Genomic DNA, 142050 nt, shown 5'->3' with positions numbered 1-142050 from the left:
TCCGGTGAGGGGCTGAGTGGGTGGGTCGGGGCTGGGGTGGGCTGTGAGGGGTGGTCGGGGCTGGGTTGGGGTGGGCTGGGGAAAAGAGAGAGGAGGTGGTGCTGCGGGGGGGTCGGTGCAGGGGCTGAGGGGCTAGGTGGGTTGGGTGGAGGGGGGAGGCCGGAAGGGGAGGGAGGGAGGGGTGGGTCGGGTGAGGGGGTTGAGGGGCTAGGTGGGTTGGGTGGAGAGGCTGGCTGGCTGGGGGAGGGTTGGAGAAGAAGAAGAAAAAAAAAAAAAAAAAAACAGGGGAAGGGGGGTGTGAACGTGAGAAAAAAGAGAGGGAAAGAAAGAAGGGTGTGTAATGAAATGAGGGTATTTTAGTAATGGGTTGGGTGTGTGTTGAGAGATTTTGAATTTGAAGTAAGTGTGTGGGGTGTGTAGGAGAAAAAAAGAGAAAAAAGGTGTTCAAAAAGAAAAAAAAGGGTGTGCAAATAGCAGCCCTCAAAGAAAATTGTCTCCTACCAGCCCTTCTAACATAGTGTTCCACCGTTTTATGTCAAATGCCAAGTTGTCCACAAGAAAATTTTAGAATTGACTTTATTATTATTATTTTTTTTAATACATTGGAATTGATTAATTTGGCTATTCACCGGCAGCAGCTTTATCTAAAAAAATGATTTATTTTTTTTTTAAACCAAAGTCCAAAAGCATAGATTACTAGTATACCTCCACCACCTATATTGTTTTCAACTTAACCACCTAATTTCATAATAAAAAAAATTAAAATTTAGTCTTTCTAACATTTCTTATTTGAAAAAAAATCTTATGACTTTTTTTTTTTCCTAAATAAAGCATTTGTTTTTTTTCTAAATAAAGCCTCTTGACCATTGCCTTCTCAAAGAAATATGTTATTATTTTTTTATTTTTTGAGGGTATATGGTATGCGTTCACCTCATATCTTTCTAGGGTATAGAATGAGGTTTGTGGAGGCTGCATGTTCCGCCCAAAATTTCAAAGTTAAAACCTAATAAAAAGCCGACAAATCGGTGCTTGAGAAAGAAGTAAAAATGCACTGCTGAACACTTGAAAATAGTCGCCGAACGCTCGGTGCCTGATATGTGTGAAAAAAAAAAAATAGAAACTAATGGACCAATATTATGTAACATGAAATGGTTAAATATTATTGGACTTTAGTTAGAATTTTAAAAATCATAAGGCTTTAGTCAGTGAATTGTAAAATTAAAGGCCTGCATGGAAGTCTGCCTAAAAAATAATTATGAGCACATATTATTATGTGCCCTAATAACATGAATAATGATGTAAATAACTTATCTTTACACCTCATATTCTATTTTCTACATAAGTTAAATGAAAAAGACATCTTTGCTTATTAGACATTAGACGTTAAAGCCCATACTAAAAAATGAAATTCAATTTTCAATTATTTTCTTTCACGTTAGAAACCAAACATGTCAAGCTTCAAAACCTTGGCACGTGACAACGACATGTACCTCAAGAACCAAGGAGTACAATACACAATTGATTGAACATTGCATTCACAAGTTCCTTGAAGTATATATGTTAAGCATTTTGTTTAAACTGGGCTGGATTAGAGCTTTTATTTGGCAAAGGAAAACGACATAGACTTAATTAAATGTTTATTTTAGGAAATCAACCCCACCCAATGTCTCATGTGCTTAAAGTGACCTTGAACAAATTTACAGAGTTTGCAAATTTAAAACACAACCCTTGAAAATAGAGTTTTTGGTGCATTCGTAAATAATTAACCAAATCAAAAGAAAAAAAATAAAGGAAATTAAAAAATTATTACAAACCCCTTGAGAAAATAAAGAAATAGAAAACTACGTAATGAACCATAAGGAATTATACAATTCAGAATGATTTAATGAAATAAAAACTAAAATAGGGATTAAAATGAAACTTTCCCAGAAAGACATCAACAAAGTTGACAAGCCCAACAAGTGCCCGCTCGACCTCAATCCACGTCCTTGTGATCGTGTGCACAGTACCTAAAAAATTTGTATATGGATGAGCATCACATATGTTCATCGCCCAGCAGGGGGTAACTAGCTAGCTAGGTTTAAACATACAATACTTAAATAGTTAATACGTATAGTGAACTCATTATACAACGTTTTAAAACAATGCACATCACAAATACTTTGAATTTTGTTCATAAATTGAATTCATGGCATGCTTATACATTCACTTAAAACTTTAGGAGCTCCAAATATATACTTGATGATCGGCTAGAATGCCAACTACCCTTACCTAATACAAAACTCTTAGCTAGTGAGAGTGTCCACTTCAATGGATACACCACTTAGACTAGGCCTTCCTTCAAGTCAATCGACTTAGCTCGTTCGTACAGCCCCCTTCGGAGATTTAAGGGATCGAAATCTAAGGTCACGAAATTAATGTGAACCTTCACCCTCAAGTCATCTCAAGAGATATGGTGATAGATCAAGAAGATAGCCCAATAATAAAAAATCACACAATTATGCCAACAAAAAAAATGCAAAGTTATCATGCAACATATTTACTTATCTCATACACACATGTAAACCACTAGCCAGAGCATGAGCATTGTGCCTCCTACTTGGCATCGAAACCTTAGCCTGATCCCATATGCCGATCCGAGAAATCCTTAATTTTTTCTTATTTGATACTTGAAACAACTTCAAACTACGCACCTCAAAAATCAACAAAATACCCAACATAAATTCACCTTTTCGTATGAATAAATAAATAAATGTAATTGATATGGATCAGGTTAAACCTTTATTAAAGAATCATTCAATCTCCTTCATGGATCAGTTTTTCACTTTCACTAATCGATCGATTTCATAGTTGAGATTCTCGAGTATCCTCAACCTTTCAAAAACATAGCCAACAATCAAGCCAATCCAAATTCAATTTGTATATTAATGTAAATGGTATAAAGTGAATGAATTTGGATTAAACCTTTCTTATCTTAAAAAATTATCACGACTCAATTTCGGCTTCAATAACCGATCAAAGTTGAATCGAGATTCTTGATTACACACAACCTGCACAACAATGCCAATTGTACGTCAAATTAATAACCAAACAAGGATCCAATGTCAACTAGGAGTTCAATGGTGGCGGAAATCTGGGATAGCCGCCAGATTCGGTGGTTACCCAAATCTGATTTATATATGCAAACAATATAATTTTAGAGTTTCTAAGTCAATGGTTGGGTTATACAAGTCCAACAGATTGAGAGGATGTTAGAACTGAAGAAAACTAGAATTTGGGAAATTTATTTTTTCTTATTGATTGATTTCTTAATATGAGGTATTTATAGAATACAAACCTAAACCCTATTGGGCTCAGACTACTCATCCCATATGGGCTAGGAAACTTAGTAAACAAGTAAATCCTAACTAAACTAGGACTCATTCTCAACACTTTATCTCAAGTTGGAGTATAGATATTACACATGCCCAACTTGCTAAGTGAGTCATAGAACACATGTCTTGATACTACCTTGGTCAAAATGTTTGCTAACTGGTCTTCAGACTTAACAAATGGAAACCGAATGAGTTTACCATCGAGTTTCTTCTTTATGAAGTGTTGATCCACCTTCACATGTTTGGTTCGATCATACTGAACTAGATTATATGCAATCTGTATTGCAGACTTATTATCACAATAAAGATCCATAGGCCTTGAAGGCCTTAACTCAAATTTTGTCATAAGTATATGAATCCACAACAACTCTTGTACTCATAAGCCATTCCTCTGTATTCAGCTTCTGGACTTGATCTTGTAACAACTTCTTACTTCTTACTTCTCCAAGTGACTAGATTACCTCAAATAAAGGTAAAGTACCCTGATGTAGACCTTTTATTTATCCCTGCTCCAGCCCAATCTGCATATGTATACCCTTCTACATTGAGATGCCGATTGTTCACAAATAGAACACCTTTACCTGGTGCCTTCTTTAGATACCCTAAGATCCTTTCAACTGCACCCCTATGTGTTTTCCCAGGATTATGCATGAACTGGCTTACCATATTTACTGCATATGCAATATTAGGTCTTGTATGCGCTAAGTAGATTAATTTCCCTACTAACCTTTGGTATCTCTCTTTATTTGTTGGAACTTGGCCCGAAGAGTCATTCAACTTGTGATTATGCTCAATCAAAGTGACCATGGACTTAATTACATGCAAGATTCCCTGTTTCTGACAACAAGTCAAGTACATATTTCCTATGAGACAAAAATATTCCGTGTTTCGACCTGGCCACTTCAATAACTAAGAAATACTTTAGGCTTCCCAATTCTTTCATCTCGAATTATGATGCAAGATACTTTCTTAGCTTGGTCACTTCCTCTTGGTCATCTCATGTTACAATCCTATCATCTACATAAATAATTAACACGATCACATTTCCATTCTTTCTTTTAAAGAACATTGTATGATCAGAGTTGCCTTGTTTGTACCCGAAAAGCTTCATAGATTTGAAAAATCTTCCAAATCAAGCTCTCGGTGATTTCTTCAACCCATATAAAGCCTTCTTCAATTTGCATACTAGTCTCTCCTTTGTACTTGTTACTTCTGGCAGAAACTCCATATATACGTCATCTTCAAGCTCTCCATGAAGAAACACATTCTTTACATCAAACTGTAGCTAGGTTAGCAGCTAATGACAACATGACTCTCACCGTATTAAGTTTTTCCACTGGAGCAAATGTCTCCTGATAATAGACTCCATATGATTGAGTGTACCTCTTTGCAACCAGTCGTGCCTTGTATCTCTTGACCGAACCATCCGCCTTATACTTGATTGTATACACCCAACGACACCCAACTGCCTTCTTCCCATCTGGTAATGTCACTAGCTCCCTTGTCTCATTATTTCGGAGTGCCCTCATCTCTTCTTCCATGGCTTCAATCCACCTGGGATCTGCTAAAGCATCCTGCAACTTGTTTAGAATAGACATAGAATATAATTGATTTACAAAACTTCTATGAGACCTAAACAAGTGATGGGAAGATGCATGGTTACCACTAGAGTATTTTACTATGACATTTGAGTTAGGTTCATACTTAGTCGAAGGAACTCCACGATTTTCTCGTGGTGGAAGATAACGAGTAGACTCGGGTTCTAGACTGACTTGATCAGTTGACTCTATATCATAAGAACTAGGAGAAATAGATTTATACTTCAATACCTCATGTTGATCATTTAAAGACGATTGTACAAATGGAGTGGTAGAGTGGATTGTACTTGTGTCAGGTAGCCTCAGAGTTGCGTTTTGGCTTGAAAAATTTGAAAAAAACTCCTAGGGACGGGCGACTGGTTGGTGGGCCTCCGAACGGTCAGCCAAACCGCCTACATCTTCTTCTTGGCTCGGGTCACGGGCGACTGGTCGATAAAGCTTTCTTCTTAGCTCTGGTCACGAGCGACCGGTCGGGGAGCTTCCTTGGGGCCGTTTTCTTACTCGTTTGTGATACCTTCAAATTCTCTCAAAATGCTTAACACCGCATCATGTTTCGGATTCAACACTTCCATATTAGCATTCTTTCCTTGAAGTGGAGAATATCTATAATACATACCATCCTCCTGAAATGTCACATCCATTGTAACATATATACATCTTGTGGAAGGGTAGTAGAGGCGATAACCTTTATGATCAGGTCCGTACCCCACAAATACACATCGAAGAGCCCAGGGTTCTAACTTATCTCTTTGATGTTTGTATAAATGTACGTATCAACACAGCCAAAGACTTTAAGATCAAGCTTTAGTGAAGGAGGAACTGGAGTGAAGGAGTTGAGTACCTTTAAACAAGTTTGAAAACTGATGACCAAAGAAGGAACCCGATTCACAAGGTACACAACGGTTTTGAGAGCCTTACCCTATAGGTGTTTGGGAACATGCCTCTCGAATAAGAGAGAACATGTTACCTCCAACAACTGTCGATTTTTCCTTTCTGTTATGCCATTCTGTTGTGGTGTATGAGAATAAGTTGTCTGATGGACTATACCGCATTGTACCATATAACGACCCAATTCATGATTAATAAATTCCCCTCCATTATCCGAACATAGAATCTAAATTTTCTTGTGAAATTGGGATGAGATATATGCATAGAAATGTTGAAACACTTCACAAACCTCACTTTTAGTCTTGAGCAAATACACCTAAGTCATGCGATCAATACAATCATCAATAAATGATACAAACTATTCTTTGCCATTACAAGTAGAGATAGGACCAGAACCCCAAACATCGGAATGAACTAAAAAGGAATGTGTAGCACTTTTATTATAACTTGAAGGAAATATAGTACGATGACTCTTAGCAAGAGTGCAAGTATCACATTTGAATTCCTCTGGAGAATGATGAGAAAACAAAAAAGGCTTTAACTGTTTTAAAAAACTAAAGGAAGGATGTCTTAATCTATGATGCCATAAGCAAATCTCTTGCTTGCTCTTGAATAACTCCCCTTGTACTATAGTAGCTTGCCCTTCGGAAATCGGTCTTGAAACCTCTTGCTCTAAATAGTACAATCTCCTCTTGACTATACCATTGCGAATCGTTTTCTTGGAAGTGATGTCCTGAAATTCATAGTGAGTAGGAGAGAAAATAGTAACACAATGATGAGAGTTAGAAAGTTGACCAACAGAGATCAAACTACAATTCAAAGAGGGAACAAACAAAACGTTATCTATGTGCAAGGTAGGAGTAAGTTGTACATAACCAACACCACAAACGGGTGATGCAACACTGTTTACATTGGTAATGATGGGCTTTGGGACATGAAAAGACAACTTGGAGAGTTTAACTTATCGCTTGTCATATGGTCAATATTACTTGAATCAATTATCCACATGTTATCACAAACAGAAGCAAAAACACTTAAAGTATATGCAGGTGTACCTGACCGAATGCAAAAAACAGATCCTGACATCTCTTCGAGATGAGATGTGGTATGGCTAGCTTGGCCTCTTTCTTTCACCTTTTCACCAGTTTGGATGGCCAATGATCTTAAAACACCCTTCTTCAACATGACCTGCGCCTCCACAATGAGTACACTTGAGCCTGCTCGATGGTGCTTAGATGACCTTCCTCTCCCTCGTGAGGAGTTAACCGTAAAAGAATAATTGTTGACAATAGGTTGACTCATCATAGTAGCGTACTTATTGGCCTCAGCACACACTATAAAGAATGCTTCTTGCAAGTCCGGAATGGATGGTGAAGACAAGATTCGTCCACGAACCGCATCAAGGTACGAGATTAGCAAGGAAGATGTAGACCCAATCATCATTGGTATTCTGCTGGACCGTTTTTATGCGTTCTGAAGTTTCAAGATCCCAAGTCTTGATACCATCTTCTTCTTGCTAGATGCACTGCAACTTTGCATAATAATCTTAGATGGACTCGCCATCTTGTTTGGTGATCATGGCCTGATACTTAAGCTGAAACAACCGATTGAAGTCTTGTGTAGTAGAATACTACAATTTGAGAACATCCCAAATTTCCTTTGCGGTCTCTAGGCATTGCACCATAACTCGAACGTCCTTGGTCATGGAATCAAACCATGACTTTACTAGAGAGTTTTCTTCTCTCCAAGTTTGGTATTCAGGTGATGCAACATCAGGTTTTTCTTTTCCTCCATCAATGTAGCCCCACTTTCTTCTCCCTTTGAATTTTTCACTAGCGGTGATAGACTAATCAACATAATTGGTGCCATCCAATTTTTCCGGTGCCAAAGGAGAATTATCACTAACATACGATGTAGGGTTGGAGTTAGAAGATTCCCTCATCCTCTTCTTCCCCTTCTCGTCTTCAACGTCAGGTGGAGTAATCCCGTCCACCATTGTAGAAACCTCGATTTAGGTTTATTTAGTGGGTAGAGATAGTGTTTTAGGGGTTTTTGCCAAAATCTATTTTATGATGCCCTAGGAACTAACCTGGCTCTGATACTATGTTGAAAACTAGAATTTGGGAGATATATATATATATATTTTTCTTATTTATTGATTCCTCAATATGAAGTATTTATAGAATACAAACCTAAACCCTATTAGGCTCAGACTACTTATGCCATATGGGCTAGGAAACTTAGTAAACAAGTAAATCCTAACTAAATTAGGACTCATTCTCAACAAGAACTAGTTGAAACAGAGTCACAACCACCACCACACATGGCGGAGCTCGTAGGTTTAATTTTGGATTTTTGTTATAGTACTAAAAAACAGTTCAATCCAATAACACCAACATGTAGAGGGTGAAGAGGAAATCAAGATTGATACCTGGTTCGACGTAACCCACTGTTGAAATCACCAGAAAATCGTCGAAGAAACCGCGGCCTTTGTGGCTTCGTACCACCATCATTGGTGATTGTCGGTGTGAAAGGAGCTAGAACACTAACATACTCAACTAGTCAAGAGGTCGTTGGAGGAGGATTTCGAGGTTGTTTGGCTTCAATTAGCAAAAATGGTGGCTTAGATGGAAAGATAGAGGGCATGGGGAGAAAGAGGAGAAGGAGGAGACAAAGAGATTGCATCTAGTTTTGCCGGCGTTGGCTGTCGCATGGCCAAGCAAGGGTAGGAGAAGGGAATCGAAAAGAGAGAGAGAGAGAGAGAGAGAGAGAGAGAGAGAGAGAGAGAAAAGAAAGAATAAATTAGACCTCAAGCATATATCAAAAAATTCTCAGAACATTTTCATTGTCTCCAAAATTTTCGGAGTCTCACAAAACAAGTCTTGGATGTGAGCGTGGGTTTGTTTTGTAATTGAGAAATGAAGAGAACCCATAAATGACTAAAGGAAGAGAGTGTAGAATGAAGGTGGTGGAAAGTACTGAGCATTGGAAGTGAGAGGATTGAAATAAAGCTGACAGAGGGATCGAGTGAGAGATTGAATTTGCATACCCATAAATTAGTTTTTATAAAATAATTAATTCTCAAACTTCCAAGATAACCAAAATTTTAAATGGCCACAAGAATAAACACGCGCACACACACACAATGAGAGATGAGAGTGCTGTCAAAAGTTAAGTTCTAGGTAAAATAATTCAGTATTTATTTTTGCCTCAGGAAGTATTTATAGGAGTACAACCTTATCTACACAAGAAATCATAAATGCACAATAAACTTAATTAAAGAGATTAGAAAAGCAAACAACAAAAATCCTAATTAGACTAGAATAAATAATAGGGAAAGTAAAAAGTAAGGAAAAAAAATTAAAAATGACACATGAGTATACACAAAATACAACTTAAGCCAACAAGAAAGAGAGAATGGATGCATAATAATTTCTCTGAAGTGAGGGATGGTGGGGGAGAAGTTCGAGTGATTTTTTTAAAAAATTTATATCTTTTAATATTTATAGAAAAAAGTTAAAATGGTCTTTGTAAGAAAATGATGTGGCACATAAATTATGTACTTGTCAAATAATTAAAATTATGGCACCCTAGCATACAATATCTCTCTCTTACCTCTCTCTCTCTCTTTGTTTTCGACTCTCACTAACCTCATAGTAAAGGAGGTCGGGAGACCTTGCCGACCTCGTTATCATTGGGTTAGAGAGAGCTGGAGAGAGAGGGGGAAAGAGAGGAAAAATAAGAGAGAGAGAGAGAGAGAGAGAGAGAGAGAGAATGGTAGAGTTGGAATGGTGTCGGTGTCACACCCCGAACCCCGGGTATGCAACAAAGACACCTATCTTGAATGTCCCGAGAGATTAATGCCACTAATCACGCATTAATCCCTCAAGATACCTAAGGTAGGTTGAGCATTTTAAATTAATTGGACTGAGTTGGATCGGAGATAATAAATAGTGGAAAACATGTGAAGTAAAAATAAAACTTCTTTATAAAACCAGCCCACAAGGTTACGGTAGTACATTGCAACTTTGAAGGATTACATAAATTCGAGATACATAGCAAGCATAGAATAAAGGTTTCAAAACTACTCAAACGTATAATCAAAGTGAACAACTCAAAACCATCTCAAATCAATAGAGGAGAGATCAATAAAACATGCTCGATACGAAATATCGAATAAACAATAACATCAATTAAATCCAAGAAGTTGATAAGTCTCAGGATGCTACTTTGCTCGACCCTCGTCCAAGTTCGTCTCTTTACCATGCGCGTACCTATAAAAACATCCAACAAAAAAAGAACAACAAAAACAATGTAGGGGGTAAGCATCTCATACGATCATAGCTTCCCTCAAGGGACCCTGCCAGGTTTGAAAACCACAAAACCTTTCCTAGTGAAAAACATTCTAAAAATATCTTTGTCGTTGGATTCTTAAATCATCCAAAACAAGTTCTTCAAACATTTCCTTTGTAATAATTTCCAAAATATTTATGACTCAGCTGTACATCAATTATGATTATACACATGCAAATCCATATATAATGATAATCCAGGTGGTCGATACATTTTCGATACGACTATGGCCAGCTATTAAAAGAGATAGCATCCATAGCGAGAGTGCCACGGTAAACAGAAATAGGAACTCGCAATTGAGAAACCGTATCAATTGTCACCTGATCAATCATGGGTCCCCGCTTCGCACAAGCACACATAGTCACGTATTGGCTTGACTAAGCTCCCTATAATATACTGATCAATTCTTTTAGAAGGTTTAGGGGTTTGAACCCAAGGTCACGTACTATGCTACCCATACTCTCAAACCAATAATACAAATATAGCATGTTATAATAATTTAAAAACACAAACATATACAAAGTCCATAGTCAGGAATATAGGATAAATCTCCCTACCTAGAATCCAATGCTCTCGTATTCTCTTACATAGCCTATACATTCACATCCGTCTCGAATCAATCGTCTTCTTGTCACGTTAGAAAGAAATCCTTCGGTAACTAGTGTTTCTAGTGTCCGAGAATACGACAACTTAGTCAAAAGTTAAATTCAACACAATCTCATTATAACTCATCCTTTTAGGTCACATGTTCCTAAAGTCTCTAGTCCTAAGTGGACTAACTCTATTCTTTAGGGTTTATAAGTTTCAAGTTAACTTCAAAGTCAAACCACTTGACTAATTGCCTTGGTTTAAAACAATTCCACAAATTAATTTAGGTTAGAATAAATCAAACCTAAGTATTATCCAAGTATTTAATTAATTAGTATTTCTTCAAAATATTCTACTAATTAATCAAGTTTAAATAATAGCTTAAATCGAATTTAATCTCTACAAGTTAATAACCTTTAATTAATCTCCAAATTAAGGTTACAACTAACCATGCTTAATTAACCAAATAAATTAAGTAATTAAATCTCCAAAGTAAACCTAGGCATGCTTAATTAATAAATAAATCCTACTTAATTAATCTAAGCATGCAACCTAATATTAAAGCCTAAGACAAAATAAATAAGGCTGAAAAAAAAATAAATAAAAGACTTATCCAGTTGTAGACCTCTAAAGCTAGACTCCACTCCTAAGGGACTTCTCCAAACTTGGGTCTTCTCCTCTAAGAAAAGACCTCAAAATATTTTATAGGAAGGAGCTTCTCAAAAATATGAGCTTGCTCCAAAATAGAAAGAATAATAATCTTTTTAGAGAGAGAAAGAGAAACCAAACTTAGAGTGAGAGCTATCAAACTCTATTTGGTGGTGCAAGTGAACATGAGGTCCAAAGGTCTTTATTTATAGGCACAAGGGGGTGGGAAGAAGTTGTGAGTTTCCAATGGGACGACTGAGATGAAGGGGCTTTAATGATGCAGAATGGGTGAGATTAGAAATTGTGAGGGTGATTGAGTGTGGCCAACCTTAACGTGAAGCTCGTGAGCTCGCTGACTTGTGCCTAGTCAGCGCCGCGTCAGCGTGTACAGCAAATGGAAGAGCGCTACGTCACTCGGTTCAGTCCCAGTCAGCCTCTTTTGAAATTAATTCTTTTTTTTTTATTTATCCAAACTTTGTTAATTCACAAAAAATAACTCGAGACTTCAAATAATTCTCCGAAAAATTCTACGGACTCGTAGTGATGAGAACTAATTTTCTATAGCCTTAAAATAGTCAAATCACTTCTAGAAAAATTATGAAAAATCATCCTCTCATAATTTAATTCTGAAAAATGAAAAAAAAATTCATCAAAGTCTTGAATTTCCTTTTTCAAGAATTCACTTTCACACAACTAAACTCCAAAACCACAATCAAATGTTTAAGTTAGTTAAAACAAAGTTAAGAAAAACTTTAATTCCTTTAAACAAACCTTAAGAACAAGGTTAAAGGCTTAAGTAACGAAATTAACATAAGCCGAAAATTCAGGGTGTTACAGTCGGCCAAACGGGTGTTAGAAAGTTTGCCAAAAAAGAGGGGTGTTCATCTGGATTTTTTATCCTTTTTCAATTTTTTTTATTTTTTAATTGTCTTTATAGGCAAAGTGGGATGTTTGGGAAAAATTTGAGATAGGGAGTCCCCTCAGCCATTTAAGTGGGTCAGAAATAATGAGCTGAAGTAAATACAAAGATACTCTTTACATAAAAACTAAAGATCGAGAAATCAACTTCTAGATTTCTCATTGCCACATCTCCTCCACGCTGCCTCCACAACATAACTACTCTGCAAAACAAACCGCTGCACCGTTGAATGGTGCACCGGGTTAAAGAACAAACCCGGTAAGCTATAAAGCTCGTATGGGTGAACGAGCCTATAGTAAAACATAAACAAATATTACTTAGTAGTATGGTATATAAAATACCCTGCAATACCAATCCTGGAATCAACATCCAGGTTATCACACACATAAATAGTGACAATAACCATCATAATTCAATATGAAAATAATATCAAAGCTGATAAACAACCACATTGAAATAGTGGTAAAACATCACCATCATTATCAACAATAAACAAGTAATGGCATTTCAAGTTCATTACTAATCACGCATCCACCATACAGTTTAATGATCATGATACCATATGAATTATATGTCATGTACACCAATGCGTACCTGGTCTGCAGAATAGGCAACACTTGTATATATGTTCAAATGACAGTGGACCCACACTAACCGATAATCAAATTTATCAACTACCTCACTGTCAGTGAAAACTAAATGGGTAGCGAGACATCCTAACCATTTGATCTTCTGATCACAACAACCTAGCTTACTCATAAAAGTAGTAACTACGCAGTTGTGTAAATTACAACAACCGTCTCTAGGGAGTCACAGCTCGCTAGGTAAACCCTACTGGTGGATTTAGGGAATCGAACTCAAGGTCATCACTATGTGACCCTTCGTCTCAAGTTAATAGTCCAAACATTTAAACATCATTAGCTTAATCAATTTATTAAATATTAATTTACATGCTCAATGCTATGCCAATTTCTAATGCAATCTAGGCAGCATATCCAATAATTATCTGCATAATCAATTTATTAATTATTGATTATCATGCTCAATTGCCATGCTAATTCATCATGCAATATAAGCAACAAATCAATCAATCATTCTTAATAAAATCATGTACTAAATTATATCTCTGCCCAACCTAGCACATTCTTTGTGACTTGGCTCAAATGACTCAACAAGGACACATATAAACAATAGGGTCAAATTATGATATCTAATTATGAGATACAATAAAGTTACACACACTCAACAAACAAGAGCTTACGTGAAGTCTCTAAAGTGTACCCTAACTCATTTTAATTCATTAAAAAGTACACGAAACAACCTTTTTATTAATCTGATTATTAAGTGTCTTATCCAATTCATTTTCATCTTACCAAACAGGTATATTAACCTCAGCAATTATCACTTTAACAATAGAGAATTCTAACAATAATAATGAAATTCATAACATAACTTGAATAATAACAAGTTAAATGCCAAGTCAATAACAACACAATAATAAAACAGCTCAAACAAGCATCACCGGTAACTAAACGTGTCATCACAATCAACTTGTGTGCCGTTTGGCTACGGTACCATTTAATTGAACAATAACAGTTCACCAAATCACACAAATTGTACAAAGTTTATCTTCATTTATTTTATTTTCCATTGTCACAGTCTGATTATAAAAGTTAATTCTATAATTAGATTGTGATTCACATCTTAATCCGAGATTAACTTTTAATCCTGGATTGGAGCGTGACAGTCCTTTTTCACTTTCAAGCTGTGTTTAGGGTTTTAGGGACATCTCACTCTTAATTAGTCTTTTCTACAATGCATGTTGATTTCAAACACAAGCACATAACTTTGGCAGAGCCAAACCTGCTCCACAAATGCCAACAGCAAATGCTGAAGCAACACAGGTTGCGCCCTTGGCAAATGCGTGTAGCCAGGCACAATCACACCTTCATTCTTCATCCCCAAGGGATACTTGTAAGTGACTCCACCCCCTAAAAATGCTTGTTCGGTAATGTAGGTTCAGGATTAGAACCGTTTATTTTTTAAATCACCTATTAAAGATCATCTCTTCAAAAAATTAACTCAATTAGAAATCGTTTGGTTATATAATTTTTATTAAATAAATATAATAAATAGATGGTTTGATCAATAAACTATTTTTTAAATATAAACTGTCTATTTATTTGATAACAATTATATAACTAAATAATTTTTTATTAAATTAATTTTTTACAAAAATAATTTTTAATAAATAATTTAAAACTTAAACAATTTTGATCATAAACTTACACCGTCCAACAAGTATTTTTTGGGCCTTAAAGGGTGGGGTGTATATGGAGATCACCCTAAGTATTGTCCACAAATAATTACTCTTCGGCTCCGTAAAAGTGGTAAAAGTCATTGTTACTGTCTCAAGTTGAAAAGATCCGCTAAGTTGGATGAATCCAGTTGAGATCCTGCTGTACAAACTACAAAAAGCTGGGGATATCTGATAAAACTGTGGCTGACACGTTCTGAGGAAGTCAAGCTCATTCAGTAGTCATTGACTCATAACATGGAGATATTATCTCATCAAACTTGTTTAAAATTTTGCTCATTAAATTATGTTAATTGTAAACGAAAATTATACTTATATAGTAAATACGTATATTTTGAGAAACACATTTAGTGAAAAATTTGATAAACAGACTTACAACACTTTAAAGTTTAAGCTAATAAAAGTAGTTAAAAGGACACGGTTTGTTCTCAAAACTTTTTCTCTTTCTAAATCTGTGAGACGTGCCAGCATGTCAGGATTCCTTTCAAGTTTCAACATATGACATAAATTTCAAATGTCCCCCACATATTATTTTATTAACCATTATTGCAAGAGTTGTATCTACTGCATTAATTTCTGATTAAAAAATATCTACTGCATAAATGATGAACCAAAAAATTGTGTAGAGGCCAGTTGTAAGGGATTTCTATAAACAGAGCATGGGGAGATGAGGATGGCACACTGTCCAATAGTCTCTCTCTCTCTCTCTCTCTCTCTCTCTCTCTCTCTCTCTCTCTCTCTCATGGAGTCATGAGACACACACAGACTTAGCGTATGAGCGTCTGCCATTTGCGCCAGCTCACCAATCACCAATGTCTCGGCTCTCCTTGCTGTTGCTTGTTCTCTTGGTTTGCTCATCATCTTTCTTCTTCCAAATCTGCGGTGCAGCCACCACCGCAGAATTAGGTGATGATGAAGACTCTTTGGTGGAAGTAGTAGATCCAAAGCTGAAATTTAAGAATCCAAGGCTGAGGCAAGCCTACGTTGCCCTCCAAGCTTGGAAGTCCGCCATATTTTCGGACCCATTCAATTTCACCTCCAACTGGAATGGGTCGGATGTGTGCTCGTATATGGGCGTATTCTGCGCTCCAAATCCGTCCTCGGGCTCCAAGGTGGTGGCCGGTATCGACCTCAACCATGCTGACATTGCTGGGTACCTCCCTCCAGAGATAGGCCTCCTCACAGACCTGGCTCTGTTCCACCTCAACTCCAACCGCTTCTGCGGCGTGGTCCCGAGCAGTTTGGGGCGCATGAAGCGGCTCCATGAGCTGGACCTGAGCAACAACCGGTTCGTGGGCAAGTTCCCCAAAGTGGTGCTGTCCTTGCCTTCCCTCAAGTACTTGGATCTCCGTTTCAACGAGTTCGAAGGCTCCGTTCCCTCGCAGCTCTTCGACAAGGATCTCGATGCCATTTTCCTCAACGACAACAGGTTCCAATTTGGCATCCCTGAGAATCTTGGCAACTCTCCGGTTTCGGTGCTGGTGTTGGCCAACAACAATCTCGGGGGTTGCATTCCTGGTAGCATTGGGAAGATGGCAAAGACGCTGAACGAGATCATCCTCTTGAATGATAATCTCACAGGATGCTTGCCTCCCCAGATCGGCCTCCTCAAGAATCTGACGGTGTTTGATGTGAGCTTCAACCAACTTCAAGGGCCTCTGCCGGCCTCTGCCCTCTCCAAAATGAAGAGCTTGGAGGAGCTGGACGTGGCCCATAACAGATTCACGGGTGTAATAGCGGCGAGTGTTTGCCAGCTGCCTGTGTTGCACAATTTCACCTATTCCTTCAACTACTTCACCGGAGAGGCTCCTGTTTGTGCTGCTGCTACATCTAATGGAAATGGTCGTAAGAACTGCATTCCTGGCAAGTTGGATCAGAGATCTGCAAGAGAATGTGCTTCCCCAGCTGCGCGTCCCGTAGACTGCAGCAAGCTTCAATGCACTAGTACTAGTAGTAGTGGTACTGGAGGAGGAAGTGGAGGCGGCGGCGGCTTCCGGTCTGGGAGAAGACGCAGGGTTCCAACACCCCCTTCGGCGCCTCTTAGGAAAAATCCCCCTCACCAAAGAAGACCATTGTTTTCTCCACCACCACCACCCCAGACTTCAGAGTCATCTCCTTCCATTAGATCACATCCTCCTCCTCCACCATCTTCATCATCATGGCACCCTTCACTGCCTCCGCCACCTACTGAAAGAGTATCACCCAGGACTCATCTTCCACCTAAATCGCCTCCGCCTCCATCCGGTAATCATTATCATTTGAAACCACCACCCCCTCCTACCCAAAAGGTTTCACCAAGTACCCATCTACCACCACCTCCTCCGCCCACCCACTATAACTACTATGCTTCCCCACCACCTGATCATGATCATGATCACTCTCATCAACATCATCATCTAATGCCGCCATCACCACCAAGTTATCATTCTTATGCTTCACCACCGCCACCGCCACCACCACAACCACCACACTACTCTGCTGAGGTCCCAGCACCAAGTTATCATCCTTACTCCCCGCCGCCACCACAGCGCTCCACTGACGTCCCTGCAGCAGCTCCAAGCTACCGTCATAGTTACACTCCATCTCCACCACCACCACCTCCACCGCCACCATCACCACCATCATCACCACCACCACCACCACCACCTCCTCCACCACATGATCATGAGCATTATTCATCAAAAGCTCCACCACCACCCAGAGCAGCTGCACGTCCACCTCCTTCACACGATCAATCTCCTCCGTCACATGATCAGCCATCAGCTCCTTCACCCATTGGGTGTATCATTCCGACATCACCGCCACCCCCACCAAGCCATCACGATCATGACCATACAGTGCCATCACCGCCATCAAGCCATCACCACCACTCACCAGCTCCTCCTCAACAACAACAACATTGGCATCATCCACCACCGTCATCATCATCACATCAACAATCTCCTCCGCCACCCCCATTTGATAACACGCCGCTTCCACCAGTTATAGGAGTCTCATATGCATCTCCTCCTCCTCCTGCAATTCCCTATTACTAATTCAATTAATATTATTGGTTTCTAATTAATGGATACATAAGAAATTAAAGAAATATCACAATTAATTCTTTTGCTGCAAATCATGCATGAGTACTAGACAACAGCGCCCTGCAGATAGTGATAGCAGCAAGGATCGATCGTGTGTGCTTGACTTCTTCTTTTCCTTTATCAATTTTAAGCAGCGTTTTCTCTAATTAAGGGTCCGCTTGCTACTGTTGCTTCCATTTATAGCACTAATATATAATTCCATTGCTGCTTCATATCCAATTTTCTTTTTTTTTGGCTGAACTGCTACTGTTGCTTTACGTTCATTTGTATCCCTTTGTATTCTTGTAGCAATAATGGTTCATCACAAGTCTTTTTTTTTTTTTTTTTTTTTTTTAAGTTACTGAGGAAATTACTAATTTTGTTCACTTATTGTTTACTTTGTCCCACCTTTTTTTTTTCGTCATTCTGATTCATGAACTTTCCGAAGTTTGCCATTTAATTTGGTATTCCGTCAAAATTTCATAAAAAGACATTAAATTGTCTATTTCATCTTCTATTTTCTAGTTTTTCTTCTCAATTTTGACTAAAAATTTAACCTACCAAATCTCTACTGGATTCAACAATCTTATACTAGTTTTGAAGTTATGAATCTTCTATTTACAACCATATAAAAAGCATTCAAAGCAGAGATATAAAACTCGAGTTAAATGATTACAAAGTAGGTTATCCGAAACTGTCTCATTTTTTAAGAAAATTTTTCAGATTTTTGAAATTTCTTCCAACTTCAATTTTCTTCAAATTCAACACCTTAAATCATTTTTTAGGCTACTAGAAACATAACCTCACATATCAAGTCTCCCAATCCATCACATAACCTCAAACCGACTTAGAAATCAAAATATCAATTAAGAACATAAAACCCCAAAACTGAAAAATTGATAAATACACCCCAACTCGAATTCTTATTCATTTCCTAGATTGATTGGGTCAAAGAAGAAGAAAATTGAATGAGAATTCAGGTTGGGGTGTATTTATCAATTTTTTTAAGATGAGATTTTGATTTGTAGGTCGATTTGAGGTTGTGTGATAGATTGAGAGATTTTAAACATGTTTCTAGTAGCCTAAGAAATTGATTTGAGGTATTGAATTCTAAAAAAATTGAAGTTAGAAGAAATATCAAAATCTGAAAATTTTCTTAAAAAATAGGGAAGTTTTGGGTAGCATACTTTGTGATCATTTATCTCGAATTTTATAGCTTCGTTTTGAATTATTTTTATATGGTTGTAAAGAAGGAATTCATAGCATCAAAACTAATATAAGATTGTTGAATTCAGTGAATATTTGATTTGTTAAAAGTTGGGTCAAAATTGAGAAGAAAAACTGTAAAACAGGGGACGAAATGCACCATTCACTACTACAAAAAAGCTCATACATATCACTATATTAATATCAGTTTTAAAGGTATTCGATATAATATGGTTTTTAATATCGCTTAAAAGTTTTTTTTTCAAAAACTGATATATAAACTATTTTACATATCATCAAGATTTTGAATGTGATATATTACATTAGATAAATTTATTAATCCTGCTTTAAAAGTGATATCTATACAAATAAATGATGCAAAAATTTAAGAATGGCAAAAATGCGGTACTGTTCACCACTTAAAAAAATTTTGACAACCCGCGTTTACACAGACTTACACTCACACACCCACACTCACATCCAAACTGAACCAGACCCAGACCAACACCCACACCCTAACTCATCATCTTCTTCATCGATCTCCGACGAAGATATATGGATTGAGCTTGAAGGTTAAGCTATATAGCTAGCTGGTTTTCCAATCCACCCAGCCTTAAAGACGTTGAGAGTGAAGGCTTGCAGATCGAGATCGATGGGTTGAGCGCGCGTGAAGGCTTGTAGAGAGCGAATGCGACAGAGAGACAGAGAGAAGTCTGAGCAGTTGCGAAGAGAGAAAGAGAGAAGAGAGCTCGATCTGGACGACGTCGCGAGATCGAGATCGACCCAGGGAAGCCTTCCCTATACCACCACCCAGCCTTCGCGATTTCAAGTATTTGATGAGATTGTTTTGTTATTTTTTCTTTTTAATTTGAAGTTTAGATTTCGGATTTAGGGTTCTAATATCTGCAGGTTGTTTGAACATGGGTGTTTTGTTATTTGGGTGTTTCTGGAATTTGGGTGTTTTGTAGTTTGTTTGAACTTAGTCTGTTTGAATTTGGGTGCCAGAATTCTTTGTATTTACCTGAACTATGGAACATTATGCAGTAAACATTCATTTTGGGTCTGTGTTATGAATTTGGCTCTGCCAGGGTTTTGTTCCTCTCACCGAGAATTTGGCTCTACCTGATTTTGACATTTTGGGCTGCTTATGGATCTCTGTTTGGTTTATTTGAAGTTTCTGGTATTCTGAAGTCTGAATCATGTTCCTCAGTGATGATATTAATATGGGTTACTTGTAATTTCAGATAGTCTGTTTTATATGCATTCATTTGATGCTTCTCTTTTATTCCTCTCTTTCTATTGGCAAAAAAAAAAAAAAAAAATTCTTAATAGGTTAATCATCATCTTGTATGTTCTTCTTAATTGGCTCAAAAGTAGGAATTTGCCTATTCAAATTGCTATATAGTGATGCATTATAGAAAACTAGTATGCACCGTTGTTTTCTAGTTTATTGTTATACAGGAGCCAGTGATGCTGCTAATGTTGTTTCTTATTTTATCCATGTGATTGAATTGGTTATAAGTTAAGGCTGCAATTTTGTATTGTTGTTAATCTCACAGGTTTTTCCTTATGGGTCAGTTCCATTGAAAACATATCTTCCTGATGGAGATATTGATTTGACGGCATTTGGCAGTGCAAACATTGAGGATGCCTATGTAACTGATGTTCATGCTGTTCTGAAGAGAGAGGAGAATAATGAAGCTGCTCCGTATCATGTGAAGGATGTCCATTTAATTGATGCTGAGGTTCTTCCCACCTTGATACCTTATTTTTTTTGGGAACCTTCAGTTGAAAACATTTGCAATTCCAGGATTAGATTTGGAGTCTTGCTTGCATGTAGGTATCACTATACAATTTAATCTCTGGCATTTTTCTTTTCTTTTACATCACTATACAATATTTTTCTTACATTTTGTTTCTTTTCTTTTGTGCTTTCTTGATTCCTAGAATACATCAATTTTTTCTATTTTTGTGGCAATGTGTATTTGGGAGGATTTTGAGATTGATTTTTTTTACTCGTTGCAATTTTTTGCAGACTTACTGTGACCTTTTCCATAGTGTAGAATAAAGTAGTTATATTAGGAAGCCGGTCCGCAAATGAAGTTATTTTGCTAAATGTTTTCAATTTTCTTTGGAGCTTTTTTTCTTTCAAACTTTGTCTTGACTGGTTATTTTAGTTTATCTTGATGTCTCTCTTAAAAACAAAGTTTAAGATGAAAATAGATTGCACACTGTCTTTGTACAAAGTCTTTTGCACATAAGGTTATAATTTGTATGAGCTCCACAGTCAATTCTCACTCAGTATACTATGACTTATCTGTTTCACTGAAGTTGTAAAGTTTTTATAAAAGGTTGTTTGATATGTAGTTAGTATAATCATGTACTTTGCGCGTGGGGTTGGAATTATCAGATATTGTCATGACCTCTCTTTATGTTTCATGGATTTTAATACTTTTGTTATGTTACTCCTTGATTATATTTGGATATAATTCTTTCTTTAAAGGGCTGCAATAGCTATCTCTAGCTGATCAAATTTAATATAATGCTCTTACTTGGACATTTTTGTTGCAGCACCATTCATTAAACACAAAGATGATGTTCATTTTGGGAAATATGAGTGTGCTCCATTGGTGTAAATGTAATTTTGATAAACTCATAGAGCACCCTAGCTTCTGTTTGCAGAAGAGAGGTGCAAGGAAACAGAGGCAAGAGGTCGGAAGCTCGAGCAAAAGGTAATGTTTTAAATATATATAAAGACATCAATTAATTGGATGTCTATGATTGTATCAAATGTTGTGCATTCCACTCTCTTTGTTCGTTAGATAATTACTATTTTATAGTGGGTTTAGCTCAGGGGGAAGCACCACAGGGGTTATGTGGATAACATAAACAAGAAAATAGTAGAAACTGAACTTGAAGGATTGCCATTGGAAGATGTCATAATTGCTACATACAACGAGGGGGATCTACGTACTTCCACCTTTCGACAATAATGCAGCACATGTATGCTATCAGTGAGATGAGTTCTCATTCATCACTTTGAATTGTTTGAGTTGATAATATTTTGAGGTGTGTGGGAAAATGCATCTTAGTTTGAAATTAAGGTTGAATTCAATATTAGTGAAGCTATAACTAGTTGAATGTTAATGCAGCTATTGATAAAATCTACTTGATTCTATATTGGGCATATACTGTTTAGTTAATCTATGTTTTGCCTCTATATGGCACTGAAATGCTTTAATCATTCATGTTTTATAGTCATGTCCCATTTGCGTTTTTAATCATTCATATTTTCTGCATGTACGATAATATATATACTAAGGCTACTATATAAAATGATTGGTTGCAATTTGAAATTCTGGTACTAGCTTGATGGTGTTAGTGGTTATAACTGCTTGATGAGATTGGCTTTTCTTGTAGTTAATTGGTTGTATTGGTAATTCTCATAACAACTCCTCCCTTTCATCTGATGGGAATGTATATGTGCAGTAATTAAGTATGAAATTTTATCACAAAAACATACATTTTGTTAGTTGTTTGAGTTGGGGATCAAGGTTATAAACGGACAAGTGTAATCTTGGTAAGCATTTAGGGCAAATTAGTTTCATCCTAATGTTAAATCTTCCTCATTTTCAAATTTTTAGAGCAAATTTTATGATTCTCTCAATCTGAATTATCGTACTTGCTGGTTTAATTACCATAAGAAAATTATAAGCTAGGAAGATCAACTTTGTTTCTTTGGATATGAAAGAGCACACTAGATGGTTAACATCAACTTTTTGAGGTTTAAATATCAAATGTAATACAGGAGTGCCATTCCAATCTTGGCTTTGTCTGTCATCCAGAAACCTACCTACTGCATTCTTATAAGATGCTTAAAAAGTGCCATAAGGATGGAGCAAGTATACTAAGGGTTTTATACTTGGTGACAGCATGTATATGTGCATTTAGTGTCAGGATCTATCAGTGAGCCTAAAACCAAGGGGTTTATACTTGCTGCTATCAGGAGCATTTGTTTTCAATGGTCTATTTGAGTTTACTCTTTTAACATGAATTGCTAGTTTGTATCGTTGTCTCTAGAATGCTATGTGTAAGTTCTACTGTGTGCCTTTTGTTTAATTGAGTTGTAGTCTTACAGTGTTTTGGCTGAAAAAAAAAAAAAAAAAAAAAAAAATCTTATTCATTGGAAAATGTTATCAATAAAGCAGTCAAGCATCGAATTGAAGGATACACTTAAGGACTCTGCAAAATATGCATACAGAGCTTGAGACCTGTACTTTAGTTGATTTTTAATGGGATGATAATTGGCAGGAAATTGAGATGAAAATTGATATGCATGGCTATTGTTTCATTTTTTTTTTGGGATGATAATTTGGAAGTTGATAATTGAGATGGCTGCTAGTTGTTTGATTTATTATTGGACTGATAATTGGGATGAAATTGTCATTGATAATTGAGATTGCTGCTATTTGATTTTTATTAGGATGAAAATTGCCAGGAAATTGGGGTGATAATTGAGATGGCTGAATAGTGTAATTCAAGGTTTGCTCTCAATAATCAATTAAATATGATGTTTTCCAGGAGTATTTTATTTTGAATTGTTTGTATTGCCCATTGGCTAAAATGAATTTTGGGTACTCATAGGAAGTCGAAGATGAGATTATTCCTTTAAAGGGAAAGGAGAAAAAAGGTATTCCTTAATTAGTCCAGTTTTACCATTGAATTAGATCTCTCTCTCTCTCTGTATTATGTACATATTATTATTTTCTTTTTATTTTTCTTTATAGGTTGGATGGTGCTGTTTTAGATCTAGTTGCAGATGATAATGTGGGCATGAAGAGACAGAAATCTGTTTATCATTGGGATAAGATACTTTTAACTGTATTATTATTTTCTTATTATTTTGTTTAAACTATTTTTCTCTTAACCTCACTAAACTGATGGATGGCAGAGGAGGAAAAAGTACATAAAGTTGAATAATGGAGATCGTGTGACTGCCAATGGCAAGGTAATTTTTTTATTGCCTATTTTGACATCCATAATTAATTGTACTTGTGCCTTTTCTTTTTTTTTTTTTGTTGACAATTTGACGCAGTAAGTTGTATGAGAAAATTTTGGATTTTGATGGGTATGGGGCTATTGAGTTAAAATTGTTAGGTTGCTGAAAATGTTCTGGCAGAACTTAGAAGGTCAATAAGTCTAGATCCATGTCGAGTTTTCTTAGTGCATTTAAAGGTGTGTGGGTTTTCTTAAAAATTAGGGAGTGCAGCCTACTCATATTTGGTTGTTAATATGAAAGCAGCAGAGCAGACGTTGAACATAGTCTTATGTTTGTTCTTAAATTTGTCATGACTGTAGAATTTGCTTAATGTATGCATTCAACTTGTACTAAGTTATCTTTTGTTTGCTACTAATCAAACTTAAGCATTCTACTGTCTAATTAATTCCTCTAACCTTTGAAAAATTGCCTAGAAATTTATACCATAATGCATATACACCAAAAAATAATGCAATTTTCCTTTATGTTTTCAGTGGAGCAAATTGAGGATCAAGCAATGTAGTTACACCCAAGACCAAATTGATGATGTTCCAGTTGAATGGGGTGACTTTGTTAACTCGACTTATCTGTAGGCTTTGGTATAATGTGGTGATGGCTGCTGGGTATGCCATTTTGTGGATATTCTACAACTTAGCTAATTCAATTAATTAATGTCATGCCCATATTTTGTAAAGGGAATGGGGAATTTACAAAATGCATATATGCCTAAGTGCCTAACAGTTTTGTTATATATACTTGAAGGAAGGGGTAGTTTTAAGTGATGCCTAGCATAGCTTAGATATACTTGAAGGAAGGGGTTAGAGATGATGAGGTCTCCCCCTAATTTTTGTTATATGTAGACAATTTTTGGGTCCTTTGAAATATATGACAATTGATAAAATGGAATGAATTGTTGAAATACATGAAATGGATTGTTGTTTAGCTGTTAACCAAATAAATATGCACTGGATGGTTCAATGGTGTTAACCAATTATATCAGTTTTCTGAAAATAAATCCGATATTAAAACAGGTGTCATATAACTCTAATTTCGAAATATATTAGATCAATTCTAATATAAAAACTGAAATGGTATTGAGAATAGATATCTATTTTGGGAAAATAAACTGATACCAATCATGGTTTCATAATCAGTTCTACAATAAAAACACATATAATAGATGTCTACAATATCCGTTTTTATTACCAATACCGATATATATGAAAATATTTATACCAGTTCCATACTCTTAAATCATATAATTTACATATACGATATCAGTTCTTATAAAAAATAACGATATCTATGAGAATATGAATACCAGTTTCATATTTCAAACACATATAATTCACATATCAGATATCATTTATGAGAACTAATACCGATGTCTATGATACAGTGTATACCAGTTCCGTATTTCAGGAACATATAAGTCTGATCTAAGATATCTGTTCTTATACACAATACAGATGTCTATGGAAATAATTATACCAGTTATACGATTAAAACGCATATTATTAATATGTATGATATCAGTTATAAATATAATACTGATATAATATATTATAAATATATCATTTATTGCATTTTTAACCATTCAGGAAGGGAAAATATATCGTATTTAAAAAAGGAACTGATTTAAAAACCTCTATAGAGATCAGTTCAAAACTGATATGTAAACCAATGAGAATAGATATCACGCTTTCCTATATCGAATTTTAGGGGCCTTAGATATCGGTAAATTACTGATATGTATGAGCTTTTTTGTAGTAGTGATTTTGCCCCTCTATTTAAAGTATGTTTATGAAATTTTGACGGAATGGACCAAAATGACGAACGTTAGAAAGTTCGTGGATCAGAATAGCAAAAAAAAAAGTTTGTGAACTAAATAAAGACAAGTGAATAATAGATGGACCAAATTGGTAATTTAATTCCTCTTTACTAAGTGATCCTGTGGGATCCAACACTGATAAGGTGTACGTCGGGATATCAATCTAAAAGGAAAATTCTATTAAAAATTCGGCATAAGACATGAAATTTATGCCCACCTATAAGACATGAAGAAACACTTATACTTATCAACAGTCAACCCCAACCACAAACCAAAAGGGTCTTATACCCACACCAAGTAATACTAACTCCAATAAAAGCATATCTAATCATATTTATAATCATAACTCATTATAACAATGACAAGGGAAACCTTGATCCCAAAATACCAAAAAGCTAGGGATGGGAAACTCAAATGGCTCGACGTGAGTGATCCAACCTCAGTGATCTCTAATACCTGGGGGAAACGTTAAAAATCAAAACGTGAGAATAATCTCAGCGAGTGGACAAAAATTTTTTCCTTTGAATAAACTTAAAAAAAAAACTCATTTTCCTTGAGCTTATTTTCTTTGAAAGCCCTTAGTTTTGAAACTCATTTCGCAATCTCTTTTCGAATATTATCAAAAGATATGTGAATCTTCCAGATGCAAAAGAAAACTCATATGCATGAAAAATGGAGAACTCTCTAAGGAATGGAATGGAACATGAATAAATAAATCCTCATATGCAATATGTAAATAAATTATTCAACTAGAAAACCACTCTGAAAAATATCATGCTTAAACATATATAAACCACAATTGATAATCATTTTCTGAAAATAAGATGTCACGCTCCAATTAGAGATTAAGTAAAAATCTCGGATTAAGGTGTGAATCACACTCTAATTATAGAATTAACTTCTGTAACTAGAATGTGATAATGGAAAATAAAATAAATGGAAATAAGCTTTATACTATTATTATACTACAAACTGGATTCAAGCTTAATTTACAACGTAAATCATACTTCTGTACAATACAACACTTACAGTCTCAAAATCTAAATTAGCTCCGATTTGGTTCACGCTTAATCACCTTAATTACTCTCGGTCAGTTTCACACTAACTCCCGCTACAGTACCTACAAAGTTTATGAGGGGGTGAGTTCTGACCAACGGCTCAGTAGAGACATTCCACATTAACGTACAAAATTAATTATACTGAAACTCAGTGAAAACATACAACATGAAGCATATAATATATAATATAATAATTTTATGAATGCATGAATGTTATGCTGCACTTTCTCAATTTAAGCCTCATATTATGGATAAAGAGTTAATCCATATAATAAAACAAACAGGCATGCAAGTCCTATACCATGCATTTTACCACTATGGCCTCAAATGTCCTATTATACGAATTAACATTCGATACATATTGAAATATAAATTGCAATGTACATCTTCACTTTAACTACAGCTAAAGTGTAAGATATCTTAACTTCGATCGCAACTGAAGGTCCCAATGCGCCTTGGGATTTAGATAATTTTATCAGTTACAACTGAAGGGGCTTCTCTCCCCGCGTACACTACAAAATTTAAATAACATAATTTAAATCCTCAATCTCTTCTCACCACCGTAACTACAATTCTCAATGTATCATGATTCACATTCAAATAAATGCACGAACAATAATTTATAATAATAACTCATTCCTATCATGCTCAAGTAATTAAAATAATTCATATAAGTCACGTATTAGCACACATATTGCATTTTTCAACAAAGATTCAATAAAATCAAATTTTACAGTCAAAGGTTCCCCAGATCCCCTACCTCAAACGTGTGTTTAACTCGCCGCTAGAGGTTGTCCCATACCTTCTGGTCGTTCTCCGAGCCTAAACCCGTACAAGAAAATAACAAAAACCCACAATTAAATAAAGAACAAAAGTCACTCACTCTCTAATCCTAGTGTGTGTAGTGCAAACACTAAGTTCGGGGTCTCGAATTGCAAAATGGAGGCCACCATCGGACTCGGAATCGAAAATACAGTGGGGAGAGACCTTTCTTCGGTGTGACCAAAGCTGCCAGAAACCGCCCTAAGCGCCACCACGCACTGGTGGTGCGAGTGGTGGTTCGGTGACATTGTTTATCATCTCCAATTTTTTGAAATTTCTAGTTTTTCCCATATTTTTTCTCAACTTCGGCTCACTGTTTACCCTACTGAGCCATTGGTTAGAGCTCACCCTTTTATAAACTTTGCAAGTACTGTAACGGGAGTTAGTGTGAAACTGACCGGGAGTAATTAAGGTGATGAAGCGTGAACCAAATCGGAGCTAATTTAGATTTTGAGATTGTGAGTGTTATATTGTACAAAAGTATGATTTACGTTGTAAAATAAGCTTGAATCCAGTTTGTAGTATTTGTTTGGGCAAACAAAAACGTAGAAAGCAAATTAAGAGATTTTTATGAGAGAAAATGCATCAGATGACTTTTCATTCATAAAGAAGAGCAATACAAAAGGATGAAGTTTTTTTTTTTTTTTTTTCTTGCTGCAGAGCTACTGCTCCTGCAACATTCTGATGATTTTTCTTAATATTCAAATGCTACAAATCCTGTCAAAAAATTTACTACAGATAACCTCCTATTTATACTAGGAAAGGAGATTTCTAGATAAATTAATCTGGATATATTCCCAGACTTTAAAATTCTAAAAGCATTTCTGACATAAAGCTGTTCTAATAGGGGAAACCCTTAATGCTACTTCTTAAAATATTACATAAAGCTGTTCTAATACGGGAAACACTTGATGCTACTTCTTAAAATATTACAAATCAACTTCTAAGTTCTAACAAAGAGGAGGTTGTGGCGGCTGGAGGATTCGCCAGTGAAAATGGTGGTTACCACTTACCAGTGGGGTTGGGTGGCTATGGTGGCTGCTTCATCTTCTTCTTTTCCCGATTTTTGGAGTTGGCTAACTTACTCTTCAGTCTTCACAAACTGTTTGGGTTCTTTAAAAAAGGGACAGGTAAATTGAAAAAGGGTAAAATGAGTTATAAAATAACTGATGTGGCAAGTATTTTAATTTACATAGTAATCCATGTTATTGAGGCACTATTAAGGCAACAATTTTTTAGGCGCCCTAGCACTTTTCTATCAAAATTCATGAAATAATTGGTGGCATACAGCATCTCTCTCTTGTTTTTTTTCTTCTTTGCTGAGGACTGTGGAGATAGTTTCTATCATTAGTCTGTATATCAATACAGGGGGAAAACTTCCAAGAGTCCAAAGTTCATCAATTATAACAATAATAACATGAAAATAAAATACGCGACTTTACATGAAGGTACACTGATCTTATTTATGTCAAACAATATGCGCACAATAATTCTCCCCCACTGTCCAACGACAGTACTGCATGCACTCATTACCTGTACTTCACCCCCTGTGAACTTTTGTATATGTGCACCTATATAAGGGGGTGGCTCAAGGATTAACTAATGAGAAAATCTCCTTCCTGGGCAACAAAAAAAAAAAAAAACAAAAACAAAAAAGAAATGCACTATACGACCATCTCAACTAGCCAAATACCATTATCCTCACATTGAAAGCCCACTACACAAACTAGCCAATCAAACAGTGCTCCGATTTCTGCCTTCTAGACAACAAGAAATCAGGATTTATACACGACAACCACAAACGAACTGCCTTGGTTTGGTTGAAATTAAGCTCTGTTTCTCAGTAGTATCATCCAAAACGGATCACAATGCATGATATATCATCTCTACTCTTTCTTGCCAGAGCTTCGGTTGTTAGTCGCTTTGCTGCTGCCTGTGGATCTTTTATGGGTTTCACCAAATCAATTGCCTCTTGATTCTTCATAACCTGCCAACCAAAGCATACCAAATATTCTTATATTAAAAAAAAATATATATATATATATATATATATATATATTGAACTGCATTGAGATGATAACAAAAGAAAGCATCTTCATCCCATTACAAACCATATCTAATCGGGATTGAGAACACATCTTGGGTCCCCCTGGTTCTCCAAACACGGTGCACACAGGCATTTAATCCTTTACATACAACACATACAATAATACGCTTGTGCTAAATCATTCTGTATATGCAAAAGAATCCAATTTCTAGGATAATATTATCGAACATTGTGAGATAAACCTCAGTACTAGAAGTCTAGAATGGTCACCAAATAAAATACCACTGCGCTTTTACCAATTATTTATGAATTAGGATGCAAATTATGGTGAAACTAGGTGTTGGTCAGACGGTACCTCAGCCAAGCTTGGTAATCTCTCCTTAGATTATTACGTGGCAGTGTATTTAGCTAAGAGGAGTTGAATCTGACAGACAATGAAAGATTTTGCCAAGGTGCCAAGTGGCTGTTGTGTGCTAGCTAATTTTTGGGTCATTTGGGGGAAAAGAAACAAAAAAATCTTTGAAGATCTAAGGGGGTGTAGGAGAGGAGCTTTGGGAGAGGGTAAGATTGTGGGCTTCACTATAGGCATCAGTATCGGCAGCTTCTAAGGAAGTTTCTTTCTCGGGGATTTTTTCAAATTAGAAAGCTTGAACTGTAGCTGTTGTTTTCCTACCAGGTTTATTAGGTTGAGTAGGTGTTGTAATCTTTAGTTTGTTTGTGGGGATATTGTCCACAATGTTTGTACTTTTGCTGATTAAGAAAATTATGTTTCTTATTTATTAAAAAAAAAGTTCAATTGTCATTTCTTCCCCCCTGTTTCTTATTTGTTGAAGTACATAAATCTTGGTGCGGTGCTGTAATTGTCATACAACTTTATTATTTTTATTATTTTCATCATCTAGTCGTGTTAGCAAGTTTATTATTTTTGTATTGCAATAACATTATCAATAATTATGGGCAAAATTAAAAAGCTCCATGTTGCTAAGAAATTGACCACAAAGTTAAATATGAAGTGTGATATGTATAAGCTAAATACAAAATAAGGTGGAAATCTAATGGAACACATAAATGTATTTATTGGTCTTTAGGATCAACTAGCAAAAGTTGATGTCAAAATTGAAGGCGGCAAAGCCCTTTTACTGCTTACCTCGCTTCTTGATTTGTAAGAGTACAATGTTACCTCGATATTGTATGGTAGAGATATGAAGGAGGTTGAGTCAACTCTCTTGTCAAATGAAAAGAGGAAGAAACTCTAAGGAAGTCAAGACTCAGTCTTGGTTGCTCATGAACATAATCCAAAGGAAAGGCGAATTGTCACATGATCTAGCAAGAACAAGAGGTCTAAATTCAGGGTAGTGGAAAGGGTAAGAATGTTATAAGTGTGAGGAATAATGGCTTGTGTAGCTCCTTTACGGCGACAGAAAATTATAAAGATTTTGGAGATGTTCTCATAGCCTCCGAAGGTAACATTTCATTTCAAAGTGAATGAACATTAGAATCAGGTTCTACAAATCAAATTTGCTCCAACAAAAAAATATGCATCATTTTCCTTGCATAATGCGTCTAAGTGTCATTTCATGGCTATAAGAATGGTGGAAAACAAATGTTTGATGGAGTGGTACGCACTTCGGGTGGTGTGTCATATGTCCCAAAGTTGCAAAAGAATCGAAAATCTTTGAGCTAGTTAGGCTCCAATGGTTACAAGTGTTCATTTGCAAAGGAGGAGTTATGAAAATCACTTGTAGCTGCATGGTCCTCATGAAAGAAAAAGAGTGTACTGATTTCTGAAGTTCTCAAAAGTTTTCAAATTAATTTTTGTTGTTGTTGGAATGTTTAAAATTTTGGGATCTTGAAACCACTCCAACATTTCAGAACTTATCAACAACCCATCAAAAAATAAACGAAGACATCAACTCACCAAGAAATTAATAGAGACATCGACCCATCAACAAATCAATCAACAATGATATGAACACATTAACTAATACACCAAAAGATTATAACCAAAATAAGAGAAGCAACTCATTCATAAGAAAATCAGAATAGTTTACTAGAAAAAGTAACCCCCCCAACCACAACAATAGATCATCAAAACATCCAAAAAGTGAACCGCGAGAAAAAAAAAATCATCCACACATTCATACAAAGACAGCCAAATCCATCCAATTTTCATTCCTCTTGAAGAGATGTAGAGAGTTAAAACTTGAATGAGAAAAGAGATGATTAGGATTAGGGTTGATTTGGTGTGAGAGATGACAAGGTGTGGGAGAGTGTATTAAGCATGTTAAATAGATGAATATAATCAAGATACATATAAACTAAAAATATGTTAAATCCTTGAAATTTTCGAATCAGCAGGCGTTCATTATATTTTGGAAATGCCGATTTTGATTCAATTTTATATATAATTTTCGAAATTTCAGACTTTTGGAATTCTACAGTCAGTTTCTTTGTTTTTTTGAGAAAAACATCTTGCGTTGGGGAGGAGGGGTAGGAAGGCAAAGCTGCTGTGGTCTTGTGGTGTATTGGCAGTATTGTGGGTGATTTGATTGAAGAGAAATAGAAGGATCTTTGAACACTTTAAGGGGGACAACGTGGAGTCCTCTTGGGTTAAAGTTAGGTTATGGGCATTCTTATGTCTTCAGTTTCACCATTATTTAGAGAGATGCCAGTATTGGTCATTTTGCTGGATTGGAGAGCTGCAGTTGGATAGGGTTGTTTGGGGTTTGCGGGAGTTGTAGTTTCTGCTAGAGTTGCTATATGTGTTATGTTTTATTCTTTTTGGGGTGGATTGTTGTTTTGTAAATGTAGGTGGATATCTTTTCCACTATCTCTACATTTTGCTCTCTGTTGTTGTTTTAATGAATTTCGTTTCTCACAAAATAAAAAAGGTGATTCCAAAATTGAAAACTTTTAGACCGGTTTTGGTTGGAATTTCCAATCCAACTTGTATCCTAGTTTTTTTTATCCTGTGTTTTGAAAGTTATCTCCCCCCACCTTTCTTTCTAGTTTTTCTTTCTATTGCTGTTTGGGAGGTACGCATATCCTCTTTATCTAATCATGAAGGTCATAGACTTCTGCTTTAGTATACTTTTGTGTTTTGATTGTTTGCTGTAGTAAGCAGTTAACTCAGTTATAACATGCTACAGAAGTCAAAGAGCTGTAGCAATCAAATAAAAAGTTGAGAGTCAACTGCTATTCAGGAAGCCATTGCTTTTGCATTGCAGGAAAAGACAACCATATAGAGTAATGTAATCATCTTACCCTCTAACATATTGTAAATACACAAATTACTAGTCAAGTAGTCATTGAGAGTTAACTGGTATTACAAAAATTGTTTTTCATTGCAGAAAAGTATAACTGTATGGAGCAATATAACCATGTTACCCTCTAACATATTAAACAATCACAAATTACTGATCATTGTCAAAGCATTTTAGGGTTATTCCTTTAGTATAATTCATCTTGATTAGGCAGAGTCTTGAGATCAATGTAAAATTTTATATGTTCTGACTGTAGACTTCATTTGGATGGAGACCTTGTCCATCCTTGTAGATTTGCTTTCTTCCATTTTAATAAAAGTCATGTTTCCTTTTGAAAAAATACACAAATTACTAGTAACATATAAAATAAAGAGATCTGCAGATTCTGGACCCTAGTCTATAAAATTTACCATGAAATGCTCATTTGCTTTTTCTTTTTTTAATATCATCTAAAAGATCTCTATAGACATTCCAACGAAAAGTAAAACAAGAGTCCAACTGAACACCCATACGGTTGCAAAGAATTAATAAAAACGTCATCCTCTTACCAAAGTGACAGACACTGCTGTCCTAAGTTCACTCAATTTTTCTCAAACTTCGAAATATCATAACTTTCATTATACATCTCCACTTTAATAAATTTTGTAATTTTGGAAAGCATTTGTCAAGATCTATTAAACAAGAGTCATTATGAATGTATGTAAATAAAAAAGTGAATAATGTATCTGTGAGAATGCGTCTCACTCACACATTATCCTATTGCAACATTATCCAATATAATTCATTTTTTCACATGATACTGCATATGTTTCAGACACATTATTAACATGCAATATTATTCATTTTTCACATCAGGAAAATATATCCATGGCTAGGTATATTATCCTCATTTTTCTCATATATAATTTTTCATCAGGGGTCCTGTTCCACAAATGCTTTCCAAAAATGCAAATTTTATTAAGAAGTAAACAGGTAAAATTAAAGATACGGTATTTTAAAGTTTAAGAAAATAAAAAAGAAAAGAGAAAAATGGCATTGGTATTTTCCAAAAAGGTACTGTCAGCCCATAAAAATAGGCATTCAAATCATTAAATGAACTAAACTTACCAAACTCTATTATACAAGGGACCACCCCCCAAAAAAAAAAAAAGTCATTATACTATTAAACCAAAAAAGAAATGTTTGACTACGGACCTTAAACTAATTTACTATACAATAAAAGTCAGGCATGTAACTCCTCTAAAAAATTTAAACATACATAAGACACTGACAAAGCATAATCTCCTCTCTATCAATTTAGAATATAATTCAGTCAACAATGAAAAGGGAGCAGACCAAAAAACACTTGAAAAAGGAGAAAGGTGTTATTCATTAATACTCACACCCTTGTGTAAGTAAATGGCATACAAAACAAACTTCATCCGTGCTGGGGATCTAATAACTATACATGCAACAGGTTAAAGAAACTTTCCTATGTTTACCTATGTTTTGAACAAAGGAATTGGATGTGTTATCAACTAATTGGTTAAAGAAAGATTCGTGCTAGAAGGTGCCCAAGGAATCTAGTTTCCAACTTTCCATGACCTTCTACTTATCTGGAAGAGTGTAAATTGGCATCATCAATGTAATATAGAAAGAAATAGAATTCATAAGCTTCAAGATCATTAAAGTTTTTTTGTGAAAATTAAATCCAAACCAAATGTAAAGAAGAAACCATGCTTTCTATGGTTTGTTATGTGACCCGAAAATTGGGATTTTGAAACAACATGGTCATTGTTGGTATAACACATTACTCATTTAGTTTTATTTATTTATTAAATATTATTTGAGATGTTATAACAGTTGAGTTTAAACAACCCAACAGTTGCTACCTTTTACTAATGGGTTTAACCCAAGAGTCATGACTCTTAATAAAGAGGCATGTAGAGTTCTATAAATAGAGAACTCATCTGACAGAACAACTAACGTTGAATTCTACTGTTACTCTGTCATTCTTCATCTTCTTCACTCCTATTCCCTATCTCACAATTCCTATAGTCTCTATTCAATTGGGCAACCGATAAACAAACTGTCGTGCCTCTCTTGGATTCACAGGCCAGAATCTATAATTCTTCTTTCATATAATTGATATATTGCTTACTGTGTTTATATATTGAGTTCTTTATTTGAATCTGATACATTTGATACATAATCACTAAAATCCTAACAGCCATGTCATTATGTCTTACCAAACATTAATCACTACATCTATAGTAGTTCTAAGCAAGGTTTTCAAAGGCATGTCTAGGTGGTAGCAAAACACCAGAGGGGAAGACCTGTTCTGCAAAAAGCATGAAAGGCTTACACCTCCACGAATCAAGGCTTACGCCTCACCTTGTGAGACCGAAAACGCCTTACCTTATATCTTTGAGTTTGAAAACATTGGTTCTAAGCACGGCTTTAACTACATTGGTCGCAAGATATTATAACTAGTGTTCTTTTATTTTATTTTATTTTATTAATTAAGAAATTTTATTTACATATGTTAGTAAAGTTGGGAATCTGCTTATCCATTTGCCTTGTGCTAAGAGAAAGTTTTAATCGGTTTTCCTTGTATAAGTTAATTACACATTTACCATGTTTACTACAATTCATTTTTTCAGTGAAGTTTTTTTCCTCCATCTGAATGAGAAATTATTAAGATAGAATTGAGTCAATATAATCACAACCACCAAAAATTTCATTATATACACTGTTTGGCACAATGCAAGGCAAAATTATGAGGAGTAAGAGTTGCAAAACGTGTATAATTGACAGGGTCTCAATTATAATTTCACAAGCTATTGAAAACAGTGGAAAAATGCTAATGTTAAAAATGTTGTAGCTCTAATTTTATTTTATTTTTTTACTTTTCTTTAATTTTGTAAAGAACCCTCCTAAAATTTGGAGCCTAAGCATTCCACTATGTTAGGGAAAAAATGTGAAATATATGATTTAGACCACAAAGACATTAGAGAGGGAATGAAGGTCATTTATGAACTATGAACTGACCTTCCATAATCCATCGCTTGCCAATATAACAAACTCAATAGTGGAGGCTATGGGAACGTGTCTTACAGCTGGCTCTGAACTCAAATGTGCTTTAAGGCTTTGATCCCCAAAAGCACGTGCAACTGCAAGTTGACCGTTAACCCTCGGTACATCTCCTGAAACAGGTATCTTTTAGTATTAGAATGTAAAGAGTTAATTTCACAAACACCCCCTGAGGTTTTTTGGGTTTTCACATACACCTGAGGTTTCAAAAATTACAGCGAGACCCCTTGAGGTTTTAAATCCTTTTCATATAACCCATTCCATTAAAATTCCATCCAAAAATATCTCTAAATGACAAATTTAACCTTTTTTCACTAACACCCCCTAAGGTTTATAATATTTTCACATAACCCCCCGAGGTTTTAGCCTTTTTTCATGTTACCCCTTAATCACAAACAAAAATGGCATAATCTTGTAGGTACTAAAATAACATTTACGCAGTTAATATAATGTTTCTCAATAGTAATATTTCTTTTTTACATATTAAATAACATTTTTTGGAAATTCAATTATTGCAATTTATTTGTCTTAAAATATATATATTTATGAACCAAGATATGAATTAATTTTCTCGACTATCACAATCAAATGAATGAGTTTTTTTTTTTTTGGACAAGAATTGTTTATACAATGAAATAAATGGATTATTTAGCAAATAATTGAATTACATAAAAAGAAACACTTATTTGGTTAATTTAGCAATATTTTCATACAAGAAAAATAAGATTTAACAATATTTTAAAATTTCAAAATTGGTATCTTTTTTCAACATATATGCAAGATATATTATATTAGCCAAATAGTATGTGAGGTTATCTTGGTATTTTACCATTTTTGTCATGCTCGTTTGTGATTAAAGGGTTATGTGAAAATGTGTTGAAACTGACCTTTTTGTAATTGAGTTAAAACCTTAGGGGTGTTTGTGCAAATTCTGGAACTTTAGGGGGTTATGTGAAAACATGATAAACCTCAAGGAGTGTGCATGTAAATAACTATAAGGTTAAACTTGTCATTTAGAAATGCTTTTATGATGACGTCATCAATTTTTTGACTAAATTTTAACGGAAGGGGTTATATGAAAACGATTTAAAACCTCAAGGAGTCTCGCTATAATTTTTGAAACCTCAAGGGTGTACGTGAAAACACGAAAAACCTCAGGGAGTGTTTGTGTAATAAACCCGAATGTAAATGTAATTAAATGCTAGATTAAAATTTAAAGCAAAAACAAAATTATATAAATGGTATGAATCACCAATCAATTTTTTGGTTATTACTGACATACTCACAGAAGTAAAAAGTAATAATCAATAATGAGCATGATAGGTAATAAGGTCAAATGAGTTAAATAAAATATCTTTACCCGGAAGAGTAATCACAAAGCCACCCTGCTTCTCAATCCTTCTTCGTTCACTGTCTGGCTCATGATCCACAGTAAGTTGGTTTGCAGAGCCCCTCTCACACACGACAGCTCTTGAGTCACCAATGTTTGCCACCCATAAGTCTTTTCCATCAATGACTATTGCAGTTACTGCAGTTGACCCACCTGGCCCTAATTGCATGGAATTATCTAAAATGAACTTATCTGTGGAGCGGTAAGCACTCCTTATTGCTGTCTCAGGATCTTTCCAGAAACTTGGCTGTATCGCAAACATAAAAGAAAGAAACAACAAGTTGACCAAATAAAATGATGTGAGAGGCATCAAGAGTTAAAACTTTTCAATAAAACTGTAACGAGAGAACTGCTAAGTCTGCAGTTGGCTATAATACAAGTAGTCACTGAGGCAACAAGGAATGTAAAGTTGATATGAAATATGTGAGTACAAGTATTGCATGGACAATGACAAAGCATGGGCTAAACCCTATCATGGTTAAAATTCAGAAAGCAATTCCAGTTCAGATAAAAAAATCATGATTCTCTGGGGAAGATAACGGCTATAAGTAAACAACCAGTAATCACATTCTTCTGTATCCTACTGCACAAGTTATAGTAAAGAACACAAAAACAAAAAAAAAACAAAAATTATTGATACGCCAGTAGGAAACCAGCAATCTATTGTTCTTTTCCTTGGTCTGTTATTTGAGTATGTATACAAGAATATGGAGTAGGTGGGAAGGGATACCTCTTCAAGTATGTTGTTGAAAAGGTTATCTTTCAAATAAGTAGGGACGCGATCACCTAGATGACCGTCAAAGATAGCAAACAATCCAAGGACGTGATTTTTCCTTTTTCTGTATTCAGCAACATGGAAATCCTCCATATCATGACCAGATTTGCCTTGGACTAAGTGGAATCCATGAGCCACTTTGATAGAAGAGGACTTGCTTCGCCCTTTTCCAGAGTCTGAAGACGACGAATTAAGGCATGTAGCATTCTGCAATGCCAATTAAACAAATTATGATAATAAGTCTAGATTGATCACTGTGACAGCAAATACCAATTGCATGATTGATTAGCTTTCAATCTTTTTGGATGATGGAAATATTTTTGGATATAGTTTTGTAAGTGCAGGTTAAAGAAATTCCATTAATTGAACGCGATGAGTAATAGAGATAGAGTTTGAGCATACTATACAGCAGTTGGTTGATGACGGGAGAGGAGCTTAGGGCTTAAAGCATAGATTGCAACAGTAAATAGTAATTAAGACACGAACTCCACAGATAGCCAAAAGGATTCTAAGTGAAGTTGAAATTGATTATTGAAAGCGAACATTCAGAAGTAGTAGTGCATAAATTTAAATTATAGAAAGAAAGAATTCTCAGCAATCAAACTCAAGTATAGAGTCTAAAGGGAGAGAGAGACCTTGATCTTGTTAAGGAAGCTGGTTCCTCTAGCGGTGCGGGAAGTTGAAGCTTCCGTCTCTGCTGATTGTTTACTCATCTCTCAGACAATCATAGAAAGAGAAAGAGGTTTCTCTTTGTTCTCTTTTGCCGTTACACTTCGGTTTTCTGTCTGGGTATGGTATATTTCAACAGGTATCTCAGAGAGTCGCCAATCAATATTTGATTGTCCTTTCGTCCACTCCCCTTAATAAAAACAAAACTCAGGAATTGATTACGAATTGGTACTTTTGTGGCCTTCTCTTTGAAGAAGAAAAATTCGATGGAGTACTGTGTTAATGCGATGGAGTGCACAATCCACACGAATATGTGACACAAGTACACGCGGATTTGGAATTTTCTAAATATTTCAGACTCTGACTTGAGAAAGCGTTGAATTATAAATTAAGAGTTGCATTTAGTAGAAGATATGGACCAACTCTCCGCGTGGGCTCCACCATCAAGCCAAACCCACCCTTTGGCCTTTGTTTTGCACCTCCCCTGCTGCTCTAGTGCTCTGGCTGTGGCTGTGCCCGCTCCTTCCGTGAACCTTCTCAAGTCTCAACTGGTTGAAACGCTAAATGAATGATTTGTAATTGAGCGTTTTATCATTTGCGCTCCACGTGAACCCGAGAATTTGGATTTTCATTTTATTAAATCTTCCTGTTTAGGTTCAATTAAAGAAAGAAATTTTTGAATTTTGCTCAAATTTATGATGGATTTTAGACACCCATCCATGAATTTCAAATTACTTCTCCACTAATTATTTGAAACAAAAAATTAGGCTAGATCCAATTTTAGACTGTCATTCAAACTCAAACCGTATAAGTTTTTAAGTTTATACTCAAATCCGCTTTTGTAGACTAAGGTCAAAAAACTCATGACACATCAGTAATAATTTATTTAAAGAAAAAAAAAAACATAATATGTAATACCTATATTGATTCTCACTTTTTTTTTTTTTTAAACTATAACTTCTATTATCATCTAAAATTAACTCTCATTATCTCCTAAATTAAATTAATTAATATGATAATTTGAAATAAGTATTGAAGATTAAACCCTAAATAATTTTTTCAATAATTGGTACCAAACTACATATTGGTATAATTGAATTCCAACTCACTTACATGTACGATCGAAATGTACCAATCACGTATTGGAACAATGTAAATGTATTAACCCATACTTTTAAGTGACAAACAAGTTGTATAGTTAGAGTTTGGTTTCGGGTTTAGTATATAGGTTTAGGGTTTAGAGTATATGCACATTTTAAATGTACTTACCATCACACGCATTGATACAATGTTTGAAATGTACCGACCCATATTTTTTTTTCCTACTTTTTGAAGTTTTTTCATTTTGTAGACTAATGTAATTTTATTTGAATTTTACTAGGTGAATATTCTATGAGATATCTACAATTTAAATCTCAAAAATTATGAGATTTAAATATGTTAAATCCCTTAAATTGTGAGATTTAAATATGTTAAATACCTTAAATTTTGGGATTTAAATATGTTAAATACCTTAAATTGTGGGATTTAAATCTCACAATTTGTGAGATTTAAATATTATTATTTTTAGAATAATATTAAGGGTCATTTTGGAATAGAAAATAACAACGTGGTAGCTGGACGATATTTTTGGACCTCAGTTAATTATTAAAAACTAATATGGTATTAGTCTAAAAGGTGCTTATAAAATGCATCGGTCTTTAAATCATCCTATTTGAAATCCCACCACCACTATCTCTCTCTCTCTAGCCACCATCAACCACCAATGCTGCCCACTGCTCCAGAAAATCTCCCCCATGCTCCAGTTTTATTTTCTCAAAAATAAAGACAAAGTGTGGTTGATGGGGTTTGAATCTCCAACATTTACTCACAAATAAAACTCTAAACTAACTAAGTTAGACCTGAATTTTTGTTTAATTGTCTATTTTTAAATATTTGTCCTATATTGCCAAATATAAAGATAAAAATCATATTTTTTGTCTTTTCTTCCATACACATGTAAAAAAAAAAAAAAAAAAAAAAACATATATCCAACACAAAATACAAAATTCAAGCTTTTGGAATAAAAAATCTTAATTTTAACCGTAACAATAATTGTCATTGTATGTTAGTAACTATCGTCCCAGATAGTTACTACTCGACGGTAACAATCATCCAGTACTTTCACATTGCGCCCACAGTAACATTTATAATTGCCACTGTCTGACAGTAACTATCGTCCCTGATAGTTACTTCTTGACAGTAACAATCACCCAGTACTTTTAAATCGTGCCCAACTCTTCCAGATCACGCCCAACACTTCCAGATCGTACCCACAGTAACAATATTTGTCACTGTCTAATAATAACTATCGTTTCAGATAGTTATTACTCGACAGTAACAATCTCCCAAAATTTCCAAATCGCGCCCAACTCTTCCAAATTGCGCTCAGCACTTCCAAATCGCGCCCACAATAACAATATATAATAGCCATTGTCTAATACTAACTATCGGAAACGATAGTTCCTACTCGACAGTAACAATCGCCTAGTACTTCTAAATTAAATCGCCCACCTACAATAATTCAATATGACAAGTTTACATAATAGCCACTGTCTAATTGTAACTAATGTTTCAAATAGTTACTATATATTTTTTACTATCACATAAGATTAGAATCATTACTATAGCAAAAGCAAGATTTCATAATTTTGTATAGATGTCATATTATCTTGGTGAATGATGATGTTTTTGCTGTAAAAGAAAGGGGAAAGAAACTGACCTGCATCATAAGCAGCATCATAATAATCCCTTCCAATTTGTGCTAGCATTTGCTCCAGGAAGTAATGATTACAATATTATAGCACCCCAAATTTTATTGATTGTGGGTTAATGGTGCTACCAAGTGTAATTAATTAGTTTAGCACTAATTGTCATATTTTGAAACACAAATGTGGATTTACTCCACAAGTTAGTTTTAGAAAAGATTTCATTATTTTTATAATACTCTAATTATTATGCATGCACCTATTTTAATTGATTTGCTTACACAATCTGCTTGTACAGTTGAATGATGTTTTCGGTTCATATGCAAGATTATACATGTATAACTATGTGCTTGCTACTTATGCATGAAAAGGAATACCAAAAGACTAGAAGTTTAACACTTAAACCCTAGAGGTACTCAATTAAGTTGACTAGGACTAGAACCCTAGGATTACTTGGAGAATATATAAAGAAAGTGACTTCAGCAGGGATGGTGATCATAACTTAGGTTGAGTGTGCTTTGGTTTTAGGTTTTTGAAAGAAAAATAAAATAAAATAAAGGGTTTTAAATAGGATTAGAACAATGAAAGGCCTTAGATTGGTTAATGGGTTGTTAAGCCTAGTTTAATAGGCTAATTATCCATTTGAAATAGGCCCTAATTGATTGGCTAGCCAATTAAAGCCTTCTTGAGAAACTAAAATCCTAACAAGCCACTTCATAAACCTCTTCCCATGCAAACCAGGAAAACTAAAGAGGTGACTCTTCATTTTCCTTCCAACAACTATAACTTCTCTTTATAAAACCAAACCTCCCCACACATTAATTCTGATATATTTAACGAGAGAGAAAGAGGCAGAGAAAGAGAGAAGAGAGGAAGAAAGAAGGGAACTTGAAGGAAGGAAGTCGACTTGCCAAGGAAGAAAAAGAAGTGCAGCCTAGCTATACTGCCTTCAAAGGAAAATCTGATAAGTAAACTCGAAAACCTATTCCTTGAGTTTCTAAGTATTAGTTTTTAGGATTTTGGTGTTGGTTAAGTGGCTAGGGTTAATGGCATTTTGAGAAATCCAAAGGGTTTACATGTTTTAATCTTTGTTTGGCAACTTATCTATCTTCTGACCTCACATGCTTATTTTTTAATTCTGTATTGTTTTAGAAAAGTTTTTATCTTGATATTTTATGGAATGAAATTAGACACCCTAACCTTTATTTCGAGTCAAGAAACACTTGAATCCAACTTGCTATAGATTTACAGTGGATTTTACAATTGCAGCAAAATGCTGCCAGTTCTGCAGGATTTTCATTGAAAAAGTATTAGGTTTTTGTACACGAATTTCTTTATGCTTGGAATTTAAATCTGAAATTGTTACAGTAGTTTATAGCCATGATCGATTTCAAAGCTTTTCCAATTGGTTTCACTCAATTTGGTTAAGTATACACAAAAATAATATTTTTGACCATATAAACAGTGATTCTGTAGAAATTAGTTTTCTGGTGTGAGATTTTGATCTTCAAATGCTTTGAAAATTTTTATACATGAGTGTTAGCATGTTGATTAACTACCTGTAAAAAATATTGTTCAAATAATTTTTGTACAATTTTGTAAAAAAGGTAGAGCAAACACTTCTCTTTTAGCCTTTTTAAGAAACAAATTAGATTTGAAACTACAATCTTCCATTTTAAGACTTTTTGGCTTGTGCTCATAAGCTGAGCAAGTTACATTTCATCCCTAATAATGTTCTAAAGGCATAGAAGAGCTTATTTACTGATAAATAAGAATTTGGGTTGTTAAAACCTCAAGTTTTGAACTAAAAGGCTTGAATTTCAATCATGCATAATACCTCTTTTGTTATTTTGACTTTTGTTTTAGTTTTAAACTTTGGAAAATATTTTATTACATGATTTAGAATTTGTATGAAGTCAGTTGGTGTATATGGATTTGGGAACTCAAAAGCAACTTAACTTAGCCAATAAGCCATTAAACCCTAGGAAAACCCTAAAGCTTGATTTGCAAAGGCTAATTCTGATTTTATTATGCCTTGGATTAGGAAATCAGCTTATTTGAGAGTGTAGCACAGACAAGGTCTACATTCGAAATAGGGGGAGCTAGTCCCACTTAAAACCTATGTTTTTTCTATATCTATAAATATGTATATAGTTATGCTTGTGTTTGATCCTCTGGTGTTGTGTGCATTAGTATAGAAACCTTATGATACTTTTTGGTTGAATTATTATCTATGATACACTAGCATAACCAGGTTGATTATAAAACAATCTAAGTAGTTGAGCAGGAAATTAAAAGCTTTGTCCTGTTAATTGAAGTGTCAACTAGCTATAGGTTGAAATGATTTGGCTGCCTACGTACTGTGAATAAGAAATTCAACATGGTGTGGCATGTTGATAACTTCAACTTGCTTCTCCAGGTTGAGGAAAATAATCTATTCCATAAAATGAGATAAAATGTTGATTTGTAATGTTGTAAAACTGCTCAAATTGACAGCATGCTTAAAGGATAAAATAAATTAATATGTGAAAACATGTTTATGACTTTAACTTATTTTAAAAGAAAATAATACATGCACTGGTTTTGGTAAGGGCTTAGAGTACAAAAACACTATAGAATATATAACTTGCATAATTGGGACTGCCATGCATGTTAGAACATTAGAATGATTGGAATCCTAGTTTTATTACTCCAATTACATAAATGCATGACTTTAAGTTTGTAAACTAAATGGAATCAAAACCAGGGAGATGTGTTGGATAAGGTAGTAATTAGGTATCCTAATTGGCCTCCAAAATAAAATGAATTAATAGAAGCCTGTTATTTTAGATTTGTGCTTGTACTGTAATATTCATGTTTTCATTAAAGCATGTTTGTAACTTGTGTATGAATTTAAATATGCATGTATAGAACTGACATTACATGATTTAATGTGCACAATACACAAGTGGTTCATTAAGGGCAGAACCTCCTTCATGGAGACTACCTATGCATTACATTGACATTCATAGTTATTGAATCAAGAATGTATACTCTAATGTGTTTTGAGTGTTTGGACTTCCTAATTAAAAATGAAGGGTTAAATATTTCTTTGTCCTTGGGTTCAATTCCCTAATGGTGCGTTTGGATGAAGTAATTTGAAACTACTAAGGAATTCACAAATGACGGAATTAAAAATGACGTGATTTAAAATTCTAGAATTTGTAAATTCTCTTGTTTGGATAAATGTAATCATAATAGAATTTAAATACGAAATAGTTTTATAAAAGAGTGATGGTGATGGTGGCAACAATAAAAATGATGTTTGTGGTAAGTTGATGATGGTAGTAGGGGTGATGGCCCACGGGCGAGGGGAGAAATGGTGGTGGCAAAAATTGGGGTATTGGAGGTGGTGGCAACGGTGATATTGGCGGTGATGGTGATGGTGGTGGCGACAGCAACGGCGATGGTGGTGGTGATGGCACTGGTGATGGAGGCGGCGGCGGCAGTGTCAATGTCGGTGATGGCGGTGTCAGTGGTGGTGACGGTGGCGGCGATGGTAGTTGTAATAGTGGCGGCTGTGGTGGTGTTGGTGGTGGTGGCAGCGGGTAGTGGTAGTGATGGTGGCAGTGTCGGTGGTGGTGGTGGTAACAGTGGCGGCGGTGGTAGTCGTAGTGGTGGTGGCAAAGGTGGCGGCGGTGGTGGTCGTAGTGGTGGCAAAGGTGGTGGTGGCGGTGGAGGTGGTGTCAGTGGTTGCGGTGGTGATGGTGGCGGCAGAGGTGGCGGTGGCGGCGGCAGTGGTGGTGACGATGGTGGTGGTGGTAGCGGCGACATGGTGGTAGTGGTGGTATTGTAATTAATTGGCAAGGTGATGGGTGGACACAATTTTTTTTTTTTTTTTATAAAAATTGGAATTTTGCAAATGATACCAATTTAGGTAGAATTTAAACTTGGAATTTACAGCCTTCAAATCCCAAGTTTTTTTCCACATAGAATTTACGAAATTCTATATTTATGGACCCAAACAAGGAAATTGGAGCATGTAATTTCTTAAATGCTGAGTTTTGTTTAAATTCCAAGTTTTTTTTCTCCATCCAAACACACTATAAACGTATACATACAAATTACTCTAGAAGGTTATGTAGTTTAAGAATATGCTAGAGGGGAAGAAATAGACTTATTTGCTTATATTATAGGACATCTCACTATCTAAGACCTACATGTGAGTAGGATATTGGGATAGGGGTAATATTATTACAAATTAGGGACAAGTTCACGGTTTTTCTTTGAAATCTTGACAGGTGAGCTTTGTTATAGAAAAAATGTACGCACTACATTATTCTTTACTTTGACATGCATTTGCATTTCATGAAATCAATCATGGATACTTGTGAGGATTATTGATATGTGAAATAATGCCAAAGTGATCCGAGACTTATGAGCTATCCTCAATACTTGGTGTATGTCTATTATTTGCTTGGGGATTTCAAATTAGTTTAGAACTTGGACATACTGAGTTATTAAATGACTTACGTTAAGCAAAATGAAGCTACCTTGTTGCCATTAGTATGTTGAAATAGTCTTGGTCAGTTTGGCAAAAATGCTTATGGTTTTATTAAATACCTATCTTGTTACATAAAATACTTTGAAATGTGTGCAAATGATTTGGACTAGTTGAGCATTGGATCAACTGTTTTGGTGATGCTCACCCCTACACAGTTTGTAAGTGCAAGATAACAATTAGGACCATGGTTAGCATGATAGACCTCTCGGACTCAGAGGAAAAGCAAAGAGGCTGGAGGAATAGGACTCTCAGCATCGACATCCCAACACCCCCAACCTCAAAGGATTCAATTGAAGAAGAAGACCCCTCAATGGATGAGTGTGTAACATTCTTTTTTTATTTTATTACCTTAGTTGTGAAATCTGCTGACTAAAGTTATGAAGGATTTAGAATGGCTCATTACCAAATACTATTATTTGATTCTATTGTTCCTATCTTTAGTTCCTTAATAGATTTCAAGTAATAACTCCAAATTATGATTCTTACTTTTAAAGGTTTTGACTGGTACATTTTAAAGCAAGGGTATGTTAATCCTTTTGTCAAAATTATATTTTAACTACTAAACCTAAGGAGCTCATCACTTTGGTGAAGCTTCCTTGGCTACAATCACTCTTATTTGTCTTTAAACAAAAGAAAAAAATATAGCACTCTCTTGTAAGCTATTTATTTATTTCATTTTGCCTTACATTGATTATTGGCTTTGGAGTATCCTCACAAAGGTTTAGTGAGTTCATTTCAAGGTTAGTAACCAATATGCCCAAAGTGACAGGCGGCGCCTCATTTTGGGGTGTGACAAATATAAACCTGGCAAGATATTTCAGAAACATTTAATTTACAAATTTAAAGACAAATAGTGATAAGATTTATCAAGATTACAAGAGTTATCTAAACAACTAAAGAAACAAAATCCTTACCTATGACAAAAGTAGATATGCGAGGACAAAATAACCCCCACTTGTAAGATAACCTAACCTTTCATCATATTGTAATTAAATCTCTCTTTCATGTTCAACAGCCCTATCAGTAATGAGGAAAATGAAAGGAATGGACCATTGGTTTTGGCCAACAACGTCATAGCCTAAAGTAAACCAGATTACCGGATACAAAGTCAGATTCTCTTTGCAGAGTATGATGTTGTTGAATATTAGACATTTAAAATCCAACCAGTTAAACACAGATGAAAAATCATTAATCAATATAATTAACAAAGCTCTCTGATTTTCATATCTAAACAATTAAAAAATAAAGTGTTAACCTGATGACACATGAATCATTTGAATACAATTGATTGGTCAGTGGTAACTAGGAAGATGTGTTGAACATATATCATATATGTTTTAGGGGAAGCAAGATATTTGTTTATTAATTAGAAATTCACACCAACATGCTTCAACTTCTTCATCCTAAAATAAAATCACAGTAATAAGTTATTATTGTCAAACACTAATTAACAATAAAATGTTGTTACTGAATACTGACATAGCAAAATCTACAACTTCTAATATGAAAATTCATATAGTCACTGTCAAACAGTGACAAACATAAACAACAACACATTGTCAGTTTAAATGCAATTCATTATGAAACCTAATTTCATGATAGTGTCAACAAAAAAAGAAAAAATTAAATTAGATCTTAACAAAAAACAATTTCCATAATTCATATGACCTACAATACAAAATTAAAGCAAAATCTACAATTACTAATATGCAAATTTCAAAAAACAAATCTAAGATTTTAAACTACATACAATTGAAATTCATAAAATGTTTTGAAATAAAATAAGAAATTCACAAGGAATCTATCAAAATATACTAAATTAAAATAATCAATCAATCAAAATGTGAAACAAACCTGAGATTTCAAAGCAAATCTGCCGCAAAAAAAAAAAAAAAATTCAAATTGAGCTCCACCAAACAGATCGATGAGAAAGCGATAGAGAGAGATCGAAAGAGAGAAATCTGCGAGTGAAATTGGCGAGCATGAGAGAGCAATCTGAGAGAGAGAGAGAGAGAGAGAGAGAGAGAGAGAGAGAGAGAGAAAGAGAGAGAGAGAGAGCATAGTGACCTAGAAATGCAAAGGTGTAATGCTATTTGGAACAAATTAAGTGATTAAATGAAAGAGACTAAGCAAGGTGTCACTTAGGAGATGTGAAGATGAGGAACCACATGGAGATGAGGCCTCATTTGGTCCCTCTTATTTGGTCACTTAATTTGGTCCAGAGAACATAGTGACCCAGAAATGCAAAATAGGCAAAAAATTGGTATTAAAGAAAAAATGAAGCTTCCAGGTTTATAACATGGGCCGGGTTGTGTTTATAACGTGGACCGGGTTGTCAATAAGTGAATTTGTTTATCATACATTAGTATTCCTATACTAATTGATCGTTAGAGTCCATGAAATGGACTTTATAATCATTTACTAATTTTTGAATGTCACATCACACTATTAATTACATGTAAGCATTTTTTATTTTTTATAAAAAATTCATTTTTTTTAATATCCAAATTGTCTTTCCTTAATTTTAAGATAATAAATAATTAAATATAATTTATTAGGTAGATATTATAGAAAATTATGATTAAATACCGAATCCCAATAATTTTTTGGTAAAGCATGAAGACTATATAATATTTCAATTGAACTACCAAATTTAAATGTAGTTTTTTAGATTATGTCACAAATATGTTAGCCCCTTTGATTTGAGCATTTTCCATTTGACATTTTTGTCCTTTGATCCACATATGATGGGTGTTAGTTAAAATTTATAAGGTTTTGAAAAAATTGCCCTTGAGGCTTTTATATTATCTTGAAAATTTGATAATGTAGTCTCAACTTCACATTTAATTGTGACTATACGACACTCACAACTTCAAATTTAGTTATGATTGAACGACAGTCACATCTAAGTTGTGAGACAGTCACAATTAAGTTGTGACTTAATTGAATTTGTTTAAAAGAAATTATACTACAATATAGTATAAATAAAGGTCAAAATAATACTTTTACTCAAAATAATACATAGTATAGTGGTGTGAGTTGTCTCTTTCAATTTACCAAGACAGTCACAGTTAAGTTGTGACTGAATTGATTTTTTTTTTTAATACAATATAGTATAAATTAATGTAATATTTGTGATGTAATATTTTTTTCAGTCCGTAATTTATACCACCCAATTATAGCAAAAAATTAGTTGCCGCACCCTAAACACAGCCTACCAATAGTTTAGGCTTCATAATTACTAGAATTTACATCTATGCCATTAACCAAGCCCACAGCCCACAGAAACCGCAACCAATCCCATAGAAACTGCAACCAAGCCCACAGCCCAAAGAACCGTTGGAAGCCCACAAATTGCCAGAAGCCCACAAACAAACCGCACCCAAGCAAGTCCACAGGACAGCTGGAAGCCCAACCCCCCCCCCCCCCAGCAGCCCAGCCCACCCCAAACCCACAAGCCCACCCCATTACAAACACGTAGCACACAAAATATCCCACGATCTCTCACGAAAACAGTTTCAGACCCTCTCTCCCACGAACAGTTTCAGAACCCAGTTCAATTTTCCCCACTCCCCCCTCCAAGATTTCTCCTTCCATTAGAAAACATTTTGGAATCGACTCCCCCCCCACGAAAACAGTTTCAGAACCCATCCCCCTTCAACTTTCCCACTCCCCCCTCCAAGATTTCTCATTCCATCACTGAAAGAGTTTCAGACCCACTGCCCCCCACGAAAACAGTTTCAGAACTCATCCCCCTTCAACCTTCCCCACTTCTCCCCACCACGATTTCTCATTCTATTGCGAAAATATTTTCAGAATCCACTCCCTCTGAACTTCCCCCAACTCCCCCCCCCCCCACGATTTCTGATTCCACCACGAAACCAGTTTCAGAACCCACTCCCCCCTCCGAAGTTTCAGAACCCACTCACTCTTCAACTTCCGCCACTCACCCCCCACGATTTCTCATTCCGAAATCTACTCCCTCTCCTACAAACCAACACATATATTAGCTGAAGAAACCAAAATCGACAACAAACATAAAGAATTTTTGCAGAAAATGTAAGTGTACATAATTTTCTTCTCGGTATTCTGGGACATAAAAATTTGTGGGTATTCTGAGTAAGTGTACTAATGTAACTATATTTGAATTGAATTTGTGTTTCTTATGCAAATTGAGACTTAAAATTTGCAGGGTTCTAAAACTGTGACTACTTTCAGCAAGGTCACTAGTATATTCTAATAACTGTGACTACTTTCAAAATTGCAGGGTTTAAAAAATGGCAAAGGGGAAGCAAGCAACAAAACAAAACAAAGCACCGAAACATAAGGTAAAACGACAAAAAACAATTGCAACTCAATTTCTAAATAAGAACAGTTTCACTTAGTGTAGGAGGAAACAGTTTCACTAAGTTGCATAATGTAATATGGTTTCGTCATTTGACTGATGTAGTTTCACCTAGTTTATGCAAGTTGCACAAATGTATGTAACTATAACCAAGTCTAGGAGGAAACAGTTTCACTTAGTGTAGGAGGAAACAGTTTCACTAAGTTGCATAATGTAATATGGTTTCGTCATTTGACTGATGTAGTTTCACCTAGTTTATGCATGTTGCACAAATGTATGTAACTATAACCAAGTCTAGGAGGAAACAGTTTCACTTAGTGTAGGAGGAAACAGTTTCACTAAGTTGCATAATGTAATATGGTTTCATCATTTGACTGAGCTAATTTCAAGCACATAATTGTTCTTGATATAAATTCACTTGCTATAAATTCACTATAATTATCCATTTACACATAAACAGTTTCACTATAATTATCCATTTGCACATGTTTACTTTACTTTACTATAAATGCAATGTAACTGAATATGGGACTAGGAAATGTACCTTGACATGTTTCTTATGTTTGAGTATACCTTGACATGTTTCAATTCATAGCATATCCTAATAAGTGTAACTGTTTAAACATTTATAGAGTCAGAAAAAATCACCAGCGAAGGATGCTAAAAGGAATCCAGGTATACAATATCGATCTAACCTGGTGAGCTTTTTGAATATCCTCCAAAGCATCAAGCCTAGTCTACAGCAGAAGCATCTGGACAAGTTAAAACAGACTCCTTTTTGGACTTTTTTCGATGCCTGCAACAGAGGATTAATAACAAAGAAAGAGCACAGGAAATCAGACCAACAGATCCACCAAATCCTCAGCTTGTATGACACAAGAACACACAAATTCAAAATTGGGGGAAGATTTGAAGCAATTGAAGTTGAAGATGTTGCAAAGATGTTTGGGTTGCCAAGTCATGGAAAGGAAGTACAAATCGACAACTATGGCTGCACAAGATCTGATTCAAGTTTTGTAAAGAGATATTTCAGTGAAGACATAAGAGTGACCAAAAAAGAAGCTGAAAATGCACTTACAAAAGCCCTTCAAGAAGACAGAACGGATGATGTGGTGAGGCTGATTGTTATCTTGATGTTAACTATCATCTTCTTTGCAAATTCGGGGTACACACTTGCATGGAATTTAATCTCTCCAATAGAAAACATCAAGAAAATGAAATCGTTTGCATGGGCAAGAGCCATAAGAGATTTCTTGAGAAATAATTTGAGGAATAGTCCACAGGGCAGTTCTGTCAGTGGATGTGTTATAATGATTTTGGTACGTAATTACATTTTTCAGTTTTTTATTAACATTATTTTACAATATGTTGATATGATTGTAACTATATCTTTATTTATTGTATCTTCACAGTATTGGTTTTGTGAGAAAACTAGAGTTATAAAACCAATAGAAGGAAGAGAAAACATGAGTCCAACAATTGTAAAGTGGGACTTGTTGAAATTGATTGCAGCTTTGAGAAAGACAAAACTTGCAGATATAAAGGTAAAAATTTCTATTCTAATTAAGCTGTAATTGTATTATTAATATACTGAAACTGTTTTCTCAATGATACTAACACTAATGTAAATGTGCAGTTTGCAGAAGAAGATGTTGACAGTAGTAATGAGGATGATGAAAGTGGTAATGAGGATGATGATGATGATGATTTTGAAGAAGACATGTCATTAGTACAAATGGTAAGTGAAAAAAACATTATCTATACTGAATCTGAAATTATTGTATTGTAACTATTATTGCAATACCTTATATTGCAACTATGCAGATGGCAAGAAATAACGTAAGGATCAGGCGAAGAAATACAAGCCAAGAGGGTCCAAAAAAGAAACACAAAGTACTGGATGAGACTGCAGAGAAAGATGAGGGAAAAAGCGATGGTGAGGAAGGAAATGACGATGAGGAAGAACAGCAGGGTGGACACACTGAAACTGAATCTGACGAGGAGGATGAGGGAAAAAGCAATGATGAGGAAGGAAGTGAGGATGAGGAAGAAGAGCAAGGTGGAAACACAAAAACTGAATCTGATGAGGAGGTTGAGGGAAAAAGCGATGGTGAGGAAGGAAGTGAGGATGAGGAAGAAGACCAAGGTGGAAATACTGAAACTGAATCTGATGAGGAAGAACAAGTGGATGACACTGCAAAGGGGAAAAATGACAACAAAAAACAAGAGGAAAAGAAAGATGAGGATGAACCTGTAGAAGAAGAAGATGAAAATGAAGAAGAAGGGAATGAGTCTGACAGCAGTGCAACTGAAACTGAATCTGATGCTGCAACTGAAAATGAAGATGTCGAAGGTGGAGACCAGACAAGCGGCAATGATGTTTTTCGAGACATTGTTGGCTCATTGGAAGATCATTATCTGAGAGAAAGGGAAGAAAATTATAGGCAAATTAAAGTTCCACATGGAGTCGAATATCAAAGAATATCGACTCAAGAAATGCTGGCAGAAGAAATGACTGAGAATGAGGAGCTTACACGAGAAATGAATGATCTAAAACATCAATTCAACATGCTGAAAGAGGAAGCTGACAAACTTCGTGAACAGTTACAGGAAAAAAAGAGAGAAAATGAAGAACTGAAGCACATGTTGCAAATTGAAAAACAACAAAATTCTGAAGTTGAATTTCAGATGCACATGTTGCATGCTACAAATGCATCTCTAAATGAACATGTAAATGGATTGAATGAACAAGTGAAGGGAATGAGTAATGACCTTTTGGCAATAGCGACTGAGAACTGCAGCCTAGATCTTCAGATCAAGAACCTAGAAGACATCCAAAGTGAAATAATCCACATCAAGAACGAACTCATCAAAGAGGTAGAGTTCTTGAAGGAAAAGAATACTCCTGAAACTCCCTGCCAGGCATTAAAGATATCAAATAAGCATTTCATCCAAAACCTGTCAGCAATATTACGGATGAAACAAAGAAAGAGGAAGAAGTTGGAGTACCCTGAATTCGATTATGACTGTGGAAAGAAAAAGACAAGGACCACCATCAAAACTGCCGAAGTTGCAATGCCAATTTCACAAGTGGGTCCTGATGATGTTGAGGAACTCGACAACACTCAAACCACTGAAACTGTTGAAACCACTGCAACTGTTGATTCAGCAGTAGTAGATCAAAAGAGGAGAAAAATCCCATGGGGCAGATGTGCAGTGTACAAGATGATGGAACCTGAATTGAAAGCACAAATCATATATTACTGGAAAGAAGCTAAATTTGAGTAAGTCAAATAAACTCCATCTTTTTACATATGAAGTTTCACTGCAATACTAGACTGAAACTGAATCTTCACACTGAAATTGAATTTATACCGTAACTGAAATTGTTTTCTTTATCAAACAGTGAATTCTTTTGGTGTGGTAAACCTGGATGGACAGTATCACGCAAGGATGTGGATCAGTTGATCAAAGAGCATGATGTGGCAAATACTGTAAGATAAAAGCATGAAAGTAACACATGCTCAATTTCATTCTTATATACTTCTTATACCTTAAAATACTAATTTCTAACATTGAAATTCATCACAAAACATAGGTTGTCGACTCATATAATCACATATTGCAAGAAGAGCTACAAGAAAGTGGTACATTCATTTTCAGTACTTATGCCTGGGTAAGAACTGAAACTGTATTATTTATTTTTACTATTAATTCTAAATGTGTATATGTATGTTTTATCAAATTCAAATCTATTTTTCTTGAGAACATCAGAGATTTTTGGAAGAGAAAAACGACAATGGCATCGTTGGATTCCTTTTGAAAGAATTGTTGCAACGCTTGCCAAAATATGACAAATTCCTGTTTCCTATGCTATCTACAAAAAAGAGCCACTTCACACTACTTATGCTTGACTTGAAGAATAGAAAGTGGACGCATTTCAATTCCCTCAGATCAAGTAATGTGAACGGAAGTGATGTATGCTTTGAAAATGCAAAGTATTTGGTAAGAAACAAACAAAATGTATATTAACATTAAATTACACTAACATATGATTCATTCAGTTACACTAACATATGTTGTCTTAAACATGCAGAAAAATTACGTGGATCAATTCCTCACAGAATCCAAAAAGAATGCTGCACAAGATTTAGCTAAAGGGACAAGGAGGCAGAATCTAGTGAAACAAATAGGTCCAATTTCCCTAAACCAGGCAAATCAACAGAAACTAGATGACTTATATCAAGTGCAACTGAATGAGGATGAGAAAGTAACATTGACTTGGCTGTTGGAACACAACATTGAAATGCCAATTGAAGATGACAACAACTGTCCCCAGCAAAAATCGGGAACGTAAGTATTATTACATATTTTAAAAAGTGCAAATATATATTTCAGAATAAAGGAATGACTGTAACTGTAAGTTTGACTGTAACTGTAACTTGTCTATTGCAGAAATGATTGTGGATTCCTAGTCATGTACTACACAGAGCAAATTCAAAGGGGAGCTCCATTTAAGAACCCTTTCACAAAGACGGATGTGCAGAAATTCAAAATACAAGTCCTGAAGAAGTTCATGGATCATCCACTTAGCTGGTTGAACATATTGGGCAAAAAAGTTAAGAGACCAGAAGCCAACAACAAGTTTGATCATATCATGGCGAAATTCAAACATTGATAAAATGTCGAGACTTTTATATTTATAACTTGTATATAAGTAGTTGGTTTATTTCTGTAATTTTTGGCTAAATTCAAACATTGATCTAATTTCTTTAATTTATAACTTGTATATAAGTAGTTCTTTTATTTCTGTAATTTTTGTAATGTCTAAACAATTTCACTTTAAAAAAAAAAACTTCTTGGTCATTAAGTTCTAGTGTAAATGTTAAGCAATAACTAAAATTGGACACTAAAAGTAACTGAAACTGTATTTAAATGTTGTCAACTTTGCTTGTAGGACCAAAAAAACTCGCAATAACACCAACGCACTTGTCAACTTTTACAAAACAGTTTCTCTTGAAAAACAATTTCACTTGCAAAACAGTTTCACTTACAAAACAGTTTCACTTAAAAAACAGTTTCAGTTGCCATGTTCAAAGAAAGAGGCGTACGTCTTTTCAGTTTCAAGAGAATGAATAGTCTCATTGTTAATAAGCTATCAACTGGAATATAATAATTGTATCATAAGTCAGATAATTACATTCAACTGCAATCATAAACCAAAATCCCTAATAATACAAAATATTCAACTGAAACTATATCAAAACAGTTTCACCTTCGAAAATAATACTAAAAACAAGAAAACCAAACAGATTCCATTTGAAAATTCCAAAATCCAAGAATACAGGACTACATAATAAAAATTTCGAGAATCATCAATCTAATTCAATGTAATAATTCCAAGAAATCCTTAAATTCAATTTCATAAACTGAAACTAAACTACAAAAACAAAGAAATCAATTCCTCAAAGGAGCAGTACATGTTTTCTTATTGTGGTCATCAACTTTACCACATCTACCACATTTAATAGATCTTGAACTGGCTCCAATAGACTTATACCTCGTTGATCTTGGTCTTCTAGGAGGCCTCTTTGTAAAAGGAGGAATAACAAAATCAGAAGCATCATAAGCAGATATCTCAATATCAGGAATGGGAAGAATTGCAGCTGCATAGGAATTCCTATTGTAACCAGATTTAAATTCGTCTTCAATGTAATCATAGACATTTTTACCCTCTCTTTGAATTGCTACAAGAGCATGAGCACAAGGGAACCCTTCAATTTTCCATCTACGACAAGTACAAAAGTTGGAGTTCAAATCAACTAAAACAAAATGTGGACCGAACACCTCATAAACAGAATCATATGATCGGGCAATCTTCCAATGCCTACCCACTTCCATATACTTCCTCAACATCTCATCCATTTTAGGACAAATAACATTATGCCAACTACTAGCCTCAGTCCTTCTTTTGTCCATAGTTTCCATTATTTGAACTCTAATACCATCAACCATTTCAAATATGAGCAATGAACGAAACTTGAGGATCCAAAAATTAAAAGACTCAGATAAGCCATTTGCCATAACCCCATACCGATTACCTTTAAAAAAAACACACGCCCAATGTTCAAACGGAATGCTCTCTAAGAATTTCTTAGCATTGTCATGCCCTTCTTTTTCCAAATCAGCCAAATGTTTGTAAAAAATCTCAACCGTTGGCGCATATGCACATTTCATGAATAAATTCAGAACACGTTCTCTCAAATATTTACCAACTACTTTCACAGGAAACTTATTTTTCAAGTTTCCTACCAAATGAAAATAACAATATGCATGAGGTGAGGAAGGAAAAATACGGTTAACACCTTCTAACAAGCCAGGATTACGATCTGAAATTAATGTAACTGTACGACCTTGGGGTGCCAAAAAATTTTCAAAAAACCAAGTCCAATTGTCTTCAGACTCAGAATCCACAATAGCATAAGCAAGAGGAAATATACCTACAGAAGAATAAATAAAACAAACAAAGAAAAAGCCGAAGTGTAACTAATAAAGCAAAAGAATAAAATATGATAATTTACGAACTGTAACTGAATTTAACTAAGATAAATTACTGGACAGAAGATAAATTTTACTAAGTCAAATAAACTCAATCTTTCTATTTTTTAACTTTCACTGCCATATTAGACTGAAACTGAATTTCCACAGAATTGGTACACTGAAACTGAATTACCAAAAAATTCCTACACTGAACTGAATTAATCTCTTTAGAGCCATATATAATTAAGTCAATTAAAAGTTTCAATATTACAAATACCTGGTTTGTCGGCATTTATGTTAGGGTTTAGCTACGGGATTTTGGGCTCCGCCCAAAATCCCGTAGCTAAACCCTAACATAATGCCTCCACCAAGCCCATTCTATACCCTAGGAGGAGATTGGATCAAAAATAGAGATTTACCCTTAAAAATCGAGGAAGGAAGCAACGGCAAAAAAAAAAAAGAGTTGAAAGGTAAATGAACGAAATCAATAAACAACTGCAACTAAAAAAAGAAGACGTACCTTTATCACCATCCCTTCCATTTGCAGCAAGCAAATGACCCAAATACTTCCCTTTCAAAAAAGTTCCATCAACATGAACCATGGGAAGACACCATCTATATCCTTGAATACATGCAGAATATGAAATGAAAAATCTCAAAAACCAACCACTTGACTCATCCAACTGTAAAACACAATGTGTGCCTGGATTTGAAATCTTCACAGCTTCAACGTACCAAGCTAACTTTTGAAAAGAGGCCTCCTCATCACCATGAACAAGAAGCTTTGCCATCTCTTTACCTTTCCATGCATTTTGATAACTGATATCCAAACCATAGTTCAGTTTCAGTTCCTGCACAATGTCAATAGGTCTCAAAGATGGCTTCAAACGAAGCTCATCTTTCACAATTGATGATACAATTCGTGAACTCATCATCTTTCCTTTAGTCTCACGAACAACTCCACGGCATGTATGCTGATTATTCATAGTACGAATATAGCAAAATCCATTTGCTCTACATAACACTGCATACACACGCCATTTACAACCATGTGAATTCTTCTCAAAACATTCAGCTATAATCCGATCTTTGTCATTCTTCGCATATACAAATTTGAATCCCATCTGAACAGCATATTTCACCAATTTCAAACGAAATTCAGCTACACCGCCCTCAAATTTTTGTCCAACATGATCAATATAACCTTCCCACTCTTTCGATAGATAACTTTTAGTTTCAGCAGTTCCAAAATCACCTAAATACTGATTCGGATCAATCAAACTCTCAAAGTCTTCAGAAGATGAACAACTTGCACCTTTCTTTCTTGTATAAGAGACTTCACTAGCACTTGTATCTTTAGATGATGTACTAGGAGCACTACAAGCAACATACTCAACAAGAACACCATCGTGATTCACAAGTATATCAACATATGAAAGTTTAAACAACGGCAAAGAAGCTAACATCAAGTGAACATCCATATCACATTCCAATTTGCAACTTTCAAGATCCAGTAAAGAGTAGGATAACCTAAATTGCCCTGCCTTCAAATGATTGAATCTCTTTATTACTTCACAACAAATCCATTCATAGGTAACACCGGAAAACAATGACAAAAGAACTGACTTACTGTCACAAGTAACTCTTGAAATCACACCAACATCCATTAAGCTACATGATAAGAAAACATAAAACAAAAAAGTAAGTAAACACTGACTAACAAAATAAAATCAATTGAAACTGTTAAAACAGAACAACGTAATCAGTATTGCAATTCAATTTCTTAATAAGTTTAGGCAATATCAGTTTCAATTTGTGACTTAAAATAAAACAAACAAAGAAAAAACACAAGTGTAACTGAAACTGAATTTCCACAGAATTGCTACACTGAAACTGAATTTCAATATAATTGCTGCAGTGAAACTGAATTTCAATATAATTGCTACAGTGAAACTGAATTTCCACAGAATTGCTACAGTGAAACTGAATTTCCACAGAATTGCTACAGTGAAACTGAATTTCCACAGAATTCCTACAGTGAAACTGAATTGCAACAGAATTGGTGCACTGAAACTGAATTTCAACATAATTCCTACAGTGAAACTGAATTGCAACATAATTGGTACACTGAAACTGAATTTCAACATAATTCCTACAGTGAAACTGAATTTCAACAGAATTGGTACACTGAAACTGAATTATTCTCTTTAAGGTTTTGAAACAGAATTGGTACTCCCAGAAATTGTTACTAAATCACTCAAACAAATTGTAACTAAATCACACACAGAAATTGTAAATCAATTGAAATTTATCCTAAATTCAACATAATCAACACACAAATTTAAAATCACTTAGTCAATTGAAACTCAATTTTCAAGAACTCACAGTAATCAAATTTGGTCTACTAAGCTCCGATGAAAACCTCCCGATCACAATCCGAAGAATCCGATAACAAGCTCGCGCAGGTTCAATTACTCTAAAATCCGATGAAGACCTCCCCCGAGAACAGAAAACACCCCGACGAATCCGATCCCAAGCTCACGAATATTCAATTCCTCACGAAGAGAATCGCATTTGAAGATGAAGAACTCACGATGAAGATTCAAGCTCACGATGATGAAGATTCAAGCTCAATGAAGATTCAAGCTTACGATGAACATCGCAAGCGCAAGAACAGGGCTAACTAAAAAAACGGTACGGTAATTAAACCTGTTGATGTAGGAAAACAAAACAGGGGTAAAACTGGAATATTAAAAAAATATGGGTCAAACTATTAGTTGACTACGGGGTTTTGGGAGAGATTAAATGTCCAATAGGGGGTTGGGAAATAGTTTTATTAAGGGTGGAGGTTTATAAATAACCATGTTCAAACTTGGGGGTTTTAAATAGTTAACATTATTTTTTTTTTATTGTAGTGGCATGTGATGTAATATTTATAAATTCTAATACCTTTTACTTTGTTATTTTTTTTTACTTTTCAATTAGTACCTAATCTAAAATGCTATTTAATTTTGGTACCTAAACTAAAAAATTATTGAAATTTAGTAGTTAAAATCAATGGACCTCTTATTTGTACAACTGAAATATACCAACTCTTTATTGGTACAACTGATATGTACCAATCCAACAAACAGATACGTACCCAAGACTTTTAAGGGTTTACGGATTAGGTTGTTGGATGAACATTTTGGAGCTTCTAATTTAGGTTTTAAATTTAAATTCAAGGTATAAGTTTAAGGATTAGGGTTAAAATCTTATAATTTGTGGGATTTTAAAATTCAAATCTCATAAAGTTTGAGATTTATATCCCTTAAATTTGTGGGATTTAAATCCCACAAATTTTGGGATAATTATTAGCTTAAAATTAGGGAAAGGCAATTTGGATATTAAAAAAATTAGAATTGATGGCATGTCATTAATAGTCTGATGTGGCATTCAAAAAATGATTTAAATACGAATGCAAATGATGAACTTTACTATGAACTTGAAATCACTGTTTGCTTTTGTCTAAACACTATTTTTTAAAGGGACCTAAGCCTAATTACCTCTATATTTTATCCTTAATGATATTTAAATTCTTAAACTCTCCAACAAAAAAAAAATTATTAAATTGAAATCTCACATTTAAATTTTTTAACCAAACAACAAAATTTCAAATACATAGATTTCAAATCGCTAATGTTTATATAGTCACATCCAATCCAATAGAAATTACATTATTGATTTTGCAATCTAATCAAATCTAATACAAGATTAGAATCCAATCTCATCCATTCGACATTGAATTGGATGGTCGATTTTGTAATGAAGGAAAAAAAATTGAAATATAAAATAATTATTATCAAATCAAATATAATGGCAAATATGAAATGAAGGTTGAATGGTACATGAAAGTTTTTTGATATTTAGTATAGAAAACATAATTTTATCAAATGATTAAAATTATTCACTATTTTTATAATTTTGAATACATACAAACAAAAAAAGTATGAAACAAAACAACATGAATTGTATTTTATTGGATTTTTACAAGGGAATTCTTCATTAGATCCAGTCTTGTTGGTTTTTTAATTTGGAAATCTAATGGAATCCGCCAAAATCATTAAAATCAATCAAATCAAATTGGATTGATCAGTTTAGGTGAATTGATGTCAAGTTCGATATTAAACAACTAGATTTCAAATTATTGATGTAGAGGGCAATGGGTGGTGGTGTTGGGTGTTGTGGGGGGGGGGGGGGGGTATTGGCATTGGGTGTTGGGTGGTGATGATGGTGTCGAGTGTGTTGTTGGGTATAAAGAGTAGGAATAGGTTGGGTTTCTTTGTTGGGTCTTAGTAAGGATTTTTTTTTTTTAAACGTTGGGTGTATTAATAAATTTTTAAATTAAAAATGAGTGTAAAGAGTGTGTTGGGGTTACTAATAAAAAAGTTAGGTCCGAATAGCCGCACCTTTAAGAAATAACCATAAAAAGTACTAGATACAATCTAAATGCAGTCAATTTCAAATGACCTTATTATGAAATTAAAATGACTCATTTGAAATCCTAACTAAAATCCATTTCTTCTTACATGAATACAAACTATTATGTATTGTTGACATTAGATTCAAGCATTGAACTATCAATATTAACTAAAATCTTTAAAATCGTACATTCCAAGTGGAGCCTAGAAAAATTATAGCTTTTGGACTTGGCAGAGTCTTTTTGTTAAGGCTTATTTATTTTTCACCCCATGAAAGTAACTTCTAGTCTAACTTCACTCTCTAAAGTTTATTTTGTATCACATTACCCTCTGAAACTAATTCTTGTGTTCTACTTTGCCTACTTCTGTCACTTCTAATGGTTGATATTGATGGACTTGACGAAACCGGGTTAAGTGAGACACAAGATATAACATCAGAGGGTAACGTAAGACAAAACAAACATCAGGGAGTGATGTGAGAATTCGAAATACTTTAAGGGGCAAACCAAATAATAAGCCTTAAAACTTTGATATTTTTATAAATTAAAATAAAATTCAAAATTCAATAAAAAATTACAAAAAAAAAAAAACACACACACACCCAACCTCTCTCCACCATCGGAAACCCACCCACCCATCACCTCCCCTCCCTCTCACCACCATATGCAACGGCATAGTAGATGTTGAATTTGCCAATTACAATTCAGTGCAAGTAGTACTAACCGAATCATAACTCTCATCCAGAGTATAATCTAATGTTACATCAGTCACTGCCAAAGCAATTCCCCTCTCAGCGCGCCAACGGTCTTTTCTCCAGATCTCCACCGGCCTCCCTCCCCTCCTTCAGCACCGGCCAACCCCAACACCATCAACAACAACAACCCCCTCTCTCTCTCTCTCTCTCTCTCTCTCTCTCTCTCTCTCTCTTCCCTTCTCTTTTCTAATATGCAAATCAAATTCAAAAACCAAAAATCTAAACAAAATACCCACAATCAACAATAGAAAAAGGAAGATGAAGTTGAAGCAGCAAACCAAATCCCACAATCTATAGATTCAAAGAGAGAAAGGAAGAGAGGGGAGGGGCGATGGAGGAGAAATAGAAGGATAGAAAAAGAGAGAAAAAGGAAAGGGGCTGGGGGGCAGGGGCCACCAGCCGGTGATGGTTGTGGGGATGGCCTGTGCAAATTGTGGTGAGAGGGAAGGGAGAGTAGTGGGCGGGTGGGTTGCAGACGGTGGAGAGAAGTTTGACGGATTTATTTTTGTAATTTTTTATTGAATTGTGAATTTTATTTTTTATAATTTTTCATAACATGTAAAGTTTGTAACTGGAATTATAATTTTGCCCATAACAGCTCAGCATTTCAAACAGTGAATTTGCTAAAATTAACGAAAGTGAGCAAAATAGAACACAAAAACTAATTTCAGGAGATAATGATACAAAATAAACTTAAGTAGATGAAATTAGACTAAAAGTTACTTTCAAGGGACAAAATAGTAAATAAGACAAGTTTTAAAATAATATTTAATTAATTTTTATGCACACATGGATGCCACATCAACACTTCTAATAGTTGATATTGACGGACTTGACAGAACCGGATTAAATGAGACATAATCAGGGTAACTTGAGACAACAATCATCAAGGTAACGTGAGAATTCGAAATACTTTCAGGGGCAAACCAAATAATAAGCCTTTTGTTTTTTTTTGGCCAAAAATAATAAGCCTTTTGTTAATTGTGCTTAACAAGGGATATCGGCAATTGGGAACTCATAAACCAATTTTGCATGTATTTTTTTTTCTCATTTCTATAAAATTTTAATTTCATGTGAATGGTGATAATTCCTGTAAATCAATGCTGCAACCCTCTGTACCTCGCATCCAATGACAAAAGATTGGCAAGCTATATACAATCTCTTGTTGCCTAAGAGCATATGCAATTGAAATTCAAGATACGTACATCAAAATCCAGCCCAAAATTTTGTTAAGAATTAAGATCAATGAATATAGACACCAGTAATCCGGAAGCTTCAGACTTTAATTCACCTGGAGATAAATAATTATCGTGTTAGATACTAGCGTACAGTGTACAAAGAGAGATCAAATGGATTGGCATCAAATTCATTATCAGTACAGCAGAAGCAGTGCTCTATTGTTAATCAGTTCAATACAGATGGGATAATACACCAAGAAAGAAAATAAAGGTCTTTAAACTATGACAGTTCAAGAAAGTGCACTCTTTGACAATGATTGCAATTTAATAAACGGAGTTTAACAAAAAGCAACATACTCTTCAAGTCTTCATGTATAGACTAGATAATTTCATGAACAAAAAAAAAAAAGACGAGATAATTTAATGCATCTAACACTATATTGAACTAAAAACAAATAATTTACTTTCACAATTTATATAGTGACATATGCTATCTCCATCCCACTAATTTTCTTATCTTTTTTGGTGGAAAGGTTCACCATGTAAATCCTATCATTTTCAGAAAAATAGAGTAGAATGCGTAGAGGGAGCTGTCCCCTAGCTGTTTAGACATAGCATGGTTAGGTATGAATTATTAGTGTTGAAGAACTCACCCTATATCGTCTTTACATTGGAGAAACAGAAAACTTTGAAGGGCCTCGAACATGAAACCACCAATCGATTAGAAAATAAAAGGTATGAAAGCCAGCTACGTCATCTTTAATGCCTGCTTCAATTGTGAAAATGCTGAGGGATGCATGCAACCAATGGCCTTATTAAAAGATTCTCCATGAAGGTCAGCACATGTATGAAGATTTTCCCTCACTGAAGTCTCTAAAGACATTTGGTTGATAGGGTCTGAAAACTTGAGCTATGGTGAACATAATAACTTCATCAGGAAAAATATTACCCACATGAATTTGTTTAACCAGCAACTAAAGTAATCTCAGAAGAGAGTTATGGACCATAAAATAGAAGAAAGAAGAGTGGTTCACCTGTCTTCTTCTGAATTCTGTACTCGGAATAGTGGCCTTACTAAGAGGCCCACTGGAGCTTATGTTATCACCACTGTTGTTGATTGGGAAAAATTAGCGAGTAAAATAGTTGTACCATTTGGACAAACACATTGTAGTAGAATCATAAGGGATCTAACCTGGACTCCTCTGTTAAGTCATCATTGCCACCCAAAATTACAGTCGTACACACACTGCATGTATACTTAAGCATCATTTTAAGACGTAGAAAGAAGATCATCCAATAATGAGAAAGCATATGATTGACCGAATTCATAGTGAAACTCATACCTCAGGATCTGATCAAGTTTGTTGAGGACTTGAGGAAGTCTTAATGTCAGAATTATAGAAAGGGCTAAGCCATATGTCTTCCTTTGGATGGAAGAAACATTGTCTATCTGTGACCAAATAAAAATTTCGACAAAGAAACAAAAAGGCAATAAGTTAAAGCAGTGAGGTCTGAATATGGCTAGAAACAGCTCCATTCATACTTGATAATTAGAACATTACAAAAGCAATTAGGAACCAAAAAATTCAAAATCCAACTCATTCCTATTTATTATTTTCCATGAAAACATCTTTAACTGCTCAATGAAACAAGTACAAGCACAAGATTTTTCTCCATTTACTAATTGGTATGGCCCTAGAAGCAAGCATGATGAAAATTGCTCTAGTGCACATTGTACTTTAAAACAGAAATGCTATTGTGCATCATGAAGTGCCAACAGTGCAATATAATTGCCTTTATTCTTCAAATGAATAAAGGCATGAGTTGCCTTTATTCTTCAAATGAACAGTGCAATATAATTGCCAACAGTGCAATATTATACGTGTTAGTTAAACTCTGCAACAGGATATTGACACCAAAAGGGCCAAAACAATGATAACTGGAATGTGGTATGCTCTGTTATGCAGCACGAGTATGGGTCGGTATTTTGGACTGTGGTACACATTATAACTCTTCTTATGGTTGCTTTGGTACTATAAATCTTATTTTCGACCACATACAAACTTCACCAATAATGATAGATTACTAAGAATTTATTAGGGAAATTTTAGCAAAAGGACTCAAACTTTTGTGTCAATTCAGGACACAAATGTTGTTTTGTGTCAACTTGCACCCTAACCTTTCATTTTGAGTCAAATTGAACATAAATGTTAGTTCTGTCACATTCTGTCAAAAATGATCATTTCGGGTCTGCAATATGATCACTTCTTTTCTTTTATTTTTTTCTTTTTTAGTTTTTGCTTTTTTAATTAATTTAATCTTCTTTAAATCTGAATGAAATTACGGGTCTGTTTGGTACTCTATTTAAAAACAGTTTTCTGTATTTAAAAACACAAAATTGTTTTTAAATTTTAAAAATGTGTTTGGTAGACTATTTTTTAAAATGGATTAAAATGGATATCTAAAAAAAATTCAAAAACAACCCCTTTTCTAAAAATGATTAAACATGTTTTTCAAAGTATTTTTTTCTGTCGCACGTCTTCTCTGCCTCACCACCAACTCTGCTTCATCGATCTCCCTCCACAAACCCACACTACCATCGACAGACAAAGAGAGAGAAAGGGGAGGGGGAAGATAGAGAGAGAGAGAGAGAGAGAGAGAGAGAGGAAGTTTCAGATTTCAGAAGAGTCTTTGCAAGGCTGGTTTATGGTCTGATATCATGCTTTTGGAGTCACCCAGATCTCCATCCTCTTTAATTTTGGTGAGCTTGAAGGTTGAGATGCAGAGCTTGAAGGTTAGGATGCAGAGCTTGAAGGTTGAAGATGCAGAGCATGAAGGTTGAAGATGCAGAGCTTGAAGCGATTAGGGCCTGATAAAATTTCTTAATTTTTTTCACTAACATATGGATTAGCAGAAATTTTCATCAAAGATTAAGGGAGATGGTTGGTTTAAATGACTAGACGGTGTTTGATAAAATGCTTGAGTGAAAATAGCAAGATTGTCTTATACAGATGTTTTTAAAATTCAATTTCAAATTTACTACCAAACGGTTATCAAATTTTTGCAAAAACTCAAAATAAAATTCATATTTTTGGATTGTATTTCAATTTTTGAATTTTTTTTTGGGGAAATCATACCAAACAGACCCTACATTTTTAACTCAAAACTTTTTTATGGAAATTCTAACTGAGATGACAGAAAAGTCCAATTTGACACAAAATTAAAGTTTAGGGTGCAAGTTGACACAACAAAATTTGTGTCCTGAATTGAAACACAGCCCAAAATTTGAGTCCTTTCGCTAAATTTTTCTCAATTTATTAGATGTACAATTTATATAGTGCATATTAACAATAATTTACATATACCATAGAATATAGAAAATTGAATAATGCATTTTGGTTAAATATAGTCTTACAGATAAATAAGGATAAAATAATTTCAGTAATAATTCCTTTCAATTAACCATAGAGCAAACTAATTTTATATAAAAGAATTTTTTGACAACATTTTTATTGAATATAAATGTATATGAATTAAAAATCCATAAACTAGCGAGTAATAATAATGTCAATGCATTAGGGGTGGGCAATTTTTTTGACCCACCTGACGAACCCATCCGATCCAACCCGAGCCATCTGGTATGGTTTACTGTATTTTGGCAAGTTGAATCAGGTTTGATACCTTTTCAACCCACCAAAGTCAATTTGGTGCAGTATTAGGTATTTTTAACACCTAAATTAACCAACTCAAGACATCAAATCATTTGGATAACAATGCTCATTGAGCTAGGAATTGAACCCAAGACTTGATATGCCTTAGGATTCCATCTGCCCAACTCATGTACACCAGCATTCCAATGTTATAATTACTATTTTTCCAAAGAACCAAGAAACTCCCCTTCATTTCACCTATAAAAGATGCTCATTTTTGTCTTCTGCAAAACAAAGTTTCTTGCAATTTTTTGTTGGGCTTGTATTGGCCTTGGGACTATTAAGTTATTTTTGGGCTTTTTGACATTTATTTATTTTTTAATTTCAATCTTAAATTATAGCCCGATTTGCAACCCTACTAACCTGTTTTTTATTGGACAGGGTAGGCTCAGTTAATTTTTTGGTTTAGTTAGTGAAGGGTTGTGATAATTTACAACTGACAATTTCAGATCAGTTTCAGATGGGGCTCCAACCGACCAGTGCCCACCCCATTAATATGCATGCAAATATCCATTGTACATTGAGAATTCTTTGAACAACCAATTTTGGTATCTCAGAACATAGACATACAATTGGTCTAACATATTAAAAGACAAAAAAGAATCAGCAATCTGCAGAAGTATCCTTGTAGTGGAGATTCATGCTGTACTAACCTTGTCAAGCCATATGTCAACAAGACAAAGAAGAATATTCTCCTCAGTTGGGACACCCGACTTCTGAAGGAGCAACAAAAGTGAAGGTTCTGACGTCAAGTGGGCAAGATAATTGGTATTCATAACCAAAACTCTTGCCAGGATGGCAGCTGAAGATGCTTTAACAGCTACCTTGGAAGGATCTCGGTCATCGCCTCCACTCAAACATATAACAATTAATTTCTAGCAACATTGAACAGAAAAGAATTCTAGCTTTAAGAAGGTCTCCAAAAGGCATAACATGATATACTTATTTCAGGGGACAAAAACATGATATACTTTAAAATAAGAATATCAAAGATCTAAACCGCAAAGAACCTTACTTGTAATGTACTGCTGATCAACTGGGGCACTTCTATAGGGAAACACTGCAAAGCAACAATGAGTCAGTATTAAAAATGGCTTAATTTATTGAGGTCCATCATAATTTTTCTGCTCCCCCCAAAAAAAAAAAAAAAAAAAAAAGCCATAAGAGTATTTGTATATGTAAAAAAAAACATTTCTATAAAAAAAAAAAAAAAAAAAGGTACAAATTCTGTACAAGTCGAATGACTGCCAAAAGCTGTTCTATCTTTCACAGTGTTTAAGAGCAGACTAAGCATATAGTAAGCTTATCCTCCTAGGACAGTTAAAAAAGCGTACTTGATTCCCCAAGTTGTCTAAATGGCCAGTTATCAACTGTACCTTCCACTTGCAAGTTTGATCAGTACCTGAATTAGAATATCAATGACGGGAATAGTTGATAGTAGTCCTCGATCATTGACATTTCCAACAACCAGATCTAGAATTTTAGCAACACTTGAAGCATGCATACTTAGAAATTCAGATCCACCTAGGATAATGTAATCCTCAATTATATTGACAGCAACCTACAATAAAGTTTCAGTCAAGACAATTTAAATTCAAAACATAACAAAGCAGAAGGGAGGGGGTCAACCGCGAAAAGCACAGGACGTATATGAGAAAAACTGACAACAATTCAAGCAAATTGAAGTGTTAATCATCAATATCACAAATGCATGCAGCCTCAAGAAAATTGAAATGTTAATCATCGATACCACAAATGCATGCAGCCCGCTATCTTTAATGATAATACATGCAAAAAACAAAAACAAAAAAAATCTGCTGGGGGGGGGGGGGGGGGTGAGAGAGAGAGAGAGAACACCTAATATACTTTTTTTTTTTTTCTTTTTTAGGTTGGAGCAAACAAAAACCAAGATAATGAAGGCAATGTAGCTATAAGCACATTGAAATCTCTTCAACTAATGGATGAATAGAATTTCACATAATGTTTGCTCATATTGAGCAACACCACCTGGTTAAATTAGCCATATGCAACAAAATAATAAGACAGCCACTCAAATAGGACTCCGTATAGTTGGTAAGATCACATACTGAATACTTGGTTCTCAAAAGTAAAGGTTATAGAAACAGCATATCCTAATGCCTTATTTGTTTTGCATCCTCAGCAACATCATCATTCAATTGCTTCAAAGCTTTGGACAAATCTGTTCAGGGTAGAAGAGTTGGACTGGGAAGTCCCAGAGGGGAGTTATTCTCTGCTAAGTGAAAGGAATCACTGTTTTGGCGGAGAAAAGGGCCAGGGTTCTGTGGAAATGTAGAATATTGGCTGTAATATGGGTCATTTGGATGAAAAGGAATAAGCGAAGCTTTGAGGACTTTGGAGGGGCTGGGGTGGAGGAACTGTGGGATTAGGGTGGCTTTTTGGTCCTCTTTTTAGGCATCTGTTTCAGTTGCTTTTAGGGGTTAAGTCTTTCGTCCATTTTGTAAATTGCATTGGATAATTGGAGAACAGCAGCCCTTACCAACATTGTAAACATAGAAAAATCATTTTAATTTAAAGTTAATGCACTGTAAATAAGGAGATCAGAGGAGATACATCTTTGCAATTCACCACTGCAACAAAATTAATTATTGCACTTCAGGATAGAAAAAAAATTTCTTGTCTTCAGAATATCCATTACAACCTGCTTTACCTTATTTCTTCAAGAAAACTTTGCATCCAACCTCATTGATAATTTTCCCCAAGGGTGTGATTGGCTTGGAAAATACATATGGTCCTTGGATTCGAATCAAAAGGAAATTTCAAATGTTGAATATGTGCATTTCCAGTTGTGTTTATATAAGCCAGAGATAAAATCATACTCCTCAAGTGATAGCTTACACTTGACAAAAGTGAGGAGGCTGGTGGCAAAGCAACGATGAAAGAAGTAGAGACAGGGGACTAAAAGTAATGATGGTAATAGTGGTAAAGTAAACGTGTCAACAAAGCTAGTTGCTTATGGTGATTGAGTGGTAGCTCTGAAAAACACCATATTGTGAAGCTCATGGCAAGTTCACAATCCTAAACCCTCAACCATTTACCAAAAAAAAAAACAAACAAACAAACAAACAAACAAACAAAAACAAAACAAAACAAAACAAAAAATATATATATTCTCTTTTCTGAAAACAACCAATAGACCTTACCAGTTTTGCATATGATTAAGATCTGACTGGTTACCAGTTTCACAATCCATAAGAAAAAGTAAGAAGAACAAAGAGCCTGACATATATACCAGAAAAATACATGCATGACAATTAATTGTGTAAGTTAAAAAGGGGAGCATTAAATTTTAAAAGATCGCAACAAATAAACAATAAGAAAGCATCATGTTGAACTCACAACTTCAACTGCATATTCCACAGAATTAACCCATGAATTATATTTTTTTTAACTGAGCTATGTGATCACAGAAGCTTCACGAAAATCTGAGGATACTAAACTTCCTTCATCAGATTGTTCTAGATATGTTGGCACATGAACGAACATTCAAAAGCATCTCTAAATTTTTGCAACCATCCCAAATAGCTATTACTATAAAAACTATTTAATCATAGCACATTTAATCTATGCAACATTAAGCACCCATTTTCGGGCAGATTGAAAGTCAAAGTTGAATAATAAAATAACACACAAGATCAGACAAGTTCCACAGTAAAACTGAACAGATAATTTATGGAACAGAGAGGTCCTGCAGGGTAGAGTATAGTCATTGGTCAAATATTTCTAACCTGCAAGTGATCAAAACTTCTTTCCATAATTTCTACTAGACAAGGGAAGTATGCTAGTAGTTGAGGCACCATCGAAGGAGCATGAGAAAGTGTGGCTTCCAATAACTGCACAGTTATGCTAACTGCATTTAGCATGTAAAATAAAAGGATAATGTCAGCTGGTAAAATAATAAAGACAAACTTAATAGCCTAACCAGCATACTGTCCTCTAGAAGATTGAGTTCATCTGGGCTATTTATATCAATTCCCTTTTGCAGAATGGGAAGTAATATGTCGTAGCAAATGGGTGACTGGTAGGCAAGTGCAACCACAAAGTTCCTCAAAGCAATGAGAAGTTGAATCTGCAGAAGGCACTCACCAGAAGATTCCTCCCAAACCTTTAACAAAAAATAAATAAATAATCAAATGAGAAAGATAAAGAAATAAAGAGAGAGAGAGAGAGAGAGAGAGAGAGAGAGAGAGAGAGCGAGAGAGAGAGGCAAAACAAGCTACTAAGCTTTAAAAAGGAAAATCAAAGCAGCTGACTCTCCTGCCCATCTGTTGTGTACTTTTAAACAAACTAGTAACTAAGGTCAACTCCCAAAATAGCTTGTAAAGAAACAAGTATAAGATAAATCTTGAGGAGACCACATTTCTCCACCTCTTGATGTTTCTGTGTAGTAGAAATATATATTATACAAAAAGTTAAATGTAATGTTTTCCATAATGTTCCAGAGATCAAGTGTTCATTCTAATCTATTTCCAATGAGCATTAAACTCCTGAGCAGACCAACAAATACTACTATCCATTATTTCTTTTAACAATAAAAAAAGAAAAGTTAAATGCAAACATGCATTACATATATACATGCTTATACGTACAAACACAAAAATTACAAGAGAAATATTATGATCAAACCATAACTTTGGCCCAATTGAGGTGAATTGAACTGAAGGGCATATTCCTCAAATACTTTGACAATGAAACCTATATAGATGCCAAAATCCTATTCCTTTCTAGAGAAAATCCACTTCCCCCATCTCATCTTCAAGATCCTGCAACTTATCTCCATCAAAACAACCCAAAGAACTATTAACATTGCACATCTCCAAAGAGTAATCACCTTCTTGTTAGCTCTAACACCAAGAAATAGAATAGCAATTTATTGGCCAATACATTCCCCTACCATCACAATTCTTAACACATTGCACAAAGATCTCATGCCATAGAAACACATTTACATTCCACACCCCACACCCCACACCCCCCAATTAATTACCCCAATTTCCTTTTGTCGACATTAATACCCACCATAGCACTTTTTAACATATTTGTGAAAAAAAAAAAACTTGTGTATGCTCCTTATCCATTACTCTCAAGCTCTCACCAAACCAAAAGATCATCAACTAATCTTTTTCTTTGTCAGAACATCAACTAATGAAAAAAATAATAATAATAAAAAATAAAAATAAATAAAGGGAAAATCAGATTGCCTTCTCAAGACCCATAAAAGCTCTAAATTGACCCATAGGTCAACCATCACTGATAACTGAAAAATTCACTTAACACAGGCACTCTTTTTTTTTTTTTTTTTTTTTTTGAGAAGAGAGAAACTATATTAATAATAGCTCACAATCGTACAAACAATGGACAAGGAGTCCAAAATAGCTCTCGCACCACACCCTTTCCTCTTGACTAAACATATCAAGTCCAAAACAAATTAATTGCTGCCTTCCAATCAATTAGAATAGCAAACGAAGACACTCCCCGAAAAAGATGACCAAAAAGAAACCGACTCCCACAATTCTTCCACATCTATCCCTTTATAATCTTCAAAAATTCTTTTATTTCTCTCCATCCAGATAACCCAAAAAATGGCTAACACTCTGCAGCTCCAAAGCACTTTGGCCCTCTTTTCCCCACCAAAACCCCTTGTCCATTCGCTGAGCAAAGAACAGCACCCCTCTGGCATTACCCACCAGAACCCTGCTTCCTTGAACAATTTGGACCATAACGATGATGCCACAGAACAATGAAGGAATATATGGTTTACACTCTCGCCCTCTTTCTTGCATACGACACACCAATTCGGAGAAAGGCAAACATTTGGGCTTCTCCTCTGAAGATTATCACAAGTATTTATCTTTGCTTGAGCCACTAACCAAGCCAAAACTTTAACTTTTGACGGAACCTTTGCTTCCCAAATCACCCCTGCAGGGAGAAAAGGGATACCATCTCCAATTCCACATAAATAACCAAAAAACGACTTTGTAGAGAACACGCCATTAGAATCCAAACTCCAGACCCTTGAATCAGATCTAGTGGTTGAAATATGAACTCTTTCTAGTACTGAAAGTAGTGAAATAAACTCCTCCGCTTCTGCATCATTTAAGTTTCTCCAAAAACCCAAATTCCAATTTAAAGAAGAACTCACTCCCTCTGCCATCCCTGCTATTGTTGTTGATGTAGTTTGAGAATTAAATCCTAATTCCCACCTTCACGGCGTACAAGCAATAATTCGATGAAAGATAAATAACAAACACAGCCAAGAAAACAGAAAATAATAAACCAACAAGCACACACAATCACACCGAGATTTGTTACGAGGTTCGGCAAAATTCCTGCCTACGTCCCCGGGAGAGATCTCCGTTCTTCACTATGAGAATAATAAGTATTAAGATTACAATTGGACTAAATCACATAACCCAATCCCCAAATCTCTTGTACACCCTTTCACAAAGTGTTTCCCAAAACCCTAGATCTCTCACCCAAGATTAATTACCTAATCTTGATCTCACCAATTCTAGATTGTGTGCCTCCCAAGAATCCTAAGGACTTGCTCACTCTAATCTGATTCTCTCACATTTTTCTAAGCCCCTAAGGTCCTATTTATAACTATAGGCCTTATATTACAATCCTAGATAAAGTAGGAAGAAAGTTAACTTTGAGTAGGAAATAAGTTTCCTTTATACACAAGGAAAACCTCAAAACTTGCCCAAAATGAAGTCCAAAACGCACCAGGAATTAATAACCTTCCAACACCTATTTGGACTCCTAACTTCATCCTAGAATACCATGGAAATCCCCCATGAACCAGGAAATCTTCAAATGCGAGCCAAATTAACAACAATCTCCACCTTGGCGAGCATATCATGCAAATTACCTTGCACCAAATACCATTGGCCTTGACCTTGTACCAACTACACATAACTCGAATCAAGAAACTATGGTCCACCCTTGATTCGCACGGCCAATACCTATGTGCAGCTGCATCGTGTAACCAATTACCGGTTAGCACCGAAGAGGGGCCTCGATTCACCCCCTCCTCCAGTAGGATCTCCTTTCTCACCATCGTTTGAACCTTGGAAACATGTCACAACCGTCTCTGCTGTACCCGCAAACGAGACCTTCCTCAAGCGCTTGATTTCTTGTGCATTTCGTTTCCAACCAACCATCGAGGTTTGAGTTCCTATCAAACGATATAAACCACCACACTTCTCTCCCTTCATTAGGACCATGCTTCCATGAGTAATTTTCATGACTCCACCTGCTATCAAAACCAGGTAGCCCTTGGAATCCAACCTACTCAAGGATATCAAATTCCTTTGTAGCTTTGGGACATAAGCGACTCCACCCAAAGTATGTTCCACCCCATTGAACATCTTGATCTTCACCGTTCCAACCCCCATGACGTCAACTTTGGACCCGTCAGGCAAAGAGAAAGATCCTCCCTTTGATTCTTGAAACTTTTCAAAATATTCTTTCCTAGAGCATATATGGTGAGTAGAACCCGAATCCAATATCCAATCACCATGAGAAGAAGTGTTACCTATAGAGACTGTGAGAAGTTCTCCAGATTCATTATAGTCTGCTACCGCTGTAGAGCCATGACCATCCTTCTTATTCCAAGTCGGACAGTCCTTCTTTATGTGTCCCCACTCTTTGCACTTGTAGCACTGCCAGCCCTTACCACTACCCTTTGATCTAGCCTTGCTATTATCACTAGAACCCTTGGTAGTTTGCCTTCCTCTTTGACCATGAGCAACAAACAAGGAATCTTTATCCTCAACTTTCTTTCTCCTTTCACTAGACAAGAGAGTTGACTCGACCTCCTCCATCTTCAGTGTATCCTTACCATACAAGAAGATATCCACTATGTTGTCATATGTATCAGGAAGTGAGGTTAGAAGTAAGAGGGCTCGATCTTCTTCCTCAATCTTTACCCCAACTCTTTCGAGTTGATTTAGCAGTCCTTTGAACACGTTCATATGATCCATGAGATTTGCACCCGCTTCCATCTTCAGCTTATATATGTCCCGCTTCAGATTCAACTTTGTGGCCATAGACTTCTGAGCTAAATAAAGCTTTTCTAGTTTCTTCCACAATTCCGGGGCAGAATCTTCATCTATATTGTTGATAATATTATCAGCAATATAAAGCCGAATTGTGCTCACACACCTGCACTCCAAGTCTTCCCAGTCATCATCTGTCATCTTTGCCGGTTTTCCTACTTCCTTTCCCTTCAAGGCGCGTGCCAAGCCTTGCGAAACTAGGACATCCTTCACTCTCTTTTGCCATAGAGTAAAGTTACCTCTTCCATCAAATTGCTCCACCTTAAAGGATGAAACACCACTACTTCCCGCTGCCATGACAAACTACCCTCGATCGATAAACACGGAACCACGATCGATGAACACGAAACCTGGCTCTGATACCACTTGTTGATGTAGTTTGAGAATTAAATCCTAATTCCCACCTTCACGGCGTACAAGCAATAATTCGATGAAAGATAAATAACAAACACAGCCAAGAAAACAGAAAATAATAAACCAACAAGCACACACAATCACACCGAGATTTGTTACGAGGTTCGGCAAAATTCCTGCCTACGTCCCCGGGAGAGATCTCCGTTCTTCACTATGAGAATAATAAGTATTAAGATTACAATTGGACTAAATCACATAACCCAATCCCCAAATCTCTTGTACACCCTTTCACAAAGTGTTTCCCAAAACCCTAGATCTCTCACCCAAGATTAATTACCTAATCTTGATCTCACCAATTCTAGATTGTGTGCCTCCCAAGAATCCTAAGGACTTGCTCACTCTAATCTGATTCTCTCACATTTTTCTAAGCCCCTAAGGTCCTATTTATAACCATAGGCCTTATATTACAATCCTAGATAAAGTAGGAAGAAAGTTAACTTTGAGTAGGAAATAAGTTTCCTTTATACACAAGGAAAACCTCAAAACTTGCCCAAAATGAAGTCCAAAACGCACCAGGAATTAATAACCTTCCAACACCTATTTGGACTCCTAACTTCATCCTAGAATACCATGGAAATCCCCCATGAACCAGGAAATCTTCAAATGCGAGCCAAATTAACAACAATTGTAACCCCATGATTATTTGACAAGTTATTACAGCCTAGGATAAAGAATTTTGAGGGTCCCCTGCCCCGCCCAGCAATCCTCCCAAAACCTAATGGTCACCCCATTTCCTACCATCAACTTGCAGCAACCTAAAAAACTACTCAAACCTTGACTAATATCTCTCCAAGGGCTTCGACTTGATCCCCTCACAACTTCTTTCACATCCCAACCATATTCATGAATACCGTATTTACTCCTAATCACAATATGCCATAAAGATTCTCTTTCCAAAGGATAACACCATAACCACTTGCCAAGTAAAGCTCTATTTTTTGCCACCAGATTACCTATGCCCAAGCCCCCTTTTTCCTTGGGCTGAGAAACTAACTCCCATCTTACCAAATACCTACATTCTTCATCTATTCCAATAATCTTTCTTTTCCTTTACATGGTACAGAAAACCCCACTCAACATTATCATATGCGTTTTCAAACTCAATTTTAGAAATCATTCCTTCAATCCTTCCTAACGCGGTAGGTATTGCAACATTTAGAACAGTGGAAGAAACAATAGAAGTCTGAAAACAAAAGAAATGTTCTCCTACCTTCTGGAAAAACAGAACCAGCTTGTTTGCAAATGGAATAACTTCACTCATGTGTCCAATAAGAATAGAAATCAAGTTCAAAACCTGAACCTGAAAACAAATGAAAAGGAATAGAAACATTCGTTAAATCACATACTTAAATTTTCTTTTTTACAAAAAATTTCTTTTGTTAAATCCAAACTTGCTATTAATAAGACGTAACCCTGAGGCCTGGGCATAATTGAATGAAACGCACAAATGCACATGATATAATAGAAAATACAGTAAATAAGACCCAATTTCCATTGTGTCATCACTTGAAGAAACATTCACATGTTTAATATGAACATGAATGTCAAATCTCAAATAGCAATGCATTATGTGGCAAATTCAGTATCTTCTCCACAAGGACTGTCCATTGGACTGGATTAAACCGAATCCCAATCTGATTATGATCAAATCGGGAAAAACCTCCTGCCAAAGATTAGCTAAATTGGAAACCATTTAGTCATCTAATCATTTTGTGGACAAATGAAAAGACAAACACAATGTTTTCAATAAACATTGAAATGACGATGATGTTAATCAAATGGTTAATTGAGATTTGGATTGGATGATGCTTGAAAGAGAACCAGGAAATGGATGGTTGGAATTAATAGACCACATTACAAGATAGGCCCCAACAATGCGGGCCTTTCTTCTCTTTAAAAAGAGTAGGGAGTTCCTTACTTATAATGTAAGAGAATGTCAACTAATGTTAGTATCACAATATCTAAACTGTAATGACATCATAACGAGGAGGAAAACAAGGCGAGCATAGTCTCCTTAGCAACTATAAGGAAATCTTAAGTTATAGAGAGAATGCTTTTAGTATTCACTCTGTTACTTTTCCAAGCGCTACAAGGGACAAACAAAGATCCCTGTTCTTTTATCATTTCTCTATTTCCAAAAGAATAGTGTTTGAGAGAGGGGGTTCGTATTCATTTTTCTTTCATTCTTATGAATGCCTAAGTAGAGAACACAAGAGCAACCTCCTCGCTAACTTACCACCTGCAGAAGTATGGAACAAGAGGAAATCTCTCTTCAGAAAACCCATGCAAACCTCCCATGATTTGGTGAATTTCATGCTCAAATCTTTAGGGTTAGAGTAATTCTGAAGAGGGCAAGGTGGAAATGCTAACTAATGCTTTGGGGTGTGCTATCGGTTCTTGGCCTTTAAAGTACTAGGGCCTTCCGCTGGGTGGCAACCCTAGAGCTCCAAATTTTTGGAATCCAGTAGTTGAGAAGGTAGAAAAGAGGCTTCAAAGTTGGAAGATGGCTTTCCTTTCTAGGGGTGGTAGATTGACTCTCAATCAAGCTGTTATAGGAAGTTTGCCTTCTTACTTTTGGTCTTTGTTCAAAATTCCAAAGGGGGTGGCAAGGAAACTGGAGCATATGATGAGGGATTTTCTTTGGGCTGGCATAGGAGGAGGCAAAAAGGATCACTTAATTAGATGGGACTTGGTGACCCAAATCAAAGAGATGGACAGATTGGCAGTTGGTAACCTGCTGGTGAAAAACAAGGCTCTGCTAGGGCAGTGGCTGTTGAGGTTCCCCTTGGAAGTGGAGTCGCTTTGGCATCTGGCAATCAGAAGTAAATATGGATCAAGGAAAATGGGCGGTATACAAATTTGGCGGGGGGTTCTAGCCGAAGCCCCTGGAAGGATATCCCCCAGGGTATGAATCTTTGTTAGGTGATGTCAGCTAGTAGTGGGAAAGAGAAATAAGGTTAGAATTTTGAGAGGATCTTTGGGTGGGAGATGATATTCTAAAGAATTCCCCCAACTATATAATCTGTCACAGCTACCATAATTTAGCAGTTGCTAGATTTGCAAACCCTTCTCTTTATCCTTTGAATTGGGATTTTCGGTTTAGGAGGAACCTAAATGATGCAGAGGCAGAGGAAGCTTCCATGCTGTTACTGCTTTTGGAAAGTGCTCTTTTAAGTCCTACAAGTGATGCAAGGAGATGGAGGTTAGGGCCATCCGCGAGCTAGTCTTTTAGCAAGTTTCTAAGCGATTTTTCTCACTATCCAACTTTTGACCTTGCTTGCCAGATTTGGAAGTCGAAAGCCCCTTCCAAGGTCAAGGTTCTTGCTTGGGTAGTGGTGCATGGAAAGCTAAACACTTGTGATATGATTCAAAGGAGAAGACCGGGCATCTGTCCTTCTCCCAACTGGTGCGTAATGTGTAAAAATGAAGTAGAAACGGTGTTTTTCTTCACTGCCCAATCACTTTAAGTCTGTGGAGGAAGTTATTTAGAGAGGTCAAATCAGCTTGGTTGTGCGAAGAGGTTGCTTTTACTTGTTATGTGAAAATCACAAGGTGTAGGGGGTGGGAAGAAGGCTAGAATCCTGTGGGGTTGGAGCTGCTTGCTGTTTTTTGGGTTATCTGGGTAGAGACAAACAAGAGAATTTTTGAAGACAAGAACGGGGATGGGCAGGAGGATTTATGGGACAGAATCTTATTCTGGTCTGCTTTCTGGGCTTCTGTTTCTTCGGAGTTCAGAAACCTAACTTTTTCTGACAGTTTGATGAACTGGAAGGCTGCAGTGGGTTATTTTTCATAGGTCTTAGCTCTAGGTTCTAGCTGGGGTCTTTTGTTTCTCTTTCGGTTGCTTGTGCTGCCTGGTTCATGTTGTATCTTTGTTCTCTTATGAAGTGGACTTCCTGTCCACTGCTTTGATTTCTTTTGTGCTTTGCAATAAAATTTGGTTTCTTCTTAAAAAAAAAAAAAAAAGACATAACAAAATTCTAAATTAAGAAACCACACTTCTGAGCAGCCATTTTTTCTCTTAGCCAAGACCCGAGAGAGATCAGTGCGAAAGTAAATAGAGAGTGAAAGAGCTGAATGCCTTTTATGCATTTCACCAATAAGGGAAATAAGGGCGGCAGGAGAGAGGGGGGTGGGGGCGATGGAGGCTTAATTTACTTCCTAAAACTAAATGAAAGCAAAGAAATCAGTGGGGGAAGTTGCCCCATGGTTGATGCTCTGCCACTGCTAAAGGTATTTAGGTTAAAAATGACAAATGACACCATAATGCAATCAGATACAGACAAGAATAGTTGCTATAGTAAAAAAGGAATTAAGCAAAACTTGATTTAAGGGTAAAAAAAAAATATTCAAAAAGGTTGAGAACAAAACTATCTCTTTTTGAAAAGAAACAAAATTTATTGATCATTTCAAAAAGTACAATAGATGTCCACATCAGATATACAAAGCAATCCTACTGCCAAAGTTAAAACACCGCCCAGACCAAGGCTGAAACAAAACCCTAAACCCTAAAACTATCAGTCGAAACATAAAAGAATCTCCAATTTAATCATTGCATCCAAGTGGAGCAGCAGCAATATTTACCTTTGAGTCAAACTCCTGAACTTCCTCAATCAACTTAAAACATGAATCCCAGCATATAGGAAGAAGATCAATGAATTCTCCTTCTGAAAAGCTAGCATCTTCAATATGCGAACACAGAGACCTACAGGCTGCCAACTAAAACAAGAAAAGCACACACTAAAGTAATTAAACCAGGAACACCAACAAAATTTAGCAGCCTGAATCATGTCAAAGCAATGCAAGAAATAAAAATGAAGAGAACATCTACATACGAAATATACGCATACCCTAACAGATAGGTCTTTGTCCTGTAGCAATCTGATCAAAGCACAGTAAACTGGCCTTTTTGTGTCCTCTTTAATCTGCAGATATAATAAAATTAACCAATCATTTGGACTCATTTTCCATATGTTACTAGATACACTTTAACAGGAATGGCTAACAGAAATCAAAATAGGCACAATAAATCAATCAAGGACCAGATTGCCATAATAAATATATAAATAAAGAACAGATGCATTGATTTTTGCAAACCTCCAAATCCATTAAATGAGCACTCAGTGAAGGTAGCATTAGTGGACTCCACCACCCTATTCCTCCAGAATTTATGTAACAGTTCACAAGCTACCATTAAGTTCTATATCTAGTTAATTTATTAGTGCTGAAATAAATATATAGAGAAAAAAAAAGAACAAATCCAATTAACAAATTAAAACTGACAGCACTTCATTATTACCTCCATAAATCTTTGTTTACCATGGGTGATATATGCATCCAAGCAACAAGATCATGTAGGCTAGAAAATTTATTTTAGGGTGGAGTATAGATCTATATAGAAGGAAATGGAAAGTTCATCATCAATATTATGTCCTAATTTGTAAGAGCAAAATCTTAGAAATTAACTGGAGTTGATGGCACAAATTTTGAGTGTGACATACATCAAATCTCCATTACATCCATACACCTATTATCTTTGAAACAGAGTGCCACTGGCTGCATATCACATCTCACTCCCACATTGAAAGATTTATGCCTAGAGAGATAATGTTATTAACTAAATTAGTAGTGAAAGGTTCTAAAGGAAAGAATGGAAAATTAGTAATGTTGGCACAAGAACATATGGATAACTTATGAGATGCCGATCAATCATAAGGGCCGCTCAATCATATGAATATATATGAATATATATATATATACACATATATAAAACAAAAGGGCCGCTCCTCTAGCAGACCTCCGCATGCAGACATGGGTTTTTTTTTTTTCACATGCCGATCAATCGGCAATATATGGTTGATAAATCGGCATGTGAAGAAAAACTCAAGTCCTCTCTCTCTCTCTCTCTCTCTCTCTCTCTCTCTCTCTCTCTCTCTCTCTCTCTCTCTCTCTCTCTCTCTCTGTATATATATATAGGGTGTGTGTAGCACATATACAGCATCTTTCAGTGACCATACGCTACCTCTGAAACCCATTGTCCCAATATCAGTGCAACTTTCCGATGGATGATACGCATATTTGGATGATCATTTGAGAGTTCAAGGGATAATGCACCATTAAACCTGCAATGATTGATTCAGAAAGAGACGTCAAAGATCACTAAAATTCTTATCAAAAGAATATAACAAAAGGAACCCAGTGCAACTACAGACCATAAAAAACCAAATACCTGAACTATCAGCTCAACTAATATGAAAATTATCAAACAACCATGGAGTTATGTTCCAACTACTCTAGCTGCTACAAGCATGCAAGGTTTTTGGTTTTTCTTTTTCTTAATGTTTGAGCCCATTTTGCATCCTTAAAAACCTATAGCTAGTATGGCACTCAAACTTGTTAATAATGACATATACAATATAACAAATGAGCACAAATATATACAAAGTAATTTCCATAAATCAAGAAAAAGTAAGAATACCCAAAACCAATTTGCTCAAAATTTGTGGCAATAGAGCAAATGAAAATTTCACATGTGCAAAGTTGAAGCCACAAACCCACCCTCCATAAAACAATACATAAGTACAAAATCAATCACACAAATCATCACCACAATAGATGCTGCAACAACTGATGGCACATAAATTTGGATACGTTATACAAGACATATATTTAAATAAAATGGATATCAGTGCAGTGAATAGACAAACCAATCTTTAAAGCTCAGGTAATTTGAAAGCTCGTAATAAACATATGCAGCAGCACCGTAAGCAGCATCTTTAAGAAGCAATCCTGGATTGATTTCAGTCACTGAAGTTGGGCAACCATTCATTGCCTCTTGAAGGATGGAAACCACAACAGGACCTAGGAGCTAAAATTAATAAAATCAAGATCACATAAGCACATAGTTCTGCAACTCTAGAATACATTCTGAGCACCAATAATGTTTTGTTAAAAACATATCATTCTACACACAGAAATGCACCAACCTGGCTGTGATTTTCAAACAGAACAATGTATAAAGCTTCAGCGCATGGCCTTAATTTTTCTGTCCACTGAACCATATCCTGCTCATGATGAAAAGATTCAGGATTCTGGTACCATTCCTCCAAATCACTTGTTGTTAGAACAAAATACCTGCAACAGATCACCAAAATAATTTTCCAAAGAAAATACATACTAATTTTTACAATCCTTAAATAGAACTATTAACTCTAAACCCAAATCCTTGCATCTTAGTGCCATTCTAGCTCTATTATAACTAGAACTAAGTGTTCACACTATTCTAATTGTATGTGAAAGCTTTGAAGTCACTCAAACAAAAAAAAAATGAAAAACTTGTGCACACTAAAAGCAGGTAAATGATTGCATCCATAAGTCTTTAATGCAGGAGCCAAGTTCAAAGTATTTTAAATCAGTCCATCCAAGTTCCAAGCACCACATGAAGAGTCTTTTTTCATTTAATGAATGCAATTTACACATGAAGAGTCTCTTTATGTCACTGTCCAAGGCATTAAGTGTTATGAGTTATGTCTCTTAGAATTCCTAGGCGTATTAATGTGGGTCTTATTGTTCATGTATCAATGGCTCTAACAAAAGGCTAGTTTGTAACCTTTGAGAGAAGTTAATGGTGAAAGAAATCAGATTTTTCTGCTTGTGTGTGAAGCACGAGTTGACTTGGAGTGATTCCAAGCCACCTTCAGTGAGATGCCAAAGGCCGGTGTGATGCCGGAATTTTTCTATTTTTTATTGGAGTGATTCCAATACACTTTTGGTGTGATGCCAAAGGCCAGAGTGAATCCGGATCTCTATATTCTCTTCCCTACTCTTACTATTGTCCTATATCAGTCTTCCAAGATTCTCTCTCACAACTCTAGTCAGTCCCAATTCAGATGGCAAATAACATAGTGGCCCCTTAAATACCTGGAACTCCCCATGGAAATGTCGGAGCACCACGACTTTTCAGTTATTGTTTACAAACTTATTATTTAAACAATAAAACAGAAGTTAATAACAGAAACTACATGCACATAAGAATGAACCGGTGCCATTGTACACTCAGTCAACTATGTAAAGTACCAAGACATATCTCCAATATATATTTAACTTATAATAAAACTACCAAATTTATCGCGTTAATATATAGCACCCTTTTTTACTGCAAACATTAAGTAATAAAGCCAATCAAGATAAGGCTATAGCAACTTAATAAAGGGAAACAGAGTTTAGAATATAAATACCTTCTTATTAATGTGTTACACAAGACTACTATACGTTCATTTGTCATAAGGGAAGTCAAGACACCACCGACTGCACCAGATATGTTTTTCTTCATTTGCTCCAGTGTAACCACATTTTCATCCATCACGCGACCAGTGAGACTCGGCTTGTACTCTTTACATTCCAACACACACTTAACCATTACCATACATTGAATCAGAAACTGCTCAAATGATAATACATCTGGTTCAGGATCTGTTATCTTCCTTAAACAGAAATCGACTACGGTTGGAAGGACACATTTATCACTAAATGAATAAGGATGTCTGCCCTGAATTGCAATTAAAACCTTCATCAGTTTAGTGCATGCCCTCTTTAGGAAGTCCCAAAATTTAGGATGTCCTTTCTGATACGATGAATCTGGAAAAAAAAAGGCAACAATTGCAGAAAATTTTATTAAGCAAAAACATATTTGCAACCATAACATATATATACATATATATATATATGCATATATACCCAAAATAGTTATTTAAGATGGCTTCGTCAAGAATTATAAGAGAAAAATGATACCTGTAACAACTGAAAAAACAATGCAAACTAATGTATCTTACTTACTGCATCTTAAACACCATTTTACAAGCAGACAAAACAAGAAGACATTTGCCAAGCATATATATAAGTGGTATAACCTCATTAAGGCATGAAAAATTTCAAGATTGTCCATGGAGAGAGAGAGAGAGAGAGAGAGAGAGACCTCATATTATCCAGAAGCACCTATTGCATAGCTGGTATTCAAGAACTAAGATCTAAAATTGACTGTAGACTTTATATCATAATCCCCCCACCATTTTTACCAGGCCTACATCACAATCCTTAACACCAAGATCAGGATTATCAATAATGAAAAGCTTACAAGTTTCTCGTTTCCTATTAAAAAAATAATGAAAAGCCTAATTTATGTTGTCAACCTATTACATAGAGTTTGCTAATGCAACATAATTTTTATTGGTTGTATAGGAAGTCAATAGTATTCATTGGTTTGCTTTAGATTAGAAGCAACTAGAAAGTAGAAATCTCCATTCTCCATTACAACTACTTGGTAATTACTTTAAACAGATTTCTCACATACAAGAAGGAAAAAACATAAAGGAATGTGTGATTCTATCAAATTCCTCTACAAAAAATATAAGTGGTTAAAATTTGGACAGAAGAGCAGTATCTCACAGTATGGAAGAAGAGATTGAATGGCATTTAAAAGCACGGGTGAGACCTCCTTGACAGGCCGGACCTCCTTCAAGATACACATAGAAAGTTATAAACAATAATTGCATACCACCATATTGATGAAGAACGTTGGTGTAGCTGAGGTAACTCTAAGACACCAACAATAATCATTTTCTTTTTTATCTTTTGTTCGGGGGGGGGGGGGGGTTTGTTTTTTTGGAAAGGAGGGGGGGATAACTACCTGTACACATTTTGCATCACTTGGAAACCCTGAAATTATTAATTGGCGTATGATCTTTAAGCACAGCAGCCATCGCTCACAAGTTAGATAGAGGTCATCCTGATGTTTCTCCAATGTATTTGAGTTATAGCTTTGAGAAAGTGTAGAGAAACCATGTAATATGGTTTGCACATCACTCTGCCAAAGGCGCCAGCTATAATCAAAGAAGTGAGATGATATCTGCCAAAGAATGTCCATAAGTACTAAGGTTTCATAAAGATTGTTCATAAATTACACAAGGAAAAAACCAATCTCAAAATAAATAACAAATCCCAGTGTCTATGTGTGTGTGTGTGTGTGAGAGAGAGAGAGAGAGAGGGAGGGTAGATATGCAAAAAATAAAAAAGGAATAATGTTGGAGAATCAGAAAATAAAAAATTCCAGACACAAACCATTATTATTGCAAAACAAAGTAAGCATGCAAAAAAAAACTTTCATAACCATTATTATTGCAAAACACAGTAAGCATGCAAAAAAAACTTTCATATCTTATTACCACACATTAGCAAAAAAGTTCTTATCATAACATCAAGATCCGTAGCACACAGAATCCAGGCACTCATTACCACAAAGGTGCATCTCATATATGATTATCATCATCAATGTTTTCAGAGACAAGGGGTTAGAGTGAGGCGTTTTATGTCTTGCAAGGCAAGGCGTAAGCAATGACACGTTGAAGCGTAAGCCTTTCGGGATATGAATTATTATAATTAAAAAATATAAAAATATAAATACAGTATATATATACCCTCCTGTACTTTATGACTCTACCACTAGATTGTTGATTACAATTACTATAAAATTACAGACAAATTTGAAATTTGTGAGAACTGTATTACAAGTCTTTTTTAAGTATTAGGAGCCTTATGTAATAAAAATAAAGTATCTTTTAGTATCAGTATTATTTTATCTGGTATTAGTAGTATTTGCCTATTAAGTAAGCAGGCATTCTTATTTGTTTTATTTTGTTGGTCAAACTACAGATAAGTTTCATTGAAAATATTTTAAACTGCAAAATAGAGAATATGTTGCCTTATGGTAACCACACAAGTTAAAACGACAAAGCACTTCTAAGATTCCAAAGGTGAATTTAAAGCTTCAGAATCAACCAAAGGTAAAGTTAAAGCTTACTGGGTTTCCGACAAAACTAACACAAGCTGTGTCGACAACACTAACTCAACACCTTGGAGCTGCCAGAAACTCCTTAGAGATGCTGGGTTGCTGCGGAAAATGCCTCCAAGCTACAGGGTTGTCAATTGTCATGGATTGAAGGTGTAGAGAGCTGTTTTTCAGTTTAGAGTTCAATCCTAGGGTTTTAAACTGCTATTGGGAGAAAGGAAGAGATATACAGGGAATTAAAAATTTTTCTTCAAAAAAAAAATATTCTTTTTGATCTGTTCAATGCCCCAGCCAAACCACATTGCTTGGTTGCAAGGCGCACCTGACTAACGCTTTTAAAAACACTTATCATCATTGCTGTCCTTTTTTTCTTTGTAATTCATACACATTCATCAAATGAGGAACAAAGGCCATTGTTTTAGGGAAAAAAATGATTTTGGTCCCTGTGTTTTACCTTGAAAACATATTGGGCCCCTATGGTTTCAAAACTCCGCATCTGGTCCCTGTGTTTTATATTGTTTGCAATCTTAGAACATTTTGTACCCAACACGAAAAATTTTCTCAAATTGAAACCTATAACTTGTTTAAACTCGCAAGTTGTACTCAAAATGACAAAAAATCATGTAAGTAAACTTTAATTTGATTTTCAAACAAAATTTTAAAAAATCCCGAACTTAAAGTTCAAACCCTAAAATTTTGTGAGCCTCAAACTCTTTGACAAATAAATACGAAAATGAAAATTGAAATAATTTTTTTAGAAAACCCATAAGATGGTATGTTAATCCCCCAACAAAATTCCTCTTGAAAACAAATTGATAATTGGAGTTTTTTAAAAATTGTCCTAAGATTGCAAACAACATAAAACACCAGGACCAGATGCGGAGTTTTGAAACTATATGGACCAACTGTTTTCGGCGTAAAACACAAGGACCAAAATCGTTTTTTTCCCTTGGTTTTATTATTGCTATTCATCACTCAGAGAAATCAGCATACAGCACTGTCTACTAAAAAAGACATCTATGAAACTATCAGTATAGAACAGTGAGTGACTTTCTTTACTGACAATATTTTATTATTATCTTCATTTGGTAACACACTTCATGAGATCATACAACCAGGCATAAAAAAAAGTTCATGCCAAAAGGGCTGCCCACATTTACCAGCGATGTGCTCCTTCGCACTCATGGCATCAGATTAACGCTACAGTTTGCCTACTCAGAGACTCAACCCAATTAACCAGCTTAGACGGAACTAAGATCTCAATTAGAAAAGACTGTTCCTTAAAAGATATGATTGGCAGCTCAGTGCATGTTGTATTATTTTGTAGAGGAATTAAAACTATAAAAAAAAATTATTATATTATCTATTTTAGGAATGAAAACTAAAAAAAGATATGTAGCATAATCCTATACAAATATAATCTTTTAAAGCTATACAGAAAATAAATTTTAAGCCCAAGCCTCCAAAACCACACCAATATGGTTTAAACACTACCCAGCCACACTTCAGCACATTATTAACTTCATAATACGATCATAAGAGAAAAGGGAAAGAATCCAGAGTTTGTGGAAAAAGAGATGAAATAGTACAGTAGCCTATACCTCTGCAAAGTTCTTTTGGTCTGAGATAAGACGCTTAGTGGACAATTCCTTCAAGGTTCGAAATAGGGTCAAAAAAATCCTGTGGGAAGAAAGAGCATCTGCTGATTGAAGCTTTTGTGCTAAAACAGAAAAGAGCTCCGGCCTGAACAGGTCATTAGGTTGATGGATCAGTACAAGCTATACACTTGACATTGAAACATTCAAAATATGGCAGGGGGCTAAAATTTGAAGCCCAAGATTCAACAATCTACATATCTTTTACACATGTCAAACTCAGAAAAGAAGAAAAAAGAAGGCATAAATAGTTTGCAAGTCTTCATAAGAACAAACCAAAATAAACAAGTTGATGCTCCCTAAAGTATTTCACAATCCAGTAATCAGTTTATCCTACAATTACTAATTCACTCTCTGCAACGTCATATGCTTCTTAAACTATATGGTAAATTCATAATTCCCAGGTCAAATATACCAATCCTATTTTCCCATTCAGTTCTCTCTGGGGTATTTTATATCTTACAAACTATGGGCAAAAGATGGGACCCATGTCCATTCAGTATCATACACATACACCTGAGACATGTAGATCCTTTATACCTTTCTCTTTTATTTTTAAAATAAATTTCATGTAAGGATACTTCACGTAATTTCTGTCACTCATCTTTAAATTGCATTTCAGAGTTCGTATCATATATCAATTGCTCAGATAAACAAAACTCAGACACATGCCAATAAAAAATTCACAAACTCTATTCCCATTGTAGCTTACTTTCTACAATATGAACTGAAATGTAGTTTCATTGCAAAGTCTAATCTGTTTCCCTCTATCCATTTTCGTTCTTCTTTTTTTCATTTATGAACCATTAATTAGAGAAAGAATACCTATAGCATCCCATTTTCAAGTTCTTATAGCACCATAAAGCTAAAATACATTACAAGTTTTAACTTTGCTGCAAGGTCAAATTTGAAAAACATATCATATTTTCTTTAAAGAGAAGTTGATATAACCCTAAACATAGAAGTTGAAATAACAGTAAATTCATACCATTCTTTGGGGTAATCAATACGAGCAATTTTGGAAACAAGCACAGCCAACATTTGTGCTATCTGTGTTGGGAACAAAATGAGGAAAACAGGACATTAGTAATGCTAACTGCTAAAGTTGAGTAAACTTCAAAGTCATCATATGCTGAAATTTACGTAGGAAGAGGGGGAGGGAGGGAGGGATGGAGGGAGGGGGAGAGAGAAAGATAGAGAAAGACACAGAGAGAGAGAGAAAGAGAGCAATCTTATTAACCTCAAATGTACTACAAAGTAAATGAAATAAAGTTTCCTTTATCAATTTCTGAACATGTAAGTTCCACGTTGCCCTCAAGACTAACATAATGGAAACTAAATTGCCCCATCTCCTATCAAAGAGGTGAAATTTTAACATAATGGATGGGCAATTGTCTAAAATAGTTGTAATCAACAAATTAAACAAACTTAAAAGGTTAAAATGGTAGCATTTCTGTTTTTTAATGCTGGTAATTTTGGGTGTTGCAATAATCTTTCTGAAGGATTCCATTGAAGATAACAAATTCATACCTTGAAATCCTAGGTAAATTCCAATTAGTTGGTTAAATTCCCATTCAAGTAATGAATGTTTATAGTTTTTTCTATATTAAAAAAAACATTTACTAAGAAGAAACATATGAAATACAAGACAAGACGGAAAAAATGTCCACTAATGTATGATCTACAGAGCAGATAATTACATTCAGCTCATAACTCCCACCTAATCAATCTGACCCCTAAGACCTTCGACTATGACGCTCATAAAGATGCTAAAAATCTATTCCTCTCCCATAGGTTTTCTCATAAACCTGCCTTGTTCCTCCTTATTGTAAAGCCTGCCTTCTTTGTTGCCTCAAGATAACGAATGCTATTAGCAGCCAGTAACCTTACACCCACAAATAAATTCTCTAACGAGAAAAATACAATCACCTATTCATTTCTGCACCAAAAGAAAAGCCGGTGCCGACAAAAGGAAAAGGTGGACGATGACATTACCTGATAGTTCTCTTCTCTAAAGTGAGATAAGAGTTTTTGTCTAAGATGTATTTTCTCCTCGTTGCTGATTCCCCTGAAATCAAAGGCAGAACAGAAAAATAAATGGGAAAAGAACAGAGATAGCCTAAACCCTAAATATGAGAAAACTTTACTGAATGAGAGAGACGATTGATAAAAGACTTACGAGGAATCACGCCTGTGCCTCCAATAGCGATTAACGCTATTCTTGAAATACACTGAAGCCATGAGACGAACATCTATATGAGGTGCCAAATCCTTTGCAGTTATGACTTCCTGCATAGTAAGTAAATTATATATTCAAAATGTCCACCAACAAGATCGCAGCATTTTGCATTTCATTTCATGGCCTAAAACCCTAAAGTCAAAAGAAAAGAGCTGCTTACCATGAGACAAAAGCAGAAACCAGGCCTCGCCTCCGACTGAGAAAGCGCCGCCTCTGCCGGTTTGCGCACACTATCGTCCCCGCTCAATGAGTTGCTCAGCAACGAGTACATGGCTGGTAGGTCAGACGCCGAGAGCGCCATTGCTTTACACCTCTCCCCTCTCTTCGCTCGCCCTCTTAAGCTATTTTTTTGCTACACCCTTTAGTTGATGCAAGGGTAAACTACAATTTATTCGTATGTTTTGGGCCTTTGGCCATCATATTTGGTTCTGCTTTTTAAATTTTGCTAATGTTTTATTCCGTTTACAATGTTAGAACTATTTTTTAAAATTTCTGTAGTCCACAAATTAGATTTTTAATTTGAGAAAAAATGATTAGTTTGTTTTTAGAAAAATGTTATTGGGGGATTGAAAAATCATTTGATATGTTGGGTCCATTTGGCATTATTTTTAAAACTATTAAAAATAGATTAAAAGTACTTTCAAATAATCAAAAGCATTTATATTTAACAAAAAAAATGAAAAGCGTTTTTGAGTTTTAAAAACACGTGAAACCGTTTCTGGGTGAATTTTTTTCCTAGAAAGCAAAAGCACTTGAAGCCGTTCCTTAAGAAGCGCTTCCATGTATTAACAATAAGTACTTGAATTTTTTTCAAAAAAATCTATGAATTTTTAACAAAAACGCTACTGAGCAAAAGTGATTCTTACAGAAGCACTCCCAAATAGTCAAAAACGTTTTTTATTGTGTTTGGCAAAAAAAAAGAGCTTTTGAGAAATAAAAGCATTTGTAAGCGCTTCCAAGAACTTGTTTAGCAATATTTTTAAAAGACTTAAAAGCGCTTTCAAATAGTCTTAAGCGTTTTTGCTCATATTTGGCAAAAAAAATAATAAGCGTTTTTAGTAGGTGCTTTCACCCGAAAGCGCTTCCAAGTATAGGTTCATGATCACTTGTTGAATAACACCAATCAGATTAGAAGGAACGACATGTAAGTGTTTATGGTGTTTGGGTATTGTCTATTTTTGGAGATATTTGAATTATGAAGTGCGAAGGTCATATTGGATAGATATTGGTGATCATTTGTGTGGATTCAAGTAAGAGACAATAAGGTGTGAATTCTCAATTTGATTTCGAAGATTGAAACATTACTTAAAAATTTTAGACATGATTACAATATCGTTTGTAAATCGAATAGTAACAATCGTTCCTTGATAATTAATTAAATCTTGAGAACAATATTTCTTTTAAGGATGATGGATTGTGAGATCTCGGAAATTGGTTTATAATTTATTTTAGAGTAATTGTGGTTTATTGATAATTATTTTGTTAATTTGGGAACAATAGAATTTATCTGAGAAACTTCGAGAGTAAATAAATAAATTTGAGGTTTCAGAAAAATAAGATTAATTGAGATGGGCTCATAGGATTTTATAGAATGTTTTTTGGATCTCGAAATTGATTTTGGTGATCTATTTATATTTTAAGAGATTTATGTGGGCTATTGAGAAACAATAAAAATTAGGAAAGGCCTGACTTTGATTTTAGTCTCGTTGGAAAGGTCTCGGGTCAATAAGCGTGTAGACATAAACGGAACGTGATTTAGAGTTACGGTTTGAGAATTACGAATAAATGAAGGTAAATGAGCTTTTTAGTAATTTTGTACCTAGGGTTTAAAAACCCAAAACTCAAACTTTTCTTTCTCTCCTCACTAGTGTAGAGACCCCCCCTTAACTTCCCTCTCTTCTCTCTCTTCACCATCACACTATGTCACACCCTGAATCCTGGGTATGCGACAAAAGCACCTTCCCTGAATACCCCGAGAGATTAAGACCAACAAACCGGCGTTAATCCCCTAAGACGCTCAGGAAAGGTTGAGCCTTTTTAATTTAAAACCGGGTTGGATTAGAGTACTCGTTACACAACATAATCTTTTAAGAAAATAGTAAGATCAAAATAAATACATAAAGATAAAATAATTGCTAATGCACAAATTTCGTCAAGCCATCAACGACAATAATCAAAACATAAAACAACAATCACACAAACGAACACAATGATGTATAGTGGTTCACCTGATCCTAATTAGATTCAAGCTACGTCCACTTGATTGTGATTAGAGTTTTAATGAATAATTAGAAAGTACAGAAAAATATCAGAGCCCTAGAAGAGGCGTTATGAATCTCTTCCCTACTAAAGAGGTGGAGGGCCTTATTTATAATGGATAAGAAGACCCTCGCCTTTACAAATACCCTAATGGGCTATAACACATCTAAAGCCCAAATTGGATACAAAGAATAAGGCCCTATACAGTCTAAGGCTCAATATTTTCTAGTGTTCAACATGGCACAAAATGGGTATCAACAGAAATCCCCCAAGTTTCCGAGCAAAATGGTACTTCTTGGTCGGGAACTTGTAGTTAGCAGTGGCATGTTGATAGAGCTAAACAGTTGTCCTAGTCGGAGCTCATCATGGATCGATATCGGTATCGAGCCATTTCCAGAGCACCTCCATCACAGGGCGTCCCCTAGATATAGGCCTCTAAGACTTCCATACAACGAAGCCCTAAGCCTATATTATCAGGCTGGGGCCTTCTTTTAGTGTCGAGGTTAAGCTATCCTTGGCCTCGCACATTCAATGCACCGAGGCCCACCTAGGTCTCGTGCCTTTATCATATTGAGCACTTGTATCCATGGGTGCTAAGCCATGGTTCATCACAGGCTACTAATCTGTGTCTAAGCCGAGGCTAGCCTAGCCTCGCATCTTTGGGTCACCAAGCCTCACTGGCCTTGGTCCACTAGTTGCCAAGCCTAGCATTTGGCCTTGGTTCTTTGGGTCACTAGCCCATATTTGGGCCTCGCCCCATCCATTAGATCTTTCGGGCCTATGGATACATTTTTAGTCTCTTGGGTCTTTTTCTTAGTCCATGTCTAGGCAAACAACAATCCCAAGACCCGTCGTTTCCATTTCCACGACACGTAATTCTGCTTGATCAATATGGGTATCAAGAAACATAAGCCGTGCACACCTCTAAGGTCGTGCATGCCACGAAACATAAGTCGTGCACGCCACTAAACATAGGTCGTGCACGCCACAAAATATAGGCCTTGCACACCAATAAGATCATGCACGCTACAAAACATAGGCCGTACACACCACTAGAGTCGTGCAAGCCACGAAACATAAGCCGTACACACCTCTAAGGTCGTGCACGCCATTAAACATAGGTCGTGCACACCAATAAAGTCGTGCACTCCATTAAACATAGGATGTGCACACCACTAGGGTCGTGCATGCCACAAAACATAAGCCATGCACACCGCTAAGGTCGTGCACACCAATAAGGTCGTGCACGCACTAAACATAAGCCGTGCACACCGCTAAGGTTGTGCACGCCACTAAACATAGGATGTGCACACCAATAGGGTCGTGCACACCCCTAAACATTTTTAGTGGCGCATAATCATCTTTTCCAATCCCCCAATTTACGGGTCATGCTACTAACTCGTTGCTTGTTACCCCCACAAACATGTAAATAAAATCCACAAAGCTCAAGCACATTAGATGGATGAAACAGAACACCTCTGCTATTTTGGCGATGCAAGAAATAGACCCAACAAAATTGGAAGAGCCCATGCCTTTGTCGTTTCTCGCGCCATCAAAACCATGATATTAATAGTGGTGGAATTTTTTTCTTTTCTTTTTTTATTTATTTATTTACTGAGGACCAAAATATATGACAGTAAAAGAAAACCCATGTAATTGGGTTATCCAATTCACAAACAGAAAAAATGAGAGCAAAAAGCCCACTAAAGTCCCTAACATCAGCCCATGTTGCATTATTTATTTATTTATTTTTTCAGAAACTCACCCAACCTCTCGTTGGGTTGTTTCTTCCTCGCGTAAGGGCGTTTCAAAAACTCATAGCCTGCACTCTTCCTCAATTTTTTGCGCACAAACAAGAGAAGTCTCAATTGAAACTCTCATCTAGCTTCGTCATCATAGGGTAAAAACAGTCAGCCTCGCTGGCTCCGCCAACCCAAGATCGACGCGAGCCCAACCTAGAAGTCGGCATCGATCTCTCCTTCACGCGCCTCAGCGAGGCCTCGACTTCAGCATCAATCTTCCCTCCGCACGCCTCCACAAGTCAATTTCCTACCTCGGCATCGTGTTTTCGGGAGCATAACCAGCCTTGGCGTCGGCTGCGCTAGCAGACCCCAGCCTCGGCCTCGGAGTCGCGCAGCCTAGCCAATTCAGCCTCTGCGACATCGCTGGACTCGGTATTGAAGCCAGCCTAGCCTCACGCTTTGCTTCTCTACGCGCACCGCTGCTTACTGTCGCACCTCGACCTCAGCAAGGCTGAAGCTGGCAGAGATTGAGTCTTTAAAGCTCAGCCTCAGCCTCGCCAAGGCTAAAGCTTCCTCAATTTTTTTTTTCTTTGTCAATTGTGGCAGCAACTTGGGACTTCCAGCCTCAGCCTCGCCAAGGCTGAAGTCTCGCACTTGGTTTTGCTGTCTTCCTTCTCGATTGGTATAGTAGCTGATGGAGGCCTTTAAACCTCAGCCTCGCCAAGGCTGAAGCTTCACCTTTGTTTGTTTTTTTTTTTTTATATTTCGGCAGGACCCTAGCCTCAGCCTCAATCCCCAGCCTCGCCTCAACCTCAACCCACAAACTTGGTCTCAGCCTTCGGGCCCTCCTATAAACACATAGATGGTGTTCGCCCATACAAATAAGTTGACCCACTCATACACTTGGAGATCATGCTTTCTAGTAATCGTGAAAGTCATGCATGCCGACAAAGCTGTGTACCAATAAAAATTAAGACCGAGCACGCCCATAAATATAGAGGTCGTGCTTGCCCATACATGGGCCAAGCCCACCCATATACATGAAGGTCATGTTTGCCACCTCCTAGGAATCTCCTTCGAAGACATGATTCGTGTCAGCGAATCCAAGTCTAGGACTCTTTGTAGATCCATTATAAAGTCAACTAAGTAAAGTTCGAATGAGAATAGAACCTCGTTTCCCACAGACGACGCCAAATGTTGATACACAAAATTTGTCAAGCCATTAACAACAATAATCAAAACATAAAACGATAATCACACAAGCGAACACAAGGATGTATAGTGTTCACCTGATCCTAATTAGATCTAGGCTACGTCCACTTGGTTGTGATTAGAGTTTCACTATGAATAATTGGAGAGTATAAAGAAATATCAGAGCCCTAGAAGAGGCGTTATGAATCTCCTCCCTACTAAAGTGGTGGAGGGCCTTATTTATAATAGATAATAAGACTCTCACCTTTACAAATACCCTAATGGGCTATAACACATCTAAAGCCTAAATTTGATACAAATAATAAGGCCCTATACAGTCTAAGGTTCAATATTTTCTAGTGCTCAACATGGCACAAAATGGGTATCAACAATAACCAACCCGCTAGGGTGGAATAGTTAAATCAACACCCAGGAAGAGAATTACCAAAGTAAGTAAAACCCATATAAGTTTACAAAATGATTAAAACAAAATATCATTATTCAAAAGGGGTTCCTAATATAAACCGCACATAGGAAAGCAAGAACCGCTACAATAGCAAAAGACATGACAACAGAGACCTTGAGACACCCGTCAAGAGAATCCAAGCTGCGCACCCCTCAGTCAAGATCTCCTCCAAGAGGCAAATTCGCACAAGTACACATCACACAAGATAATTTGGCTAAGCACCCCATAACATAATTAAGTGATCAATTCTTCTAGAAGGTAAATGGACTTGAACCCAAGGTCACCGACGAGGCTACCCTTACTCTCAGACCAAACAAAATAAGTATAATAGCATGTTATAACAGTTTAAAAACTACACATACACACACAAAGTCCATAATCAGGAATGTTGGATAAATCCCCCTGCCTGGAATCCAATGCTCTTCAAGTATTCTCTTCCACAAGCTTTCCACGTTCGCGCACAGTTCTATCTTTGCAAATCATCTGTAACTAGACAATACGAAAACTTTAACCTCTTAATAACTCGGCAACTGGGTAATCCGATAGAAACAAAATCAACAAAATCAACAAATTCTAAATTAGAGACGATTAACAATAAGGGAAGACGATATGATCTTTCCTTTAGTCACACGTCGGTAGTTTCTAATCCTAAGTGGACTAAACTATGCTCTTTAGAGCTTTTAAGGGTTCACAAGTTTCAAGTTTTATCTTAAAGTCAAACCATTTGACCATTTGACCATTTGACTATTTGCTTTAGCTCAAAGCAAATCCTCAAAATAAATTAGATTAATCCAACTTAATTTGTAAAGATCTAAGTTTTTGAAAGGATTTTTTTTTTTATGTTACTTTAAATTGTTATTTGTGTTGGGTAATTTTTTTTTCGGTTAGATTTTTTTTTTTAACAAAGGATTATTTTTATTTTCTTTGGGTTAGTTAGTTAAAGTGGAAGCACTTAATGTGCTGTGTGAGGAAGGAAGCAGGAGATGTTAAACCACTATTGAACCACTTCTAAAACCTCTATATGTGTTCATTTTGGACTAGTCAACAGTAAGCTTATGGACAAGTGAGGATGGCTTGTGTTGGTGTGTGTGAGTTTTAAGATTGGCTTGTGCTAGAATGTGGAAGGCGTGGGTGAAAGGGAGCAACTGATCAGCAGGCTAGGAAGCAGCTGTTGGTGGTCTAGGAACCAGATGGTGGAAGTCTAGAAAGCAGGTGGTGGAAGGCTAGGTAAAGAGGATGAAGACAACATGTGTGGATAAGCCCACACCATGTTGCAGCTGTCATGCTGTTAGAAGAGATGAGAGAGTATAAAATTAGCAGTAGGAATAACAGAAAATGAAGGAAGAAACCAAAGAGAAAGAGAGAAAGAGAGAAGGAAGAAGAACAGAGGGAGAGAAGGAGAACGAAAAGAAAAGGTAAATTATATATTTTTGCACCCTCTGTTTTTCTATAAAATTTAAATATATTATTCGTCATTTCTGATTTTGGTTTTGACCATTTGACCATTTGACTATTTGCTTTAGCTCAAAGCAAATCCTCAAAATAAATTAGATTAATCCAACTTAATCTGTAAAGATCTAAGTTTTTGAAAGGATTTATTTATTTTTTTTTATGTTACTTTAAATTGTTATTTGTGTTGGGTAATTTTTTTTCGGTTAGATTTTTTTTTTAATAAAGGATTATTTTTATTTTCTTCGGGTTAGTCAGTTAAAGTGGAATCACTTAATGTTCTGTGTGAGGGAGGAAGTAGGAGGTGTTAAACCACTATTGCACCACTTCTAAAACCTCTATCTGTGTTCATTTTGGACTAGTCAGCAGTAAGCTTAGGGATAAGTGAGGATGGCTTGTGTTGGTGTGTGTGAGTTTTAAGATTGGCTTGTGCTAGAATGTGGAAGGCGTAGGTGAAAGGGAGCAACTGATCATCAGGGTAGGAAGCAGCTGTTGGTGGTCTAGGAACCAGATGGTGGAAGGCTAGGTAAAGAGGATGAAGACAACATGTGTGGATAAGCCCACACCATGTTGCAGCTGTTATGTTGTTAGAATAGATGAGAGAGTATAAAATTAGCAGTAGGAATAATAGAAAATAAAAGAAGAAACCAAAGAGAAAGAGAGACGGAAAAAGGACAGAGGGAGAGAAGGAGAACAAAAAGAAAAAGGTAAATTCTATATTTTTGCACCCTCTGTTTTTCTATAGAATTTAAATTTATTATTTGTCATTTCTGATTTTTTGGTGAGTTTCAATTAGTGATTAGAGAGGTTTTTGTGACCAAAGAAACCTAGAAACTAAGTGGTGAATTGAAGTGATTTTCGGATGGGGTGTAGAGAGTAATTTTCAGATTTTTGGTTTTTTATTTTAAATCTTTTTTGTTGTATTTTTCTTTGATTTTAATTGAAGTACATGTTATATTTCTTCATTTATTAGTCTTATAAACTGTTTTGGAGTGTTAAAATCAAAGAGATTCGAATTTGGTTGAAATTTGAAAAATCTGGGATTTTTTCTGGCAATTTTCGCAGTTTTTGGATGGCCTACTTTGAGGCCACATATCTTGAGTTGTACAGCTCTGTTTTGAGTGTTCTTTGTTTGGTTGTAAAGAGGTGTTGTAGAGTTTTAAATGAGTTCTAAGTTTGCTCAATTTGGTGAAGTTTTGATAGGTCAAAAGTTAGGACAGAGTTGAGAAAAAATAAGGAGAAACTGAAAAAAATTGCAAAAAATTGGAAAGATGATGAATAGTGCTGCGACCATCACCACTTGCGTGGCGGCGCCTGCACCGATTCCGGTCCCCAGGGAAAGTCCCTCCACACATTTTTCGATTTCGAATCCAATGGTGGCCTCCGTTTTGCGATCTGAAACCTTTAACTTAGTGTTTTCACTACACACACTAGATTTAGAGAGTAAGCGATTTTTATTCCGTAACTATTTTATTTTATTTTTAGAAAAAGTGAATTAGCTTAAAATGTTTGATTTATTTTTTTCTAAATTATATTTTGTTTTGTTTGGCCATTTATATTTATGAGTTTAGGTTCGAGTGTGGTGTTAAAAGATCCCGGAATAGTAACTTGAGCAAGCTAAGTTGGAATCGAGCTAGGGAGTCTTGGGAAAACTTTTACGGCAATTGATTATATTAAATTTTGTGATCTTGAATTATATTATTGATTGTGTTATATGATTTTATATGAGTAATATAATTGGATGGTTTGTTTGCATAATAATTAAGAGATAAATGTTGAATTGTTTATGCATTATTTTCTGATTAATGCAAGTTTATGCTTTGAATTTCATGAGTTATTATTTTATATATCATGGAAGGAGGAAGGGTAATGACTTGAGAAGAAGTCAGAAAGATTCATGTTAAGACATGAATGATGGAAAATATGGGAAATACATAGATACTTTTGTGTAGTTGAGTCTAGTCTTCAGGGTTCCAGACTTCAGGTTAGCCCACCTGTGCACATATAGGGAGTGAAGCCTCTTCGATGAAAGATCGATAAAATTATCATATTGGGTTTTGGAGCTGGAAACCGACAAGTAGACGAGATGACTAACAAAAGGGAAATTTTGGGATTATTGGGAATACGAGAAAGATTGAAGTCACATTCATGCATCGACATTATTTTTATATCTTGTTATAATTTAATTTGTTTAAAATTGTGACACTTAATTTAATTTAGTCAATTAACTGTTGTAAGGTTCATGTCCCTACTGAGCTGTTGATGCTTACCCCTAAACAGATTTTGCAGGTGCTGAAGTGAATACCTAAATCTGTTTGGCATGCATGATGTTTTGAAAATTTTTATGCTTACAAGTTTGTGTGTTTTATTATTATTTTGTTTAAATAAAGAACGAGGAGTTTGATACTTGTAATGACTTTTGTAGAACTTAAGAGAGAACCAAGGTTATGTGATGTTTGTTACCGTTTGAATTTATTATTCAGAATCCGACTTTGTTTTTACTATTTCATCATTTCTTAATTACATAAGTTTTTATTTATATAATTAAGACGTGATTCACATCTTAACCCGAGTTTAAAGTTAAATTTCGAGTTGGAGGGTGACATAATCTCTACAATTGAAACTTGTTAATCCTAACATGCTAATAACCTTTAATTAAATAATTAAGTCTCCAAAAATAAAGTTAAGCATGCTTAATTAATAAATAAATTCTACTTAATTAATCTAAGCATACATCATAACTAGCGAGAAATAATAAAATACTTACCCGGTTGTAAACCTCCAAAATTAGACTCCACTCCTAGAGTCTTTTCCTTGCACTCCCAAAACTTTAAATTATGAGAATTTTCTTCCTTTTTAGTATGTTTCTTCTTAGAGAGACTCCCAAAGAACCAAGGAGTGAGTAACTCTAACTTCACTTGGTGGTATAAATGAAAATGAGGTACAATGGTCTCTATTTAAAAGCACTAGAGGATTGGAAGAAGTTGTAAATCTCCAATGTATGACAAATTGCACTAAAAATGCTCAAAAGATCGCAGGCTGAAACTCGAATTGGGTTGGAGAAAAGCCCATGGGTCGCACATAATGTGAGAAGAAACGTGTGGGCCAACCTGATTGCAAACATGCGAGTCAGCTTAACCCGGTGTACAGTGACCGACTCTCTTACCTCCAATCAACGGCTCATATCAAATGTCCTTATTTAATGATCTTGAACGGCCGTGATTAAAACCCGGACAAAGATTCAGTGTGACGCGCCCATTCTTCTCTCTGTGAGCCTGTCCGCATGTGCCTAGTCAGCGCATCTCCTCCAATCAGAGCGCGCCACGTGGCGGCTGTCAGTCCAGTCACCACCTTTTCTCTTTCTTTTATTTTTCCTATTTTTCTATTTTCTCCAAACTTCGTAAATTCACCAAAAATAGCTTGAGACTTCAAATAATTCTCCGAAAATTCTTATCAACTCGTAGTAATTAATCCTAATTTCTTGTAACCTCAAAACAATAAATTGTTCTCTAGAAAAATTATGAAAAATTTAACTCCAATGAATTTAATGCTCAAAAATTAATTTCAACTTGACAATCACCAAAATCACATTCAAGGGTACTAAAGCTCAACTCTAAACCTCTAATGGTATAAGTTAGTTACTCAAAAGACAAAGGAAACTCTATTTCCTTTAAGAAATCTTAAGCTTTTAAGTACAAAAGGAATTCGTAAACACGTGTCGACACATGATATGATTGAAAAAATTCAGGGTATTATACACTTTCTCTCTCCTCGGTGCGTCACCATCCAACCATGGAAGCTGGTGAGACCACTACCCATCTCTTCCTCTCTCTTTCCTCTTCCTTCCCTAGTCCATGGGTTATCTAAAAACTCAGTAGAAACTTGAGATCCAGCCCAAACCTGATTCGGGCCTCTGCCGGCGATCTACCATTTTCGGTGAAGTCGTAAGGCTGGACCACCCAGGTTTTGTTCCTCTCATCATGGCGAGCCTCGTGGTGTGTTCAGATTCCTTAATCGAGCACCGTGTTCGGATTCCTTGTTTTGTGATTTTGTTTGGTTGTGTTTGCTTTGTTTGTTAGTTTGTCAGTTTGTCCATATTTTCGTCTAAAAAATGGTCGTTAATTAATTAAAAAAAATTAAAAAAAAAAGTTTTTGAAAATTCTTTTCTTGAAGCCATCTACTGTATGCTTGGTTACTATTCATTGAATCACGATTTAATACTTTTTGACCTTGAAATTAAGAGAACACTTAGACATTTAAGAAAAAGAATTGAACCGATAATTGAAATGGGTGAAAACATTGAAATTCGTCCGTTAAGAGAGTATTTTGCTCCCGTCATCATTGACACCCCTTCTTGCATAGTTTTGCCCCACACTATCGCAATCCATTTTGAGATTAAACCCCACATCATTCAATTGTTGCCTTCCTACCACGGATTGGATCGAGAGGACCCGTACACACATGTTAACGAATTCATTGAAATTTGCTCAACCTCTAGATACCAAAATTTTCCCGATGAGTCCATGCGTCTCTGTTTATTCCCATTTCGGTTAAGGATAAAGCGAAAACTTGGTTGAACTCCCAACCCCCCAGTTCCATCACTTCATGAGATCAACTTATTAAAAAAAATTTGTCAAAATTCTTTCCAATGTCTAGGACTAACGCACTTAGGAGAGACATTTCGGAGTTTAGACAAAAAGACGATGAGCAGTTTTATGAGAGTTGGGAGTGATTCAAGGATTTAATTTTGAGATGTCATCACCATGGTTTCGAGACATGTCGTTTGGTGCAATACTTTTACAACGGTTTAACTCAAATAAATCGCAATATGGTAGAGTCCATGAATGGAGGTGCGTTTTTAAATCTTGAGGAAGAGCAAGCCTATGATTTCTTTGAAAAATTGTCCGAAAATTCTCAACAATATGATTTATGCAACCCACATGATAGGCAAGCCAAAGAACCAAAGCGTGGGGGAATGTATAAAGTGAGAGGCAATGTAGACTTGTGGTCTAAGATTGAGAGTCTAACAAGAAAGGTGGAGGCCTTGGCCATGAGTTAAACCATGAGTGTCGTTAACCATGTCCAAAATGAGGTTTGTTCTCATTGTGCTAGCCCGATGCATAATGTTCAAGCGTGTCCTTCCTTGTATATTTTTTCCGAGAGTAATGTTGAGCATGCGAATGCCTTTAACAATTTTAAGAAGTCGTTTGTGAACCAAGGTACCTTTTCTGAGACCTACAATCCCAATTGGAAAAATCACCCAAATCTTTCTTGGAGACAAGGCCAACCCCAAACACATTTAGGAGAAAATTCAATGCCAAACAATTTATTCCGTCCTCTTAATCCCTCATATTTCTATGTTCCCCATGTTTCTCATCCCACTCCACAAAGTGTTGCCCCACAACAAAATTCATCATCACCTTTAGAGGACACACTCCAAAAGTTTATGCAATTAACCGGTCAAGCCTTTGTTGAGGTTAAAGCTTCCACCCACTAAAATACACAAGCCATTGCGAAGCTAGAACATCAAATTGGTCAATTAGCTAACATTGTGGGAGAAAGAGAGAAAAGAAAATTTCCAAGTCAACCCATTCCTAATCCAAAGGGTTAATTTCATGTTGATGCATCTAGTTCATCCAATACTCATGAGCATGTTAAGTCAATCACAACCCTTAGATCGGGTAGGCAAATTGATAATAAGGTTCAAATGCCCAATTTGGAAAAACAAATTGATGAAAAGGATGAAAATGAAAAAAATGAAACAAATGGATTAGGTGGTCTAGAGCCTAATGTTGATCACATTGTCAAGTCAAAGGAAAAAGAGCCTTTAATTGTTGATCATTCTCCAACTCTTGTCCCCAAAGCCCCATTTCCCTCATAGGTTGGTTAAGACAAAGAAAAATGCATAATTTAATGACATCCTAGAAGTGTTCAATTAAGTCCATATCAATATCCCCTTCTTAGATGCCATCAAACAAGTGCCTTATTATGCCAAATTCTTGAAAGACCTTTGCACCATAAAAAGAAGAACCAACGTTCCAAAGCAAGCCTTTCTCACCGAACAAGTTAGTTCAATTATCGAGCATCGAATTCCGGTTAAGTACAAGGACCCCGGTTGTCCAACCATTGCATGCACGATAGGAACTCATCATATAGGAAGAGCATTGCTAGATTTAGGAGCAAGCGTGAACCTTTTACCATACTTCGTTTATGTGCAACTTGGCTTAGGAGAGATGAGACCAACCTAATTGGTGACTCTTTCTTTAGCGGATAGGTTGGTTAAAATTCCTAAGGGAATGGTGGAAGATGTTTTGGTCAAAGTGAATGAGTTTTATTTTCCTATATATTTCATTGTGCTTAACACTCAACCCGTGACCAATGCTTGTGATCAAATTCCGATAATTTTAGGACGTCCATTCCTTGCCACCTCAAATGCCCAAATTAATTGTAGGAATGGAGTCATGAATTTGTCGTTTTGGGACAATGAGTTGGTAGGTTGCCCCATGTCATTTGCTATGCAAGCAAGACCCTCACTGATGCCCAACTTAACTATTCCACCACTGAAAAAAAAAACTTTTGGCGATTGTCTTTGTATTAGACAAGTTTAGATCTTACCTTTTAGGCACTAAGGTTATTGTTTATTCTGATCATGCAGCTTTAAAATACCTTTTGTTCAAAAAAAGATGCTAAACCCCGCCTAATCTGTTGGATCCTTTTGCTAAAAGAATTTGACATTGAAATCCGTGACAAAAAGGGGTCCAAAAATGTGGTTGCCGATCATCTTTCTAGATTGATAGTTGAGTCATGTGAGGAGTCTATTCCCATCATTGAGACATTTTCCGATGAGCAACTTATGCTTGTTTCCTAAACACCATGGTATGCGGATATTGTGAATTTCCTTGTCACTAATGAGATGCCTTCCCATTGGACCAAGCAAGATAGATCTAAGTTTCTAGCTAGGGTCAAGCATTATTTTTGGGATGATCTTTACTTGTACAAATATTGCCCCGATCAAATCATTAGGAGATGTATCTCGAATAGTGAGCAATCTAATATCATTTCTTTTTGTCATGACCATGCTTGTGGAGGCCATTTTAGTGCTAAGAAAACCGCCGCCAAGATCCTTCAATGTGGTTTCTATTGGCCTTCCCTTTTTCGTGATGCCCATATGTATTGCCAATCCTGTAAGAGATGCCAAAAGTTAGGGAGTCTCACTAGGAGAAACATGATGCCTTTAAACCCAATTTTTGTTGTAGAAATCTTTGATGTTTTGGGCATTGATTTTATGAGACCTTTTCCTAATTCATTTGGCAATTTGTACATACTTATGGGTGTGGATTATGTGTCCAAGTGGGTAGAGGCAATTGCATGTAAAACCAATGACCATAGGGTAGTGCTTCGTTTCTTGAAGGAAAATATTTTCACTCGATTTGGGACCCCACGCGCTATCATTAGTGATGGTGGGAAGCATTTTTGTAATAAATCATTTGAACATTTAATAAAAAACTATGGTGTCACCCATCGAGTTGTCACCCCTTACCATGCTCAAACAAGTGGTCAAGTTGAGATTTTTAATAGGGAGATTAAGCATATCTTGGAGAAAACAGTTAACTCATCCCGAAAAGATTGGTCTTTGCGACTCATTGATGCGTTGTGGGCTTACCGAACTGCTTTTAAAACCCTTATTGGAATGTCTCATTATCGCTTAGTTTTTGGGAAAGCGTGTCATCTACATGTTGAATTTGAACATAGAGCATTTTGGACCATAAAACAATTTAATTTTGCTCTAGACAAAGCAGGAACTCATAGGAAACTCCAGTTAAATGAGCTTGAGGAACTAAGAAAAGATGCATATGATTGTGCTAAAACTTACAAGGACCGTATGAAGGTGTTCCATGATAAACACATTTTGAGGAAAACTTTTTCACCTAATCAAAAAGTCGTTTTGTATAATTCTCGTTTGCATCTTTTTCCTGGTAAATTGAAGTCTCGTTAGACTGGTTCTTTCCTTGTTCGCACTATTTTTCCTCATGGGGCGGTTGAAGTTGAAAATCCTAAAAATAGTGATGTTTTTAAAATCAATGGTCAAACATTAAAACCATTTCTTGAGTTCCAAAATTATGAGGTTGAGGAGGTCTTACTTTGTGATCCCATTTATCCTGATTGATGTTCCTTGTTTAGTTAATTAATTTAGGATCTTTCTTTTCTTTTGTTTTTTGTTTTTTGTTTTTATGTGTATATTCTCTTCATATCTTTGTGAATTATCATTCAGTATTTGTTGAGCTTCATTGTTGGTAATTTTAAAGAAATGAGAGTATCCTCTTTCAGGTAATTTTTTTTTCACCATCTTATTTCTTATTTCTTGTCATTGTCATGTTTTTCCTTTCCAATCATTGAGGAAAATGTTTGATTTAGGTTTAGGGGTAGAGTTTTGAAATTTTACTTGAATTTTCTAGTTAAAAAAAAAAAAGTTTTAGTTTTGTTTTTTTGTTGATTGCTTCACCATGATGAGATTGATTTTCTTGCATTCAATGCTTAGCTTTCGGAAATACATGATTCTCTACTCTAATATTTTTGCATGCAAAATAAGAATATCTCTCATTAGATTTCCTATTATTTTCATGATAGAATCATTTTTTTTAATTCTTGAACTTGGAATATATTTGTACTTAAGCCAATAATTATATTTTGAAATTGAAGAGTGAAATTTGAATTGAATTACCTAAGGAAAAATAGTGGAGACTTGATCCTAGTGAGCTTAGAGCCATTCTATTTTTGTGAGTATTATACATTTATCTCTAAATTTTTCTTGGGTCCACATTATGTCGTTGATGATCTCATTATCCTTTCTTATTTGGTCAATTACTTGAAAATGATATTAAATTTTGAATCATTGCACTTTAAGATCCTTTAGTCCAATTGAAGCATCATAACCATACTTGATTTAGGAAATAATTTTAGGCCATTTTTGTTATAGTTTAAGTCTTTCTTGTCATCTTTTGTCATTAAATAAAACTTTACCACTAGTGTCTCTTTTAAGCCTTAGTTTTTAGTCTTTTTCATTTGTTAAACACTATCACCCTCTTTTCTGAGAATTGTTAGAAAAAGTAAAAAAAAAAAAATAGGCATTATGTTATTAGTATTTCTCTTTATGTTATTATTTTCTTCAATAAAAAGAAATATAAAAAAAATAAAAAAAGGAAATTAGAGAAAAAGAAATGTCTTAGTATCATTATATTTTAAAATAAACTTTCTCAGAAGTGTATTACATTTTCCACCTTAGCCTTACATTACAAGCCAATAAAAAGTCTTATTTGATCTTAGGAAGAGTTTGGTTAGAATGTGGAGAGAGAATGAGTAGGAATTAGAGTGCTTGATTCAACATTTTCATGTATTTGATTTCGTTTTATGAGATCTTATCTTTTCTCTATAATTTCGTTCTTCATGATACATATATGTGAGTTATTTTTTAAAATTATTCACATTTACTCATATTCACATATAATTTGAGAGAAAAACAATAACACATTACTGTGTGCTTCATTTGAGAGTGATTTACCTTGTGAGATTTGAAGTCAAAGCAAAAATTCCAAAGGTGATTTAAATTCTTATTTTACTTAGAGATTGAAATTTGCATTCTTTGTTGGTTTTGTGCACTTACATTATGAGTTTAGAATCTTTAAAGATGATTTTACCACTTTGAATAATATTTGATCTCTTGTTCATATTCTTGAAAGCATGTTTAAGTGTTAGGGCAGTTAAATTGTGTATTCAAAATTTATGCATTTGAGTAATAGAATTTCTTTGAGAAAAATTTGAAGTAATCAATTTTTTTTTATCTTAGTTTTGCTCGAGGACTAGCAAAATGTAAGTTTGAGAGTATTTGTTGAGCTCATTTTTTATATAATTTTTATCTTCTAGCATTTTTAGTGTTTTCATTCTTATTTTTATTACTTAGTTAATTAGTGGGTTTTATTAGTTTTTGTCATTTTTTTTAGATTTTATTAGGTTGCATTTATTTTTATTTAGGCTAGATTAAAATTTAGAATTTTTATTAATTAGTTTTATTTGTGTTTTGCAGGTTTTTAAAGTTAAAAGCCCAAATAAAAGAAAGAAAAAAGAAGTTGTAGTGGCCCAAATTCATGCACATGGCCCGGCCCATTTCAAATGGAAGCTAAAGAGTCACAACGCCACACTTTCGCCCAAATCAAAGTGGTTAATTTGATTAATATTGTCTCCAGCCAATACAGCGTCGCCATGTGGCCATCCATTTCTTCCGCCCAGCAGCACAACGCCTCACCCATGTGAGCCAGTTCCTACAAGCCAAGCCTTGAGCCGCTTCTCCACAATCTCTATCTCCCTCACGGTTTCCTGTGCAGCTGCAACTCACAAGCCAAGCCAAGCCGCCGGTGCAATATTAATCTTTCTTACAGCGAACTACATGCTGACACATGGCGCTTCTCCTAGCTGTTCCAGCGCCATCTCTTTGTGTTGATCCTTATCTCAATAGCTGTCACCAGCTCTCTCCCTTTCTCCCCTCCCAGCCTATAGCTGTGCGACATAAGGCAGAAATCTCAGATATTTCTAGCCTTGCCCCAGCTCTTTGGGATGATCCTTTTCTCATTACATGACCTAGTCTTTGCCTATTTAAAGGAGCCTTTAGCCCCTCCTTCACATCTTTTACTCTATAATTTAATTTCTGCCTTTTTCTAGTATTCTCCTAAGATTTCTCTCTCAAGCCATTTGGCTATAATGTTTGAGAGAGAATAGGAATGTAATTTTCTTGCACTTTTAATTAATGAAACTTTAATTTATGTCTCTCTTCTCTCTTCTCCTAATCTTTTATTTACTTCATGCCTTTTATTTTATGTAATTCTTTACTTTATGGTTAACTTTAATTTATGTCTCTCTTCTCTCTTATCTCTTCTCCTAATCCTTTATTTACTTTATGCCTTTTATTTTATGTAGTTCGTTACTTTATGGTTAGTAGTGTTATTTATTTTCTTGTTCTTTAAATTACATGCTTATTTATTTATTTATTTATTTTTATTTAAGATCTAAACTCATGGGTGGTCAATAAACTCCCTTAGCTTTGTAAGGGGGAAGCACCACCATGAATATTATTAAGTGAGGTCTTTATGTTAATTTTTCCCTTGTTTAAGATTCTACAAGCTTTAGATTTTGATATTAAAATGAGAAAAAGATCATCTTTCACCCATAATGTCATATATTATAAGTAGTTAGATCCTCTTTCCACATTTTAGCTATAAGGTTAATCTTTTAAAACACAAACTTTTTTAAACTCTAATTGTTCCTTAGTTTTGGTTTACTTGAGCTGCTTAAAGTTTGTATTTTCTAAGCAAAATCAAGAACTACTATATAAAATTTCAATTTTTGTGCTCAATTCATATTTATCTTTGTAAGAGGGCATCAAGTGACTTTTGGGTGCCCTCTTTTTTTGGAAAATTACTAAAAATCTCACTTAATATGTTCATAAGTGGGGTGGAACCCTAATCTTGGTTCTTATACCATTGTTTAGCTTCTAAAACCAAAAAGTTGTTATTTACCTTTCTATATTTAATTTTTAAATTCTTACACTTTTATTTACTTTATTCTCTTTTCATCTACTTTATTTGTTTTTTACTTTAGTTGCATTTTATTTTAAGTTGCCTCACAAACCAACAAAATTTCCAAACTAGGTTAGTTTTAAATTAACTTAAATTTAAGCTTAGTGTATCGTTTTGCATCACTCCTTGACGTTCGACCTCGTTAGTATACTACTAGACTTGTATATTTGCGAGTAAATAAAATTTTAACAACAAACTTAAACATACAAGAACTGTCATTTCATGATTTTATGTGCATGATACATAAATGGTTCATTGAGATAAAAATAATTTCTTGCAAGTAGCCCAAGCCAAGAATTCCACCAACTCTTTCTTGCTCCACATTTCAATGATTCTCACACACAAACTCAAAAAGCATGAGCTCTCTAGGATTTACACACTAGATAGAGAGGTTGGAAGGAAATGGACATAGAGAAAGGTTGCTAAAGCACCTTGAGGTTGGAAGGAAATGGGCATAGAGAGGTTGGAAGGAAATGGCCATAGGAAATGGGCATAAATGGTGACTAGAACTTGAGAGAGAAAATAAGAGAGCTTAGAAGAGGGTGCGGCATTAACTTGTCCTTTTATATCACTTTCCATCTCTAGTCCTTGTCCATTAGATTAAAAGTGTTTTCCATCTCTAGTCCTTGTCCGTTGGATTAAAGTGTACATGCGCGCTTCCACTTTTCTCTCTCTAAACCACAAACTATTTAATATTGCGTTCGTGACCCCTTGTCTTTAATAAACTCACGAGTCTATTTCTCTCGATCACATGTTGAGATAGACACATGAGTGTGCATCATACGAAAGTTCTACTCATCAAATAATCCCCAATTTCAATATTTAATGGATTTCCTCAAGCTAAATAGACGGGGGAATCTGTTAATCAGGTCATGCCATGCCTTCACCTTATCAACATGCTGATTACTGATTAGACATCTATCTATTCATGCCAAGTTTTGATTGATTTTAGATGAAGAATAAATTAGCTTGAACACAAACCAACCTCATATAATCACGTGCATGTATATAAAGTCGTCCTCTTAAAATGATGCCCTTATTTTAAGAAAACCATGCTCGTAGGACCCATTCTACAATGTGGTCCAACCGATTGAGCGTTTTCATCACTGCCAAAGGTCATGGCAAATATTGAGGCAAGCAATGGTGATTGCCCTTAGGATCATCATACAAACAATTGCAGATATGGTGATCTCTCGGAATGAAGGCACTCACTCTGCACTCTGCATCCTGCAGGAAGGATTTCAAATGACTCCCCAAGTCCAGGAACATAAGCATGCATACTATCATATCCCTCGACACACAAGCAAAGCTGAAATACAAATATAATATTTTGCTTGAAGACGAGAAAATCAGCAGACGTAATTGGCACCTACTACATTTGGAGCAACAGGTCACATTACATGCGAGATTTAGTATAACACATCTTCTAAAGGAAAAACAATTTAACATATGATTTATCCTCCCATATTATCTCTCTCACTATGTCATATTGTCCACTACTGGAAAGTCGATCATTTGGCTTGGCATGACCATCAAATGCTCGGTCTCACATTGAGACGAGTTGCTAGTTTCTGACCCAGAGATCGATCAGCCTGCATTGCTAATACAAGCACATAACTCAAAACAACATGGCTGCTTATATATAATACCAAACCTTCATATTCCAGTACAAAACGTCAATTTATTCAACATTACAAATTCACAAATGTAATACTTCATGACTAGAGACTAACCTGAGACCAGTATGAGATCCAAATGCTGCGAATCTCATAGGTGAAACGTGGGTCAGATAGGGCCTGAACCCACCGGTGGATAAATCGCTCTTGCCTGACAAGAGGATGTTAAATGATAAACACGTATGACATCTAAATACATTTATTTGCATGCCCAGACATCATAGGGTCGCGAGGTACCTGTCTAGTGCCCAAGATCTGTATCTCTCTCCAGGTTGCTTGAAGTTGTTCTCCTTCTCAATAATGCACTGCATAACCAACGAAGCAAGAATAATCAATTTGCAATACATAAGCAAACATTTATTCAATAGCATACTAAAATCAGGGGAAGAAATAGAAATTCTTTAGAGATACAATCTTTATTGAATTACAAACAATTAACATACATATCAATTTGCTTTGAAATACCCAGAGATGCCATATATATGTATATGTATGCATAAACATTGTGTGTATGATGCAGGCCTGTCTGAACTCCAGGGGCTCGAAGGAAGTCGGCACATGTAAGGTGAGATATATCATGGGTGACCTCAAAGAATCCCTTTCCACTGGCTCCCCTAGCATGGACAACACGCTCGGGGATTCGTTCTCTATCAAAATTGGCAAGTTTCTCCACCAGATGATAGTCTTCAAGGAGAATTGGACCTGACAAATAGACACAGAATTTAACTCTTTAAATACATCTACTCAACCCAACATATTTAAGCATATAATTCTTACTATGAATTACTCTCTCTGTATTTAAGCAAAATTTACAGGGTCCCAAAAACATTAAATGGATCATAGTTTTCACACAGCCAAATTAAGATAAAATAAAATCAGCTGTTGTACATTCTAGAAAGTATCAAAAATCAGACATCAAATAATGATAATCGAATGCTCAGTTGCATATGTTAATAAATAATAATGTTTATTTTTCATTTAGAAGGTGGGTTTTTGGACAACCAGATGATCATAAAATGCATCTTTGACAACCCAAAAGTGAGCTAAAAGGGGGCTGAAGGAATTACATGGGACCAATAGATAAGGTGAAGGTTTTCAACTATAGTAAGTAGAATAATTTTAAAATAAATTTCCATAAGGAAAAAAGAAAATTCAACTTCAAATGCAAATAAATAAATATATATGGGCCCCTTCCGTTGAGGTATACCTTATCCTAAACATGATGAGGTATGGTTTGTAGGACTCACTCTGCATTGTAATTTGATGATCGAAGCCGTCCAATTTCTAAGTATCTATACAAGGATCATCCTTGCAAAAAATTAGGTAAATCGAAAACCATTAACACATATAATTGTGATACAATAAATAGACGATCATAGTGATTCCGTAAACACTTGAAATGGTGGCCCTTTAATCAAATGGTTAAATGATTTCTAATTTCTCTAATTTTTTGCAAGGATGATCCTTGTATAGAGACTTAGAAAATATACGGCTTTGATTATCGAATTACAATACAAAGTGAGTCTCACAAGCCATACCTCAACGGAAGGGGCCTATATATATATATATATATTAAAAACGCCAAGGGTATCAAAAGATCAAACATCTCAACCTGGTAGTTCGACTAACATTCGAAAATCACTTTGCAACTCATAATCACATCAACAGAATATCACAGTTTTGTTCATAGGAGTTTAAATTAGTCATCAAAGAAATTTCAACACCCAAGTAAGCCAGAACCAATGATAACAAACATTTAAAAAAAAAAAAATTGGTGAATAGCATCATGATAATTATCTATAAAGCGCTTGGAAAAAGAAAACTGAGGGTGTTTGATCATGATGTGCAACTAATAAGAACAAAAGAAAGAAAAACTGTATAGCGATTGTTTAGCTAAAAGAATAAATAAAAAGGTACCCGGAAGTACCTCTAGCTCCAACAGTTAAAGAGGAGTTGTTGTTCCAAACTGGAGCACCGGAATTTGTGGTCCAGAATGGGGAATTGAAAGCACTTGAAGGGCGGTGCTGCATCATATATTTAAACAAAACAAGACCATGAGTTAAAAGAACAAGGAACACAATCTATGAATCTAACTGATAATATAACAATAAGCCTTTGCTTGGTTTCCGAGAAAATAGAATGCCAGAAACAAAAGCATCAGATGTTGTGCAGGACTCAGCATGAGATTTCTGAGCAACCAAACTGAATAACGAAACCACTAAAACTAATTTATTAAAACAAAAAAAATTGATGAAGAAATTAAAGAAACGAATTAAAATAAAGGCATAGGTGAACAAAATCCAAGAAGTGTTGATGCAAATTCTCGTGAGGTAGGTGCAACAACTTAGAATAGCTGATCTGGCTGATCAGATGCTTTGCTGGATGATGAAGTGGATGTTGGTTGAGATCTTCCTGCAAAAGAAACAAGATCAAAGGAGATGGACCGGTGTGGTACCAGCCAAACACACTCCGATGATGAAATCAGTGATGGTGTTTGATGGTGGATGAGGAAGAACAGAGGATGAACTTGGGAGAATAGGAAGAACAAGGCAAATGTTCTGGGTTATTCTCAGCAAGTTGGGTAAGCTCTTTGGTGAGTGGGAATTTTTGTGTAAGTGTTTGTGGGTAGATGCATAGATCATCATTTTGTGCATATATGGTGCCTTATATAGGCAAAGGAAGACTTAATGAATAAGTTACCTGCATGTGAATGAATGGTTGCCAGAGACCCACGTACCTGGTCAGACCTAGTTGCATGCTCAGCTGCTTACTTCCTCAGCATTCAATGCTGCATTGAATGCCCTATTAAATGCAAGGTTGGAAGGTTCAGGCAAACTGCCTCAGTAGTCATGAATGCAGACTGGATATTCTATCTGTCAGCAGATTTGTGTCAGGTGCATTTAAGTGTGGCGGTTCGTCCCAGCATGATCTTCCCGGGAATGGCGGCGGAGAGCCGAGCCGAACCGATACGAACACATGTTCTTATGCGTAGACATGAAGTCCATGTATGGTCGGATCGGAAATGGGATTCCAGACCGAGCCGGTCCAGTAGACTGGGGTCTTTCCGAGCCCTAACTGATCGACGCCAGAACTCGGATGGAGACCATCCCCTGTGCCGAGCCGAGCCGAACCGGGATGACCGTGGAAAGATGGACATTCGATCCCTTGGAAGATCATCGGTTCGGCTCGGACCGAACACGGTGGGCCCGGCGTGGAAACTCGTTCTGAGCCGGCAGAGGAAATGCTGATCAGTGATGATGTGGAGGTCAAAGTTTGAACACAGAGAGTCAACTCCGAGGTGGGTGTTGACCAGCCACGTGTCGAGCCGTGATTGGCTGTTCGGATAGATGTGGATTTTCCCACAAACAGGAGTCCCCCAGCTTCCGATCCGAGCGAGCAGTGGTGGATTGGAAGTTGAAGTGTAAGGACAACCCCAAAGATAGCATGTCACTTGATCCGAGCCGAACCCTACAAACCCATGTTCCCGAAGATCCGAACACATGACGACTTGTGATTGGTCAGAATATCTCAGGGACAGGTCAAAGGACGTTTGATTTCTGCATGGGGGAACGTAAGGGTCACCTCACTTAGGGGTATTTTGAATGCTTGACAGGTGTCAAGATCTGGCATTTGAAGCGCCAGAAATGAAGGGCTGAGATCGGTTTGCATGAGGGTATAAATTGGCAATTTCTCTCTCTTCCCTTTTATTTTCCCCACTCCCAGTTTTCTGAAGCTCTCTCTCTCCCCGCAAATTTCTCTCTCTCCCCGCGACTTGAGTGGTGGTCCGACCGTGATTCTGACTAGGCACGGTTGTTGGCAAGGTGGTTCCGAGTGGATAGGGGGCGGAGAGGTTGGCCGGACAAAAACAGTAAGTGATTTCTGTCCATTCTTGAGTTTTTGTGTTTTTCGGGTTTTTTCTGGGTTTGTTCTTGGTGTTCTTGAAAAAGACGCTTTTCGATCCAAAAAGTGTGAGAGAAAAACAGAAAAAGGTGTTTTAGTTATGTCTGAATCCGATTCGAGTGATCGGCTCGGATCCGGGAATGCCTTCGAAGGGGATGACGAGGCCGAGGTGAGCCGAAGTCCACCAGGGGGTGAGGCAGGCTGGGATAGCCTGTCCGAGGAGTTGAATGAGGTCATCTCGACCTTAGATCGGAACCCAGGTAGAGTGCGTCAACCCCGAGGCGATGAAGAGGAGGCTCAAGCCGAGCCGAGCCCAAGGGTTCCGAGAAGACTCATCTCGGGTTCGGAAGAAAGGGACAGGGGTCATGACGCGTCGACCTCGGATCGGCTCGGATCCGTGATGGGGAGTCCGATCGATCCGGACTTTTATGAAGAGTTGGCGTGGAAGGCCGATCAGATCCCAAACGAGATGACCGAGTTTCATCTCGAGGATCTGAGGGCTCGGTACTCCGTTCCCGAGGCTGTGCTGATGAGGTTGCCGATGGAAGGGGAGAAGCCGAGCCGACCCCCCAAGGGATGGGTGACTATGTATCCCGAGATGTTTGAGAATGAGGTTCGGCTTCCCCTGCATCCATTCCTGCAGGATTGGTTGGCCATGATCGGCGCGGCGCCGCATCAGCTGAATCCCAACGTGTACAGGATCATCCTGTCCATGCATATTTTGTGGCACAAGGTGCACAAATGCGAGCCGGACAAGGATATCCTGTTCTGCTCATACGCACTGAGGTCGAAGAACACCGAGCTCGGCTTCTACAACCTGCAAGCTTACTCGGGACCACTGTTCACAGGGAATCCCTCTTCCCAAAAGACTTGGAAGAGGAGATATTTCTTCGTCTCCGGGGATTGGGAATTCGTCGATCCGAGCAGACCCACCCCGGCGCGGGTTCCGAGAGCTTTTAGGATCCCAGGTGGGCAATGGAAGAATGGGGCCGATCCGAGGGCAATTTGTATATGTTTTATAATGACTGTATGTATATTTTGTGGCTAACTCCTTTTGGTTTCATCCTTGCAGTCAGCTGGGGTAAGTACAAACTGAAGGGCGAGCTGAGGGATCAGATTACAGCGATCAGAGAGTCGCCGACCGAATATTTGTCCACCAAATTCCTGCTCGGGCAGACCCAGATCAGGTCGAGCGGAGTTTCCTGGTTTGTACCCAGGTGGAACCCGCGAGCTGAAAAGGGGATGAGTTCGGCCGAGATGGAAGCTCGGCTGAGGAAGAAAGCCGAGAAAAGCGCCCAAAGGAAGGCCGCAGGTCGGGCGCCCGTCGAGCCGATCCCGGTACCAGCGCCTACTGCCGCCGCAGCCCGACCCGAGCCCTCTGTGACGAGACCGGCTCGGCAGGGGGAGAAAAGGAAGGGCCCGGCGACCGAGCCTCGTCCTGAGAAGAGAACTCGGGCCGAACCCGGTGGTGGGGATGCCGAAGCCTCGGGCTCGGTGCCCCTGAAGACGGTGGAGGTCGACCCCTGCATCGAGCCGTTCGTCTCGGGCCTTAAGCGCGTGATGACGGCGAGGGCGCGGGAGGGGCTCTGGGCCGGTCAGGACGAGCCGAGCCTCAGCTACCAAGCTCTGACCACATCCCGTCAGGCCATGTTGGTAAGTCTTTTTTACTTCGGATTTCGTCTATCCGCTCGGTTCGGATTAGTAATAAATTCTTCTCCTTTGTTCTTGCAGCTCGCCATGAGGCAGTTTGAAGCCGCCCATGCCGCCGTCGAGGCCGAGGCGACAATGGGGAGGCTTCGGGAGCGGATCCAGGAGCTGAAGGAGAAGCTGGCCGAGGCCGAGCGGGTGGTGAAGGCCGAGCGCGATCGGTCCGCGAGTCTGCGGTCCAAGCTGGCCGAGAAAGAGGTGGATGTAGCTCGGCTCGGGAAGGAGCTGCTTGCGTCCGAGCAGAAGGTGGCTGAGCTGGGCCAATTCGCCGACGACCTCCAGCGGGACGTCGAGGCTGCTGAGCGGAGGGCTCTCGAGTCTCGGCGTCAAGCTGGGGTGCCGAGCGTCCAGGCGCTTGCCGATGCCCAGTTTGAAGGGTATAAGGACCTGCTGGAGGAGATCCGGTCGAAGAGGCCGGATTGGGATTTGTCCTTCGTTGGCGAGTCCGACGGCGAGGGGGAAACCCAGGAGAGCCAACAGGAAGACCTCCCTCCTTCTGATCACCGAGCTGCCGCCGAGGCGGTTACCTCGATGACCAAGCCGATGCCGGGGAATCCTCCGCTGCCCGAGTGCGAGCCGACCCCGATCCCCCCAGTCCCCGAGTCCGATCCCAATGCTGAGATGCAGATCGGCGGGGTTGAGGTGGTGCAGCTCGGCGAGGAGACGCCCGAGGGGTCCACCGAGCCGATCCAGGAAGGGCCTGCCGAGCGATCTGCATGATAGCTGATTTTGTTTAATTTTCATGTTTATTTTGTTTTTGTTCCCGAGCCGAAGTGTGGCTCGGGTTTAATTGTTTTTGGAACAATTCTGTACTTGGTTTATTTTGTTTAATTTATCGATATTTTCTTTATGAGCAAAGTTATTATCAGTTCAGCTCGGAAATTAAGCTAAAGACATAACTAATAACACATGAATAAGAAAATGATAAAAATGAAAAACATAATAAAAACACAGGCATTTTGAGATCGGCTCGGCATGCCGATCGCAATGAATATGAATGGTAATGATAAATTAGAACTTGTCTTCGGATCAGCTTGATAAGCATAACCAAGATAAGTAAAAATTTAAAAACCCTAGTGATCCCAGATGGGCTCGGCATACCCATTGAGATATTTAGGAATTTTGTTTTTTGAGAAAAATATTCAAACCTACTTTCAGATCGGCTCGGCATGCACGATGAAAGTTTTGGTTGGAGTGTATATTTTTCTTTTAAAAATATCCTGTTGAACGTTAGGACTGTAGGAAGTCACTTCGGCTCGGACAGGGATTTTTATAGACCTGATAAGTCTGTACCATGCCGAGCATTGGGCCGAAAGTGGCGCGCCAGCTCGGCACGGGAGTTTATAGACCTGATGAGTCTGTAATATGCCGAGCATCGGGCCGGAAATGGCACGCCAGCTCGACACATGAGTTTATAGACCTGATGAGTCTGTAATATGCCGAGCATCGGGCCGGAAATGGCGCGCCAGCTCGACACATGAGTTTATAGACCTGATGAGTCTGTAATATGCCGAGCGTCGGGCCGAAAGTGGCGCGCCAGCTCGACACATGAGTTTATAGACCTGATGAGTCTGTAATGTACCGAGCGTCGGGCCGAAAGTGGCACTTCGGCTCGGCACATGGGTTTACTATTTTTTCGAAGGAAACACTTAGATCTTTCCTCTTTGTTGAAAGTGTATAGGAGTAGAGTCCCCAGTGTTTGTTTCGAAAAATAAGAAGAAAATGAGTCAAAATGTGTTCATCTCTTCATTGATTGGAAAGGGTGTTAGGTCGGACAGTCCCCGATCCTAATTACATTTTTACTGGTAATAAGTCTTCAAGTGTTCAGCGTTCCAGCTATGCTTGAGAGGCTTCCCAGCCAGAGTGGCCAAGTTGTAAGTGCCGGGCTTGACTATGCCCGTGATTCTATATGGTCCGGTCCAGTTCGGATCGAATGAGCTTTCCTTGATAGCAAGGGGATTCTTTTTCATGACGAGACTGCCCAATCCGAAGCTCCTGGGTTTGACCCTTTGATTGTAGTATTTGGCTACCCTCTGTTGGTAAGCGGCTCGGCAGAGATTTGCGTCGGTTCGCCTCTCCTCGATTATGTCTAGGCCGAGCCGAAGTCCGGTGTCATTGGTCTCGGGATTGTACGTGCCGGTCCGGAATGAAGGAGTCCCCATTTCGACCGGGACGACAGCGTCAGTTCCGAACGCCAATGCATAGGGTGTTTCCTTCGTGGAGTTGCGATAGGAAGTTCGGTAGGACCAAAGCACCTCTGGCAAGAGTTCAGGCCAATTTCCCTTAGCATTATCCAGTTTAGTCTTGAGGGTCTTCTTGATGATCTTGTTGATGGCCTCGACCTGTCCGTTCGACTGCGGATGGTAAGGCGCGGTGAAGCGCAAGTTGATGTTCAGACGTGAACAAAAACTCCTGAACTTCTTGCAGTCGAACTGCTTGCCATTGTCCGCAATGATGGTGTGCGGCATGCCGAACCGGCAAATGATGTTCTTCCAGACGAAGGTCTCCATCCGTTCGGCTGTGGTTGTGGCTAGGGGCTCGGCCTCGGCCCACTTGGTGAAGTAGTCGACTGCTACCACCGCCATGGTGACTTGCCCTTTTGCCTTCGGCATAGGGCCGATTAGATCGAGTCCCCACTGCGCGAACGGCCAGGGGCTGGATATGGAGGTCAGCAACTGGGGAGGTTGATGGGGAACCGCGGCAAATTGCTGGCATTTGATACAAGCGCGAGACAGATGATCTGCGTCCTTGTTCAGCGTCGGCCAGAAGTAACCCTGTCTGATCGTCTTGTAGGCGAGGGCTCTCCCTCCAGAGTGGTTTCCGCATATCCCCTCGTGAATTTCTCTTAGCACATCCTGACCTTCTTGGGGAGTGACACATCGCAAGTAGGGCAGGGAGAAACTCCTCTTGTAGAGCTGACCATCGATGATGCTGAACCGAGCCGATCTGGTCTTGATGAGACGTGCTTTGTCCTTCTCCGGGGGAAGGATCCCGGAGACCAAGTAGCCGATGATCGGCGTCATCCAGTTCGGCTCGGCCTCGGTCTGCATAACGGCGGCCTCGGTTTCGATGGTGCTAGGTCTGTCTAGGATTTCAACTGGAACGTGCCTAGCGGACCCAGTATCCATGGCCGAAGCCAGGCGTGCCAAGGCGTCGGCCCTGCAGTTTTCTGCCCTCGGGATTTGGGATATTTTGTATTCGTAGAAGTTCCCGAGCAGCAAACGGGTCTTCTCGAGATAGGCAGTCATGCTGGGCTCCCGAGTCTCATACTCTCCCAAAATCTGATTGACGATTAGTTGGGAGTCGCTGAAGATGTTCAGTTTGGCCGCGCCGAGCTCCTTTGCCAATCTGAGTCCAGCGATGAGTGCCTCATACTCTGCTTCATTGTTGGATGCTTGAAATTTGAAGCGAAGAGCATACTCCATCACAACTTGTTCTGGGGAGATCAGAACAAGCCCGGCTCCGCTTCCCATGGCGTTGGAAGATCCGTCCACATAGAGGGTCCAGGTGAGAAGATCAGCCTGGACATGATTGTCACTTGTGTTCGGATCAGACGCAGTTGGCGTAGCGTCGGCGCGCGGTGGGTTTTCCGCCGAGGTGGTCGACTCACAGATGAAGTCCGACATGGCTTGACCTTTGATGGCCGTCCTGGGACGGTAGATGATGTCAAACTTGCCGAGCTCGATTGACCACTTGATGAGCCGACCCGAAGTCTCGGGTTTTGCCAGGATTTGTCTGAGCGGCTGATCCGTCAAGACGACGATTGAATGAGCCTGGAAGTAGGGTCTCAACTTCCGAGCCGAGCTGACCAGGGCGAGAGCCATCTTCTCGAATTTTGGATATCTGGTCTCGGCATCGGCGAGGGCTCGGCTCGTATAGAAGACGGGGTGTTGTACACCGCCGACCTCTCTCACTAGAACTGAGCTGAGAGCCGAGTCAGAGACAGAGAGGTAGAGAAAAAGTTCTTCACCTTCCTCTGGTTTGGATAAGATGGGAGGTTCCCCCATGTGCCTTTTCAGATCTTGAAAGGCCTGCTCGCATTGGGGGGTCCATTCTATGCTCTTCCCTGCTCCCCTTAAGGCTTTGAAGAAAGGGAGGCACCGGTCAATGGACTTCGAGATGAACCGGTTCAGGGCGGCGACTCTTCCAGTCAGACTCTGGATTTCCTTGCGTGTCCTTGGGGACTTCATGTTGATCAAAGCCTGGATCTTCTCCGGATTGGCTTCAATCCCCCGTTGGCTGACCAGGTAGCCAAGGAACTTGCCCGACCGAACTCCAAAGACACACTTGGCTGGGTTCAGCCGCATCTGATATTCTTGTAGGACTCCGAACATGTCTGAGAGGTCCTTGACGTGATCGTCCGCCTTGATGCTTTTGACCAGCATGTCATCCACGTAAACTTCTACGGATTTGCCGATGGAAGATCTGAACATGTGGTTGACCAGCCTTTGATAGGTGGCTCCGGCGTTTTTGAGGCCGAAGGGCATGACCTTGTAGCAGTACATGCCGCGATCAGTTATGAAAGATGTGCCCTCCTGGTCGGACTTGTGCATGAGGATCTGGTTATATCCAGAATAGGCGTCCATGAAGCTGAGGAGCTGATGTCCAGCTGTTGCATCGACGAGCTGATCTATCCTGGGCAAGGGAAAGCTGTCCTTGGGACAAGCCCTGTTCAGGTCGGTGAAGTCCACGCACATCCTCCACTTCCCGTTGTTCTTTTTCACCATGACCACGTTGGCAAGCCAGTCGGGATAGTTGACCTCCCGGATGAACCCGTTATTTTGCAACTTGGTTACCTCTTCAGCCATGGCGGCGTATCGGACCGGATCGTACGACCTCCTCTTCTGACGGACCGGTTTGCATCCCGGGTCGGTGTTCAGCCTGTGGGTGATCACGTCAGACGATATGCCTGGCATGTCATCGTAAGACCAGGCGAACACTTCCGCATTGGCACGGAGGAAGTCGACTATGGCAGAACGTTGCTCGGGGCTGATCTGAGTCCCCACTCGGACGAGCCGATCCGGTGTCTCGGCCGAGATCGGCACTTCCTCCCAGGCCTCGGCGGGAAGGGGCCGAGTGTCTGGGTTCGGCTCGGAAGTGAAGTCGAATGTTTCCGCCCTCGGTCACCTGCCCGAATCAGCGATGGAGTCAAGTTCCTGTGAGTTCGGCAGCTGACCCTTCTGCTTGATCGAAGCGGCGTAGCAAGACCGAGCCGAGCACTGGTCTCCCTGAATGACGATGCAGTCGTCGCCCACCGGACATTTGATGAGGAGGTTGGCGTAATGGACGATGCAGTCAAGGTCGACCAGAGCCGGTCTGCCCAGAATGATGTTGTAGGCTGACGGCCGTTTGACGACAATGAAGTACGTCATGCAGGTCTTCTTGATCGGTCCCATCCCGAGCGAAAAGGGAAGGTAAATGTGTCCGAGGGGCTGAACCACTTCTCCCCCGAATCCGACCAAGGCAGGTGTATCGATCTCCAGCTTATCCTCGCCGATGCCCATCTGCGCGAACGCAGAGTGGTAGAGGATGTTGACTGAGCTCCCTCCATCGACGAAGGAGCGTGCAATGGTAGTTCCGGCCACCTCAGCCACTATGACGACCGGATCATAGTGGGGGAAGATGATCTCATTCGCTTCGTTAGGCTCGAAGGTGACCGGTGCCCAGTCTTTCCGTTGTCTTTTGGAAGTGCTGGGCTGACCCGCTTGGATCGACAGGGACTCGTGAGCTTGAGCCGCCTGTCTGACATACTTCTTCTGGGATCGGTTAGAGCTTCCCACGAAGGTTGGCCCCCCGCCGATTGATCCGATGGCAGCATCCTGGACCTCGATGGTGTTGGTGGGCTTCTTCGGCGCGGCCTTGGGTACCCTAGGCCCACCGGCCAGGAATTGATTGATCTTACCCGCTCGGGCAATAGTCTCAATCCCGTCGCGGAGAGCGTAGCAATCACCCGTGACGTGGCCGTGATTGGAGTGGTATTTGCAGAAGACGCCCTCCCTGATTTTGTCCGGGGGTGGTCCCTTGATCTCCCTGGCAGCTGGGAGTTGGTCCTTGATCTTGGAGAAGATCGCCTCCAGACCGGCGTTGAGGGGAGTGTACTCCGTGTACTGGACAAACTTGGGCCCTTTGCCCAGAAGTTGGCGTGGCTCCTCGGTCCTGGTCTTCTTGGATTGGACCTGGGGTTTGGGACTTGTAACCTCTCCCTCCTTCCTCTTGGCCGAGGTCGGCCTGGGATTCAGGGCCTCCACCTGAGCATCCCACTCCTCAGCCCGCGCCCACTTAGTGGCTTCGGCGGAAAGCTCATCGTAAGTGGAGGGAGGATTCCTCATTAGGTGGGAGCGGAGTCCCCCGGCGTGCAGACCTTGCATGAGGGCATTCTTTGCTGACCTGTCGTCGCAATCGTCGCACTTCGTATATTCGATGTTGAAGCGGATCAGATAGGCCTTGAGGCTCTCCCCCTCCTGCTGCTTAATGAGCGACATATCGTTCAAGTTGTAGAGTCGTTCGGATACAACCCGATATCTCGCCAGGAAGGCCCTCCGGAGGTCGGAGAAGGAGTCGATGGAATTCGGTTGGAGAGTTCGGAACCATCCCCGAGCCGAGCCCTTCAAGGTCGAAGGGAAGATTCTGCACTTCGTGGCTTCAGATGCCTGGCGGGCCTCCATGGCGTATCTGAAGCTGTCGAGATGATCGTACGGATCCTTGGCCCCATCGTACTGATCCATCTTGGGGGGCTTGGTGTCGCGGGAGACCTCAGCATCCATGATTCTGCTGGTGTACGGGAGGGGGAGTTCCTCTCCGTGGTCGGCTCTACCGGTGTACCCCCTGGAGACCTCGACGTGGCCGAGCCGATCGTGGACGCTCCGGATTTGGTCCTGGACCAAAGTCCGGACAAGATTTTCCACGTCGGGCGGGGTCGGCTCGGCCGCATTTTCCCCTGAGCATTCGGCTCAGTTACCGAGTCTCTCACTTACCGGCTGGCGAGTGATCCTCTCGCTCACCGGTCGTCAATCCGACATGATCATAGTCGATCCCAGTCGGTCGCTCACCGATCGTCTCCCTGAGTGAGCCCCTGATGGGGAAGGATCCTGGCCGGTGATGGGGCCGAGCCTATCCCCAATCGGGACCCTGGTTTCGGCCGAATCGGCTGGACTGTTGGCCCCCAACCTGGATTGGGCCGGGGGTCGCCGGTTTGTATTCGGGTCGGCACGGTCTCCGCTCGAATTCCTGGGAACACGCTTCCCGAAAGCCGCCTGTTTTTGCTGAAGGAGACGGTGGGCATTTAGGAACTCGGCCTGTTCGGCCGGGGGCATGTCCTCGAAGCCCGGGAAGGCGTAATCAGAGTCCTGCCGATCGGTCTGGTCGTTCGGCTCGGCAGGAGTGCTTTGCCGAGAAGGAGATGGTGAAAGGACCTCCTGCTCGGTTCGGGTCCGGCGCGATCGGAAACCCGATCCCCCACTGTTCTCGAGCTGAGCACGATGGCGTGCAAGTTCCCCGGCCAGCTCGGCCTGTTTTGCGAGCAGCTCATTATTCTGCTTCAGGAGTGCATTTTCAGCGGCTAGATGTCGTTGGCTCTCCTTAAGGAGTTTGTGAGCAGCTCAGATTTTCGTGGGACCTTTGGACTTAGATGTCCTGGGGAGTTGTGCTCCCCTCCTCTTCTCAGGTGTCTCAGGCTGATGTTGTTCATCATTCTGAGATGCCCCCGAAGAAGAGCTGCTGTCCCGATAGACGGTAGCCATGATGACTTGTTTGAAGGAAGAGCTTAGCGCTTGCAGTGATGAACACAACGGCTGAAGTCGATCTTCCCACAGACGGCGCCAATCTGTTGATGCAAATTCTCGTGAGGTAGGTGCAACAACTTAGAATAGCTGATCTGGCTGATCAGATGCTTTGCTGGATGATGAAGTGGATGTTGGTTGAGATCTTCCTGCAAAAGAAACAAGATCAAAGGAGATGGACCAGTGTGGTACCAGCCAAACACACTCCGATGATGAAATCAGTGATGGTGTTTGATGGTGGATGAGGAAGAACAGAGGATGAACTTGGGAGAATAGGAAGAACAAGGCAAATGTTCTGGGTTATTCTCAGCAAGTTGGGTAAGCTCTTTGGTGAGTGGGAATTTTTGTGTAAGTGTTTGTGGGTAGATGCATAGATCATCATTTTGTGCATATATGGTGCCTTATATAGGCAAAGGAAGACTTAATGAATAAGTTACCTGCATGTGAATGAATGGTTGCCAGAGACCCACGTACCTGGTCAGACCTAGTTGCATGCTCAGCTGCTTACTTCCTCAGCATTCAATGCTGCATTGAATGCCCTATTAAATGCAAGGTTGGAAGGTTCAAGCAAACTGCCTCAGTAGTCATGAATGCAGACTGGATATTCTATCTGTCAGAAGATTTGTGTCAGGTGCATTTAAGTGTGGCGGTTCGTCCCAGCATGATCTTCCCGGGAATGGCGGCGGAGAGCCGAGCCGAACCGATACGAACACATGTTCTTATGCGTAGACATGAAGTCCATGTATGGTCGGATCGGAAATGGGATTCCAGACCGAGCCGGTCCAGTAGACTGGGGTCTTTCCGAGCCCTAACTGATCGACGCCAGAACTCGGATGGAGACCATCCCCTGTGCCGAGCCGAGCCGAACCGGGATGACCGTGGAAAGATGGACATTCGATCCCTTGGAAGATCATCGGTTCGGCTCGGACCGAACACGGTGGGCCCGGCGTGGAAACTCGGTCTGAGCCGGCAGAGGAAATGCTGATCAGTGATGATGTGGAGGTCAAAGTTTGAACACAGAGAGTCAACTCCGAGGTGGGTGTTGACCAGCCACGTGTCGAGCCGTGATTGGCTGTTCGGATAGATGTGGATTTTCCCACAAACAAGAAGGATTGGGAAATTAGTACCTTGTAGGGATCCATGGAAGAAGGTCAGGTGAGCGAGAGAGATGAAGAGTGAAGTGGATGAAAAGGTAAAGCAGGGAAAAGCCTCTTAAACTATGAATCATGTGGCAAATGGCGATCGGGGGTTGAAACGTAGTTTTGGGAATTTATAAAGGCTGTGGGACTCGTGGCTCTCCTCAGGTTATCTTTATACACACACACACTGGAAGGTCAAGACATATCTTCGCCGAGGCATCCTCAGGTTTGTGTGCTAAGAGCCTAAGAGCACACGTTTCAAGGCCCTTTATGGGAATCGTGGCATCTTCTAAGTGGATTATGTCATGAATGGTTGTGCATTTGATTTAGCAAAACACCAAAACTAGGATAAGGAACCAACGCATGACGTTCTCAATTATTTTGATCATTTTCCCAAAGATAATTGAAATACAGAAAAGAGAAAAATTTACAAATAAGACACATATTTTTATAAATATTAATTTTTTTTTGTGTTAATAAAGGATACATATTTTCATTTTGTGTCAATTAAGGACTATATTTTTTTCAGTTTTTATTTCAATTTTGTCCCGACGTTGGACCTATCAAAACTTTACCAAATCCAGAAAAATTATTGAGTTTAAAAATATGCATCTTCTTTTTACAACCATATAAATATTACCCAAATCGGATCTCTACAACTCCAGATAATCGGCCCTAAAGTAGAGTAACCCGAAACTATCTAATTTTCCAAATTTTTTCTCAGAGTAAGGTATCCAAAACTATCCGATTTTTTCAAAGTAGGATATCTGAAACTGTCTGATTCGGGTACCCTAGTACAGCAGCAACAATGTTTGTTGTTTAGTTACATCAAGTTTTCACCTTAATGTCCTATACCAACGTTGACTGTATTGACATGAACGTCACCTTTGACGTGTTGATTGTGTCGTCTTGACGGACCAGAAGGTGGAATGGGCGTGTTGCTCTGGGGAGGAAACCAAACCTTATGTGCAGGCTGGGGGCAGAAAGGCTTGCACCACCCATTGTTTGATGATGATTGTTCTTGTTGTGGAGGGTTAAATCACGGATTTTGTATGTTCCATTTCCCATGCGGGGGAGGACAAGGAAAATAAGCAAGGGAAGAATAACTAGTCCTCCGAGTAAATGGTTTGCCTTTATATTTGTTGTAGCACTCATGAAAAAAGTCATAAAAGAGTGCTTCAATATGTCGAACGGTGGGATGTTATAGGAGATTGAATCGTGGAAAAGAAAAGAAAAGAAGGCGAAGCTTTCTCACACACTATGCAGTATTACTATTGAAAATTCAAAGTGTTGTAGTGCAACGGATGCTGAGAGAGAGAGAGAGAGAGAGAGAGAGAGAGAGGGCTGAATTAATGTGTATTGAGAAAAAGGTAATAAGAGACAATAGAAGTATTAATTGAGGCAGAAACGGGTTGCCACAATGGTGCAATGTTGCATGAAGCAAGAGAAGAACAAAAGTGTTAAGGGAATCGCATTTATTATAAGTTTGTTACCTCTTAAGTCTTATCTGACAGTGGCCAAAAAAAAAAAAAAAAGTCTTCGTAGTACTCTCTCTCTCTCTTCTTTTCTCTTTCCCACATGTTCTTTGAAAGCATACAAACTGGGAGCACACAATATTTACCAAGAAGTGAAACCTTGGACTTGAGTTTATCAGGTTGGACTCTTGTAGACGAATCTACATACCCACGAATTGGTAGGGCTAGGAATACGAAAATTACATATGGGTAGCTAAAAATGGATTTAACAAAATCAATAATGGCTTAAAGTAAATTCAACCCCCTTGAATATGTTGTTCCTCATTTGCCTCTTATTTGCCTCTCATATGAGCCAGATTGCATTCTTCAACAACCTTTTCATGATCCTAATTACTGAATTTCTCTCAACCAACGACAAGAAAGAGAACTAAATGTGTAGTGCCGGAAATTGCAATGGTATGTCTCACTACCTCTTTCACTCTCACTTTCCCTCTCTTATAGCCATCTCCCCCATTCCCCCTTCGCCTTCTCCCCCTCACTTTGGGCCCTCTCTTCCCCTCTACGTCCCCCACTTCTTAATGTGAGAATGTGTAGTTATAGCCTTATGTAAGTGCTTTTAAGGATTTTGGGTCTCTAGATCTCCTTATATTATCAATTGGTTTTGGATTGGATGCTCCAATTTATTCATGATATTAGAGCAGAGTCACCCATGTGTGTTTGGCCGAGTGGTTACACATGCTCCACGCCACCTAATATGAGTTTTCCACGTGTTTGGCTTAAGTGATGCCACACGTGCAGGGACGTGTGAGATCGAATGTGTAATTATAGCTTTGTGTAAGTGCTTATAAAGATCTTGGGCCTCTCCTCCTATTGCCAATTGGTTTTGGTTTGGATGCTCTAATTTTTTTCACACACATTTGTATTTGATATCCCTCCTCTCTCCATCCATCGGTTCTCACCTTCCTCCCCCACTCCTAGTTTTCCCTTATGGTTGTTGCTTTCATTCTCCTACCCCCCTCTCTCTCTCTCTTGCTCCCCCATTCGCCCTCACTACCTTTTTTCTCTATCTCTCTCCCTATCCCTATCTCCCCTACTCATTCTCTCTGCTCATTCTCTCACTTTCTCTGTCTCTCTCCCCTCCCCCCTCTCAGCCTCTCGCCTCTCGCTTTTGCCTTCTCTCTCTCCTCCCCTTGTCGCTTTTGCATTTGCATTCCACTTTCCATTACCATCTCCCCCCTCTCTCTCCCTCTTTCACTTTCTCCATATATATATATATATATATCTCTCTCTCTCTCTCTCTCTCTCTCTCTTTCTCTCTCTCTCTTAGTCTTGATTCTCTAATGATTAACCTTGATTCGTAACCCTCAACAAACATAAACTGTAACCGTGATGATATGGAATCCTAATCAATGATCTTGATCTATAAATTTTGTAACTCTAAACTATAATCTTGATCCCAAGAGGACAACACATTTTCACAATCTTAAAACATATATCCAAAGTGAGGCATCTTTTTTAACAAGTTTACGTTTGCACAATCTTAGAACGAATTCCAAAGTAATTCCCATATTCACAAAAATCTGCAACATTCTTTCCAAACCTATGGGGATAATTCCCATATTCATCAAATCAAGGATCATTCTAGGAAAACACTTTAGAACCATTACCCAATCTCAAAAGATAATATCAGAGGAAGAAATAGGTTTAACTTCAACCAAATCAAGCCCCTTAGACATCTTGTTGTCCACAGTTTGACCCAAAGAAAACTAATATCTTTAGGCCACATACCCAACTAATATCATTCATAGTCATGCACATCTTTCAAATGATAAGTTAAAGCCCTTCTATGGCAATAATGAACATGCATCAGCGTAAATAGCCACCACCCTCGAGAGTACATCAAGAATATCATGAAGACATACACAATGTTGCCCTTCTTCCATGGTATGACACGTGGGTCCCTGAAAATACCATATGTTGAGCTCAAAATGCCAATTCTTTTCGAGATGAATTAAGATGAAATAAAATGTGAAATTGTGATACACCAATCATGATCCACTAAAATTCTATGAGGGTTCACCAAAAATGTGAAATTGTGATACACCAATCATGATCCACTAAAATTCTATGAGGGTTCACCAAAAAGTACTCTTCTGTAAATGAATGAAAATTTAAGAACCTCACCTATGGTGAACACTTCCCAAACGTAGAACTAAGAACCTAGCCTATGCTGAAGTGCCAGCTCTCAGAAAATATCTGCAAGCTGCAATCCAGATAAAATAGCCAAAACAATAAACTAAGCATCTTCCAGGTCATTATAGCATCACCTGGTCCAGGAACATTCTATCCTGTTCAAGACACTTTACATCTCTTTATTTTCTTGCTTGCCAAGGCAGGATCATAGGACAACTTTTCTCTCTTAAATTTTTGAACCATAGTGTATACCTGCACCAGGATGCATTTTCATAATTAACACAAAATTACGTGTAATTGAAGAAATAATTGAACCAGAGTTTCAGCATATTTTTTTGGTGCTAATAGTTTATTTGGAGTGAAAATTGCTATAGCCCTTGTGTTCCTGAGAGTGGATTTTGGCAGGAATCAACTAACAATGTAAACAAAATCAAGAAAAACGAAGCCAAATATGTCTAGTAGAATCACTTAGTAGTATAAATAGATTTCAAAAGGGGGAAAAACTATGTTTTACAATCCAAATTAATAAATGAAAATAAAAAAAATTGCATTATCAAGTTTGATATCATTATTCATGAAATTGGAAGGGGGGGGGGGGGGGGGGAGTAAATTTCGAACATCATGGACAACATTGCATTTTATTAGGGATACATATTACCTATTACCCCCCTTTCTTGTCATATATCAAAGAGATCAAAGGTAGAAAAGATAACAACTACTTATGCATTAGTATTATCCTGTTGCAAAAACTTCTCACATTTGCATTTCTAAATGAATCCAAAAAGAGGAAAGAACAAGAAAAAGCATTTTTGTCCCCTCAAAATGAATAAAATGCATTTCCACTTAGAAAGGATGTCTAATAAGTAATAACAAAACCCTTAAATTATTTGAAAGTTTTTTAATTTCATTATGGAGTACAGCCAATTCTGGTTTAATATTATCATACTGCAAAAACTTTGCATTTTAGAAGAATTTTTGTTAAAAAAAAAAAAAGGCATCTTTGTCCACTCAAAATGGAGAAATGATGTGCCAATTCAAAAATGAAGAGTGATCGCAATCACTTTATGAGCCAACATCAAGTTAAATAATGTAAAGTTTGGTTTGTGGAATATGACATCACCTTTCTTACTCCAGATGTCAATCCCATGCTTGATAGTACCTCGGCATCCACACATTTCCAAGGCATGGTTTCTCCGTCCTGCTTGCTAATTAGGTCATTCATCCCACCTTCATGCCAATCAAAAGCAACATACTCAGAAACATAAAGCAAGGTTGGCATACTACTATAACTTATGAAATGTACCGTGAAAAGCTTAATTTTTTTTTCCCTGTGATGGCAATATCATGAAGTTAATGAATTCAATAAACAAGTGTGCAGAAGCTTTGACATTGTGCTGCTTCTCAAATACTTCTCAGAAACGGTTAACTGAATTTAGCAATTGACATGTGGGTGTTTCTAATGTGGAAAGGCTGCAAAAAGCCTGTAGAAAATGCAGCTATACATACAAATACTAATGAGAATTTCTATTTGAACACCCCATTTCTTCTCACCACACACCCCTTTCATTTAATTTGTGAAATGACAAATTTTTACAATACCAAAGGACTAGGAAGGACACAAAAAATTTTCAAGCCCCTTTCTGAAGGACCAGATGATGCAGGACAACACCAGGTAGGTGTTGCCTAGGGTTATGGTGGGCTTAGGATGATGGAAAATTAGGAAATTAGGTGTTGCATGCCTAGGCAGCTGGCTGCAGAGCAGGTGGGGTTGGGTACTTGGGGTTCTGTTCTTGCCCTTTTTTCTTTTTTCTTTTTTCTTTGTTTTTTCTTGTGTAGTGAGGCGTTTTTAAAATGTGTGGGGATGTAGTGAGAAATTATTTAAAATTAAAGTGGGATGGGAGTGTAGTGAGTAAGGGGTGTGAGGTGAGAAATGTTAGGGTGTGCAGATAGAAAGATTCATACTAATTTAATAAAAGTTCATAATACTTATGCACGTGGAGAGACAAAGAAATGCAGATAGCTGATAGAGAAACAGATAGGTGCAGCCCACCCTACACCTTACAAATCAAGTTAATCAACAAAGAAGTGAGGAATGGGGATCAGAGATCACGATTGCAGGACCCGCCTACAGTCAAAACTATCATGTTTGTCTAACCACTATACTCTAGAAGCAAAAATTGTTCGGGAACGGGCAAACAATGTGTATGAAGATAACCCTTAGACTCTCATGGAAAATAAGAAGTTATGTGTGTTTCTATGGGCATGGAACAAAATTAAGCATCTAGGTTGGGCACATATAGTTTTATAAAGCATGTAGTAGATTTGTAGAATTTGACAACAATCTTCATTTTGTCATCGTCCTCCTCATAGCATATGTTATCATATATAAGGTGACATACAATTATTTAAAAAAAAAAAACATAATATGAAAAGTATATCAAAGCTAAAGACAACTTAAAGGCTTACTTACTAGTATTTTTTTTTTTTCAAATTCATCCTTCCAAATAAATACTTTCTTATGAAAAAAAACTGTGCAGGGGGGGGGGGGGGGGGGTGAGGGAGAGAGATCAAACCTTTTAGATGTAACACCAGTAATTCGACATACATCTTGAGACGAATGTGACTGAAAACATGGACATATTCTCCGACATGTTCCCGGGAAATTAGGTCGTAGGTCTTTCTGGAGTTAAGTGTAAAATATTGATTCAAATATTGGTCAATTGCTTCTCTCCTAGTGACCAAGTCAGCTTCTCCAGCCAGCAAGACAGATGGGAACTCCCAGAGGCCAGCAAGCAACCCTTCATCTGGCCTTTTTACAAGAAGAAACCCATTGTTGATTTGGTGTCTCTCTGATGGTTCCTCATCTCCCAATACTTCCACAACACATACAGCAGAAAAATCATGTCTTTTTTTTGCCTTTACCCCCTTAACTGGATAATCTGTAACCAGCACTGAACTATCATGCCTAGAGATTGACAGTGCACAACAGTGGCCTGATACAGGACATGTACGGCAGCTTGGACTCAATGGGGTACATACTACTGCACCAAGCTCCATGAGAGCCTGATTGAAGTCCCCAGGCTGCAAAGGGTCAACTAGTTGAGCTGATAGTTTCCTATACACAAACACATGGAAATCAAAAAGTGATGATAACATTCTCATTAAAATTAGCATTTGGAATTTTTTTAATATATATATGTATAGTTATACACACACCCATTGGTATCACTTGGATTTTAAACGCATCTATGTGAACCATGAATGCCACCAACACGAGATTTGGTGCATACATGCTGTCTAATTTGTTGCCACACATAAGGTTTTTTTTTATTATTATTATTAGTTTGGGAAAAAGTTGTAAGAAACATTGGTGAACATTTTTTCCCTTACCCTTTATATGAATAACAAATGGAAGAAGCAAATATGTTTCTTAAGGTATACTTCAAATAGAATGAAATGAAGAGAATCAATATATGTATAAATCAATTGTTTCATGCTCTGTTAATGAATCGTATAGACAAGGATAAAGCATACATTAAGTAGACGACAGATTTTCATTAATGGAAAAGAAAACGTAAATTTTTTTTTTTGGAAGGTATAATAACATTAATAAAATCAAAACTTTATCCCTTTAAAAAAAGGAATTAAGTTCAAATCCTATGCTAAAATAACAAACTGTCATTCCATAAGTAACAAAAGCTCACCAAAATTTCTTGATAGTCAAAGAGTCTTTTCGATTGGCAGAAACAGCTTTTAGTCTAGCAATCACCCTTACTACATTTCCATCAACCACAGGAACCACCTGATATAATAACCCTTAAAAAATGGCCGTTCTTGATTAAACAAATATCAGAAAAGTTACTCACCTCTTTAAATGCAATTGAGGCAATTGCTCCAGCTGTATAGTCTCCAATTCCGGGAATTGTCCGCAGTTGAGAAACTGTTTTAGGAAATTGAACTCCTTCTGCAACAATCATCCTAGCTCCCTAGCAATATGAACAAAGAGATTGAAACTAGGGCATGTTTTACTATAGGAATATGAAACAAACTGCTTTTTGTTATCATATTTTTCTTACTTCCTCATTATTTGAAATGAGAGACATAATTTTCAAACAAAATCAGTGAGAACAACAAAAGTTTGACCAAGCTAAGGTCCAAAGGCCTTCATTTTTTAACTAAAATATACAAGATGGAATCATCCTGCACAGGAGCTAATCTGGCCACTCAGAGTCTCAATATAATTATAAGTTGACAACTCGTAGTCATTAAAAGTGTGACAAAAGATCATCATAGACTTTGAATAATTTATAGATGAAAATGAAGGTACGTTTGTTTTCATATGACTTGATTATGCAGTCAAAGACTACCTTATATCCTAGGGTTCCAAGTTCTTCACTTGTAGAGTAATACATGCTTGTGTTTTCGTAAATATCAATTGATGTTTTAGTATGAGATATCAAACTGATATTATTCAAGTAACAGTCTGACAAATGATATATATGTATTCTTCATGTGAACGTCTCAGAAAACTAATGACAAGGTTCCACCCTAAAAACTCTTCATCCATCAGCGCATATAAGTAACAAAACTTATTCAAGCGGTGCCATTATTGCCCCATCTATAGAAACGGATTTTAGAAAAAAGAAAGAAGCTAAAGTCAATTTGGAACTAAGTTCAACCAATGCTTGAAGTAATGACGTTGGTAATAATCATGTAATAAAGTAATTAATTTAAATTTAAAGTTGCAGGTAGTATAAATTTAATAATTGGGATCACCTTTTTACATTATATCAGTTGTAATAATCAATGTTGTAACACATGATATATCTGAACACAAGAGTTATGATAGACAAAACCACAGGATTTTAGCAAATGAACAGAGAGCACCTCTAAAAGAAATCGTGCTCGCCGGTAGTAGCCCAAACCTGCCCACAATTCATTCACCTCCTGCAAAATATAGGAAGTGTTACTTATTTCGAAGTTGAGGAAAAAGGTTAATCAGAATGTGAATGTGAAGCAAGAGACCTCAAGAGAAGCCTGGGCAAGGTCGTGAATGGTTGGCCATTTGCGCATCCAACGGTGGTAGTACTGAATAACAGTCTGAACCCTAGTCTGCTGCAACATCATTTCCGAGACCCACACTCTATACGCTCTTCTCTCCACATCTTCCTCTGCTTCTCTCCAAGGGAGCTCTCTCCGGTTGAGGACGTACCATTCCAACAGAGCCACCCTAATTCTATGGGTCTCCTGTTCGCTAAACAAATCTTCTATGTCTTCCATTTCTGGTTCGTTGGCCGATTTCTGCCGCCGTTTCGTTTGTCTTTGTGGAGAAGACGGTGCTGGCTGTCTTCTATTGGCAACAGTCGCATTCTTCTTCCTCTGGCTATTCTTGTCCGAAACCATCGTGTTAATTTAAATGAGGAATCACTGCAAGTACGAAAACAACGGCTTCACCATGGATTCACTGCAAGGACGAAAGCAATGGCAGACAACAATATGAACCTAATGTTTTGCAGATAGGCAGAGAGTACTGAAAGGGAACGATGTTGTTATGTTTTCTCTAATTTTCAGCGTATAATTTTTTTTGGTAAATTTGTATAATTGTATTTAACTTTTAATTTGTCTAACTCTAAGAATCGGATAAAAAAAAGCCTCTTTTTTTACACGTTTTACACTTTTTCTAAACATATAGAAATACTTTTTTCATTATCCTAAAAAAGATTTATTTTTAAAATTTTATCAAAGGACAAAATTGAAAGTTTAGGGAAAAAAATGTTTGATTTAACAAAAAAGTGAATGATGGTGTCACGTTGGCACATAGAACAAGTATAATTTTATGTTTAAAGTATAATTTTATGTTGTTTTAATAATTTATGATTTTAGAATTATGTTTTTTCTTCATCCAAATTTTGTATATCAGGCAATGGTTCAAGGTTGAATTTTGTTAGTTCCCTGATTTCACATTTAAATGTTGTATCTTTGATTATTCAATTAGGATTACGATTAGGGTTATGATTTGGGTTACGATGAGGGTCACGATTGGGGTCACAATTAGGGTTTCAAATAAAGTTACTGTTAGGGTTACGAACGACGTTATGATTAAGGTTACGATTAGAGCTACGAGTAGGGATTCGATTAGGGTTACGATCAAGTACGATCAGGGTTACAATTAGGGTTTCAGTTAGGGTTATGATTATGGTTATGATTGGGGTTTCAATTAGGGTTACGATGAAGGTTGCGATCAAAGTGTCTATTAGGGTTACAAACGGCATTATGATTAGGGTAACGATTAGGGCTACGATTAGGGTTACAATTAGGTTTTGATAAGGGTTACAATTAGGGTTATGATTGACATTATGATCGAGGTAACGATAAGGGTTTCAATTAGGGTTACGATAAGGGTTTCATTAAGGGTTACGATCAAGGTTACGATTTGGGTTATGATTAGGGTTATTATTATGGTTCCGATTAAGGTAATGATTACAGTTATGATCGAGGTTTCCATTAGGGATACGATCAGGGTTGCAATTAGACTGTCAATTAAGGTTATGAATGGTGTTACAATTTGGGTTGCGATTAAGGCTACGATTAGGGTTTTGATCAGGGTTACTATTAGGGTTACGATCCACGTTACGTTGAGGGTTACAATTAGGGTTCTGATTATGGTTTCAATGAAGCTTAAGATTAGTGTTATGATCAAGGTTAGAATTGATGTTATGATTGGGGTTTCGATTATGCTTTCAATAAATGTTACGATTAGGGTTCTGATTCGAGTTTTGATAAGGATTATGATTAGGGTAATATTATAGTTATGATCGGACACATGGTACACCACTTCTCTCCATTTCGAAGGAAATTATGCTAAATTTGTAGGTGTGACACATGGCATAACATGTTGGACACGTGGAAGCTGGCGAGCCTCGTGTGACACTTAGCGGATCATGGTTGGACTCGTTGAAGCTCGTTGGCACGTATGACATGTGGCGGATAACGGTTTAAACCAATTAGGGTTTCCATCAGGCTACAATTAGGGTTTCGCCTAGGGTTTCAATTAGGGTTATGATTAGTATTATGATTAGGGTTTCAATCAGGGTTACAATTAGTGTTAAAATTAAGATTACGATTAGGGTTTTAAACAGGGTTACAAATAGGGTTAGAATTAAGATAACAATTAGGGTTCCAATTAATGGTTCGATCAAGGTTACATTTAGGGGGCCAATTAGGGTTGAAATCAGGGTTTCGATTAGAGTTACGATTAAGGTTTTGATTAGGGTTACGATTAGGGTTTCGAATAAGGTTACAATTAGGGTTTCAATCATGGATAAAATTAGGGTTTCGATCATGGTTACAATTAGGGTTCTGAATAGGGTTACGATCAAAGTTTTAAATAGGGTTACAATAAGGGTTTTAGTAAGGGTTTCGATTAGGGTTTCAATAGGGGTTTCGATTAGGGTTTCAATTAAGTGTTTCAATTAGGGTTTCGATTAGGGTTACAATCAGGGTTACGATCAGGGTTACGATCAGGGTTTCAATTAGTGTTTTGATCAGGGTTTGAACCAGGGTTACGATCAGGGTTTCAATCAGGGTTACAATCAGGGTTTCAATCAGGGTTTCGATCAGGGTTACGATTAGGGTTTCAATTAGTGTTTCGATCAGGGTTTCAATTAGTGTTTCGATCAGGGTTTCAACCAGGGTTACGATCAGGGTTTCAATCAGGGTTTCGATCAGGGTTACGATTAGGGTTTCAATTAGTGTTTCGATCAGGGATACGATCAGGGTTACGATCAGGGTTACAATCAGGGTTTCAATCAGGGTTTCGATCAGGGTTACGATCAGGGTTTCAATTAGTGTTTCGATCAGGGTTACGATCAGGGTTTCAATTAGTGTTTTGATCAGGGTTACGATCAGGGTTTCAATTAGGGTTACGATTAAGGTTTCGATCAGGGTTACGATCGAATTGTAACCCTAATCACAAATATAACGTAACCCATCTCGAAACCCCAATTGTAACCCTGAATAAAACCCTAATCGAAATGCTGTTTGAAACTCTTAACAGTAAATATAAATGAAACCCTAGTCGAAAACCTAAATTTCACCCTCATTGTAACCCAATTCGAAACCCTGATTGAAACCGCAAACCAATAAACCCTAACTAAAACCCTAATTGAAACCCTAAACTTCACCCTTATTGTAACCCAATTTGAAACCCTGATTGAAACCCTAAACCAATAAACCCTAACTGAAACCCTAATTGAAACCCTAAACTTGAACCCTAATTGTAACCCAATCTGAAACCCTGATTGAAACCCTAAACCTTGGAGCCCTGATCGAAACCCTGAACCCTGTACCCTGATAGAAACCCTAAACCGTAACTGAAACTTTGATTGAAACCTTAAACCTTGAAACCCTGTTGGAACCGTAATTGTAACCCTGAATGAAACCCTAATCGCAACCTTGTTTGAAACCCTAAACCCTAAATATAAATGAAACCCTAATTGCAACCTTGCCCTAAACCGTAAATTGAAACCCTGATTGAAAACCTAAACCCTAAAACACTGATCGAAACCCAATTGAAACTTTGATTGAAACCCTAAACCCTGAAACCCTAATGGAAATCCTGATCGAAACCCTAACTAAAACACTGATCGAAACCCTAATTGAAACTTTGATTGAAAGCCTAAGTGTAATTGTAAATGTAAGTAAGATCGAAACCCTAATTGTAACCCTTAATGAAACCCTAATCGCAACCTTGTTCGAAACCCTGATCTTAACCGTAACCATAATCGGAAATCTAACCCTGATGGAAACCATAAGGCCCCGTTTGTTACACGGGAGTAAAGGGTATTGTGTTAAATAACACAGTTATTCCGTGTTTGGTACCACCCGGTATTAGTTTAAGTGGGACTACATAAGCCTACTCCCACTTAAAACACGGGCTTAGCCCTTCTTGTATACACTGTGTTGAAGTGCAGTGCTAAATAACACGAGCTTAGCCCTTCTTGTATAACACTGTGTTGAAGTGCAGTGCTAAATAACACGAGCTTAGCCCTTTTTGTATCTGTTCATCTGCGATCTCGTGTTTCTCAATCCCTCCCGCTCTCTCGCTCTCGCTCTTTTCCCATCTACGATCTCGTCGTTGTTTCTGTGCAAATCTATCATTTTTCTTCTCTCGCTCTCTTTCCCTCCTCCCTCTTTCTCTCTGGACCAACTTGGCTTGGAAATTGAATTGATCTACTAGGTTTTTTATTTTTCGGAGAGATGTACATTATGTACTGAATTGATGGCTTGGGTTTTTGATTGTTGATCTGGATTTGGATTGCGTGGTTGAATGGGTTTTCTAGCTTTGATGCTGTGTGGGTTTTCTTTATTATGTATCTGTGTGAGTCAATTGGATACAATTGTATTTGATTTGATTGTGGGGTGCAGTTAGTTTCAATGACGTAGAGAGAAAGAGAGATTGGGGCAAAGGGGATAGGAGAGGGAAGGGTGGTGGGGGGAGGTGGGGATGGTCAATGGTCGATGGTCTGCAATTATGCATCATCCCTTCCACTTTTTTTAATTTATTTATTTTATTAATTTTAATTGTTTATAACAATTTTTAATACTAATACCATTTTTTTTAAGTATTTTATTTTTAGCTTTATTTTTTATAATTATTTTAGTTTTGTTTTTTTTAATAATTATTTTTGTTTTGTTTTTGTAATTAAGTTTTCCCTAAAATTAAATATATAAAGTTAATTAAGACAATATTATTTGGTTTATCCAGTTTCACAATCCGACACAGCACCAAACATAGAATTACATTTAGTCTAGCTTACTCCAGTCCAACACAGTCCAGCTTAATCCATAAGAATAGTCCAGTCCAACGTAACAAACGAAGCCTAATTGTTTCCCTGATTAAGGTTTCAATGAGGGTTTAAGACTAGAGTTCCCATTATGGTTTCGATAAGGATTACATTTAGAGTGTCGATTAGGCTTTGTATTAGGGTTTTAATGAGTATTATGATTAGGGTTACAATTAGGGTTACAATTAGTTTTTGATGATGATTATGTTTAGGGTTACGATTAGGCTCTTATCAGTGTTTGGATAAAAAAATGAAAAATTCTTAAAACATCCCAAAATTAAAGTTTAAAGAAATATTAGAACCGTTAGTGGATGCGGCAAAGCAAACATGAATGATTTTCCTCTAACAAGCCTAATGTTGTGCTCGAGCCAATTGGTGATCTTGTTGATGGAACTGCGATTCTCCGTGGGTAGTCCCATTTTTACCTTCAATATTTGGTGTTTTTTGCGACACCCTGTTGTCTCTCTTTGGTGACAAACTTAGGCGTCATTGAGCAGTAAGATTGTTGAAAAAAAAAAAAAAAAGGGTACATTGATGGACTTACAATGAAGAGAATAAGGTATAAATACTCCATGGTTATTCAGTTTTATTGTATGATTATATGAATTCGAAGCATAATCATATGAAATATACATTTTGTTACGTTTATATGATGAATTCCAACAGTATCGGCGGACATTATTTGTTTGAGGTGTTGTATGTAAATATGGTTAAAAGTTTACATATTTTTTGGTAAAATATGTTTTGAATAGATGAGGTTATAATGGGAGGAGTTGAATAAGTTTTGTTACTTATGTGCGTAAGGGATGAAGAGTTTTACTATTGAACGATGTAATTAGTTTGGTGAGATATTGAGAGAAAGAATAGAAAAATATGATTTGATTAAAAAATTTGTGACTTGAAGAATATTGATATCTAAGAAAACAGGAATTGATATCTAATGGGCATGCCGCACAACTCAGTTTACCGATGGTGTATGGGGAATGGCCATGCTTTTGTATAGGTGGGGGCAAGGAGTAAAATTTCGGTTTCGAGGAAATTTTGGTATGGAAATTTGGACGGAAATTTTCGCGGAAATTTCGATTTCGATAAAATTGGACAAAAATGATGAAAATTGCTATCAAAATATGGAAATTTTGAATGAAAACTTGAGCATATGTTTATTTAACATATTATCTACAACATTGATAAAAAACATTGAATAAATCAAATAATATAGTAGATTTTCATGTGATATGTGATGAATATAATGTGCGCTGGAGACAATACTGTTAAAAAAATAGTTCACTAATTAATAATTACATAATAAAAATTACACGAATAAATCACGAATGTGGCAACGGAACCCTAATTGAAACCCTGATTGAAACCCTAATTGAAACCACGATTGAAACCCCAATCGAAATCCTAATTGAAACCCCAATTGGAAACCCCAATTGAAACCGTGATTGAAACCCAATCGAAACGCTAATTGAAACGTTAATTGAAACCTTGATTGAAACCCCAATCGAAACCCTAATTGAAACCCCAATTGAAACCCTGATTGAAACCCCAATCGAAACGGTAATTGAAACGTTAATTGAAACCACGATTGAAACCCTAATTGAAACGACGATTGAAACCCCAATTGAAACCCTGATTGAAACCCTGCTTGAGACCCTGATTGAAACCCCAATTAAAACCCCGATTGAAACCATGATTGAAACCCCAATTGAAACCCTGATGGAAACGATGATTGAAACCCCAATCGAAACCGTAATTGAAACCAGGATTGAAACCCCAATCGAAACCGTAATTCAAAACCCTAATTGAAACCACGATTGAAACCCCAATTGAAACCATGATTGAAACCCCAATCGAAACCACGATTGAAACCCCGATGGAAACCATGATTGAAACCTCAATTGAAACCTCAATCGAAACCCTAATCGAAACCTTGATTGAAACCCCAATTGAAACCCTAATTGAAACCCCAATCGAAACCCTAATCGAAACCCTAATCGAAACCCTAATCGAAACCCTAATCGAAACCCTAATTGAAACCCTGATTGAAACCCTAATTGAAACCCCAATCGAAACCCTAATCGAAACCCTGATTGAAACCCTGATTGAAACCCTAATTGAAACCCCAATCGAAACCTTAATCGAAACCCTAATCGAAACCCTAATTGAAACCCCAATTGAAACCCTAATTGAAACAACGATTGAAACCCTAATTGAAACCCTAATGGTAACTGTAAACGTACGCAAGATTGATACCCTAATCACAAATGTAAACGTAAGCCCGGATGGAAACCCTAATTGTAACCGTAAATGAAAATGTAATCATAAGCTTGTTTTAAACCCTGATTGTAAAACTAATCATTACCCGAAACGTAACCATGATTGAAAGCATAATTGTAACGTAGATTAAGGTTTCAAGTAGGGTTAAGATTAGAGATTGCATTATGGTTTTGATTAGGATTACATTTGAAGTATGGATTAGGGTTTTTTATTAAGGTTTTAATGAGTATTATGATTAGGGTTAGAATTAGGGTGTGGATGCGGGTTAGGAATAGCGTTTGGATGATGATTGTGTTTAGGGTTACTATTAGGCTTTTGATTAGTGGTTCGGTTAAAAAAAAAAAATAGTTAAAAGAAGTGAAAATTAAAGTTTAAAGAAATATTAGAACCTTGTGTGGATGTAGCAAAGCAATCAACAATGATGTTGTTGTAAGAAGCCGAATGTTGTGCTGGAGCTGCGATTGTCCGTGGGTAGTCCCATTTTCAGCTTTGATGTTTGGTTTTTTTAAATTTTTTTCTGCGACATGTATGATGTGTTTTTTTGGTGACAAACTTAGGCATGATTGAGTAGTGAGATGATTGACAAAAAAAAAAAAAAGGGGTAGATTGATGGAGTTAGAATGAAGAGAAGAATGTATAAATCGTGCAGGGTTATTGATGTTTGATTGTATGATTATATGAATGGGAAGCATAATGATATAAAATAAAAATTTTGGTGGGTTTATAGGATGAATTGGAAGAGTAGCGGCGAAGATGATTTGTTTGAGGTGGTGAATGTGAATATGGTAAAAAGCTTACCTTACATTTTTTTGTTTTTTGTTAAAATATGTTTAAATAGATGAGGTAAGGGGAGAAAGAGAGAGAGATGAGGGTTT

At 37.2% G+C, this 142050-nt stretch overlaps 7 protein-coding genes, 1 non-coding gene and 1 pseudogene across 29 annotated transcripts; 3 read left to right on the top strand and 6 right to left on the bottom strand.

Moving 5' to 3' along the window:
- The first annotated feature begins 15497 nt into the window (after window positions 1-15497).
- Window positions 15498-17823, top strand: LOC147292285 (uncharacterized). The gene has a single exon (XM_086234549.1). It carries the CDS (start codon window positions 15498-15500, stop codon window positions 17718-17720), a length of 2223 nt encoding a protein of 740 aa, XP_086090675.1. The 3' UTR covers window positions 17721-17823.
- Window positions 17824-19381: 1558 nt separating this feature from the next.
- Window positions 19382-24896, top strand: LOC147292284 (uncharacterized). 13 transcript variants are annotated; one of them, XM_086234397.1, is made up of 8 exons: window positions 19382-19782; window positions 20513-20698; window positions 21636-21685; window positions 21808-21956; window positions 23437-23495; window positions 23598-23643; window positions 23741-23961; window positions 24486-24896. In XM_086234397.1, the coding sequence occupies exons 1-4, from the start codon at window positions 19642-19644 to the stop codon at window positions 21944-21946; spliced, it is 516 nt and encodes a 171-aa protein (XP_086090523.1). In that variant the 5' UTR covers window positions 19382-19641; the 3' UTR covers window positions 21947-21956; window positions 23437-23495; window positions 23598-23643; window positions 23741-23961; window positions 24486-24896. The 13 variants fall into 13 exon arrangements, 9 of the variants coding, with proteins under 9 accessions (XP_086090523.1, XP_086090526.1, XP_086090519.1 ...); XM_086234400.1 differs by having other exon boundaries at window positions 21803-21956; XM_086234393.1 differs by having other exon boundaries at window positions 21525-21685; window positions 23452-23495.
- A 4243-nt stretch (window positions 24897-29139) lies between these two features.
- Window positions 29140-39309, bottom strand: LOC147292283 (putative protein phosphatase 2C 44). The gene is made up of 5 exons (XM_086230765.1): window positions 38885-39309; window positions 38205-38456; window positions 37445-37721; window positions 36043-36197; window positions 29140-29689 (listed from the first exon to the last, which is right to left on the bottom strand). The coding sequence occupies exons 1-5, from the start codon at window positions 38960-38962 to the stop codon at window positions 29552-29554; spliced, it is 900 nt and encodes a 299-aa protein (XP_086086891.1). The 5' UTR covers window positions 38963-39309; the 3' UTR covers window positions 29140-29551.
- Window positions 39310-56010: 16701 nt separating this feature from the next.
- Window positions 56011-58760, bottom strand: LOC147292282 (uncharacterized). The gene is made up of 2 exons (XM_086234545.1): window positions 57614-58760; window positions 56011-57053 (listed from the first exon to the last, which is right to left on the bottom strand). The coding sequence occupies exons 1-2, from the start codon at window positions 58758-58760 to the stop codon at window positions 56011-56013; spliced, it is 2190 nt and encodes a 729-aa protein (XP_086090671.1).
- A 4433-nt stretch (window positions 58761-63193) lies between these two features.
- On the bottom strand, window positions 63194-90810 carry LOC147292281 (ARM repeat superfamily protein). Of its 3 annotated transcripts, XM_086231824.1 has the most exons (24): window positions 90606-90810; window positions 90386-90495; window positions 90202-90274; window positions 89195-89256; window positions 88153-88294; window positions 85394-85612; window positions 85153-85219; window positions 83946-84345; window positions 82695-82842; window positions 82416-82576; window positions 81731-81830; window positions 80559-80633; window positions 80293-80427; window positions 76919-77008; window positions 71157-71339; window positions 70963-71067; window positions 68598-68756; window positions 68211-68255; window positions 67849-68070; window positions 64829-64935; window positions 64678-64731; window positions 64520-64592; window positions 64139-64395; window positions 63194-63598 (listed from the first exon to the last, which is right to left on the bottom strand). In XM_086231824.1, exons 1-23 carry the CDS (start codon window positions 90744-90746, stop codon window positions 64234-64236), a joined length of 3033 nt encoding a protein of 1010 aa, XP_086087950.1. In that variant the 5' UTR covers window positions 90747-90810; the 3' UTR covers window positions 63194-63598; window positions 64139-64233. The 3 variants fall into 3 exon arrangements, with proteins under 3 accessions (XP_086087950.1, XP_086087951.1, XP_086087952.1); XM_086231825.1 differs by lacking the exons at window positions 90202-90274; window positions 90386-90495; window positions 90606-90810 and adding an exon at window positions 89447-89575; XM_086231826.1 differs by lacking the exons at window positions 63194-63598; window positions 64139-64395; window positions 64520-64592; window positions 64678-64731; window positions 64829-64935 and having other exon boundaries at window positions 67874-68042.
- Window positions 90811-102215: 11405 nt separating this feature from the next.
- LOC147292280 (small nucleolar RNA R71) lies at window positions 102216-102322 on the bottom strand. The gene has a single exon (XR_015120999.1). It is a non-coding gene; the product is annotated as a small nucleolar RNA R71 (small nucleolar RNA).
- Window positions 102323-102380: 58 nt separating this feature from the next.
- On the top strand, window positions 102381-105719 carry LOC147292279 (uncharacterized; annotated as a pseudogene).
- A 4770-nt stretch (window positions 105720-110489) lies between these two features.
- On the bottom strand, window positions 110490-125614 carry LOC147292278 (catalase-4-like). 7 transcript variants are annotated; one of them, XR_015120410.1, is made up of 6 exons: window positions 125368-125608; window positions 112783-112879; window positions 111299-111557; window positions 111093-111160; window positions 110913-111006; window positions 110490-110779 (listed from the first exon to the last, which is right to left on the bottom strand). XR_015120410.1 is itself a non-coding variant. In XM_086232523.1 (5 exons), exons 1-5 carry the CDS (start codon window positions 125380-125382, stop codon window positions 110712-110714), a joined length of 474 nt encoding a protein of 157 aa, XP_086088649.1. In that variant the 5' UTR covers window positions 125383-125614; the 3' UTR covers window positions 110490-110711. The 7 variants fall into 7 exon arrangements, 3 of the variants coding, with proteins under 3 accessions (XP_086088649.1, XP_086088650.1, XP_086088651.1); XR_015120411.1 differs by having other exon boundaries at window positions 110725-110771; XR_015120412.1 differs by having other exon boundaries at window positions 110913-111160; window positions 111321-111557.
- A 2903-nt stretch (window positions 125615-128517) lies between these two features.
- LOC147292277 (adenine DNA glycosylase-like) lies at window positions 128518-134610 on the bottom strand. Of its 2 annotated transcripts, XM_086234328.1 has the most exons (8): window positions 134073-134610; window positions 133935-133994; window positions 132914-133033; window positions 132752-132849; window positions 131621-132162; window positions 130168-130274; window positions 129039-129299; window positions 128518-128815 (listed from the first exon to the last, which is right to left on the bottom strand). In XM_086234328.1, the coding sequence occupies exons 1-7, from the start codon at window positions 134448-134450 to the stop codon at window positions 129207-129209; spliced, it is 1398 nt and encodes a 465-aa protein (XP_086090454.1). In that variant the 5' UTR covers window positions 134451-134610; the 3' UTR covers window positions 128518-128815; window positions 129039-129206. The 2 variants fall into 2 exon arrangements, with proteins under 2 accessions (XP_086090454.1, XP_086090453.1); XM_086234327.1 differs by lacking the exon at window positions 129039-129299.
- Window positions 134611-142050: the final 7440 nt, after the last annotated feature.

This window comes from Dryas octopetala, chromosome 2 (genome assembly GCF_963921425.1).
Source record: "Dryas octopetala chromosome 2, drDryOcto1.1, whole genome shotgun sequence".
In the NCBI taxonomy this organism is placed as follows: Eukaryota; Viridiplantae; Streptophyta; class Magnoliopsida; order Rosales; family Rosaceae; genus Dryas; species Dryas octopetala.
This window is presented reverse-complemented; position numbering and strand designations above follow the sequence as displayed.

Excerpts from the sequence above, each read along its gene's own strand:
- LOC147292285 (XM_086234549.1), top strand. The coding sequence starts at position 15,498 with ATGTCTCGGCTCTCCTTGCTGTTGCTTGTTCTCTTGGTTTGCTCATCA.
- LOC147292282 (XM_086234545.1), bottom strand. The coding sequence starts at position 58,760 with ATGGATGTTGGTGTGATTTCAAGAGTTACTTGTGACAGTAAGTCAGTT. Across the intron at positions 57,054-57,613 it reads TGGAAGGGATGGTGATAAAG|GTATATTTCCTCTTGCTTAT; the intron begins GTACGTCTTCTT and ends ATTCTTCTGTAG.
- LOC147292281 (XM_086231824.1), bottom strand. The coding sequence starts at position 90,746 with ATGGCGCTCTCGGCGTCTGACCTACCAGCCATGTACTCGTTGCTGAGC. Across the intron at positions 85,613-88,152 it reads ACCAAAAGAACTTTGCAGAG|ATATCATCTCACTTCTTTGA; the intron begins GTATAGGCTACT and ends ATTCTTTGGCAG. Across the intron at positions 82,843-83,945 it reads TGTAACACATTAATAAGAAG|GTATTTTGTTCTAACAACAA; the intron begins GTATTTATATTC and ends GATCTGTTGCAG.
- LOC147292284 (XM_086234393.1), top strand. The coding sequence starts at position 19,642 with ATGCGACAGAGAGACAGAGAGAAGTCTGAGCAGTTGCGAAGAGAGAAA. Across the intron at positions 20,699-21,524 it reads TCCATTTAATTGATGCTGAG|CACCATTCATTAAACACAAA; the intron begins GTTCTTCCCACC and ends TTTTTGTTGCAG. Across the intron at positions 21,686-21,807 it reads GTCGGAAGCTCGAGCAAAAG|GGGGAAGCACCACAGGGGTT; the intron begins GTAATGTTTTAA and ends GGTTTAGCTCAG.
- LOC147292277 (XM_086234327.1), bottom strand. The coding sequence starts at position 134,450 with ATGGTTTCGGACAAGAATAGCCAGAGGAAGAAGAATGCGACTGTTGCC. Across the intron at positions 132,163-132,751 it reads TTGACTATCAAGAAATTTTG|GAAACTATCAGCTCAACTAG; the intron begins GTGAGCTTTTGT and ends GTTTGTGTATAG. Across the intron at positions 130,275-131,620 it reads ACTGGTGTTACATCTAAAAG|GTGGGATGAATGACCTAATT; the intron begins GTTTGATCTCTC and ends ATTGGCATGAAG.
- LOC147292278 (XM_086232523.1), bottom strand. Across the intron at positions 111,161-111,320 it reads CATATATATGGCATCTCTGG|TGCATTATTGAGAAGGAGAA; the intron begins GTATTTCAAAGC and ends TTGGTTATGCAG. Across the intron at positions 111,007-111,092 it reads AGATCTTGGGCACTAGACAG|GCAAGAGCGATTTATCCACC; the intron begins GTACCTCGCGAC and ends TCCTCTTGTCAG.
- LOC147292283 (XM_086230765.1), bottom strand. The coding sequence starts at position 38,962 with ATGAGTAAACAATCAGCAGAGACGGAAGCTTCAACTTCCCGCACCGCT. Across the intron at positions 38,457-38,884 it reads GCTTCCTTAACAAGATCAAG|AATGCTACATGCCTTAATTC; the intron begins GTCTCTCTCTCC and ends TTGGCATTGCAG. Across the intron at positions 29,690-36,042 it reads CAAGCGATGGATTATGGAAG|GTTATGAAGAATCAAGAGGC; the intron begins GTCAGTTCATAG and ends TTTGGTTGGCAG.